Genomic DNA, 116,065 nt, shown 5'->3' with positions numbered 1-116,065 from the left:
TATAAATATTTTGAAGAGATTCTATTGCTATAAACCATAAACACATCCCTGTTGGGAAAGACAGGAGCAGTGTTTTCTGATTATAAGGAGTGTTTGTTGGAGCTACAGGCGTGTGGAAGCAATTTCAGGAACATCGCTGTGAGGGTGAGGTTTGTTTGGGGGTGGGGGACGATTGGAGAGGGCTGGCTCAACTCCAGCCATACTTGCTATAATATTTTTTCTCTTTCTTAGTATAACCTAGTTAGTGGTACGAATTTCGATGAACCTCCCCAGTGGTCTGGAGCAGTCCCATTTTTTTTCTGCCTGTAACTGCAACTAGAGTAATAGAGACAGAGGAAAATATTTCTAAGTCTTGCTGGAATTTTCTTGTTATGATTAAACGGTGTGTGGGGGACAGGCTGGGAGGGGACTTGGAGTCATTGCAGTTATTTTCCCAGGGATATTTCATAAGTTCTGCTCTGATGCGTTTCTCTTTGATCCTTCCAGAGTCTCTGGCAGAGAGAATTCAGACAACTGCCATAGGAAATGGGGTACAGTCTTCACAGGACATATATGCTAAAATACAGAGTGGAATGTTGTCCTGATGTTGGATGGGATTCTCAGGTGAGAAGCTAGTTTATCAGTACTGTGAAATAACTAGACTTTCACTGCCGGAAAAGTAAGATTGTAATCTCCTTGAGGACCAAGACCCTCTTCTTTTTTAATTTCTCCCTACCTGCCTTCTGGGCAGGCCTGGGATGGGGTTCCAAGCCTGATACTGAAATGCGGAAACAGTGAAACCTTTTACGACACACAGTATGCTCTTTTCTTCAACCCATCAAAGTATCCAGAATTTGGCTGTGATAAATCTCCTTCAACTCCCTCTTTTTACAGGGGGGTGATTGGGCCAAGGAAGGTGGAGTAGCTTACCCATGTTTCCATGATGAGCCTGAGGTAGCGCCAGAACGAGGACCCACTTCCCATTGACCTCTGTCTACTTCAGGAGGCAGGTGTGTTTAAATAGAACACTGGGTTTTGAAGTTGCGTAAGAAAACAGTTGAATCTGAAGAAAGGCAGGCCTAAAACAAGGCAATGCGGGGAATTGGGAAGCAGGGCAATTGTGGGAATGGAAGACCCAATCTTGCTTGGAATCTGTATGTCGCCAGCGAATGTCTTTCATCCCCATTATTAGTTAGTTGGTTAATTAGCTGGTGTTGGTCTACAGCTGGTTAATGGCCTTACATAGAATATAATTTTCATCACTGGGCTCTCTGAAGGGTATATTTCTGGCTTGCCATTCTCTATAGTCTGACTTTTCGACCCAGTGTTCCAGTGGAAATTTTCCAGAACATTGAAATTTCAAAATGCAAGAGGAAGAATAGAAATCACAGCCTTAAAACAAATGAGACAGGAGCTACTAGTCCATTCTAGTCCCCATCCCAGCATCCCATTCTCCACCCCCTCAGAAATACATCAGCATATCTGGCAGAGCTGGGTTTCACAAAACAAGATGCACAGCTTGATGAAACAGGGATGCTGATGGAGGCAGTGAGAGGAGGCAGCAGTGGGGTGGAGAGCGAAGAGGGAGAAGGAGTGGTCTGGACGCTAGCTGAAGAAGCCTTAATGATCCTAAAAATTATTGGGCAATAATTGCTACCTTTGAACTCACTTTGCTGTTCCAAAGAATGATAAAGCACCTTAATTATTGCTTTAAATAACCACACAGCTCCATCAAAACAGCATGAAATAGCACCCACGTATGAACAAACTTATCTACTGCCATTGCTGTTAACAGCCTGAGAAATCCTTAAGGAAACAACAGGATAATAACTTGGTGGAGTCATCATCTAGTCTGGGCCCTCAAGATTCTAGGTTACTCAGGCCTGGGAGAGGTGCTGGCACGTTGCCCTCGTTCTCCTTGACATTCTGAGATCTTTAACTGGGACAGTCAGAAAGAAGTCATTGCTTTCATTCTCTTAACCATTGGGCTGGGGTGGGGAGGGCAGTGTTTAGGGATTTTTTTAAAAGTTCCTCATTACGACAGGAATTTCAGCCTATCCACGGAGTTTCTTCCTATCCATTGGGATTTCAGGATACTCTGAGACCAAAGCCTTTGCAACATATGCTTTGCCTCACAGTGCTACAAGTAGTTAAGAGCAGCCCAGCTCAATCAAAACACAGCGTGTCTTTTACCCCTTCCTTGGTCAGGATAAGCTCCTGTTTCTGGCTTCCTAGAGCTGCATGAAAATAGGAGGGTTCTTCATTTAAATTTCAGGAGTTGGTTTCTGAGAGAAGGGACTTAGTAGAAGAAAAAACAGCTAAATTATATTTTAGCTTTTCCCTGCTAGAGAATTTTTGGTCTGTTCCCTGTTTGGTCTGTTTCTCAGCAGACCTTACCAGCCCCTCAGAGTGCAAACCTTTCGGTCAGCCTGAGAACCATAGCTCACAGAGGAAACCTCATCTTGCCTGCCTCTTCAGAGTTAGGATAGAGGGCAGCCTTCTGAATGTGCAGAAGGTGCTCGTTGAATAAATCTGATAGCTTCCGGAGTGGTATTCATCGTCCCTGGGCTGGGCTTCCAGCCAGACTAGGGAATATCTGCACATCTCAGATCTCCACCCCAGTCCTAAAGCTGATGCAGATTGTACCTGCTGCTTGCCAGCTTCTTCTCCTAAGGAGGCACTTACTGCAGACATGATAACTTCCTTCAATTTGGTGTGTTGCAATTAACTAAGGAATCTAATTTTCACAAGACTGTTATCAGCGATGGTACCAGCTTAGCTGGGGCACCAATCTACTCTGCAATCAATATCGAGCCTCACAAAACACCATCTCATCTCTTTTTAATGACGTTCATAAAAGCACATACTTTCAAAGAAAGGAACCATCTCCCATCATATGTATTTTCTCCCCAGTATGAAAAAAGTAGCCTATGAAAAATATTGGTGAACTTCTTAGAGGGGTACATTTCTTATTTATTGACAGCTTAGAAGAAGAAATAATTCGGATCAAATGACCTTTTGTCTTTGTAGACAAACTAAAAATAGAGTTAAGTTCAAGGTATCTCTCTCACATATATACACACACATTTTTTGTTCTATTCATGCCTGTCCTTGGTCACTCCCTGTAGCGTTAGTCAAGAATGGACTCTTGAATATTTGAAAGGACCAGAGGATGGCAAAGCTGAGCCATTTATTTTGGCTGCTCTTGAAAAATGAGACATGTTGTAAACTAATAGATAAGAAGTTATTGGTATTATTATCTGCTTAATCGCTTTCTCCTAAATTTGGCTCCTAGGAGTTTGGGAGGTGGGTGAAATCACCCATTCGTCTCTGCCAGTATCCAGTTCTTCCTTCATGCAGAAATAAATACTGGTCTATATACATAAGGGTTTGAAAACCAGTAAACCACTCATTATACCTAAATTAGTTTTCTCTGTACTGTAGCCCTTGGCATCTGTAGTCCCAAGGCATGATGTCCTCTGTGCACAAACTGAAGAGGAAATTAAGGAAGTATTGCCCTTTTTGTTAAAGCCAACTAAAAAGATACTGGGTTTAAATTACCTAGTTTGATTTTCTGTAAAGATGAAATCCATGTAACTAGTTGCTAAATCCTTACTACATTACACATTAATGATAACGTGTTCTCCTTGAGCATATGCTCCATTCCTCGTTCCTGATGGGATTTTTGGCATTATAATGATTGGTGTTCTTTCCCCACATTTGTTTACCTTTGATAAAGTGGAGCGAAAGGAAAAACAAATCTGCAAATTGTCCAAAGAAAGGCAACAAGAATTGTGTGTGTCCATATACGTGTGCATATGTATATTCATAGCCACCCGGAGAGTTCAGAAATCAAAGTGACCTTAAACTTTCTGTTGTGTGAACTTCCTATAGACCAGTTCAAGCACATAGAGCAGTCGGTGCCAGGAGGGAGGTGGAAATCACCTGTACCACTCTCCCCATTATGTATTTAGAGAAACCAGAGCTTAGTGGTTTACCCGAGGTCACCCAGCATATTAGTGGCAGGACTAAAATTCACATTCTTCTTTTCACTGCTGTCATGCATCCGCTCACATTTACTTTCTATGAGAGATGCTGTGTTTGGAATAGTCTGAGAGAAGATCCCCTCTGTGTCTCAGAGAGATGATTCTGTTGTCTGTTGGGTACTATCAGCTAGACCTGGCAGCACCCAGTGGGCACAGAGGTTGACTATTGTGGCAGAAGTTCAAGGATCCAGCAGAGGTTGGGCAAATGGCCCAGTGATTTCTCTGTCTTGAGGAGATTCCAGACACCTCATACAAGGAGTACGGTGTGATTTTGCAGTTTGAATGGAGGAAAAATGTCTTAGAGCAATTGGTACTGTCTTTAGTTCCTGATAGTGGCCTAGCGCATTTGTTGCCTGATTCACCTAGACTTCAGACATTCTGAATTTAGTCTAATAATGAGTAAAGTAGAGAGAATGGGTTCTTTAATTTTTTTAAATTAAAAAATGATTTGCCCCCTAAATTGAAAAAAGTGCTAGTGAAAGGGGATGTTAGCCTTTCCAGAGACCCATGCACCACTTGAGAATTGAGGGTTTTTTCCCCTCTCCCTTAAATAAAGTGAATATAGTGCTCATGAAAGGTGCTAATAGCAGTTCAAAGGCTGATATTTTAGTCTTGAACTGGTAGTATTTGTTCAAGTCCCTCTATTTAACTTTTCCTCCTTCAGACACATGTTAGTGGTGGGGAAGAGGATGGTCTTACATGAGAGACTCCTACTCACTTGGCTCCCATTCCTCAATGCTTCTTAGAAAAAAGGATTCCGGGTTCCCTCCCACATCCTCCACGGCTAGAATACAGTTGAGTTTTCTGGTCTACACAGGCCAAGAGAAGGGAAGGCAATGATTGGTTAACCTTGGAACTTGGATGTAAACAGCTTTTTCAATAAAGCCACAAAGCCAAATCCTTTTTCGGCTGCATAGTGCATTTTCTTTACCTCAGTCACCTCTGGATCTTGTCTTAACCTGCTTCCTTGGGCTTCTGTGGGCATTAGTTATGGGCATAGGGAATGGGAGAAACTTCCCCTGCGGAAGGTGCTTTAGGGAGGAGTTAGGTTCCCAGTGTCTCATCTCTGTCCTGCCCTAAGTTGGGGATACTCTAAAGGCACAAGTGAGCCCCAAGCCTCAGTACGACTGACTGTCAGCTGTGTCTCAACAGCTACCTACCACTTTGTTCCACTAAAGTGTAAAGAAAGAAATGTAACCCCAGTATTCTGGTCACGGGCCATAGCAGGGAGGATGCCACAAGCCATAGTGCAGTCGTTTCAGGTGCAGTGGTGTTGACAGAGGGTGGGCCAGAGGCTGCTGGACAGAGCTCCCCTCTCATTCATCTGTGAACATCTGTGTCCTTGAGCGGGCTCCCCCACTCCCCGCAGTTCACTTCGCAGGCTCTCTCCTTTTTCCCCAGAACTATCCCACGATATCCCTAGCTATCTGGATAGTTCTGGCACTTCAGAGTTAGAAGGAGAGAGAAACGTTTGTCTAACGTTCTTAAATGTTAAAGCCAAACAAAGCACCAAAAAGGAAAACAAAAAAGAGACTTATAAAAATATAATGGGGTCTTCCCCCCCAAGCTTCCCCCATTCTTTGTGGTATATGAAATGTCAGAATATAATGAACAGACTTTATAAACATTACTCTCTTTCCACCCGTACACACACATCTAAGTGGCAGCAGCCTCACTGCTACCCTTTCACCTCGCAAAACTTCACTCTGTAGAACCACGATATAATGCATCTGTTTCATCCTATGGACCCCACCTTCCCAAACATACACCCACTTGCAATTCCAGAGACTCTCCCCAAAAATAGACATCTGAAAAAAGTGCATCTGTTTATACTCAGTCTATCTGCATATTATTTCTTGAGATTATTACCTTTTTTTTTTTAACCATAAAAAAGATTGCATATTAGCAATACGATGAGAAAAACCACAGCGGCCATTTCTGGGTGGTGGTGGAGGGTAAGTGGGGTGGGTGGTGAAGCACAGAAGCGTGAGGGCTCAGAGAGGGGCAGCTCAGAGAGAGGTCCTCAGCCTGGAGACGTGAGGATGGATTCTCAATCTTCGGGCCTCGGAAATGTCCCATCTCTAGTCACACCCTTCTCTCCACTTTTCCCCATTTCCACTACCCATGCCTGGGCCACACGACCCTCTTGAAGCAGAGGCAGAATGGCTTTTTGGCATGAGTCCGCCTGGGCCAGTTTGAAGATAGGCATGGCGTTTGGAGGGGTGTGATGTGGGACACACACCAGAGCAAGCTTATTTGTGACTGTTTCCACTCTGGGAAAAATTGTCCATCACTTCTGTGACTTTAAAAATTTAAGCAGTTACTAGGCTGATAGGTTAAGAAACAAATCTTTTGTTCTTGTGGTTTTGGATTAATATTAAGCATGAATATATATCCTATATTATATTGCTTCCCTTCTGCTCTGGGGCAGACTGCACGCTCCTTCCAAACAGGAAAACCGCACAGCCCACGGACTCAAATTTTTGAAAGCTGTTTTCTCTCACTCCCCCCGACCCACCCCGAACCCTCCCCTTCCTCCCTGGCCCCTCAGTTCCTGTATTAGAAAAGCCCCTCCCTCCCCGCTCCCACCAGCCACCCGAGGTTAAATAGATAGTGCCACATTCTAAGAGTCATGCATCGCCGCATTTGGGATTGCACACATTGCAGAGAAGGAGACGGTTGTGTGTGCGCCCCCTCCCTCCCGTCCCCTCCTTTTCGGCCCTCAGATTCCTGTGCTCTTCCCACTCTGCCCTCTCCCAGCCTCCCCCCATCCCAGACCCGTCACTGGTTGTGGACATCCTCCCTGCGGACGATCTTGTAGATGATCCAGTAGAACATGTTGAAGATGAGGAAGGCCATGGGGAAGCCTATGCGGGAGATTTTGTCAATCTTCTTGGCCCTCTGGATGAAGAGTTTTCGCATCTCCTCCGGGGACTTAGATGGCGCAGGAGGTGGGTTGGTGGTGGTGTTGTTGTTGGCGCCCTTGACCGAGATGCCATCCTTGGCCTGAAGGCAGGCCGGGCCCATCCCATAGGCAGAGAAGTTGAAGCGGCCCTCTCCGGCCTCATCCTCCTGAAACAGATTCAACATGGGGCTCTACTTAAAATAAGACAGGGGCTGGGCACCCTCCCTGCAAGGCACTCCCCTGGGGGGCCAGGCCATGCCCATCTGGCTCTCCCTACCTCCATTCCAGGCTCCTGAAGGCTCTTTGCTGGCTGGGGAGTTATGCCTTATAGAGGGGCGCCACTCACATACCAAAACAGATGCAAACCAGGGGATAGGAGTGCAGCGTGGAGTCTGTAGACCTGTGTTCAGGTCTCTGCTCCATCATTTGCTGGCTGTGTGACCTTACGCAAGTCACTTCCTTGGAAGACTTCCTTCCATGACTCTCAAAGAGTTTTTTAATTTCATTTTTTCCTTTAAGTGGGGATAAGATTCACTCCACTACTTCAAGGTGTTTTTTGACCATCAGAGGTTATAGATGAGTGGATACTCTGAATGCTGTTTTGTTAGAAATCCAGGGGACAGTTTGGAGAGATCCCCTGCTTTGCCTCTGTTGCCTCCTTGCCCTCTCCCACCCACTCCATTCCCCAGTAATGTCTTCTGTGCGTAGGTTGGGGGAGGGAGTGAACGGCCCAGGAGGGAGCAAGGGCTGTGGGCCTCACCTCCACTCACAAGCCAGGGCACCACAGCTGCTTCTTTCCTCCATGTTCCTGTATCCCTGGCAGGTGTGACCTCAGACATACCTCTGGATTTTTATCACGTTATCATTCAAGCCCTTCATCATTTGGCTCCAACTTACCTTTGCAGCTTCCCCCCTCCCCCACCCTATGCTCTGCACCCCTGCCTGTTGTGTTGCATGTTTCCCCCTCCCTGCCTCATGCTCACTACCCAAATGTCTGCTCCCCTGACCCTCCTCGCTTTTTCTGTTCCTCATCTGGATCGTGGAGACACTCTTGTCTGCTCTCATCATGTCCGGCTTTGTGGTCCTTCCTTGTGAGCTCTGAGGCACGCTGAGAGTCTCAGCTGGGCTGCTGATTCAGTGTGTGGCTCTGGGGGGTTTATGGGCTCACTCTGACATCCTGGAGAGCGAGAGCTCTTCGGGTAGCCTCCCTGTCTTCTGCTTGTTCCTGTGAGGGGCAGGGCCAGCAGAGAGCAGGTAATGGAGCCCAGGGTCCCCAGTGCCTGTCCAGCTCTGCGCCTGCCACTCCATCCTGGGTCCCCGTCTGGGCTTGTTGTGATGACGTCTAGCCTAGTTTCCCTCCTGCCTCCCATCTCCCCCCCCCCCGCCCCCTCCAACCCATCTGGGTTGTTATGACATAAATCTTATTGGTCGTCTTTTGCTTAGAACTTTTTAATAGGCTGCCACTGACTTGAGGATAATTAAAACTTTTACATGGTGACAAGGCCTTAGATGACTTGGGCAGTGCTGTCTGCGTATCTCCGTCTGGCATTCTGTGCTCCAGCCACCCTGTGATATTTCCATCTCTTGGAAAGTGCTGCACTCCTCTTTCACTCTGGCCTCTGGGAAGGTGGGTCTCTCTGCTGGAGCGCTCTCCCAGCCCCACCCCTGCTTCCATCTCCTTCTCTTTCCCTGAACTAATTCCTACTCAGAGGCCTTCCCTGAGCCCAAGGATAGGCTAGGTGTCCCTGCTGTGTGCTCCATAAACTCCCTCTACACCCCTCCCTCTTTTTCCTTTTTTGTATTTTAAAGCCCTTATCACATTGTTTTCCTTGATTAATGTCTGTCTCTTCCATTAGACTGTAAACTCCATGAAGTCAGAGGCAAAGTCTGTCATGAATATATTTCCTGGGCAGAAGTTCAAAACTCTGCCAATGTTTGTTGACTAAACGTTTACTTGTATATCCTCTCCAATCCCAGCTTCCCCACCTCCCAACCTTTTTTTAAAATTTAAATGCGGTTGTATTCCTAGCGCCAGGAGGATTTTTTTTTTAAATTGGAGCATAGTTGCTTTACAATGTTGTGTTAGTTTTTGCTGTACAGCAAAGTGAATCAGCTACACATATGCATATATCCCCTCTTTTTTGGATTTCCTTCCCATTCAGGTCACCACAGAGCATAGAGTAGAGTTCCCTGTACTGTACAGTAGGTTCTCATTAGCTATCTATTTTATGCACAGTAGTGTGTATATGTCAATCCCAATCTCCCAGTTCATCCCACTCCCAACCTTACCCCCTTGGTATCCATACGTTTGCTAGCACCAGGAGGATTTGACACATACGATGAATGCGCAAGAAATCTTTTGCAAATGACTGAATCTGGTCCAACACCCATGTTGCACAAGTGAGGGAAAGAAGATGGGCTCCAGTGCCTGGCAGATCGGTGCTCAACCAATCCTTGTCTATGGGGACGACAACTAGAGGGTTTGTGCCAGAGCCGAGGAGAGGAGTTGGGGGAGGCTGGCCAAGTCACTGGACCCTGTGCCTGGAAGTGGGCTGGCTCCGACTCTGTTGCTTATCAGTATAAATAGCCCCCCCCCCCCCCCCCGCTGTGGTGGGGTGGGTGGGAGTGGGTGCTTGAAAATGTTTTCTCGCTGGGCTCCAGGTATGCAGGGAGTGGCCCAAGTTAACTCTCTGTATAGCTTTGGAAAATTATTCTCTGCCTTCTTCATCTATTAAGCATGAGAGGGGATGGGATGGGGGTGTGGAGGCCTCATCTGGTGAGAAGATGATCAATTTCACATTGTATCCAGGAGAAAGGAAATTCCCTAGAAATGACTGGACCAAAGCTTGCTATTCCTATTTGAGCCAGCAGATGGCAGGAAATGAATGCCCAACTGCACCTGGGGCTGCGTGGGGCTGGAGCAGGGGAAATCTGATAGTTACTCTAGAGCCCAGGGAGGTTGGTAGTGTGCCTGCCCAGTCAGGCTCACAGAGGTTTCCTAATAATCTGGGTAATGAGGCTGGCCAGGAAATTCGAGGACCAGATGCTTTCTGCCCAGCAAATGAGGTAACATGGGAAGATAGAGGGAGATGAGGAGCCTGGCCAAGATCACAGGCTCCGAGAAGCTCAGGCATATAAGCGAGTTCCTCGTCACTCCCATCTGGGGCTTAAAACCCCCCTAGGGCTCTGCGGTCCCAGCTTGTATGCTGCCAGTGTACAGGCCGCATCCAGAGGGCCTTACTCCAAGGAACCTCTTCTTTATGGTGAGCCCGATTCTGTGTCCTTGTAGTTTCTGACATTTGTGCCAAGTTGAGAGCCCATGGGCACAAGGAAGGTCACCCTAATTCAGATGCACACCAGGGGCCAGGCAGGAGGAGTGCGTGATGAAGTGAGCCTGGGGCTGTGGAATGCATTCCCTACCTACAGGCATTTGCAGTGCGCCTGTACCACGTGGGATGTGAACCCAGCGGGACCAGAGGCTGCAATGTGTTGAGTGAAACTAGAAGTGTGACTTTTGAATGCTGGCACTTTCTTCTAGACTTTTAAGACACTGCTTAAAAACGTAAAGATATTTGCGTGGCAAATTTGACCTTCTAGCTACTAGTTTGTGACCTCTGCCTTGGGATAAATCTTAGTTTCTATTTAAGGTCTAATAAATGCAGGACTATTTTTATCTGCTTCAGGATGGAAACACTGATGAACAGATAAGCAGCAGCTGGTGGTATATGGTCAGTGTTTTGAGAATAGCCATGGGTCTTGGAAGGCCGCCTTGCCTTTGCCATCAGTGGCTCCATGAGCCTGGTAACTTGCCCCTCCTCTTTGTTGTCACCTCACAGGAGGAGTGGACCGGATGCTCTCTTGAGAGCGCTTCCAGCACCAGCGTGCTGTGAGAGAATGAGGAAGGAACTGAGCAGAGGAATCTGATCAAATCTGCATAGTGGCCTTATGCACACTTTACCTGGCCAGAGGTAAAACAAAGCTTTTGTTTTCCTCTAGTGTATAAAAGTGGTAGGCGTTTGGCAAGGGTGAAGGCAGCCTTTGGAAGTACTGTAGGCCCTGCATGTTACATATCTGCAAGGAGCTTCATTCACATTTTCGTCTCTGTAAATGCTGCCCTCTGGAGTTGTGCAGGGCACAGTCTGGTGGACTGGTGCCAGTCAAATATTTTGGACATAGTCTTCCCAAATAACTGTCTCTGCAACACATTTTTGAACTTCTTTTAGCAGAGGGAAATGCAGAAAACGCTAGCCTATGGGGGAGAAAGGGAAAACAAAAAGTAAATCCCAGAGATAGTTGTGTTTGGTCAGTTCCTTGTTTGGACTATGTTAAGAGTCAGAGGCTAGGTTTCTGGTGGACAGTAATGGAAGGACTAAAACTAGGGTCTTTCAAGAAGTCCTGTCTGGCTCGCTGCACCCAAGATGGTTTCCTCTTCCAGCGCAGGTTATATCCTAACTCCCATGGGCATCTTCTGTCTCGGAACGTCTGCCTGCCGCCTGCGGTTAACTGCTAGAAGTTAGTTGAATCAGATTGCTGATGTTTAAGAAACATACTGAGGGAAATCTGTGCCTATGGAATCATTTTAATCCCTGGCACTTGTGTGGCAGGAACAAAACTTAAAGCTACTTTGGCATCTGATTTCATCTTCACCACAGTCCCCCATTATACCCACTTAGTCCATTTTACAGATGGAGAAGCTGGGCCCCAAAAGAGGCTAGATGAAAATCACGTACCAAAGAGGCAGAGTCCTTTGTCACAGCACCTTGTAACTCGGTAGACAGCTATTTTCTGTAGGTCAACCTAAAGCAGCTAGGGCCTTGGTGTGTGGCAGGTATGTGGTGTGTGGCCTGTATGAGCCCGCAGTGTATGAGCCCCTGGTTGTCCTTATCCATTGCTGGAAACACAGTAACCTCTCTGACTGGCAGGTCTCCTCTTTTTTCATTAGGTTTTTTTTATCCCTTTGTCCATTTGTTCAACAAATGCCTATTGCGTGTTCACTATCTATCAGGCCTTGTGTTACGTACCAGGGATGTAGCACTGAGCAAGAGGAGACAGGGTCTCTGCCCTGAGGGAGCTTATCATTCAGTGGACGATGCGCAGTAAACAATCACGTGATTGAATGCATAATTATAACACAAGATAAATGTTCAGAAGGAAAGAAACTGAGTTCAACTAGAGTATGGTTTTCGCTGGCATAAACAGTGTCTTTGTGCAAATTAGAAGAAAGGCATCGGCCTCTTGGGGTGTATGAATCGAGATCCCTTCCTCTGGCTGATAGAGTCCACGCCAGGGCAGGATTTAGAGAAGAGCACCTCCTTGGCTGGGGGTCCTTGTAGGATACAACCTGCATGACCATACTTAACAGGCTGGCATACGCACCTCAGTACAGGACCTAACCTTGCCTTAGGATATCAAGGAAAGACGCCTCAGCCGAGGACTGGAAGATGAGTGGGTTCATACCAGGCAAAGTGCACCGGAAGAGCAGCCCAGGAGGAGAGAACCAGATGCCTAACATCCTGTGCGTATGCTTGAGGAACTATGAAAAAAGCCAGGGTAGATGGTGCTCAGAGAGCAAAGGAGGAAGTGATGTGAAGATGAGGCTGGAGAGAAAAGCAGCTTCTCTGATCCGCAGGAGAAAGGTCTCCTGGGGAAGCAGTTATGGACCAGGATGTGGAGCCAGTTTTCTCCCACAGGCTGTATGCTCCCCAATGGCGGTTGTTGGTTGGAACACACACAACCTCTGAATTAACAGAGGTTGGTGACTTTTCAGAGGTGGTGTGCCAAGTATTTCTTTATTCAATTCCTCATAAGGTGAGAGGATCCACTCTGGGGGAGAATCTTGCTGGATGCCCTTTTCTTGGAAGTAGGAAACAAAGGCCTGGAAACTGGACATTCTACTCTCAGATCTCACCTTTTGTGGTGCCAATCCCTTCTGGAATCAGGCCCATTGAAATAATTGAAATATTTTCCACCCTGTAGAAAACACCAGCAGACACCCCCTCTGCCTGCCATGCTTTGGGTTTATAGCTAGTTTCTATCTTGACACCATCAGTGTTTGCTCCCTCAGTTCTGTCTTCAGGTGTAACCTGATAGATAGTGTTACTATCTGCCTATAGACCCAATCAGGGCATTGTTTATGGGAGGGGAAGCTAGGAGTTCCAGAACTTTGACCCCCTATTTTGTGCGGGCTTTACCCACTGAGAAGGATGGTCCAGTGAAACAAGTATCACAAGACAGGGTTGCCTGGCACTCTTCCGTTTGCTGCCAGCAGCGAGCCAAAGGCCTACCTTGTGATGTCTTCGCTTCCTCCTGAATCGGAGCAGCTCTTTGTGCTGCCGAGACACAAAGTTGACAGCGGCGTACTCGAGCAGGGCTGAGAACACGAAGAGCAGGCACACGGCCATCCAAATGTCAATGGCTTTCACATAGGACACCTGGGGCAGAGGTGGAGGGAAGAGCATAGGGAAGTGAGAGAGCAGAGTGAAGTCTTGAGTACTGAGGAATGTTTTCTACTCGTTAGGACCCCCTCCCCCATCACTCACTCACTGCTGTCCTCTCTCAGCTGGGATATTAGGGTGGAGGGTGCAGAGGGAAACAGAAGAGAAATGCATCAAGAAGACTGGACAGAATATTGGGGAAAAAAGAACATGGTGCCTAGAAGAGCTCTAAAGAGAGGGGGACAGTGTGTCTAGCATTATTGTTCGGTGGAACAGAATGTGGCATTTAGACTAAAGCTCTAAATAGGGAGAGAATTTGTACCTAGGGTTAAAAGTAAGTGGAGGATGTCAGGGTGAATGGCAGAGTAAGATCTTCAAAAACTCTCTCTCCCCATAAAAGCAACTATCAAAAACGGTCAGAACCAACTTTTTTTCAGAACTCTGTTAATTAATCAAAGTCTAACAGCAATCCTGTAAGCATTTATTTAAGAAAATCAGCTGGATCTCAGTAAGAACATCAAGCTTCATGGCATTAAAGAACCCCCAGCTTTACTGAGATATAATTCGCATATCATACACATTTAAAGTGTACAATTCAAAGGTTTTATACATTCACAGATATGTGCAATCATCATCACAGTCAATTTTAGAACATCTTCATCACCTCAAAAAGAAACCTGCTATCTTTTAGCTATCATTTCCTTATTCCCCCAGTTGTCTTCCTCCAGTCCTGGACATTTCATATGAATGGAATCATACAATTTGTGGCCTTTTACCACTGGGTTCTTTCACTTAGCATAATGTTTTCAAGATTCATTCATATGGTAGCATGTGTCAGTATTTTATTCCAAATAATATTCCATTGTATGGATATAACACATATTGTTGATCCATTTATCAGTTGATGGACAGTTTGGGCTGTTTCTACCTTTTGGTTATTATGAGTAAAGCTGCTATGAACATTGGTGTGTAAGCTTTTGTGCGGATGTATGTTTTTATTTCCCTTGGGGCTTTGTGGTGTTTTAAGTTGCCCTATTCCCATCCTCTCATCCCCAGCTCTGTGCTAGCTTTGAAATCCAACAGCCTGCAAGCATGGTGAACACGAGTATCCTGACAGCCACTGCATGGGGCAGAACAGAGTAGGAGATTCTTTAAAGCTGCATTCTCAGGGAATTGTTATTTGACCAGTTTTGTGGTTCTCTGAGAGACCCCACTCACAAGGCTGTCTTTATTTGACCTGACTTGGAGCTGGTCCAGTGTGAACAGCTTTTTCCTTGAGGGCATTTGTTGAAAACAATCATGGGCAAGTGTTGAACATTACATCAGCCCCAGGCAGTTGGTAACAGTTGAGGCAAAGAATAGGTTGAGCAAAAAGTATAAAAGGAAAATCTGGGGAATGAGCTGTCCATAGAGGGCTTTAGGAAGCTATGATATATTCCTGGGAATCTATGCACATTCTTAGGCCTGTGTGTATGCTCAGGGAAGACCTGAGAAGGCTCTTAGCACTCAACTCTGAATAAACAGGAAGTAAAGGCTAAGGCAAAGTTGTAAACTGCTTGGCTGAGTGTTGAAAGTACACACAGAGTCCCTAGGCAAAGGCTGGGAGATGTATAGGGTTCAGGCATTTAAGGAGATCTCTTAAAGTCTTAGCTAACCACTAAGCTAACTGTAGAGACTTCAGTGGCCCCACACAGCAAAGAATACAGACATTACAGAATTAGTTCTGTAAAGTTACTAAACAAACAACAACAAAGCCTGAGGAGGGAGGAGAATCTGATTTCCAGAGATGCCACATTGTATAATGTAAAATGTGTAATTTTCAACAACAAATCTAAGACATACAAAGAAACAAGAAAATATGGCGAATGCAATGGACTGAATGTTTGTGTCCTCCCCAAATTCATATGTTGAAATCCGAATCCCAATGCGATGGTATTTGGCGATGAAGCCATTGGGAAGTAATTAGGTCATGAGAATGGAGCCCTCATGCATGGGATTAGTGCCTTTATAAAAAGAGTCCAGAGAGCTAGCATACTCTCTTTCTGCCGTGTGAGGATACAACAGTAAGTCAGCAGTTTGCAACTGGAAGAGGATCCTCACCAGAACCAGACTATGCTGACACTCTGATCTCAGACTTCAAGCCTCCAGAACTGTGAGGAATAAATTTATGTCATTTATGAGCCACCCAGTCTATGGTACTTTGTTATAGAAGCCTGGATTGACTAAGTCAGGCCCATACATAGGAAAAAAGCAGTCAAAAGAAGCTGTGCCTGAGCTTCCCTGGTGGCACAGTGGTTGAGAATCTGCCTGCCGATATAGGGGACACGGGTTCGAGCTCTGGTCTGGGAGGATCCCACATGCCGTGGAGCAACTAGGCCCGTGAGCCACACTACTGAGCCTGCACATCTGGAGCCTGTGCTCTGCAACAAGAGAGGCCGCGATAGCGAGAGGCCCGCGCACTATGATGAAGAGTGGTCCTCTCTTGCCGCAACTAGATAAAGCCCTTGGACAGAAACGAAGACCCAACACAGCCAAAAGTAAATTAAAAAAAAAAAAAGCTGTGCCTGAGGAAACCCAGATGTTGGACTTAACAAAGACTTTAAATCAGTTACATTTTTAATATGTTCAAACAACTGAAAGAAACCTTGTCTACACAACTAAAGTATGAGAGGGAATTCCCTGGCCGTCTAGTGGTTAGGACTCTGCGTTTCCACTGCAGGGGCCACAGGTTCAATCCCTGGTCAGGGAACTAAGATCCCACAAGCTGGGCAGCCTGGCCAAAAAAAAAAGTGTGACAACAAAGTCTCACCAAGTAGAGCATGAAACAGAAGTTACAAAAAAGAACCAAATAGAAATTCTGGAGTTAAAAAGTAAAATAACTGAACTGAAAATTTTACTAGAGAGGATAACAGCATATCTGAGTAGACAGAAGAAAGAATTAGTGAATCAGAAGAAGAATCAATGAACTTGAGGTTATCCTGTTTGAGGAACAGAATGAAGAAAAATTAACAGAGCCTCAGAGACATGCGGGGAACCATCAAGTGCACTAACGTATGTTTGATGGGTATTTCAGAAGAAGAGGAGAGAGAAAGAGGCAGAATATTTGAAGAAATGGCAAATATTTCCCCAAATTTGATGAAAAACACTAATGTACACATCTAAGAAACACAATATACTCCAAGCAAGATAAACTCAAAGAGATCCACACCTAGACATACCATAATCAAACTGTCAGAAGCCAAAGAAAAAGAAAGCAGAAAGAGAGAAGCAATGCATCATGTACAAAGTATCCTCAATAAGATTAACAGCTGATTTCTCTTTAGAAACCATGGGGTCTAGAAAGCAGTGGGATGAAATTAAAGATGACCTGAATAAATGGGAAGACATCCTGTGTTCATGGATTGAAAGACTTAATATTATTAAGATGGCAGTACTCCCCAAATTCCTATATAGACTCAATGCATTTTGAACTAAAATTCCTTTTTACTGTTGTTGCAGAAATTGACAAGCTGATCTTAAAATTTATATTCATGTTCATACGGAAATGCAAGTGACCCAGAATAGCCAAAACAATCTTTAAAAAGAACAAAGTTGGAGGACTCACACTCCCCAACTTCAAAACTCACTATAAAGCTATGGTAATCAAGAGAGTGATACTGACGTAAAGATAAATATACTTACCAATGGAATAGAATTGAGAGTCCAGAAATAAATCCATACATCTATGGCCGATTGATTTTTGAGGAGAATATAAATTCAGTGGAGGGAAAGAATAGTCTTTTCAACAAATGGTGCTGGGATAACTGGATATCCACATGCAAAAGAATGATATCTCTCCATATACCATATACAAAAACAAAAATGGATCGAAACCCTATATTTAGAGCTAAACTATAAAACTCTTAGAAAAAAATGTATGTGTAAATCTTCATGATCTTGGATTAGGTATTTCTTAAGTATGATACCAAAAGCACAAGCAACAACAGAAAATATAAATTAGACTTCATCAAAATTATAAACTTTTGTGCATAAAGAACTATCAATTAAGTAAAAAGACAACCCATAGAATGGGAGAAAATATATGCAAATCACATATCTCATAAGGGTTTTAAATCCACAATACACAAAGAGCTATTACAACACAACAATAAAAAGGGAAATACCCCAATTAAAAAGTGGGGCAAGAGATTTGAATAGATTCTCCAAAGAAGGTACAGAAATGGTCAATAAGCACATGAAAAGATGCTCAACATTATTAGTTATTCAGAAAATGCAAATCAAAACTAGAGTGAGATACCACTTCACTTCTTTTAAGGTATTGATAATCAAAGAGATAGAATAACAAGCGTTAACGAGAACGTGGAGAAATTGGAACTTTGGCAGGATTATAAAATGGTGTAGCCACTCTGGAAAATAGTTTGGCAGTTCCTCAAAAAGTTTGGCATATAATGACATATGGCCCAACAATTCCACTCTTAGGTATATACTTATAAGGGTTGAAAACGTATGTCCACACAAAAACTTGTACACAGATGTTCATAGCAGCATTATTTAAAATAGGCAAAAAGTGGCATAACCCAAATGTCCATCAACTGATGAATAGATAAACAAAATGTGAAATATCCATACAATAGAATATTATTCAGCCATAAAAAGAAATGAAGTAGTGATACATTCTACAACATAAATGAACCTGGAAAATATTATGCTAAGTGAAAGAAGCCAGTCATAAAAGTACACATATTGTGTGATTCCCCTTAGCTGAAATGACTAGGATAGGCAAATTCATAGAGGTAGAAAGTGGATTAGTGGTTGCCAGGGGCTGGTGGGAGCGGGGAACAAGGAGTGACTGTTGATGAATATGGGGGTTTCTTTGTGGGGTGATGAAATGTTCTGGAATTAGCGCTGAGGGTGTACAACTTTGTGAATATATTAAATGCCACTGAATTTTATGCTTTAAAAAAAGCAAAGGGGGAAGAATGTCAGGTTGAGTGTAATAGCAAACGAAGCCCAATATCAAGTCTAGTGTTAACAATGAGTGGAGTAGAATGTTGAGTCTAGTGAGGGGGAATGTGGCATCAACTATTAATAGAGAGTGGAGCAGCATGTTGAGCCTAACATAAGGAACAGGAAGCAGAATATTACTCCTGCTGTTGCAAATGAACAGAGCAGAAAGTGGTGTCAATTGGTAACAGTAAACAGAATTTGGTTTCAAGCTTTTACAGTAAATGTAGCAGAATGCAAAGTCTAGCGTTAATAGTGCAAAGGGCAGATTGTTGAGTTTTCTTGTGAGGATGAATAGAGGAGAGAGTGGTGTCCAGTGTAGATGGCAAGTGGAGTAGAATGTCATGTCTCACATTAAAAGTTAATGGTAGAGGGACTTTCCTGGTAGCACAGTGGTTAAGAATCTGCCTGCTAATGCAGGGGACACAGGCTCGAGCCCTGGTCCAGGAAGATCCCACATGCTGTGGGGCAACTAAACCCGTGCACCACGACTACTGAGCCTGCGCTCTAGAGCCCACGAGCCACAAGTACTGAGCCCATGTGCCACAACTACTGAAGCCCACACTCCTAGAACCCATGCTCCACAACAAAGAGAAGCCACCACAATGAGAAGCCGGTGCACCGCAAGGAAGAGTAGACCCCGCTCACCGCAACTAGAGAAAGCCCATGCGCAGCAACAAAGACCCAATGCAGCCAAAAAAAAAAAAAAAAAAAAGAAGAGTTAATGGAAGACTCATGTCATGAAAAGCAAAAAACAGTGAGGAGACTGTTCTAGATTAAAAGAGCAAGTGTATGCAGTATGAATGTTTATTGGATCCATGTCCATTGATGACAGTTTTTGGACAATTGGGAAAATTTAAAGGTTCTATATTAGATGAAATTATGGAATTATTTCTAATTCATTAATACTTATTCAATTAATGTTAATTTTTTAGATGTCATAATATCATTGTGATCGTTATTCCTTATTTAGAGGTGAATTGTCATGTCTGTAACCTTCAAATAATGCAGCAAAAGTTGCATCTATCTATCTACTTACCTACCTACCTATAAATAGAGATAACGTAAATGTGGCAAAATGATAACAATTGGCATTGAGGTGAAGGCTTTTAGGGTGTTTGTTGTATATTCTTACAAGTTTTTCTGTATCAAAACAATGTTAAGTGCAGTATTGCATTGGAAATGGTGCAGAATGTTGCACTTAACATGAAGCTGAAGGGAGCAGAGTATGGCATCTGGCATTAACAGTAGAGCAGAGTGTTGTGTCTAGTGATGAGTGAGTAATGGGGAATGTGGCTCCAGTGACTGTAGTGAAGGTAGCACCTAGCACACAGCACCTAGCATTAAAAGAGAGTAAAGCAGAATGAGGCATCAAGAGTTCATATGACAGAAATCTCTTGCATTCCTATACACTAATGATGAAAAATCTGAAATAAAAATTAAGGAAACACTCCCATTTCCCATTGCAACAAGAAGAATAAAATACCTAGGAATAAACCTACCTAAGGAGACAAAAGACCTATATGCAAAAAACTGTAAGACACTGATCAAAGAAATTAAAGATGATACAAACAAATGGAGAGATATACCATGTTCTTGGATTGGAAGAATCAACATTGTGAAAATGACTCTACTACCCAAAGCAATCTACAGATTCAATGCAATCCCTATCAAACTACCAATGGCATTTTTCACAGAACTAGAACAAAAAATTTCACAATTTGTATGGAAACACAAAAGACCCTGAACAGCCAAAGCAATTTTGAGAAAGAAAAACGGAGCTGGAGGAATCAGGCTCCCGGACTTCAGACTATACTACAAAACTACAGTAATGAAGACAATATGGTACTGGCACAAAAACAGAAATATAGATCAGTGGAACAGAGTAGAAAGCCCAGAGATAAATCCACGCACATACGGTCACCTTATCTTTGACAAAGGAGGCAAGAATATACAGTGGAGAAAAGACAGCCTCTTCAATAAGTGGTGCTGGGAAAACTGGACAGCTACATGTAAAAGAATGAAATTAGAACACTCCCTAACATCATACACAAAAATAAACTCAAAATGGATTAAAGACCTAAATGTAAGGCCAGACACTATCAAACTCTTAGAGGAAAACATAGGCAGAACACTCCATGACATAAATCACAAGCAAGACCCTTTTTGACCCACCTCCTAGAGAAATGGCAATAAAAACAAAAATAAAAAAATGGGACCGAATGAAACTTAAAAGCTTTTGCACAGCAAAGGAAACTATAAACAAGACGAAAAGATAATGCTCAGAATGGGAGAAGATATTTACAAACGAAGCAACTGACAAAGGATTAATCTCCAAAATATACAAGTAGCTCAGGTAGCTCAATATCAAAAAGCAAACAACCCAATCCAAAAATGGGCAGAAGACCTAAATAGACATTTCTCCAAAGAAGATATACAGATTGCCAACAACCACATGAAAGGATGCTCAACATCACTAATCATTAGAGATGCAAATCAAAACTACAATGAGGTATCACTTCACACCAGTCAGAATGGCCATCATCAAAAAACCTACAAACAATAAATGCTGGAGAGGGTGTGGAGAAAAGGGAACCCTACTGCACTGTTGGTGGGAATGTAAATTGATACAACCACTGTGGAGAACAGTATGGAGGTTCCTTACAAAACTAAAAATAGAACTACCATATGACCCAGCAATCCCACTACTGGGCATATACCCTGAGAAAACCATAATTCAAAGAGTCATGTACCACAATGTTCATTGCAGCTCTATTTACAATAGCCAGGACATGGACGCAACCTAAGTGTCCATCGACAGATGAATGGATAAAGAAGATGTGGCCCATATATACAATGGAATATTACTCAGCCATAAAAAGAAATGAAATTGAGTTATTTGTAGTCAGGTGGATGGACCTAGAGACTGTCATACAGAGTGAAGTAAGTCAGGAAGAGAAAAACAAATACCGTATGCTAACACATATATATGGAATCTAAAAAAAAAAAAAAAGGTTCTGAAGAACCTAGGGGCAGGACAGGAATAAAGACGCAGACATAGAGAATGGACTTGAGGACCCGGGGAGGGGGAAGGGTAAACTGAGACGAAGTCAGAGAGTGGCATGGACATATATACAGTACCAAGTGTAAAATAGATAGCTAGTGGGAAGCAGCCACATAGCATAGGGAGCTCTGTGCTTTGTGTCCACCTAGAGGGGTGGGATAGGGAAGGTGGGAGGGAGATGCAAGATGGAGGGGATATGGGTATATCTGTATACATATAGCTGATTCACTTTGTTGTACAGCAGAAACTAGCAAAACATTGTAAAGCAATTATAGTCCAATAAAGATATTTTAAAATTTTTTGAAAAAAGGAGATATGGGGATGTATGTATATGTGTAGCTGATTCACTTTGTTATAAAGCAGAAACTAACACACCATTGTAAATCAATTATACTCCAATAAAGATGTTTAAAAAAACCCACGAAATAGTGACTAATTCCTTGTGCTCGCCTTGTCTCAGGCAGGGAAGGGAGATGCGTGTCCTCCTTATCTGTCCTGGTGTTCTGTGCTCTTGGGCAGTAGGACTTACCTTGGGCAGGGATGCTCGGGAGCCTGAGCTCTGGGTGGTCATGGTGAGCACGGTGGTGATGCCCAGGCCCACACGGGCTGGGGCAGCATCCATGTTGATCCAGAAGGAAATCCACGAGAGGATGACAATGAGCAGGCTGGGAATGTACATCTGGATCAGGTAGTAGCCCATCTGGCGCTCCAGGTGGAACCGGGCCTCGATGCAGGTGAATTTGCCTGCAAGAATTTATAGTGGGAAGGCCAGGTAGCCTTGGACAGGAACAAGGCTTTGAGGTCAGAGCAACCTCGACTGGAGTCCTGGTTCAGCCTCACACTAGCTGTGTCCTTAGGTGAGTGTCTGAATCTTTCTGTGTCTCAGTTTCCTCATCTTTGGTAAATTGGGGATAATGATAATGATGGTAATAGTAATAATAATACCAGCCTCATATGGTTACTCATGGTTACTGTGATGGTAAAATGAGATGATGCCTATGCCTATAAGGAACTTAGCACAGTCCTCACAAACCATTAAGGCTGAGAGTGTCATTTGCCGTCATCCCCATCAACACTATTTTGTTGCTAAGAGTGGGCCCAAGTGGATCATCCTCTATCTTTCTGCCAGTTTTGTTCCGCAAAAGTGACTCATTTCTGTTACTTCCTCTTGTAGAACCTTTCTTTCCTTCCATCTCTCGCCATACAAGAAAGTCCCCATTACCTACAGGGAAAAGTTCAAACTCTAGTCTGCCCTTCATGGTCAAGCTCTAGCCTGTTTCCACCCCATTTCTCTTGTTTCTTTACTCTACTCATGACCCCCTACACTCCATCCCTTGCCTTGAGCATCCTCTGTATTTTCTCACTTCTGGGTTTTTGAGCCTGATAATCTCTCTGCCCCGAATGCCCTTCTTCCGCCCCACAACCAGCCAAAGGAATCGTCCGTCTCCTTTATGGCAGTTTAACTGTGAAGTCTCCCCCAGGCAGAGTGCGCTTTTTTTCCTGTGTCCCTTCAGCTCTCTTCACATGATCATCAGAGCCTTTAAGGCATAGTACACTGAGTTAGTAGGCAAGTTGATCTCACTCTCTCTCTCTCTCTCTGTCCTCTGCACCAGACTGCGGACAGCTCGTCTCCTCCCAATCTGTGAATCCCTGGAACTGGGCTGGGCCATCCCATGGTGGCGTCTTAGCTCCAGTCAACTGATGCACAGTTACCAGGGGATTTTGTACAGCTCCCTGGACAGCCCCTTCCATGTGGACAGGGCCTTGCCAGTCTTCTCTCCTTGAATCCACAGAGCTAGCCCAGAACTCAGCTCTCACTTAAATGTGAATAGTGAAGGGCAACTGAGATGATGAATGAGAAAACGCTGTGTGAACAGTAAAGGGCTGTGTGTGGTATGTGAGAGTCTGTTGTGATCATTTGATTCATGGGGACTCACTGCTAATGAGAGTACAGTTGGCCCTCTATATCTGTGGGCCCTGCATCCTTCAGTGAGGAGGGCCAACTATGGTCTTGAGCATCCCTGGACTTTGGTAATTTGGCAGGTCCTGGAACCAGTTCCCCTTGGATACTGTCTCTGAGTCTCAGCTTGCCCAGGGATGAAGAGAGTATTTTTGAAGGTTCTAAGATATCTCCGAGATCACTGGAAAGAGACAGCTGTCCTAAACAGACCAGCACCCAGGCTGCCTGCTTTTTCTCTGGGCCTTCTACTTGCATCAGAACCCACAGTGGTTTCTCTGAACCCCTCTCCTTCACCTCCTCTTCTCCTGGGCCCCTGTCCCAGCCTGTCATGTGTCTCCACTGCACTCGGCTGTGTTCAGACAGCAGCCCCCGGCCCAGCTCCCCAGCGTGGCATACTAACTGACTGCCTTTTGTCCACAATGTTCCACGAGCTCCTTCCCAGCCTGAAACAGGGCAGGCAAAGCCAGTCTTGATCCGGTCCCGCTTCATCCCTGTGTTCAACCTTCCAACAAATGCTGGGCTAGGCGTGGGAGATAGAGAGCTGAGCTAAAAAGTGGGATTCCCTCCTCGTAGCTCACAGTCCAGGGGACCCTTTCCAACTTCACTGTTTACTAATCCTCAGTGCCAGCTCCCAGCTCCCCACTGAGGTCTAATGTGAACATTCTCTGTGCTTTTGCCCTCTCAGAAATGCCAGTCCTGGGACTTCCCCAGCGGTCCAGTGGTTAAGAGTTCACCTTCCAATGCAGGGAGTGCAGGTTCGATCCCTGCTCGGGGAGCTAAAATCCCACATGCCTCACGGCCAAAAAAAAAAAAACAAAAAGAAAAACAAAACCAGAGCATAAAACAGAAGCAATATTGTAACAAATTCAGTAAAGACTTTAAAATGGTCCACATCAAAAAAAAAATCTTAAAAGTAGAAATGCCAGTCCCTCTGTGATAGACACTGCTAGATGTCCTCCCACTGTCAGCTCTCCCTTCTGCCTTAGGGACAGGGTCCGTCCTGAGCTGGACATACTGCTACCTGGAAAAGAGACTGTATCTCCCAGCTCCTCTTGTCATGAGATATGGCCCAAGCTCAAGTGACTTGTCCCAGGACTCACAGGAAGAAAGCGTGGGAGCCACTTTTTGGTTTCAAGGGACATTCTCTTGACCACTAGGTAATAAATACGGAGATAGATCCACCACAGGTACCTCGGAAGATCCGTTGGATCAGCGACTGAATGAATGTTTGCACTGACCTCTGGCCCTGGCTGGGTTGAGGTGGGCCCTCGCACGTACCTGTGTTGTAATGCTTGGTGCAGTACCTCAAGTCCTTCTCCTCCTTCAGGATAAACTGGGGCAGAGTCAGTCCATCTGCCACCTGCACAGCCCCCTGCTCCTGCCACTCAAAGATGAGGTCATTCATGGTGTATCCAACTGGGATGGGATGAGAAGGAGGAGAAGTCACTACCCGGAAGCTCTTATTTGAAGCACGTCAGGGGTACTGCAGGAAGGGCGTCTAACATGAAGCATGTTAGAAGCAGAGAGGCATCAGACACTCAGTGGAACTCGTGAGACTATGTCGCTGCTGCGGTTTTTTTCTCCCCACACAAGAGGTTAAAGCTGGTTTCGTTGTTGACATCTACCCCATAGCCCTTCCACCTCTCTTACCCACCCCCGCCAGCCTCCCACCTTAGCTTGTCCTCTTGCCCTCACCCCTCAGTCCCATGGTCAGATTCAGCTGACCTCCGCTCTTTTTGCCTGTGCACCATCCTTGCAAGCCCCCCTCTTGTGCCCCCAGCAGATTTTCCTCTGGGGAATACTGTATGGTATGCTATCCTGGCGGGGCTATCAGTTGGGGGCCAAGGTGTGAGATGGTGACTCAACTAGGCCAATCAGACTCTCTGCCCCAGGACTTTGACTGTTGAGTAAAGTGACAAAGGGTTCAGAGATGGCTGGTGCAGACTCTCCTCAGAGGTGGTGCTCCGAGGGGATGGTCTGTTAGTTCCTGTTGCCTAAATGCTCTGGCCTGGTTCTTGAACTTTAGCTTTTCCTTCAAGTCCATGTGGAACCCCTATGTCCTCCCACTTAATTCCATTCTTTACATGAGTCAGATTGGTTTCTGTGTTTGCAGTCAAAGAAGTGAGCTCCCCCATCTGTTAAAATCTTGGTTCACCTGTGATCTCCTCCATAAAGCCTTCTCCATACCCTGTCTCCTTCCCAGTCAGAAGGAAGTGCACTTTCTGCCTCGAGGCTACAGCATGTTGTACGTCTAACCACACACTTACCACTTGCTGCCTGCCTTAGAGTTACTTGTGCAGAAGACCTCTCCCTTGCTGGAGTGAGCATCCATGACTTATTCAAGCTATTGCTCCTCCATTCCTGGCGAGCATGTTCACAGGGGACATGGAACAGTGCCTCTTTGGAGAATGCTGCTGGCTGCAGAGCTGAACTTCAGTCAGACAATGTTAGGGAAGTTATATTTCTAATGCGTTTTCTAAGAGCAAAGCTCCTCATCTGGTATTTTGGGCTATTACAGTAATCTCCTGGGGTCCAGTGGTTAGGAGCATCTGTGTGGGAATTTATGCTGGTCCCATGGGGAGAGGAAAGTCTGGTTCTTTTAGAGGCCTCATGCAAGGGACTCACAGCTTTCCAGTTGCATAATGCACGTCTGGACGTCCATGGGGAAATTCTTCAAGTCCATGGGGCAGGCCAGTGTCAGGGTGATTCTGGGAAGAGAAAGGAGTTGTATGATGTTGGAACCACAAACCAGAGACGCTGTGCCTCTGTTCCAGTTACTACTGGAAAATCAGTTATCTAGGAAAGGCCAAGGAGGCTAGGGAACCAGTGTTTATTGAAATAATATATGTATATTTCCATGTCAGAGAGATAAAGTAGGTTGCCTAAAGTCACACAAGTCAGTGGAACTTCTGGGCTTCTTTGGCGTCTGTCTGGCTTCTAGAAACTTGCCTTTAGCAAGTTGCCTGAAGGCCTGTAGGCCATGGGCCACCTCCATCCCTTCTCTTCTGTAGAGCCCTCAGGTAGGGCAGAGCCTGAATTTTAAATTGAGCACCACCAGGCCTCAAGCATCCCCAGGTGCACCTGTATGTAGCAGGTGCGCAGGTGGTTCTTGGGTTCTCCCTTCACACACTGGGCTCATCAAAAGTGATTTCCAAGAGGCTCCCTGCACGCTGGGTGTCCAGCACAGCTGACTCGCGTCTGCGGGCTCCTGCTGGGGTCAGTTGGGGAGTGGTGGTTGCTCCAGGCATCTGGGCTAGCTGTTTATTTTGGGTTGTTCAGCCCTGGCAGAGACTGCAGCCTCAGAACCAGAGGGAGTCCCCCTAACAGAATCTGAGGTCTGCAGCTCAGCTGCGATGCAAGACTTCAGCTTGAAAGGCTTTGCCAGCATCTGAGCCCCTGCTGCAGGGAACAGAGAAGAAAGGCTCGTGGAGGCCAGAGAGACTTAGATCATCAGGCCAACTCCTGCACTGGACAGGTGAGAAAACTGGGATGCAGAGAAGGCTAGGTGGGGAGGCATGTCAGGTCACACAGCCAGCTGATGGCTCAGCCAGGGTTCGAAACCAGGTCTCCTGGCTTTTGGATTTTGAGCTCGTATGTTTGCTGGTGGGCTTTCTAGCACTGCTGTCCTGAAAAGCCAACCTCAATACCCGAAGACCCCTAACTGGTGGTCTTGTGGGGCTTAGCTGCTGGCACCTCGGCCCCACGTGGTGAGGCCCACGGCCTGGCGCGAACTTCCTGCTCCAGCTCTCACCCACGGCTGTGGATGCGGGCCCTTTAAGCACAAGGCAGAGGCAGGGAGGGAAAGGGCAGGGAGAGGGAGGGGAAGAAGAGGGGAAAGAGGGAGCGGGAGAAGGAGGGGGAAGGGAAGGGAAAGTGCACGCAGTTGAATTTCTGAAGATAAAAGCTCCAAAGTGGGGCAGCCGTCACAGTGGGTGAACTTCCTGAAGTTGAATGACCTTGGAACATCACTTTCTGCTGATTTGTCTTTCTGTCATGCTGCACTGGGGCTTAGCTTCCTGGAGATATGAAACTGAGCCTGGCTGCAGCAGAATCCAAGCCAGCCAGGCCTCGGTGGCCATCCTGAGCCCGTCACCCTTCCAGTCTGGATGCGCACTGGGTGGGGCGGGCAATGGGTGAGGAAGGCCATGTTGGCCTCGGATTCCTCCCAGTCTGCCCTTCCATGGTGCCTCCTTTACCTGCTGAGGTCCCTGAGTCCCCTCTCCCACCCAGCCTGCTCTCAGGGGAGACTCTGAATCCATTCACATTTGGGGATTAGGATCTGTGCGGCCTCTCCAATGGGCTTGGACACTTAAAGCTCATCTCCTAATGGAAATAAAAAGATATATTCCCCTAAGGGACTGGAGGGGCAGGAGAGTCATTTAGGACCAGTGTCCCCTCCCCACCTTTTTTTTTTAACTTTTTATTTTATATTGGCGTATAGCCGATGAACAATGTTGTGATAGTTTCAGGTGCACAGCAAAGCGGCTCAGCCATACATATACATGTATCCATTCTCCCCCAAACTCCCCTTCCATCCAGGCTGCCACATAACATTGAGCAGAGTTCCCTGTGCTACACAGTAGTAGTAGGACCAGTGTCCCTTTAAGCTCTTTGAAATAAAAATATATTCATTCACTCATCAAATATTTGAGTGCCTATTGAATGCTCTGCACTATTCTTCTAGGCTCTGAGTGGGCATTAGGTGCACACTAACAGATTAGAATCTAGGTTCTGCTACTTTGTAGCTGTGGGAACTCTGGCAAGTTGCCTAAACTTTCAGATCCTCACTTGTCTAATCTGCAAAGTGGGCGTAATAAAGCCTACTTCATAGGGTTGTTAGGAGGATTTTAAATAATACATATAAAGTCTGAGCCTAATAGGTAAATTCCCAGTGAATGGTACGTAGTAAGGATATAACATGGACATTGGTCCTTCTCTCCATGCCTTGGGGGAGGAGACTGAGAATTAGGTGGGTTGGGAGGGGCACAGAGTGTGGCAGGAAGCTCTGAAAGTTTGCCCATAACCAGTGTATGCAGGATATCCCCCGACTGGGGAGGGGAGTCCCAGCAGACTCAGTGCAAGGAGTAGAGGATAGAAAGGCTTTCTAGAAGGGAAGGAGCAGCCCTGGCTTATACCTGTGAGCAGCACCGTCCACCTGGCAGGCCATTTATGTTGAAGTTGCTGTGATTTTTCAGACTTTGCGCCTTTGCTCGGCTATTATTTAAAATTATGATAGAAACGTTTAACATGAGATTCACCCTCTTAATAAGTGTTTAAATGTACAGTAGAGTATTGTTAACTATAGAGTATTGTTGTTCAGCAGCTCTCTGGAATTTATTCATCTTGAGTAACCGAGTGTTCCTGGGGTCAGCATTGTCTTTGAATATTCTTTTCCCATCTTGTTTGATTGAAATTCTGGGTAAGCTTGGGGGCCTAACTTTAACCTTCCCTCTCTAGGATGCTTCCTTGGTCCCCCTGGTTATAATGAACTACTCGCTTCTAGGAGTTCCCGTGGTATTTTATTCTTACTTGCTGAGTGTAAGCTGCAGAGCTGGCTCTGCCTATTCCGTAAAGGTGTTCGGTTGCCAGGGCCTGTTCACCTCTGTTTGGCCCTCCTCTTAGCGTCTGCCCCCACAGGGTATGTTCTGAGAATGGAGGGGATGAGCCTGTACAGAACTCACCGGATGCTGTAGAGGACATTCCCATTCCGGGAGATCCTCAGCAGTTTGTTGTCCGTGGTGATCTCGTGGAAGTGGGCCCCCTTCTCATTGGCAAAGAACAAGTCAGGTTTCCAGATGGAGTCCAACATGGATGGGTCCAGGTCCAGAGAGTCATCCGGGTATTCGTTGTAGGCCAGCCGGGGGTCGTTCCACTGCTGCCGTAGGAAGATGTTGACCCTATAGTCCTACAGGCAGGAGATAAGGAGGTGGACTCAGAGTTAGGCCCTGGGATGTCACATCTTGGAGGGCCCAGGTGCTTTCGGTCAGCGCTTCCCAAAGCCCCTCCTGGAGGATGCTATCAGGGCATGGTTGCATCTTACATGGGGATGAGACGTAAAGTCTGTGCATCAGGCAAAAATCAGGGCAGTCATAATTATCCCTGAAAATTCTCTAGATGCCCTGTTAAGTATATTCAACTCTGAACTGAGATTAATTAAATGTTATTCTTTCTTCTGAAAAATTTAAAAAATGAAGTTCATACTGATGTAATAAACACCTGTTTTTCATCCTGTTAACATTTTGTTGTGTTTGCTTCAGTTTTTGTTAGATAAGAGAAATAATACATCACAGATAAAGCTGAAGTCCCCCTTTTATTATCAACCCCATCAGTGCAGTAATTCTTATGCCCACTAAGGTTTGAGAGTCACTATTCTAGACGGATTGAAGGAACAAAAGAAAAGACTAAAAGCTGACGCCTGAGCATTACACTATTTTGCCCAATTCCCAAGCAGTGAAGGAAAGTTGGGTGGAGGGATTTTATAGTGTTCTGCTGGTCTTAGGGTTCACACCACTCTGTTTTAATACCGGCCTTCTGTTACCTTCTATAATGTGTTGATTTGTTTGTTTGGGGAGGACTAATAGATGCCACATCTTACTGGAACCCAGCGCTAAGTTAAATGTTCTCTGATGGGACAGAAAAAGTCATGATCAAACCAAGTAGGGAAATGTTTGATTAAACCAAATGTATCAGATTTCTTTATGGCAGGACTTCTCAGAGACCTTAATATGCTGAGGAGTTGTGTGCATCTCCAAGAGGGCAATAGGCTATGCAACACTTCCTTGATTTATTTTGGCCGTAGAACTCTTTTATTGTGTGCATGAGGCTCATCTTCTACAGAATGTGGGTTAGAAATTGCTGTCCTAGTCAAAACTACCCGCTTCCCCACCTTTTTTTTTTCCAGATGAGGGAACTGAAATCTAGAGAGAGTTGAGACTGGCCGTGTCTCTCTGAAAATGTAGAGCAGAGTTGATTTTGAAGCCCAGGTGCCTTGACTCCTAGCTGAGGATTTGTTCATTGGGTCTTAGAGGGTCTTAAAGAATCCATTTAGTTCTCATTAACAACCTGAGAAGCAATCTGTGGTAGGTCTCCACAGTGGGAAACTGGGTAATGAAGTTAAGAAATATTTCCATTAAGAAAAGTTTTAAATTTTGTTAGAGAGACATTGTAAACTTGGGGCCCGTGAATATTCCATTGCAAGTAGAATTTGGGGTGTATTTGTGTTTTCCTATGAAGAAGGGTATAGCTCTCTCTGTTGGATTCCCAAGAAGGTTTATAGTTCCCTAGAAGATTAATAACCTCAGTTGAAGTCCAACTTTAAATGTTCTCCTTCAGGGAATAATCTCTGCTCAGAAGCACCTGCTGCTGCTTTTTCTCTGAAGGTGCAGGATAAAGGAGGTTATGCTATATTTTCTTTTGGGGGGCTACCCGTAAATCCCGATCACCCTCGATCTGTCATCAGCAGGAATGGACTGAAGCAAACAGCCCTTCTGCCCCTCACGCTCCCCCCCTGCCACTTCCTCCCACATTCTGTTTGCCTACAGGAATATCAGTAGCTTCCTGAAATGTTCCAAGACGTCTTATGGGACTGTTCTATAATTTAGTTGAAGCCTCTCCCTCCAGCCCCATAGAAAATGACATTTGGTCTCATAATCAGGAATAAAGACACAGACGTAGAGAATGGACTTGAGGACACGGGGAGGGGGAAGGGTAAGCGTAAGCTGGGACGAAGTGAGAGAGTGGCATGGACATATATACACTACCAAATGCAAAATAGATAGCTAGTGGGAAGCAGCCGCATAGCACAGGGAGATCAGCTCGGTGCTTTGTGACCACCTAGCAGGGTTGGATAGGGAGGGTGGGAGGGAGACGCAAGAGGGAGGAGGTGTGGGAACATAGGTATATGTATAGCTGATTCACTTTGTTATAAAGCAGAAACTAACACACCATTGTAAAGCAATTAGACTCCAATAAAGATGTTAAAAAAAAATTTTCTATCTTATAAGTCCTGCGGTGGAGGGAAAACTTCAGGCCAGACTGGAGGTTGATTCTTTGTTTTTCCTGTTGATTGTAATAGCTCCCAACCTGGCCCCATCTCATCAGGGATTAGAAACAGCCTCTGTTTGTCCTGTGGATTTTACATGAAGTGCGTGTGTTTGTGTGTGTGTGTGTGTGTGTGTGTGTGTGTGTGTGTGAGTGAGAGAGAGAGAGAGAGAGAGAGAGAGAGAGGGAGGGAGGGAGGGAGGGAGGGAGAGATGAGGCATTGGGAGTCATGTCAGAGTAAACAGACTATGAATGGTTGGACAGAAAAAGCCTTCAGTCCCCAAACCCCAGCTGCACTTCTGATGTTCTTGCCAGCAACATGTCAAGCCAGTTTATGTGGCTGGAAGGAAGAAAAGAAAGTGGCATTTCTTAAAATGGCCTGTTAGGCACCAGGCACTGTTCTAGATACTGTCACATACATTTAATCCCTACAAAACCCCTGCAAGCTAGACATTCAAATTCTCCTAGTGAGGTTCAGGAAACTGAGGTTTGGAAAGGTTGAGCTAGTAAGCAGCAGAGCTGGAATCTGAATCCACATCAGCCTGACCTTCTAGTGAGCACTTGTTGGTTACGTCCCCTGGCTGTGGATGGCTGGTTCTGTGCTGGGGAGCCTCTTCTCTCACCCCCACTGCCTGCTCAGTTTAAGCCTTATCTCCTGTAGGAGGCTTGGTGCCCCCAGGCTTCCCTGACTTCTTCCTTTTCTGATCTCCTAGCAAAACCGAATGGCCAGAAACGTTTAATTTAGCACTACCTCACTGTGTGTGTGTCTTATCTCCTCAACTTGAAGGGCAACAGTTTGAGAGGATAAACCTGACCTTCTCTTTCTCTTGCACCATCCTACCTACTCACCCAGTCGGTGTACCTGGAGCTACCCACCACCCGGGAGGGGGAGGGGGAGGGGGAAGCAGAGCCGGAAAAAGTTGGGGTAGGAAGAGCTTTCCCCATTTTTTATTTATTTTTTATTTTTTTGACGTACACGGGCCTCTCCCGTTGTGGAGCACAGGCTCCGGACGCGCAGACTCAGCGGCCATGGCTCACGGGCCCAGCCGCTCCGTGGCATGTGGGATCTTCCCGGACCGGGGCATGAACCCGTGTCCCCTGTATTGGCAGGCAGACTCTCAACCACTGCGCCACCAGGGAAGCCCGAGCTTTCCCCATTTTATAGCTGGAGAGACTGCGGGTCAGAGAGAGGAGGCATTGTTCAAGGTCACATAGCAATTCAGAAGAGACCTGGGATTAAAATCTGGATTTACTTCTCCGGGCCCCACTGTTAGAAGGAGGAGTTAGGCTAGATGGTCTCTAAGAACCCTTCCAAATCTAATAGGTGATCGTTACTAGTTTTATGTTTTCCAGCGACATTTAATGGAGCATCTAAGTGCCAGGCACTGTTCTCGGCACTGGAGAACACGCTGAGAACAAGAAAGACATGTTTATGCTGTCACAGAGCCTACGGTGTAGCGCTTACACCACACGGAGATTGGGCTCTGCTGGGGATTAGGTACAGGGCACTGGGGAGATACAGAAGTCAAGGTGAGACCAAATATGGCAGAGCCAAAAAGGAAAAGCATTTTGGGCAGTTGGAACTGCACCTGTGAAGGCCTAGAGACAAAGCAAGAGCACGGTGCTTTGGACAGAAGAGCAAGTAGATGAGTGAGGGCAGGAGGGGGAGGAAGCACGCAGCGCCCAGCAGGCTGTCCTGGGGAATGCGGACTCCATCCTGGGACTCATGTGGAGTCTTCAAAGAATTTTAAGTAGGGAAGGATATTATTACAGTTGCATTTTATTACTGATATTTAAAAATACTTTATTTTTCTTATCACAGAAGTAATGCTTGTTGATTATAAAACAATAGAAACATACGTCACCTAAAAGGAGAAAAACAAAATGAAAACCATAGGGTCTCGCTTTGAAGCGATTCATGAGAAGTGAGGGTAAGAGCTGAGGAGACTGTGTCTGGTGTCCTCAGGCGACTTGTCCCCTTCTCCTAGTGCCCCCTTCTCCCCTCAGCACCCGCTCCCCAGACGAGCTGCTGCATCGATTTTCTCCTCCCCGGTTGGTAAACAGCAGCAGGAAATGCCGTTAGGAAGGGACCAATGTAACCGTTGTAATAGGCTGAAAGCTAAATGCCGTTTTGCTTACTTGGCTCTACAGTCACTCTGGTCAGTGTTCAGAACAGCACTGGAGTTCTCCAGCTGAGAACCTCAGGTCCCACCTCTGGTAGTTGGCTTCCAGGCCTTGACCCTCAAGGTGGCGCATCTTCTAAGTCCGAGGGGGAGGGACTGGCGGAGCTCTGGCTCAGCAGGCTCTAGCACCCACTCTCTAGTCTTGCCTCTGAGGTTCCCTGATGGCTTGATTTCTGGAAACTGGGCAGCTTCCATGCTTGCGAGACCAAGGTAGAGTATTAACTCATTCATTTGTTCGTTCTATCATTCAACAAACACGGATGGAAGGCTTCCTGTGTGCACCCACCGCCGCGCCATCCCCGCTCCGGTTATGTCTAATTTCAGACTCTAACCTCTCCCAGCAAACTCCTCTAAACTCAGTATTGTGGTGAAATAGGAAGCATGAGGTGCTTTAGTAGGAAAGAGCTAAGAACCTGGTGGGTGTGTTGGTGGGAAGAGGACGTGAAGGGCAAGATGTGTGCCCACAGCAGGCAGAACCAAGAGCCATCACCCAAGAGGAGGATGAAGAATCAGATTCTTATACCCTCCTAAGTCTCAGCCTTCTAGCCCTAAAAGGGATGTTTCTTCTCTAAACTTGATTCAACTCTATAAACACTTATGAGGCCCAGTGGGAGAACGGTGAGAGCAGAGGCTCAGGTCTTGGCTTCTACCCTCACAGAGCTCAGATTATCTAGCAAGCAAGGCAAGGTATGGACACAAATCTAACATACAAAACTGAAAGTCATAAGGGTCAGAAGAGGTTCTAACAAGCTGCTATTAGATATTGCTTTCAAGTCATTGACATTACTTCCAGGCAGGTTGGGTGATTCTGGAAGTGATTTTGGGGAGAAGGTGGCATTTGAAATGGCCCCTATCAGGTTGTTTCATCCTCCTGAAGTTAGCATCTCTAGATCTGGTGTTGTTCTGAGATACGAATAATATCTGATTTTGGCTGGAAAGGAGGCCAGTGATGTGTGAGGAGGAAGGACAGAGGTGAGGAATACAGGACAGGACGTGAGGACCAGGGCTTCGGCCTTGGTGTATTTAGGGTTAGGATTTGTAGAGTTGGCGGGGGTGGGATGGGGGGGCAGGTTATCAAAGGAATTTCATATGGAAGGAATAGCACCAGCAAAGGTGTATAGGCAGGGGCATTCAAACAGTTCAGTTTAGCTCAACCGTCAGCTGCGTAAGTAATAAAAGTCCCTCTTATTGAGGACCTACTAAGTACCAGGCCTTGTGCTAAGCATGCCACAAACTTCCGCTCATCTTATGTTTAAAACAGTCCTCTGATTATAGGTGGTTTCACCTTAATTTTATAGATGAAGAAGGCTCAGGGAGATTAAGTAATTAGTCCAAATTCACACAGTAAATAATGGGCTTGGAATTCAAATCTGGTTTGTCTGATTATATAAAGCGCATGCTCTTAACCACTCTGCTGTGATGAGGCTGTAGAGTGGATTGATTTGAAACTGTGGGTGTCCTTAACTGCCAAACCAAGGTGTTTGGATCTTATTCTGTAGCCAGTTGGGCACCACTGGAGTCTTAAGCAGTGGAGCAATATCCCAGTTTGACTGCAGGAAGATCAGCGTGGGAGGCGTGACCATGAAGTGCCGAAGTGAGAGAAAACGGGACCAGGGAGACTTATTTTGAGGCCACTGTGACAGTTCAATGAAAGATAAGGAAGAGCTAAACTGAGATAGTAGGGATGGAGAGTGGGGCAGAGGAGAGAATCATTGTTCTTTGTCATCATCATCTTATCCTTCATCATTTTCATCACAAATATTACAGGTAGACTTCTGTCTCAACTCCTTCCTTTTACACACGGCCCAGAGAGGGAAAGAGACTTTTCTCAGGCCACACAGCAGTTCAGTGACTAAGGTGGGACTTGCATACAGAAATCTTGACCCCTTTCCCACTACTTTTCCTAATCCCTTGTACACCTTTAAGGGCAGGAGGAGGAGAACCGAGCTGAATCTGCTATCAGGCAGTCTCTGCTCTCCTTGGAGAAACTCTAACTTAGACTCAGCTCTGACAGGATTTGGGATTAAGATGTGTGAGAACTGGAGCAGTCTGCTCAGAGCCAGGGACCAGGGGGCATTCAGAGTGGAGGGTCCCAGGCTTGGTTTATGAGCTGCTGCTGCTTCTCAAGCACTTTCCCAGACCTCTGAGAAGCACTGTGGAATCAGTCAAAGATGTTGCCTTCAAATGTGAGAAGAGTCACATCACTGCCCTGCGAGAGTATGGACCTGGCTCACCGGCACATGGAGAGTTTACTGAATCTTGACTGAGTGCCAGACACAGTGCTAAGTGCTTTAATGATCCCTCTCCCCAGATTCTCACAGGGATACTATTTTATGGATAAATTGAGCCTGGGGAGACTTAAAGTTAGTGACAGAGCTGAGGCTTGAATCCATGACTGGCTGACTCCAAAGTCCTGTGCTTTTAAGTAGTACACTGTGTTCGCTTCTTTCTTTCTTTCTTTTTTGTTTTTCTTTTTTGTGTCAGTTCCTTTTATTAATAATGTCTCATACTTATTAACTGCTTTTTACTTTACAAAGCACCCTCACATTAGTTTTGTTCTATGAAGTTCTATGAAAGGGCAGATTCTTATCTCCATTGGATAGACGTGGACATTAAAGCCCTAACAGCTCAAGTTCCCAGCACTAGTTACTGGCAGATGCAGAATTGATAATAACAGTGCACATAATACATTGACATGTTACCACATGCAAGGGATGATGCTAAGTTCTTTATGTGTGTTGTTTTATATTTACAATAATCTTGTGATGTAGGTTCTATTATTCTCATTTTACAGTTAGGCAAATTAAGGCACGCAGAAGTTAAAGTACTGTACCTGACGTCACACAGCTAGTAAGTGGCAAAGCTGGGATTTGAACCCAAGATGTTAATGCCAGAGCCCATGCATTTAGCTACTAGACTACACCATCCAGAATCTCCCAGATTTGTACTGAGCGACACTTTTGTGATACCTCAATGCCATCAGCTACTGCCTCTGGCTGCTGTTATGTTCCCGTGGGTTTGTAGATACCCACAATTAGCAGGAAGTATTAAAACAAGGCAAAGGAGGGGGGTGGGATGAATTGCGAGACTGGGCTGGACATATATACACTATTGATACTATGTATAAAATAGATAACTAATGAGAACCTACTGTATAGCACAGGGAACTCTACTCAATGCTCTGTGGTGACCTAAATGGGAAGGAAATCCAAAAAAGGGGGGATATATGTATACGTATAGCTGATTCACTTTGCTGTACAGTGGAAACTAATACAACATTGTAAAGCAGCTATACTCCAATAAAAATTTAAAAAAAATAAAAAATAAAAACGGGCAAAGGACAAAAGGCTTCTGCCCCATGTCCAGCAGTCTACTAGTACTCCTACATCGTTCCTGATTTGCCCCTTGAATTTTTTTTTTTTTTTTTTTTTTTTGGCCACGTCGCACAGCATGTGAGATCTTAGTTCCCTGACTAGGGATTGAACCTGCACCCCTTGCATTGAAAGCACAGAGTCTTAACCACTGGACCACCAGGGAAGTCCCTGCCCCTTGGATTTGACCCATTGTCTGCTCTACACTCAAGTACAGAGCTGGCAGACTCCCCGGATCCTGACCATTGCGTCCTTGGCTCCAGTTGCCTGCTCCATGCCTTCAACCTCTCCTAAGTCACCACCCTGCCTGTTGCGTTCTCATTTGGATCGCACATAATCAGGGCTACATTTGTTGTGAAGAACTGCCGATGGTTTGGACAAGTGGAGCGGAGCCTCTTTGTTTATCTTCAGGGGATCACTAAAGCCCAGCGTGAGTTTAATAATTACATAAAAATGCTAATTGCAGCCACTTTTATTGGATGTCTAACGTTTGCTAGAATTTTATATGCATTGTATCTCTAAACTTTTCATCAGCCTAGCACACTGAATATTATTATACTCATTTTACAGGGGAGGAAACTGAAATTCAGAGAGGTTAAACAGAGCTTAAGTGTCTTGCCCAGAGTCCCATAGCTAAGCTAGTAGGTGCTAGAGCAGGAATGTGAATCCACGACTGTCTGGCTCCCAATTTCACATTCTTTTGACAATTGCATGCTGCCTATTTCCTTTTTTTTTTTTTGGCCACTCTGTGAGGCATGTGGGATCTTAGTTCCCCAACTGGGGATTGAACCTGTGTCCGCTGCAGTGGAAATGTGGAGTCTTAATCACTGGACCACCAGGGAATTCCCTCTGTTTCCTTTTTTTGAAAACCAAGTTCCTAGATGGGTAGGTGAAAGAAACATAGTAGACATAGTATACTGGAATCTCACTGAGCCCATGTGACAGGTTGGCTCATACATATCCTCATAGTCAGTATCAGATGGAGAACTTTGTATTGTGATGCTAAACTGAGGTGGATCTGTAACTGGTTGCCGAAGGATGCAAATTGAAGCGTGGGTATTAACCTGAAAAGAGGAAAGAGGACAGTATTGGCAGTACAGGGCATAAAAGTGAGACATGCCACTAGTGAACTTGGAAATTTGGAAAATAAGTTTGATCTCTGCGAGTTAAACTAACAGGTGAACATGCAGCAAAGAAATTTGGCAAGGCTCAGCGTAATCACAAACCCATGTGTAATCTCAATGATTTAGAACAGGCCTGTGTTTGTAATTTATTAAGTGGAACCCTAATTTATTGTATTATGTCTTTTTTTTTTAAGGGTTTTTGCAGCTTTGGAGCTTTTTTTTAAAAAAATTATTTATTTATTTTGGTTGCCCTGGGTCTTAGTTGCGGCAGGCAGGCTCCTTAGTTGCGGCTTGAGGGCTCCTTAGTTGTGGCTCGTGGGTTTCTTTGTTGTGGGTGGCCGGCTCCTTAGTTGTAGCATGCAGCCTCCTTAGTTGTGGTGTGTGAACTCTTAGTTGTGGCATGCATGTGGGATCTAGTTCCCTGACTAGGGATCGAACCCGGGTCCCCTGCATTGGGAGCGTGGAGTCTTAACCACTGCACCACCAGGGAAGTCCCTATTGTGTCTTGTTTAGAGAACTATTTTATAAATATATTGGAGACCTTCATTCGGTAGCATAAGAAAGGGCAGTTTGATGAGCAGGAATTTGGCAATTGGTGGTCTAGCATCATCTGAAGGATAGGGTCACACTGCTTGGGGGAACACCAACTTTTTTTGTGTCTGAAAAGAGGGTTTCTGTGTGGTGAGGAGGGATGGTTTCTTAGACCTCTCTCTGGCCTGGATGAGATTTTCCTCAAGACTGTCTACCTTCTTTTCCTCAAATTTGGTATGTCAAAAGCAACTTTTGATTTGTTTCCCTGGTATTCAACGAATGGCAAGGGAGTGCTTTCATGGAGGACACAAGCATGCTGTTATTGGAATGGAAAGCCCCATCATAAAGTAAAATAACTTGACGGTCTTATTTACCCACTTCAGTCTTTTGTGGCTTTGATTGTCGTTAGTCAGCCTTCCTGAATCTGATCTGATGGAGAGCCAACCCTGGGATGCCATAAATTCACGACTGTGATGCCTCCCATGGTGGTATATTGAAGAGAGTCATCCAGCAGATGTTACCAAGACTGCCTATAACCCCATTTTCTGCCTCTTAACAGACTCTATGGCATGTGTGAGGGCTCTTTCCTTGGCTTCCTCTTGGTCTGCAGTTTACCAAGGCTTTGGGAGTGTCGAGATATGTCTAGCTGGATGGCCCTTAATAGACTTTTTCTTGGACTTCCCAAATCCCAGAGTGTAAATGGCCTAGCATTAGCTGTGTAGACAGACTGAACGTGTAATGGAAAAAGCAACAACAAACAAGGATCTCATCCACAATATTAACCAACCTCACACAATATTCAGTAATAAACCTAATGAGAAATGTGTGACTTGTGTGTGTGTATATATATATATATATTTATATATATATATACACACACATACACACACAATGAAATGATTCTAAAGCTTTACTGAAAGACATAAAGGAATACCTATATAAATGGAGAGACATACCACATTTATATAATATTGTTAAGATGTCAGTTCTCTACAAGTGAATCTATGAATTCAATGCAACCTCAGTCAAAATCTGAGGCAAGTTTTATAGGCATCAACAAGCTGATTCTACAGTTCGTATGGAAGAGAAAATGGACTGGAAATGACAAGAAAACCTTATTAAAGAAGAACAACAGAGGACTTTCTCTACCAGATATAGAAATACAGTGTTAAACCATAGTAATTAAAATAGAGTGGAAACAGATAATAGAGCAATGGACAGTAAACTGAGACTAGAAAAAGATATATGTGTATATGTGTGTGTGTGTGTGTGTGTGTGTGTGTGTGTGTGTATATATATATATATATATTTAGTTTCTGAGAAAGGTACCATTTCTGATCAGTGGAGAAATAATGGCTACTTAAGAATAATGCTGGAAAATTACTATTTAATCAGAGAAAAATAGTTAAACCATCACCAAATACTTTACAGCAAACTAAACTCCAAATGGATTATGGAGGTATATGTAAAAGAAGAAACTTATAATATTATTCAAAATGCCCATTATGCAAAAAAAGAAAGAAAAAAAGCAAAGATACTCAAATCCACTAGGAATCTGGAGTGAAAATTAAAAATGACAGTGAAGTACCATTTAAAAAGTCCCATTTGGTAAAATTAAAAAGCTTGATAATATCTTGAGTTGGCAAGGATAAAAACGCTGTTGTGGGAACAATTATTGAAGCTTCTTTGGGAGCAAGTTGGGCAATAATATTTGCCAAAATAGTGCAGGTCCTTTGATAAAGTAATTCCACTTCTGTAATATATCCTAAGGAAGCATGCAAAGAGTCATGTGCAAGACTATTCATTGTGGCCCTTGTTTGTAATAGTGAAAGCTGCATGAACCTACAGGCCCATCAGGAGACAAGTGGTTAAATACCATGAAGTGATGTTATGTCCAGAGCGTGGAATTTTACAGGCGGACCGTAAAACTGGAAATACTGATTAAAATCATTTTGTCACATACTGAATGTAATAATAATAAACCATTGTTATGTTTCCAAATTTGAGGGTGTGTAGAACGTTAAGAATGAGGTAGACCTGTATGTAGTGATGTGGAAAGATTCCAAGACATGGTGAAGTGAAAAAAAGCAAATTGTATTGCACAATCCTATTTAGACAAAGATGTGTAATAACGAAGGGATGTATCGATACATTCAAGGAAAGAAGACCAGTAAGACATACACTAAAGTGTTTTCTGCAGTGGTTAACTCAGATGGGACGGGGGAGACTGCAAAGCAGGGGCATTCCTGTTTCTCTCTCTCTTCTCTTTTTTACTGGACTTACTACAAAACTTGTTTTCATCTGTTGCTCATGTACTTTAAAAAAATGTTCCAGAGTTTTGCTGTCCATAAGCATAGTGTCAGTCAACACTGACTTGTTACCTAAACTGAAATGTCTTTTTTTTTCTCTTTTGGCTGCACCTAGTTCCCTGACCAGGGATCGAACCCATGGCCTCGGCAGTGGAAGCTCAGATTCTTAACCACTGGATTGCCAGGGAAGTCCCTAAACTGAAATGTCTTTGAGGTGATGTGTGTAGAAATGATTTTAGGATTCTGAGGAGGTCCCCAGAGCTACCTTGCGGGGGCCGATTGAGGAAATGGCCAAGGCATTGAGATTTCTGGCTTCTGTTCCACTTCCTCCAGAACAGCCCATTTTCAAAAATCAGTGTGTTAAAGTGCTGCATAAGATTCACCTTAAAAATGGACTGTGGGGCTTCCCTGGTGGCGCAGTGGTTGAGAGTCTGCCTGCCGATGCAGGGGACGCGGGTTCGTGCCCCGGTCCGGGAAGATTCCACATGCCGCAGAGCGGCTGAGCCCGTGAGCCATGGCCGCTGAGCCTGCGCGTCCGGAACCTGTGCTCTGCAACGGGAGAGGCCACAACAGTGAGAGGCCCGCGTACCGCAAAAAAAAAAAAAAAAAAATGGACTGTGGTGGGGGGCTGCTGTTAAAAACAATGCTTTGAAGCCCACTAACCCAGAGTAAGGATGAGCATGGCCCTGGTGCGCTCTGCTCTAAGCACTCCTGAGGGTCTGGGTTCATTGCTTGGCCTTTCAGCTCAAGGTGGAAATTGACATGCTGGCTGTACTCGGAGAGCACCCTAGATGGGAAAGGGACTGAGAACTGGGGAGAATGGCCAAGGGAGCCAGGCATGGCCAGGGAGCGAGAGGACTGACCTCAGTTATTGGAAGGCCTGTCAGGTGCAGAGATTGGTTCTCTGTGGCCCCAGGATCAGAATGAAAGCCATGAGCAAATGGAGATGTCAGAGGTGTCCCAAGATGAAGTGGGCTGCCTGGGGAGGTGCAGGGGTTCCCATCACTGGAGGTGTGCAAGCAGAAACTACAACATTTGTGGCAGAGGTTCTGACAAGAGATGGGGGTTCAAACTGGAGAACCTCCAATGTTAATTCTCTCTACAAATATTGATTGAGCTCCTATGGTCCAGGCAAAGTACTGGGCACTGGAAATATAGGGATGATTGAGAAAGACAGGGTCCCCACTCTCAATAAAAAAGCAAACAAAACAACAAACTAACAAGCAAACTTTTACTTTTTAGGTATTACTCCGAAGATAATAGAACATGATGCGACAGTGACCGGAAGGGGGGACATTTTTAGATAGGGACTCAGGGAAGCACCTTCTGAAGAAATATCTGAGCTGAGACCTGAAGGATGAGAAGGAACCATTCATGCAAAGATTTTTCTGGGCAGAAGGAGCTGAGCGTAGTAAAAGGATTAAGCAGGTGTTGCAGGATTTGAAGCAGGGGAATGCTGTGATGTGATTTAGGGTTTAAAAGGCACTATGGGAAGTGGTAGAGAAGGGGAGGAAGGGAGGCGGGGAGGCCGGTTAGGAGGCTGTTTCAGTCAAGCAGGATAGAGATGTGCCAAGTTGAACTAGAGTTGACAGCAGTAGAGTTGGAAAGAAGTAGATGGATTTAAGTTTTATCTTCTATGAGTCAAAATCAATTCATTCAATCAACTGATTCCAATTCATTCAATCAGTTGATTCGATTTAGTCAATTGATCCCAGAAGTAGGCTGGCATTCAGAAGTGACTGATTCCTAAACAATGTGTTAACTTTTATAGTTGGACATAGGGGGCATTTAACCTCCTCGCATGGTAGCTGTTTTCATAGATCTTGGGGTCTCACTTGCAAATATCCACAGGGATGGACAGCCAACGGCTTCTCTCAATACCAGTTCTGATAGAATTGCACAGATCCTACTCGTTAGCCAAACCAGAGTGCAGGAGACCAGGATGAAGTCATGTCCTCCCACGACCCTGACATCCCCTTGGCTCTGCAGCCTCTCCTCTTGCCCCACACTCAGCAGGTGGCCTAGGCCAAGAGCAGGGCACCAGGATTCAGGCAGCCTGGGGATAATAACTGGTGATGGTGTTTATTGGCTGGAAAAGCTTGGGTGAATTAAGCCTCTCTGAGCTTCAGTTTCCTCATCTGTAAAATGGGATTGTTGTGTTATATGAAATGATCCCCATACTTTGCTAACCACAGATGCCTGGTTTTTAGAACAGTGCTCAATAAATGACAAATGATGCCACCACCACCTCACCTTCTCTTTATAGCAGAGCTTTTTGAAAGAATTATCTTCCTACTGTCTTCACTTCCTTTTGTCTTGTGCTTTCGTCGTGCCCCTGAATCGCATTCTCTAATTTCATACATGCTCCCCTCCCCCATCCTCCATTGCCCAACCCATTGGATGAGATTCTCTTTTCTTACTTGACTTGTCTCCTCTTTTACTGCTGTTGAACACACACCAGCTTTTAAAACCCCTCTCCTCTCTGGGTCATTCTACAACGCCATTCTCTCCTGGAAGGTTTTATTTTATTTATTTATTTATTTTTAACATCTCTATTGGAGTATAATTGCTTTACAATGGTGTGCTCGTTTCTGCTGTATAACAAAGTGAATCAGCTATACGTATACATATATCCCCATATCCCCTCCCTCTTGCGTCTCCCTCCCACCCTCCCTATCCCACCCATCTAGGTGGTCACAAAGCACCGAGCTGATCTCCCTGTGCTATGCGGCTGCTTCCCACTAGCTATCTATTTTACATTTGGTAGTGTATATATGTCCATGCCACTCTCTCACTTCGTCCCAGCTTACCCTTCCCCCTCCCCATGTCCTCAAGTCCATTCTCTACATCTGCGTCTTTATTCCTGTCCTGCTCCTAGGTTCTTCAGAACCATTTTTTTCCCTCTTTCTGACTTACTTCACTCTGTATGACAGACTCCTGCAAGGTTTTAACATGCAGAGAACCATGATCAGATTTCTACTTCAGAAAAATTACTCAAAACCACACAACAGCATTTTCACAGCACCCGGCACATAATACATGTTCAGTAAGCGTTGCCTAGTATTGCTGTCGGTCACTGTTATTCTCTGTGTTCCATGGCATTCTGTGCATACCTCTGTAATCTCACTCATCATGTTGCGGTATTCTCTTTGATTTCCTTGTCCACCTTCTCCAATAGACTCCTTGAAAGCAGAGACCTGCCTGGCTCCTGTTTACTTATGGGGCCATGGGAGGATTTTACTTTTCTTCAGGTAGGGCCATGTGGCTTCCTTTGGGTAGTGAAATGTGCGCAGAAGTGCTATATGTCACTTCTGGGTGGAAAGCACTTACTTGCCGGTGTGCCACCCCTTAGTGCCTTCTTCCTCTCACAGCAAATGTGAAATCGCCTGTTGATCTGGAAATGCAAGGCTCAGCCACGACGTGGAGGACAGTAGTCCTGGAGAGTCCCCCAGATCTGTAGCAGACTTTAGGTGAGTGATACATCGGTCTTTGCTGTTCTAAGACACTGGGATTTCAGGGGTTGTTTGTTGCTGCAGGAAAGCCTAGCCTAATATGAGTAAAACGGATCTATATCCTTACAGCCTGTTCACGTACAGTATAGGACCTTAAAAACGGAGGTGGAAACAATAAATGAATAAATAGGGAACAGAAGGAAAAAAAAAACTAGAAAGACATTTCCTTAGGCTTATGTGTTGGAGTCCTTGGCTGACTGGTTCAATAGTTAATAATCCTTTACATTTCTGTAGCATTCATAAAGGGCTCTCATACCCACTTCTTGTGTATTCCTACACACCATTCTTAGAGCCAGGTGCCAAGGGGGAACTGAGTCTCAGTGGTATTAAACTGTGGCAGAGCTAGAGCTCAAACCTTGGTCTGTTTCCTGGTTCAGGGCTCTGTCCATTGCCCCCCTAATATTGACAAATAAGGCCAAACGTGTGGACGGTAGTTGCATAGGCCATTGCCAATTGCCAGGGGTCCTGGCCACAGTGTGCCTGTCTCTGTGCCAGGCTATCCCGGCCCTTGGCAAGAGAGGCTGGAGCACACGTCCTCATAATGGAAATGCTGAGATTCATGCCCAAAGGACGTCAAGACCCACACACACAGACACTCACACACACATGCACACACTCTGTCTCTCTTTCACATCTGCTGACATTTAGTTCCACATGAATTCCAGCTGTCTGCATGTCCCCACGTGTGCACACTCACCTGTACACCTGAACACATGTATCGACATACTCGTACACATAGACTGTTACACATTAAATATTCTTTCACTTATTCACGTGTTCTTGTATTTACGCACATTCACATGCACATGCGTACAGACATATTCCTGGCTCAGGTGCTGCTACATACTTAAGTATGTGCTTCACAAATATCCATACACAATTACCTATGTGGAAATAATACCCTTCATGCATTTTCACTCTTAAGCACTTTCACGTAGTCCTACGTATATACGCAGATACATGCACATCCTCACTACACACATTCACATGTGCATTTATAACCACAGAAGTACACATACTTATGTTCATAGCTGTACGTGGTCAGATACATCTCTCTCTGAGGTTACCTGTCTAAATCTGTTCATACTAGCGTACACATATACACAGGCCAATGTGTACATTTGCACAAACACATGGTCCCACAATATACACATGCACACACATGCTCCATGACGTATAGATGCTGCAGAGCACACACTTAGGTGCACTCGTAAGCACACGTGTCAAGACAAGCTGGATGGTTCCCTCTAGGTCCTAGCTCCAGATCTTTCTCTTGTAGAGTGCCGAAGTTGCTGCTCTAGGCCAGGACTCCCTTCCCTCTTCTCCCTCGTCCATTCCTGTCCCTGCTTCTACCTTCATCTCACTGCATAGACTCAAAGAGAGTCGCTGGAAAGGTCAGATGAAGGCCAGCCAGACTCAGCCCTCCCCTCGTCAGGAACGGATAGAGACCCCTGTTGCTTTGCTGGCTGCCTTCTCTGCTCTCAGCTCTGGTGAATAAAGCCAGGCTCTGAGAGGCAGACAGTCAGGCCTGGGGACTCCAGCTGTTTACAGAGCGGCTCTGCACTCCTGTTGCTCTTAGAGAACAGACACAGCCTGGAAAGTTTCTGACATCGGGACTATGTCCATATTACCGTAGACCCAGGGTGCACGACCAGCTCTTTGCGTGGCTGGTGAGGCAGAGCCCTGGGATGAAAGTCTGGGGGCCTGGGCATGTCTGTTCAATGAAGTTCCCCTTTAGCTCTAACTTCTTTATGATGAAAAGAAACAAGCAAGGGCTGGGTAATCCCAAACATCCGGAAATTAAATGTTTATATTTGGCTCAGGAGAACGTGGGGTTTGGGGTGATATAGATCTGAATTCAATTCCCACTTCTGCTACTGATTAGCCGCATGTCCTTATGCAAGTGACCTAACCTTTCTGAGCCTCAGTTTACTTATCTGTAAAATGGGGATAACATGTCCTGCCTCATGGGGGTTGTTGTGAGGTCTACATGAGATGAAGCATGTGGAAGTGCTCTGCATACTGCCTGGCACACAGTAGCATTTAATGTGTGGTTGTTGCCCTTGTTACTATATTTTTTTGTTTTTGTTCTTGTTTTTGTTTTGCGGTTCGCGGGCCTCTCACCGTTGTGGCCTCTCCCGTTGTGGAGCACAGGCTCTGGACGTGCAGGCTCAGCGGCCATGGCTCACGGGCCCAGCTGCTCCGCGGCATGTGGGGTCTTCCTGGACCGGGGCATGAACCCGTGTCCCCTGCATCGGCAGGCGGACTCTCAACCACTGCGCCACCAGGGAAGCCCTGTCTAAACGTTATTGATCTCCACTCCAGGGGGCCATCTCTCTGTGCTCCCCTTGTTGGTTATCTCCATTTTCATTACTTACTATTTACTCCTGAGGCATGCTGAGCCTACCATGATTTGAGGTTGGATTTCCACATTTGATAACGCTTAGGTTGTTGCTTAAGTGTGCTTTGTGGGCCTGGGGTCCCTCAGTTTCCCCCATCTGTGCTCTTCAGTGTTCTGGCAGTTACAAGGATTGGATCTTAATCCCTGCCCAGTCAATAACTAGTTCTGGGACGTGATGTCACCAAATCTCGGTTTCCTCTGCTGTAAATTGGGGAATAGTGTGTCTGCCATGTCTGCTTTGTAGAGTGGTCATTACAGTAAGTATTTGGTGAAGGAATCAAGTGAGAGAATGAGTGTGAAAATGTGTTGAAAACTACTAGTGGCATTTCATGATAATAACTGACATGCATTGTGTGTGTACTGTGTGTCGGACCCTGCACTTAGCACTTCTGTGCCTTATCTCCTAATCCTCACAGCAGGTCACAAGGTGGCTGCTATTGGTCCCCTGCTCTGCAGATGAGGAGGCTAACTTAGGCTACCTTGTCCAAAGCCACAGAGCTGAGCCTCAGATTTTGTCTGGGCATGGAAGACTGTGTCCTTACTGCTGTACTGTCTGTAGAAAGCAGCATGCAGCAGGAATGAAGTCTGGAAAGGTAGACAAGAGATACCAGAGAGGGGTAAGGCTCAGAGAAGTCTAGGAATTGCTCAGGATCACACAGCTAATCAGTGGTGGCTTTGGGGCTTCAGTGCCCAGAGCCTCCATCATCGCCACCATCATCATCATCATCATCGAAAACATTTAGAGCACTTAACAAAGCATTTACTGTGATAAACACTTCCCTGCACATAATTTCCATCCATAATAACTTGAGGAGGTAAAAAAAAAACAACAACTTGGTGAAGTAGTATGATGTTAATCACCCCTGGGGTTTTACATACAACGAAGCTGAGGCTTAAAGATACGAACCAAATCAGCTTCTTACATATAGTGAGTGAACCCAGGTCTACGTCACTTCAGAGTCTCGGCTTTTAACCACCACACAAAATAAGGGCAAACCACGACGCCTGTAGTAATCTGTAACAAGGAAATAGATCTCTGTGTGACAATTACAGGGAAACAGGTGGGGGTGGCCTTGGAGTGCAGATATGTACACCTGTCCTCAGATAACCAAGTTCTTAACATAACCGGGTGGCCCGTGACTTGGTTTGATGACTCTTTACCATTTCAGAAGAAGAGAGGAAGTGTCAACACTCACCCCACAGGGCCTATGAATAATGTAGATGTCAATGCACTTCTGATTTGGGAGGGAGAAGAAGAAAAGCAGAGAAGTTCACTAGAAGCTCTAATAAGATATCCATTCACAGAGTGGAAAGACTTGGCTTTCGAACCTGGAGGCCCAGTGAAAAGCAGCCATGCTGGTTCCTAGTCAACAGGTGGGGCCATCTCCATATGGAGATAAAAGGCCTATGGGTTTTAGGGAATTGATCGCTTTTCCTTTGGATGTGGGCAGGGTCTCTTGACCATATTAAGACAGACCTCTCTGCAGGAGCATAGATTTTGGACCATTTGCCCCATGACATACGGAGCTCAGTGATTTTTGCCAGTTTGGGACTAGAAGGTTAGATCTAATCTCCATAAATGTTTAGGACCAAATAATGGTTTGAATCAATAGACAATATATCTGATTTGGCTTATTTGTTTTAGACAATGACTGAGACCTGTTATTAGATCACTGTGCCAGCTGCCGAGGTTACCACAGGAAATGAGACAAGATTCTGGCCCCCAGAGAACTGACAGTAGTGAGAGGAGGGACACACGAGCAGACTGTGAGAGTGTAGGTGCAGATGGTCAGTGCTGTTATGGGAATTGTAGCACGTGTCACAAGAATGGGTAGAAGGGACCCATCACAGGCTTAGGTCAAGCGCACACATGAGCTCACACACGTGTACACACATGTTAGAGTGTGAAGCCTTCCTGTGGAGGTCATTCCTTTTTTTTTTTTTTTTTAAAGAATAGCTTTATTGCTTTGCCAGGCAAAGGGGGACACAGAGGGCTCCTGCCCTTGAAAACTATATGTCCCCTTGCAGAGGTCATTCTAAGCGGAGAGTTAAGGGACCCTGGAGGCTGGCAGTGGAAAGGAGGCTGGAGCGGGTGCTCTGGGCAGAGGCCTCAGCAGCATCAAGAGAAGGCTGAAAACCAGAGGGCGAGCACGGCCCGTGTGGAGAACGCCGGACAATTCCATTTATCCAGAATGGGAAGCAAGAGGGAAGAGATGCAGCCGCGCAGAATCAGAGGGGCCTTCTAAGCTTAATGCTGACGGGGAGGGGGTTCCACAGGGAGGCGTTAATGCAGGGGACTGGCGTAGTTAGGTTTGTATCTTAGAAAGACCACGGTGTGAGGAAGAATGGATTGGAGGCGGGCAAGATGCAAGTCTTGGGACGCTTTGCAGTAATGTGGGCCAGGCACCATGGAAGCCTGAGCTGGACCAGGGTCAGGCGGACATAGGGGAATGGGTGGTTTAGAGGATTTCAAGGCAGGCACATCTACAGGGCTTGGTGATCGACTGGCTGCTTCTGCCTCTGCTCATAAAGAGATGATTGAAACTGCCTTAATTATTTTCTCACAAGCTAGATTGCTCCCTTCAAAACAAGTATAATTGATTTTTTGTTTTCAAGGATTGAGAAAAAAAATTGAAAGTAGCATTACATTTAGTTATAATCACTAATGTAAGATTTACTCTGTGTAGAGATGAGAAAAACATAGAAATACTGAAGGATATGAAATCATGCATAAGTGTACGATCCAGGGATAATTGCTTTAACATTTTGGTATTTTTCCTTCTAGTCTTTTTTTGTAGAATAACTGATTTACTTTAAACTTTTTACTATGGGAATTTAAAAATACATACAAAAGTAGAGAGAAGAATCAATATACCCATTTTAGCTTCTGTAACCAGTCTTCTGCTATTGCACAGTTGAATTTTAAACTTAAAAGCAGGTCTTTACATTTGCTTTAATCTAAAACTTTCACCTGTTGATAGAATTTTGCTTTTGTAATCCTGAGTGTTTAGCATGTGCTAGCCCTGCTAGCTCTTTGGCCATTTTCAGATGTATGTCTTTACCCAAAACATTGACTAGGACAGTAAAAATGTCCAAATCCCATAGTATACCACTGAAGACGTGAAAAAACACCAGATTTTCCACCTCCTTGGGGAAGACCAGCGCAGAGGGTAGATATTTCAGGGAGAGAGATATCCCGAGCAGGAAATAGCAGCTTGTGTTTTGACTCACTCACCATAGTTGTCTCAGCAATGGAACCGAAGCTGTTGATGAAAATGTTGCAGCTCACATTCACCGGGGGACCTGCCAATCAAGAGAGATTCCTGCTTAGTTCCAAGGCCAAGAAGAAATCCCCAGGATAGGACCAGTTTGTGGGATTTTGACTTCAGGGATGGATCCCCCTTGGTGGAGGAGACCCTTGCTTGACCTGCACCCCACCCTGGAGCAGCGGGGACTCCCAGCCACATTGCTATGTCAGATTCCCTGGTCCCCAAGTGAGCACCAGGTATAGAACACCAGAGGCTGAGCCGGGATGTACTTTCATTAACAGGATAATTCATCATCCTGCCATATGGTTGAAATCCCTTCCCCAAACCCCATTGGCTGCCTTCTAATTTGCGGCTGCAAGGTTACAGCTACAACATTTGGAGGCCATCTTGGGAATCGCAAGGAACAGCAAGTTCTTTGCCTTGAACTTATGAACCAAGAATGATTGTCTGAAAGGGCACTGATGGGAATTACCAGCTGTGGTATCCAGAGGGAACCTCAAAGGAAGTCCATAAGTCTTTGTTAAATACTTTCCAGGCAAGCTTTTTGAATACTACTGCAAGGGCAGGAAGGAAGTGGAGGAATATGTGCTCTTTGGAATCTCATTGCTAGAGGGACCTCTGTCCAATTGAAGCCCAGTCTCTTCATTTTATACTATTAATTACAGCAGCTACCATTTACTGAGCAGGTTTTGCTGTTGTGCTGAGAGTATTACTAACATTATCTCATTCTATCCTCTCAACAACTCCATGAGAAGACATGGTTATTCCCTCCATTTTACAGATGAGGAAACAGAGGCACAGAGAGGTTATTTGCCCACGGCTACACAGATAGTAAATGGTCAAGCTTGAGCTCAGATTGATCTAATTCCAAAGCTAGTGGTCTTAATGGCTATACTTTTTGAAAGAGGTTCAGAGAAAGGAAGGGGCATGCTCAAGGTCACAGAGTGGCAGAATCCAGGATTTTAAGCACTGGGCTTCCACATGTGCTGAGAAGAGGGCCGGCATAAAATAACCAGGGAGGGATGTGAGAACGTTGGTAAGGGTCATAGAAGTAGTAGGAGTCCAGGTGTGAGAGAGGTTCTGAAGAGTGAGGCATTAGGGAAGACCTCATGAAGGTGATGACCTTGAGCTGACCTTGAAGGTGGGAGGACTTGGATAATAGGTCATAATCCTTCACTTGAAGATTGTGACATGCCATTTGTGAATTTTTTCAGGTCCACTTTCTTGTTGATCCCCATGAGGTCCTGAGGTTGGCAGGGCAAAGTTACTGTCCCAGCTTCGTAAGTGGAGCACAGAGAGTTTTAGTAACTCACCTGGGCTTATTTACCCAGCAAGTGGTGGAGCCAGGACTCAAACCCAAGTTTTCTGATACCCACTTCTCTCTGTCCCTCTTGAAAAAGTAGCCCAAGCATTTCACCCAAACTCAGCCAAGACTTCCTTCTTTTCGGAAATCCTGGTGTATAGGAAAGGACTCAATCCTGCTGTGAGAATCCAGGTTTTTCTTCCAAGGGATTGCCAGGATTCCTGGGTTTTAGACATAGCCCCAAGCTCTCCCTGGCTCTTTGCCCTGAGACACGCCCCTTCCCTTTTCTGGGTTGCAATTTCCCCATCAATTTGGTAGAGTAGATCTTGATCTGGGCAGTCATTCTCAGCTCCATGGGGTTGCAATTCCCTTATGGAAGCTACCCATTTGAATTATGATGTTACTGTATAGAATTTCAGGGCTGGAAGGTCTCTCTCTTTTTCTTTTTTTTTTTTTTTTTAAACATCTTTACTGGAGTATAATTGCTTTACAATGGTGTGTTAGTTTCTGCTTTATAACAAAGTGAATCAGTTATACATATATCCCCATATCTCTTCCCTCTTGCATCACCCTCCCTCCCACCCTCCCTATCCCACCCCTCTAGGTGGTCACTCGGTGCTTTGGAAGGTCTCTTAAAAGTCACTTAATCTATTGCTTCCGAAACTGAGGTGCAGACAGGACTGTCTGCCGTAGCATCATCTGGGAAACTTGTTAAACTACAGATTCCTGGGCCCAGCCCCAGACCCAGTGAACCCAAACCTGTGAGGATTAGCCCAGAGTTTATTTGTTTAACAAGTGACTTGGGTGATCCTCACGCAGAGCCAGGTTTAGGAACCGCTGCTACCCATGCAAGACTTAGCACTTGATCACCTCCAGCAGTGGGGAACTCATTTCGTCTCGAGCAGCCCTTTCCATAGTTGGATGGCTCTGCTTGCTAAAAACTTCGTCCTTATGCTGAGCGGGAATCTGCCTCCTTGGTCACTTTCACCCAAACAAAGGCCCACTAGGGTTTTCTTCCCCTCATTTAGACTCAGATCCAGGTTTTTCTTTTCATTTAGCTTCATACCATTAAGATGCCCCAAAAAGTTACTGCCTTTGCCTTGAAATGACGTGCACAGAGTTCCCACCCAGGCCCTGCAAGTGTCTGGTGCTGTGACTCCCATATAAATTAGATCCTGATTTATGTGTGCGAGAGGACGCCAGCCAAAAATGATCCCATGGGGAGCTGTGGTTCATTGAAATAAATCTGAAATTAAATTATCCTCAAGAAAATTACAATCTGGCTGCCTTTGGCAGCAGCATAATGTATATATTTCATTAAATATTAAAGTTTAACTTTGCTTTTGTGTATATGTTTGCATTGGGCTGTGCCCCTGATCCTGGGAGCCATTGTGACATGCAAAGTCTTAGCGAAGATACAGAATACCGAAGCTGACGGGGCCTGGTCCTACTGGACCATTGTACAGATGCAGAGACAGAGGCCCAGATATGTCAAGTGATTTACTCTGGGTCACAGATATCAGGGAAGTAGTGGGAGGGTTAGAATCCAATTTTCGAGCTCTTTACTTCAGTATTACGAGTTGCATTGCCACTATGTTCTGCAGACGGAGGCTGCTCTCCCCATCCCCCCTCTTTTTTTTTTCTTTTTTCAGGGTTGGATCTCATCTTTATTGAACATTTTGATATTTTGCTCATCGTGCCTTTTATGCATTAGCTTTTCTTTTTCTTTTTTTTTTTTTTAACATCTTTATTGGAGTATAATTGCTTTACAATGGTGTGTTAGTTTCTGCTGTATAACAAAGTGAATCACTTATACGTACACATATATCCCCATATCCCCTCCTTCTATCTAGAGAGTCAGGAGCAGGCAATTTCCGGTGCTTGAAGGAACCTGCTGTGTGATTAATCACGCTGTAGAGTTTTCAAAGCAGGCAGACCTCTCTTCCTGTTGTGTCGGGGTCACGGGGCCTACTTGGCCTGGCCTTTTCAGGAGCTCTGTAGTTTGCGGGGGGCTTTTGGGAATCTCATGTGTGCCTGGGTGGAAGCATGAAAGAGGCCATGGGGCTCAGGGGCAGGGGTCCCCTGCAACCAGTGTCTCAGCCCTCACCACAGGGAGAGTAGAGAAAGCTTGCTCCCTACCTCCTGGGGTGAGGTTCCAAGAAGCTGCACTTGTTGCTCAAAGCCCACATCATCGAGGGGATTGTAGGGGTTAGAGATAGTGCAGGGTTGCGAGAGGACTAAGAGATTATCTAGTCCTGTATATTTTGGGCCCAAGTGCTTGGAATAAGGTTTTCAAAGCGAGGAGGGGAAGGGCCCCGATTCAATGGTCTTATAGTCTGGGTGAAATTTTATTTCTTAAACATGTTCACTGCTAAGTAAGTAAGTAAATAAATAAACGAATCAGGAAATAAGCAAATAAATAAATCAGTAGTATTAGAGAATTGAGTCAGAGCAGCTAGCTGGGTTAAATTCCCCAGTCTTGGCAGTGTGCCTTGGGAAAGTCACTTAACAGCTCTACTTAGCATATTTGTGGGGTCATTCGTTCATTCATTCATTCATGACAGACTTATTGAGGGCCTTCTTTGTGCCAAATACAGTGGTATGCACAAAGGATCACTAACACATGAACCCTGGATGCACCCACGTTCAGCCAACGAGCAGAAGACCGAGGCACTTCTACTCAGGCTGGAGTTCCAAGAGAGCCCACCAGGGGGCGCACTGGGATGGAATTCCTGAAAACTGCTGCAGATGCAACCTGGTGGTCAGTTCTCTGGTGTGTTTGATTTGGCCAGTGGTGTTTCAAAGATGTGATTTAGCTGCGAACTTGGAAGATTTCACATAAACCCCCCGACTTAAGCCTTATCTTGGAAGGTCCGCTGCCCAGGGCCTGCATTCCTACCTGGCAACTCTGGGCAGGAGCTGAGAAGCGGCAGCCCTTAGAGGAGCCTGTGCTTTCTGGTTTTCTCTGCTTATCCCCAACCCACTTCAATCATGTACCATATCTGCCGGGCCCCTCTGGGTGTTGGGGGTGTTTGAGATTGTGACCCTGGTGAAGGGCTTGGGTGCTGACTTATCTGCCCATGAGGGAAGAAAGTTTATGCTAACGATCCTGGAGGATAACGGCCTTAGGAGCAAGCCACCTTGAGGTAAACAGGGGTGGGAGGTGGGCCCCCAAACAAACCTCACTGCATTTCCCAGACTGTTTTCTGCTTGCAGAGCGCTTTGAGAAGGGGACTTACAGGGTGGGGGACAGAGTGAGCAGATATTAGGAAGCTGTTACCAGCTGTTACATCCCTTGTTTGGTCTTGGACTTGAGCCAAAAGGAACAGTGAGGAAGGGCATCTGGAATCAAGAATTGATTAGGAGGTTGGCTGTGGGTCTTTGAAATAAGATTTTTGCAGGGGTGCTAGGAGGAAGGTCAGGGTCACGGACTCCCAAGGAGGTCCTTAAGACTGTGCCTGCAGAAAACCTGCCCAGCAGTTAGAGATGGTTAGAGCCTCCTAAGGCATCAGTGGACAAAGGGAACTGGTCCACTCTTGATGTAAGACATTAAGATCTCATAGGATTGTGAGCTGATTGTGAGCTGGTTTGTAAATTGGCTACCCCACATGGCATATCTGGCTCCCAAACGTGTTTTGTTTGAATTTACATGTTTTAGGATTCAAGAAATTTCACGTAAATCTTGATTTCTGGCTCTCGTTGGACTTTTGGATGGTCTGGCAACATGGGACCCACATTCCTGTAGGTTAACTACTCGCTGGGGCTAAGGAGGGGCTGCCCACTTTCGAGGGGACTGCTCCTCTATTTCTCCATAGTCTCTCCCTATCTCCTTATTAGGCATTTGAAATTGAGACTGTGATTGGGCAAGAGAGTTCCAAAATTATTTGTTAATCCAGGGGAAGCTTTCAGTGGATGAATGGTAGTTGGAAGCTTCTCATGTAAGACGAATAAAAGTGCAGCTGCCTGGGGGAGAAGCAAGGGTGGCCTTGCTCATCCCGTCCTCTGTTTCTCCCTTTTGGGACACAGGGTAAAAGCCTCAGAACTCCATGAAGCATAGTTTAAAAACCACAGAGACAGCCAACTCCATGCCTGCGGAGAAGAGGAGACTGTGAGGCCCAGCAAAAGCAAGAGGCTTATCTAAGCTCAGAGAGTAATTTTGTGCCCGAAGCAAAACTTGAACCCATTTTTCCACATTCCACCTTAATCTCTTGTCCATTATACCGGAGCTAGCAAGTAGGTTTAATTCACGTACTGACTCTGGTAACCAGAGATACTGTTGAGTTGGACTCTCCGAGCCTTTGTTTGGTCTTGGTGAATTGACGAACAGTATCTGCCTCGGGTAGAGGAAAGAGTCATGGAATTCATACCCTGTATATATCATCTGCATACAATTCCATGCGGCTCGCTGCCACAATCTAGGAAAGCAGACCCCTGGGGCTCTGAAAGGCAAGTTTATCTACCTTTAAAATTGGGCCTGATCCTGGCATCGTATCCAGAGGTCCTCCCCATTAGCTTATCCAGGAAATCCGAGGGTGACATAGACTTGGGTGCGGAACGGGCCGCTTCAGCCTCCTTAGAAGCAGCAAGGCTAAGAAAGGAGAGAGAAAGCAGAGGGTTAATGACGGCCCTTTCTCACACTGTGATCAGATCCCAGTCTTGCTCAGCCCCTGTCGCTTACCCAGCCGTAAGAGCCACTAGAGAAATAGGTGATAGGAGTCCTTAATGAGGTAAGGCCCACGCTACCTTGTTTACCCAGCCTAAGTATTAGCCAGCGTGGGGTCCTGGCAGGCAGCCGAGTGTCTGATTGATGCTGAGAAGCTGCTGACTCTTTTAAGGCTGTATCTCTAAGGTTTAGGGCAATCACAGTTGGCTGCTGGTTTCCCTGGGAGAGGAGATTGAAGGGTTAACCTCCCACTAGGTCCAGCCCTGTGCTTTGGGTGCCTGTACTTTCATAGGTCCGTGCAACAGTGCAGCCAGAAAGAATGTTAGAGATCAAATAGTCCAGCCTTTCCCCAAAGTTTCTCTTCAGAATCAGTTACTGATTTTCTAAAAAAAGATGCCAAAGTCAAATGCATTTGGGAACACAAATTGAATCAGGCGTCTTTACCTCGGGTCTTCTCAGAACCTGCAGCAAGTCTAGATCCTGTACTAATGGGACTATCTCATATACTTTCAAAATTGCTCAGCTGGGGGCTTCCCTGGTGGCGCAGTGGTTGAGAGTCCGCCTGCCGATGCAGGGGACACGGGTTCATGCCCTGGCCCGGGAAGATCCCACATGCCGCGGAGCGGCTGCGTCTGTCAGCCATGGCCGCTGAGCCTGCGCGTCCGGAGACTGTGCTCCGCAACGGGAGAGGCCACAACAGTGAGAGGCCAGCGTACAGCAAAAAAAAAAAAAAAAAAAAATTGCTCAGCTGGGAAAACTGAGGCACAGCTAGTGAAGGAACTGACATAGGTCCCAGAGTCAATCAGTGGCAGCTAGCCTCAGTGTATCAAGAGTTGGGGGATTTGAAATCCAACTGCCGGGGATGCTACACGTTGTTTCTGTCACCAACCCCCCCCAACAAAGTAGTTATAGGTCTTCATTCGTGCCACAGTAAGAATTATTGATATCTAAGAACAGCGGCCCTTCCCCTGCCACACTCTCAGAGGCATGCAGATTCTTAGAACCGTCAAGACTGGAAGCTTAAGGGTTGAGGATCAATTATTTCTCAGTTGCTTTGGGCAACTGAGCTTCCCTGTCTTGAAATTATACCCAGGAGATAGCTGGAAGCTAGTGCAGCCCCGCTGTGCGTGCTGTAGGGCTGGTACGTTGGAGGAAGTGCATGTATAGAGATGCCTGTGTGTGTCGCATAAAATGAGAGCTTCTGTCACCTAGCCAAGCAGGACGTCGTGTCCCTCAAGGGTTTGTACTGCCTGTCTTGTTCTTTGCCTCGGTTCCTTTTCTGATCTCAGAGTTGTAACTGTTTAAGTGATCCCCTCTAATGGGTGGCTCTCAAATCTCTCTCTCCACCCTGGCCTCTCCCTTAAGCCCCCTTTCTTCATTTGCAAACGCCTGGGGGCGGGGAGGGGGGCGCATGTCTATCTCGATGTCCTGCCAGGCCTCAAGTTCATTCCAAACCAAATGCCGCAGCTTCCGTCCCAAACTTGTTTCTCCAGACCACAGATGCCCAGGTGGCACCGACGTCATCTTCCCATTCTCTAGGACTAGACGCTTCAGAGCCGTCTAGTCTCTGTGTCCCCTCTCCTCTCGCGTCCCCTCACTCACGGGGGCCTTTCCTGTCTTGCACAATTTATGGCCATGCTACCTTGTCAGGTAGTTACTTGTGTTTGTGTTCCAAGACCAGCAATCGTGGTGGTTGTATTTATTGTATGTTTATTTAATCTCCTACTGTGTCTACCACAGCGTGTCTCCCACATAACGTGCTCAGTGATTGCACAGTGAATGAACGAATGAATGATAGGCTACTTTAATTAATCAAATGTCCTGGTTAGTAGAAGTATTCATAAATATACATACATGGACTAACAATTTTAAAATAATTAGACCATTATACCCACTAATGAAAAATAGTGAAAATAATCTGTTATTCCTCTGAAGGTTCAGAGGTATTCCAGGATGATTTAGACACTCACGCTTAGTAATCTGAACGTTCCTTATTTATATCCTGAAGGGCTCGTTTTGATGAACAGAATGAGGGACAAATGCATTATCCTGTTTTTGTAGGTGTGAATATGGATATTTGTGAGTTTGTGTGATGTGGGTAGGTTTCTAGGTGTGATGTGTATGCACGTTATGTGAATAAATGGATGGATGTGTATGAATGTGTGTGGGGACTAGAGCATGCATGGGGGCATCTGTGGATGTACAGTGGATTGTGTTACAGAGATTCAGATATGCAAAAATGTGAAGACCTGTGTTCCTGTCAAAATATGTTGTTAAACGTGGTGTTTAGTGTGGGCATTTTTGTGTGTACATGTGGCATGTATGTGGACATGGGGTATAGAGTGTGAAAGTGTCAAATGCTTTCATGGCTGTATGTATGCCGTGGGTATATTACGTTTGTGTTACTGAAATGTACTGTCACATGTAATGGAGAATACTTCAAAAAGAGTGGAAAGAACAGGTGATTTGGAATCAATCCTGTCTCAGTCATTTACTAGCTGTGTGACCATGCGAAAATTACCTAGCCTCTCTGAACTTTGGTTGCCTGATATGTCAAAGAAGTTTTGCACAAGTAGTAACTGAGATAGCACAGGTAAGAAACGCCAAGGATGGTTCGCCGTGTGTGTGTGTGCGTGTGCGTGTGCGTGTGTGTGTGTGTAGCAGTTGAGATTCAGGCTGGAGGTTCTTCTGGTCTCACTGCTGCTTTCAGCTGCACCATAGTCCCCACATGATGGGGAAGTCCTGCCAGATGCCTTCCATGGCCCACAGTTGGTACCACAGTCCCAGCCTTTTCTCCTTTCAGCACCACACCCATGGCTGCTATGTGGCTCTGGTGTGGCAAAGGGGACCACAGGCACGCAACTCGTGATTTATGACTTTGCTGCTGCTATGATTCACTTCTCAAACCACTCTAGGAGTGGCAGTTATGAAGCTTTCATAAGCTCCTGTTCTCCCTAAGCCCCTCCTCTCAGATAATAAGATTTGGGGACGTGGTACTCCCTCCCAGCAATTACTACAGCACAGCCATCTCTGGCCCTTAGGCCTCTTTAATAAGCCTGAATCCCATTAGGCAGTACAGTGAGAGAATGAATTCACCCCAAATTATCTGCTGCCATTTGCTGTTAGCAAAATATGCCATTTAATATCTGAATACTCCACAAATCTGAAGCGTCATCTGGTTATTCTAGCTCACACATCTGCAGCAAGGTGTTTACAGTCTGGTCACCTGGCCATTGCCTCTCTAACAACCCTTGCATGGGGAGCTGAATTGGTGGGAACGGAGACTCCGAGAGGTTAAGTAACTGGCCTCAGGTCACACAGCACTCTAATGAAAGGATTAGAACTCAAATTTTCACGTCCTGCCTCATCCAAATGCTACAATGTATAGGAAAAAACTTTTATAACCTGTGAAGGGTATAGATCATGATAGTAGCTATTATTACTACTTGTTTGTGAAGCTCGTCGTGTTGTTATCCAAGAAAATCAACACGTATCCGACTGCCGGCAATCCCGACATACACAACTCTTATTTTCCCACATTTAAAAATGGGGAAGAAGTAGTTGTGACTTGTCGAACGGTCCTGTGTTTTGTCAGGTGATTCACAGCAGAATTCTTGGAAATTTTGAGATTCTCTAGTCTAGCCTCTCCCATGTAACGTGGACCAGTGGTTTCTTGGATATCATCACGTTCACAATTTTCGCCCTGTTTCTGTACCACTTCTACTGTTAGTCACTTAAAAGTTTTCATTGAATTGTCTCACTTCTTTAAAAAAAAAAAGAAACTTACTTCACTCTTCACAAACGAAAAACCAGTATTACTTGCCATAATAGAGGACAGCCATAACAGTGAGTACAGTGAAAACCAAACAGAAAGAGAAGTGTTTAAAAATCCTAGTTATATACTGTTGCTGGCTGAAGTCCCGAACCCGAGGCCTCCCCTCGGTTCCAGAGGAAGATCAGCTAGTGTAAGAAAGGTGTTAGAGCATAGTAACACGTAACACTGAGATTTTTCTTCCCGAGATAATGAGAAGGACTGAAATAATCATTCTACGTTATTATGTGTTGAACGACCTAAAATCATCCCCCTATCCCTTACTGCCCTAGTCCAAAATTTCTCTAATTCTTTTTCAGATAAATCCTCCAGTTGAATGTCAAAATAGCCATGCCTTTCCACTTGATGATCATTGTACATTTCTGGCTATATTTAGACAGTACATTTTGCACAGAATTATTTCCAGGGCCCTCTCAAGTAAATCTATGCCTTGCGCCTTTGTGCAGAGAAAATATGCATCCAGGGGCCCTTTGTGCACATTTGGAGCCACTGCCTCTGGTGAGCTGAAGACTTTGCTTATAGACAGTAAGGTACTGCACACGGAAGCTGGGAATGAGTCCGAGAAATGAAACACGTGATTGTTAGGATTTGCTGACCCTATAAAAGTATTTGGAAATGATGCAAATTGTTTCAGGGATTACTGAAATGTCATGTGGTGAATCAGACTTGGTTTAGACAGATTTGATTACTAGTCATTTTCAGAAGGACCGTAAGGTCTCCCGGGACCAAGCATTCTGTCCCTCACTGAGAGGGCTTATGGGGATGGCTGCACTGACTGGAAAGAGCCTTGAACTGTCTGTCGCCTTTTAGTGGGGGCATTTGTCACACTAGGAGACTTTGGCACTTAAAGAACCATCAGCTTTCACTCCTAATGACAGAGACTGTGGAAGAGTCCAGGGGCCGGTTCCACAGTGGCACTGGAGGCAAGGTGACAAAGATGAGGGGGAGCTTCGAGACCTTTGGTGAATCACTTCCCTTTCCAGCTTTCAGTTTCCCAAGCTATGAAATGAGGGGATTAGAATAATCTCTAAGAGTCCTTCTGGCTCTAAACCATCCTTCTAGTAACCGTTAATATTCCCTCTCTTGTTTTTTTTCTTCTTTATGCATCTGGTCTTGGGACCTGAATTTGTCTGGACCCCTTTGGGGGAGTATGATTGTGTTTGTGTCTTGCTTCCTCTCCACGCAGTCTCCACATTTCTCTCCAGTGGAACAGCTCATTTCTCAGGGATTTGCTGGAAGACCGGCCAGATCAATGCTCAGATTCTCATTCTCTAGTTGCAGCATCGTTTGGAAATAGGGAATCAATATGCAGCTGTCAATCTGAATTTCAAATGAGCTGGGGTTGGCAGTGAGGCTGGGGAGAAACAGTTTCAGTTAGACCCTTCATGACACCACGCACCCGAGTTCACCATGGGCAGAGAAGTCAGGAGGTCAGGGGTGGGAACAAGGGAGGAAGGACGAAGTGAGGGGCAAAAGAGGGAGTCCGAGGCTGAGGATAGCCAAGGGAGGGGTGCATAGGGCTGGGGGAGGGAGTCGGAGGTGCAGAGTGAGAAGAGAAGGGAGGTAGGAAGGAGAGAGGAAGAGGCAAGTGGAGGTGTCTGAGGTGTGGCCAGTACTATAACCGAGGAAGTCTGTGAGCACAGAGGACGGGCACCCAACTGCACTTGGCGGGAGTGGGGTGGTCTCCAAGAAGCTTTGTGGCGAAAGTGGCTTTTACAGTAAAGTATGAAGGTTGGGTATGGAGAGTGTTTTGAGTAGAAGGAACAGCATGTATAAAGTCTAGAGGTGAGTGAGGACTTGGAGAATTAAGAGAAGTTTAGTGTGCGTGTGAGGAAGTGAAGGGGGAGTGAAGGAGAGAGAGAAAAAGGGCAAAGATGAGAGATGAGGATGGAACACTGAGTCTGCAAGGTTGGGAGTAGCCAGGGTTTGACCCCCTGTTCTATGTCCTTATGGTGCGTCTGAAAGTTAATGAAGATTGTGCCTCCTCAGTGCCTTTACCGGAAGAATAATCCATCTGGATTTCTCAGCTGTTCTCTGGTTAAATTGACTTGTGGCCTGGCCAAGCTTGGGAAATGCACTCTCCAAAGACACCTCCAAATGGGGGGTGTCCAACTTGGTTTCCAGGCAGTATGTCCTCTGACTTGGGCCAGAACATCCCCTTTGCCTTGGCAGGGAGGTAATCTAATGAGCTGGTTTTTATTCCGTGCAGAAAGTATTGTACCAAGTCAACTAGTTGGATGTTGTTTGAAGGTCTCTACTTCCATGAGCATTTACTTAAGACACAATTTCACTGTGGAATAGAGGGAAAAACATGAAGTTTGGGCTGGGAAACGGGGATATAGTCTCGGCTCTGTATCTAACTTCCTCTCTGGTCATGGGCTAATTCTTTTTCTTTTCTCAGATGGTTCCCAGTTTCTTCATCTGTGAAATGGAAGTGTTGGATCAGATCAGGCATGGTAAACAGTTTTCCTTTGAATGATTGCTCAGAGCTGGGTTCTGGGGCCTGACCCAGCTGGGAGGGGTCGCAGGATGGATTATCAGGCTCTGTCAAGGGACTAGATTGTGGAGTGGGGGGCGCCTCTGATCTCCAGGGGTCCTCTTGCTCTACAGTCCTCTCATCCTTTAAATTTATTACACACCCACTATCTGAATAAGGCACTGTGGAGGAGAGGCAGATCAATGTGTCACTGCCCACAGACGAGGCCCTCTATGTGGACCAGGTTTGTGTCTGTCTCATTCAGTGCCTGACAGGTAGTAGCAATCAATGATCAAGTCTTCTTTTTTTCTTGGCCGTGCAGTGAGGCTTGTGGCATTTTAGTTCCCCGACCAGGGACTGAACCCAGGCCCTCAGCAGTGAGAGCGCGGAGTCCTAACCCCTGGACCGCCAGGGAATTCCCAATGATCATTTGTTGATGAATAGCTTTTGTCCTCTTGTTGTTTATAGTTCAGCAGATAGACTAGGCTAGGCACGTATAAACAATTATAAGAGGTTGCCACCTAGCCTAGGGACATAATTGGAGTGCCATAGTGCTTCAGAGGAGGAAGGTAGTATTTGGGGGCCGGTGGGGACAGGAATCAGAATTTTTCTGAGTTTTATGAATTTTTGCCCCTGTGCACTTTTGGAAAGACCTGACATTTGTCAACGTCCACGTTGTGTATTTTGGGGGAGAAAGCTTTCTTCTGCCTGTAGGCTGTCCTTGGAAAGGAATGGAGAGATGTTGGGAGGGCTGGGTGTCCTAGACTCCTGGGAAGGAGTGGGGTTGGGTGAGGCTGGCACTCTCTGACCTTATGGGCTGAACCAGTTTCCTGTCCATGGCTCTGACACCGGGGGCTTGGGCCTTGCTGGTCACTGTCAGCTTTGCCTGGGTTGCATCCTCAGGTCAACAGCTGGCTTCCCCTGGCCAGCTGTGCAATTCTGATTCTATTTGATTGCAGTAAGGGGCTTAGGCTGGCCTGGGAGTGCTTGATATTTTATTAGTCTCACTTCATGATCTGCTAAGCACCCCTGGGAGCAGAATGTCACAGTTGGCATGCCCTGAGCCCACTTCTCCCCAAGGCCTTATGAAACAAGACACCCTTCTCCCTTCCTGTCCCACCTCCTACAGCTGTATCTGCCTCTTTTAAGGAACCGTTATCTGGGTAAGAAGCACAAGTATTTGAACATGATTCTCTCTGCAGTAAGATAAAATCTTGGATCTTTGGAGCTGAAAGGAACCTTGAGATTCCATCTTGTTCTTCCCCTGTCCCTAGGGAAGTCTGATTCTCTAGGGATGTCTCGTATTCCTTATCGTTGTCTCCAGAGTGTTCTTCTCCATAGCCTTCCCTCCACAAACAGAGAGTCATGGACATATACACAGTAACAAACGTAAGGTAGATAGCTAGTGGGAAGCAGCCGCATAGCACAGGGAGATCAGGGAGATCAGCTCGGTGCTTTGTGACCACCTGGAGGGGTGGGATAGGGAGGGTGGGAGGGAGGGAGACACAAGAGGGAAGAGATATGGGAACATATGTATATGTATAACTGATTCACTTTGTTATAAAGCAGAAACTAATACACCATTGTAAAGCAATTATACCCCAATAAAGATGTTAAAAAACAAAACAAAAAACTATTGCTGAAAAAAAAAAAAGTATCCCCACGAACTAGGGTGAGACGAATGAGGCTCCTGGCAAAATTTAAGGAGGCGCTCACTCTCAGGGTTGTGTACATTCCAGCCCTGCACCTGTGGAGACCTGAGAGTGAGCGCCTCCTTAAACTTTGTGCCCTGGGTGCCTCACTTGCTTCACCCCAGCCCTGGTCCTCCTAGAGCATCATAGCTCTTTAAACCCAGTCTATCTAGGGTAGAGTTTCCTGTAGATAATCAAGTGTGTTCTGGAGAGGGAGTGTCTACCACTCACAGCATCTCATTTTATTTTCAGAAAGCTTCATTTTAATTTTTCTTGTCCAGTGGCAAAAGACAACATTACACATTTTATCACAGTTTATCCTTTCAACAACCTGAGAGGTAGGGATGTCTGTCTCCATTTTACAGATAAGCAAATTAAGGCTTAAGGAACATGTGGCTTGATTGTGTAACTCTGGCGTACCGCACTGCATTTGCTTAAACTATGTCGATGTTTTCTCTTTTCTCACTTCCCTTCTTCTTACCCCCTGTGCATGTTTCAAGGCTGGAATCATGGCAGCCTTTGGTGTTTTCTGGTTCAAGCTCAACCTTCAGCTCTCTAACCTTCCTTTCCCCCAAATTGGGGCAATCATGTGTTATGTAGACAAGACCCCGAGAGCATGACTTAGGCAAGCTTCTTCCGTGTGGTTTTCATGAAGTACAGAGCCTGGCACATGGTCAGGGCTCAGTAAATACTTGTTCAATGGATAATTATACACCTGTCACTTCAGAGGAAGTGGAATTTAGCTGTGCGGGTACTTGGGATCAATGATGTGATTTGACTGGAGTCAAAAAGCCCTGAACTCTGGCCCTGATAGCTTTAATCAGTCCCTGGGGAAAACCCTGATGTCCTCTGGGAAAATCCAAGGCAAGAAAGTAGAAGAAACCATCCCATTTTCTTTTAGGAGCATCTACGGCCCTCCCACAGAATGACTCGGATCAGCGTCCAAGGTCAAGCCTATGTCTGCGCATCTCTCCTCCCTTAGGTCACTAATTATAATTCAGCAACAGCCATCGCACTTTGCCCTGACTGTCCCTGTGTATCTCACTTAGGGAAGTTTTCCTGTACCTCTGACCTTCAGTGTCATTCTGCAATCTGGTTCCATGGTTAAAGAATTCTTGGTTTAGGGCTGTGGGCATCAAGTAGCCTCCCAGATGAGTTACAATGAGAGGAATTCGGGGCTGGCGGGGGGGATTCTTCAGAGGCTTGAGTGCTGAAGGACAGGCCTATGGGGCTTGCTCTGCCTGAGTCTAAGCTCTTATCAGGCCTTGGGGAATCAGCGTGCATCCCACAAGTCGGACAGGAGAGCAAATGGCTCTCATTACCTTCAATGCAGTTTTCTTTTTAATCAGATAAATCTCCCTGGAAAAGTATGTCTTTGCAGAGAATGGAGCTCAGGGATTCTAGACAAAAAGTTTTGGGAAAAAATATTGCATTGATCAGCAGGTAATGGTCATTTTGTTGCAAAGACCCAGGAGTGTAAATGTTGAGGAGAAATAGTAATATGATAAAAATAGATAAAGCTGTGATATTAGCTAAGGATAGTAATAGCTACTACTCACTAAGTTCTTACTATGTGCTGGGTCCTTTACATATGTTACTGTATTTAATCTTCTCAACAATCCTATGATGATGACAGCATTACCTCCTTTTTGTGGATGGGGAAACTGATGCTTGCATTTTCGGAAATTTAGCTGAGGTCGTATAGCTTATAACTGTCAGAGCCCAACAGTCTGCTGGTCTCTAAAGCCCACACTACTCTGTTGACTCTCCCAAATGATGGAGGTTTGCAGAGTCCCTCTGAGGAGCTAGCTGCTCTTGTTTATAATAGAAATGTTTGTATGATTCTTTGGAACTGTGAGTGAGAGAACTCGTGGAGCTCTGGGAATTGGAAATTATGGATTGAGAAGAATATGTTATTTGTGTGAAAGTGTGATCCCTTTCACACAAATAACACTTTCGGTTTACTTGGCGCTTCCAATTCATTTGATCCCCATGCCACCCCCATGGCAGCATCTCCATGTACAGGTGATGACATTGAGGACCAACCGAAAGGTTAAGAGACCTTCTCAGAGTCTCAGATGGCAGAGACCTAACATGACCAGGGTCTGGGGCATCTTCTGCTTGACTATTTGGCCAGTCCCAAGAGACGGGAAGGGGATGGATAAACCCTTCTTGACTATTTACTAAATTGTCACTCAGAATTTCTCTGTAGTCAACTTGTCTTTCATTTTATTTTTCTCTGTCTCAGTTCACCCATCTTTAAAATACCACCTGCCTTTATCAACTGCGGGTGTCATTTGAATGGCAAAAGGCCATGGTGCTTAAAGATGCTGTGGGAATAAATTCTTTCCCTTAGGCCAGTGAAATTTTTCATTCACTAGGTACGTTGAGATAATCATCTCGTTTGAGATGGCATTAATTTATTACTTCACTTATTTACTTATTTATCTCAAATAATTAGGAAGTGCCTACTGTATGTCAGAGACTGTGCTAGGTGACTGAGCAGAATATAAATAATAAAAATATGACAGCCCTTATTGAGTAGTTATAAAGTACCAGGCCTTACACAAAGAGCTTTGTCTGCAATATTTAATCCTGAATATAATGCTTTGGGTTGGATATCGTTACCCCCATTTTACTCATGAGGAAATTGAGGTTCATAGAGGTTAAATAACCTACCTAGGTACACCTGACCCCAGAGTCTTCTCTTAAAAGTATCTCAGTAATAGATATGCCATAGCCTTTGTTTTCCAAGAACTCCCAAATTAATAGAGAGTGTGAAGACAAATAAGTACTTGAATATCTGAGCCTATTAGAAAAATATATCACTTCTCCCTCCGAGATCTATACTAGTTCAAACTTATAGCGGAAAATAAGCCAAGGTGCAATGAACCCATAGGAAATGCATCAGCAAAAGGGATCTGTTTGTCCCAGAGAAAAAAGAGGTTTTCATAAGAGTGAAGCTTGGACGTGTGTGGTCTTCAAGCTTCCAGGAGACTGTGATTCAAAGGAGGATGTTGAGAAAATAATAAATAATCTTCACTGGGCACTGAGGAAGAAATGACCTTAAATTGTAGAAAAAGCAACTTGGATTAAAATCTGCATCTGCCTTTAATAAACTGAGTGACTGGTCTTCAGAAAGAGAATACTTTACTGTGAGTGGAGAGGATTTAGTTGAAGTGGGTATTTGTATGTAAATACAGAGTTTTACAGAAGCTCCAGGGCTCTAATAACTCTCTAAATAGCCCTCCTTGATTCCCCTGTATCCTCTAAGATAAAGAGCTGCAGCTATGCTCAGCGGGGTGGAACTTCTTTGTCTCACTCAGCAGGTTCCAACATCTTGGGGAAGAAGTGGGAAGAAGAGTCATAGAATTATGGGACCGGGACATCTTGTGCATTAAGAAAAGATGTTTTTTGAGCACCTGCTATAAATTAATGACTATATATTACGGCTCTGCAATGTCAGTAGGGATGATCATCTTCGTTTATAGATGAGGAAATTGACTCAGAGATTAACTAACAATGATAGCAATGGCTACCAATGATCAAACGCTTTCTGGGTGCCATGCATAGTGCTAAGAACTTTCCCATACACGCTTTCTAATCCACCCAACCACTCTGTGAGGTGGATACCATTTTCTTCTCTAGTTTTCACTTGAGGAAACCGAGGCTTGGAAAGTTTAAATGACATAATCAAGGTAATTTGGTGGCTGAGTTGATATATCAATCTAATTGAGGTGGAATTTTGCCATATGTTTTGGAGCAGCTGTTCAAATGTGCTAATACAGCTCACTCAACTTTAATATATGCATTGTTTTAAGTTCCTGCTCCTCTGTGGTTTAGTATAAGCTTCTATAAGGAATATTTACTGAGGAGTGTTGAGAAGACGTGTCAGTGAAGCCTGTGGGACTCAATGAGCTGAAAGCAAGGTAGGTGTACGATGAGGGAAGGACAAGGTGCCGTGGCTAGTGTCCCTTCCTGATTTTAGGAGGAAGGAGGGCTAATGGTGAAAGGATGGCAAGGGTCATTACTGAGACTTCTTTTCCTTCTGGGATTTCCTTCCTTTCTACCCTGTACCTTCAGGATCCTCCAGCAGGGTCACCTCCCTGTAGCTCATAGGAGGACAAAACGGGGGGCCCAAATTCCACTGCCCTCTGTTTCTTGTTGCACGGCTCAGAGGCAAATGGGACAAGCTGTGGCTGTAGAGTCAGAAGTCTTAGCTTTGGCTACTACCTCTTTCGATTCTTCTGTGATTGTGAGCATGTCCTTTAGTATATTGAAGCATCACTTTCCTCATCTATAGAGTGTAGATCCCTCCTATCCTAACTTATAAATCACTATTTGAAATTATGTGGGACTTCCCTGGTGGTCCAGTGGTTAAGAATTCACACTTGCACTGCAGCGGGTGCGGGTTTGATCCCTGGTCGGGGGACTAAGTTCCCACATGATGTGCGGTATGGCCAAGGGGGGGGGGGGAAAAAAAAGAAATCATGTTGAAGAGAGCATAAGATACTACACAAATAAGAACTCATTTCTGGATTGAAACAGGAGCATGGTCCAGGGTTAAGCACACGAATTCTGCCAGGCTCTGCTGTTTACTAGCTGTGTGGCTTCGGACAAGTTACTTATCCTGTCCGTCTTTGTTTCTGCATCTGTAAAATGGGTAGTAGTTGTTGCTGCTCACAGGTTGTGGTACAGAATAAATAATTCTTCTGCAGTGTTTCTTTGGTGCCTGGAACATTGTAAATGTTCAATACAATTTTTATTGATTCAGATTTTCATTGGTTGATCTAAGCTCTATGACAGGGAATGAATATATGAACTTCCAGAGGCTTCTTTGCATTTTATGCTTGAATCTACAAGGACCACCCACACTCACATCTAGAGGAGTACCACAACACTTTCTGGTAATTCTCCTGCTCTGTTCTTAGTAATTTATCGCTGAAATAGTAAATTAATAGAATTACTTTGACATTTCAGTCAGTAGGATTAAGATGATCTGATGATAACGGAGTAGTAATTCCTGCCGCACAGATGGAAACTGTCCAGTGGCAAAAACTGTTCTTCACAAGCTGGCTGGCAGCCCTCAGACCAGATTCTTTCAATCCTTTTAAAAATAACATTTTCCTCTGATGCTAAAAGCAATGAACACGCATTGGAAAAATACAATGCGGTTCAAAGAAAAAAAAAAAAACCCACCTGGAAATCCCATTATCTAGATACCTACTGTTAACATATTAGTGAATTTCCTCTAGCTTTTTTTTTTTCCTCTATAGATTATAATCAGTTTTGTTTCCTGGTTTTTTACTGAAGATTCTAAGGAGAATTTTGTTTTCTCTTGTTATTACACCTTTAGAAACACGATTTTAGATGACTGCGTATTTTAGTGTGTGGCTGTATTAGCATTCATTTAGCCACCCCTCTTTGACAGCCATTTATATTATTTCCATTTTTTTTTTTTTTTTTTTTTTTTTGCGGTACGCGGGCCTCTCACTGTTGTGGCCTCTCCCGTTGCGGAGCACAGGCTCTGGACGCGCAGGCTCAGCGGCCATGGCTCACGGGCCCAGCTGCTCCGCGGCATGTGGGATCTTCCCGGACGGGGGCACGAACCTGCGTCCCCTGCATCGGCAGGCGGACTCTCAACCACTGCGCCACCAGGGAAGCCCCTATTTCCAATTTTAAGCTATTATAATCTATGCTGTGAAAAGCCCCCTTGGTCACAAACCTCTGTCCATGCCCTGGAAGCAAAATTGCTGAGTCAAATTTCTAAGGCAGAAAGACTCTACCAGTGTAAAGGGGCCCCTCCCCACCGCAGGACCAGCAGCTTGGCTCCTTTTTGAAAATGAATTCTTCATCAGGCGGAGTCTACTAGGGGCCAGGGCTGAAGGTAGTGGTGAGTAAGTGAAAGCCGAAGAAGAGAGATGACCGCTGCTTTTTCCTTTTTCTCCTTTAACTCACATTGCCCGAGAAGCCATAGACCCTGGAATGTGCTGACGGGGAGTAGGAGAGATCTTTGTGACAGTGTAGTTCAGAAGTCCAATGTAGCTTGGTGCCATACATTTCCTTTTCTCTTAAACTGCCCTGCCTATGTCTTCTCCCTGTGTCATATTCTTTTTATCCCTGAAAGCGCATGTATATAGTAAGTATCCCATAAACGCTTGAAACGGGAGGTAGGATAGCTTGGTGAACTTAAATCTGATTCTGCCGCATAGCTGTGTGATCTTGGGCAAGTCACTTAACCTCTTCACATCTGTTTTATTAATTTTTTATCAGTAAAGTAAGGGTAATGATAGCGCTCTTAGGATTGCTGGGATTAAAGGAGAAAATCAAGTGTTGATGCAGTGATAGATAGAAACCACTTAGTATCTTAGCCATTATTACAAATAAAAATAAAAATTTCTGTTTGTAAGATTCAAATATTCTTCACTAAAATTTTATGCCAGTCTAGGTTACACCTGATGATTCTGAAGAACTTCAGAAAAACCTGAAGACTAAAAGAAGCAGGTATGGCAGGAAATACTGGATGTGGGCTGTACTTCAAATCGTGGCTAATTTATTCTGCATCTTAAGAGGGACATTAATAGGTTGGAGCAGGTCCAGAAAGGAACAACTAGGCTGGTAAACAAACTTGAAATTGACCTGTAAGGAATAATTTGGCTCAGAGAAAACATAGATCATTTTTAACAAATCTCTGTAGGCTATCATGGGAAGAGGGACTCAAATTAGTAAAATAATATTCTTGAATATTTACTATTTGCCAGGCACTGAACTAAGCCCTTTGCAAATACTATTTATTTCTTCTTCTCCAAAAGACTATGCGAGGTACATATTTGTGTTACTATTGTCCAGGTGAAGCAAACAAGGCATGGATGGTGGAAGTTACATGGCTAGGAGGTGGTAGGGGAGGAATAGAAAGAGATCTTTCTGATTCCACAGTTTAGGTACCTTCTATAGCCCACTCACTTGTTCCAAGTGACCAGGGAAGGCAGATGGGACTCTCGTATAGGGAGGTGGCTGCCTGATACATGTGAGGAAAGAATATTTTACCCATTAGAGCTAGTCGGTAATAGGAGAGGCTGCCTAAGGAGATGGTGAGTTTCTTGTCTCTGGAAGTGTCCACGTACAGGCTGAACTCTTAGTATCATATTGTAAGGATGAATCAGCTGAGGAGTAGGTTAGAATCATGAATTTGCTACTTACTTGTATGACCTTGAAAGTTGCTTAACCTCTCTGAGCCTCAGTTTCTTCATCTGCAAACTAGGAATACTTAATTCTAATTTTAGGTCTGTTGGAGGAGTAAAAGATTCAGATAAATTGCTTAGCCAAGAACCTGGCATACAGAAGTTGCTCATTATATGTTAAGTGAACAATTATCTATGGTCTTTTTAATTTATTTGTACCTGTGCTTCTCATTTTATAGGGTGATCCTATCTATTTATTTCTTCCTTGAGGTCAATTCCAGATTTGGAGATGTTACCTGCAGAGTGAGTATTCTAGCTCACTTCTGCAGAGGCAGGTATCTGCCAGGCTCTGTCCCCTCAGGCAAATGACAGGTTGGACTTTGGAACAGGGGCAGTGGAGTAAGCAGAAGGAAGGATGTTTGGACTGTAGTGTTAAGCAACAGAATAGATATTATTGAGAGAGCGAGAAATTAGAACCATTTTATTCTATTATCAATTATCAGATGGATGTGAAAAGCCCACTGTGTGCCCAGCACCTGCCATGTGGATTAAGGGTATATTCAATCAGTTGGAAGCATTCTCTTTGTCTTCAAGGGCCTCAAAGCCTGGGATGCCTCAGACAACTATGAAAAGATTAGAGAATAGGACTGAGTGTCATTCTGTGCTAAGTCCTTTGGCACAGGGCAGTTAGGGAAGGGCTGCTTAGAGGCAGGAGGTTGGAAAGAAATGACCTTGGAAGATTTCTTCCTGGCCTGGGGGATTTTCTCAGTTTTATGGTTCTCAGGATTGCATCCTCGCAGGCACAATGTGGTAATGTTGCAGTTGTAGCTCCCTTGGGCATATTTTCTAGTCATTTCCCTAGGACATCTCCCAGAACCTGGGAATATGCTAATCATTTTTGCCCATTGTCAGGGAGGGGCTGTCCTCTTTCTCAGGCCAGAGAATAAGGCAACATCCTCCCTCCTTCCACAGTTCCCTTCAGGCCCCTGTTCCTTAGACATCAGCCATGCCCCCCACCAACATCAGCCATGCCCCCAGCCAACATCAGCCATGCCTCTCACCAACATCAACCATGGACCCCACCAACATCAGCCATGGCCCCCACCAACATCAGCCACGGCCCTCACCAACATCAGCCATGGCCCCCACCAACATCAGCCATGGCCCCCACCAACATCAGCCATGGCCCCCACCAGCATCGGCCATGACCCTCACCAGCATCAGCCATGGCCGTCACCAACATCAGCCATGGCCCCCACCAACATCAGCCACGGCCCCCACCAACATCAGCCATGGCCCTCACCAACATCAGCCATGGTCCCCACCAACATCAGCCATGGCCCTCACCATCAGCCATGGCCCCCACCAACATCGGCCATGGACCCCACCAGCATCAGCCACGGCCCCCACTAACATCAGCCATGCCCCCAGCCAACATCAGCCATGGCCCTCACCAACATCAGCCATGGCCCTCACCAACATCAGCCATGGCCCCCACCAACATCAGCCATGGCCCTCACCAACATCAGCCATGGCCCTTACCAATACCAGCCATGACCCTCACCAGCATCAGCCATGGCCCCCACCAGCATCAGCCATGGCCCTCACCAATACCAGCCATGACCCTCACCAGCATCAGCCACGGCCCCCACCAGCATCAGCCATGGCCCTCACCAGCATCAGCCATGGCCCTCACCAACATCAGCCACGGCCCTCACCAGCATCAGCCATGGCCCCCACCAATACCAGCCATGACCCTCACCAATATCAGCCATGGCTCTCACTGATGAGACATGGAGTTGGCTGCCTGAGAATAAAGTTTTTATTGTTGTAATTTTTGATGTGAAAGTCCTTCCATCTCCTCTTTCAACAAAATAAGCAGATTCCACCTGCTTTGGGAGATACCTTCCTTTTTCCTCCTCCTTTCATTATTCCTCCTTAACATTTGCTTCTTCCCACCAACATTTCTCTCCCCTTCTGTTCCTCTACCTTCTTCCTTTCCCTTCATTTGTTTCTGAATCCTAGAATGGTGGAGTTGAGAGAGATCTTAAAAGTCATCTAGTACAGTCTACCCATGCATTTTACAGATGATGAGAATACCGTAGTCCAGGGAGGGAAAGCGACTTCCACAGTGAGTTCTTGGCTGAACCCAGAGTAGACCTGTGTTGAGTGCTCTTTCCTCTTTATTATTCTGCATGTCTCCCACTTTTCTCCCCCTTCTTGTCCTTTCCCCCCTTTTATTTCTTGCCCAGTATTATTTCTTATATTCTTTAGTGTCTTCATAAACCCAATGGTGATAGATGGGAAGGAAATCAGGGCCTCGGGTAGCAGAACTGAGGGGAAGTGTGTTGTCAGGTTCTCCTCACCTCTCTTCCTCACTGGGAAAGGCTGTGGTTTGGAGTGAGCCAGTCAGTTTTCTTCCTCAGAGACTCTACTCCCTCTACCCTGCCCCTCCACATCTCTGGAGAGGTTTGTACAATGTCTTTCTGCATATGAAGACTTTGAGCTGGATTGGCAGGGTGGCCTACAGGCATCTCAGATTGGGAAGAGCCGCACCTCAGTTTCCTCATCCACAAAAGGGGTATGATAACAGTGCCTACTTCATAGCTTTGCTATAAAGATTAAATAGTTAATGCATATGGCACTTTTAGAGAAGTTCCTGGCAACCTATTGGTAGGTTCTAAATACATGTTATGTATAATATTGTTAATTATAAATATTATTTAGAGGAATTCCTGTCTGTCAGGCACAGGGTTGGGAGTCACAGATGTCATTTTCACATGAAAAGGGAATGGAAGGGACTTCTCTGGCAGTCCAGTGGTTAGGAATCCACATTCTGAGCCCACTGCAAGGGGCGCGGATTCGATCCCTGGTGGGGGAACGAAGGTCCTGCATGCCACATGGTGTGGCCAAAAAAAAAAAAAAAAAAAAGAAGGGAATGGAAAACTATGAATGTAGCTTAAATAGACACTCGTTGGTGACCTTGTCCCCACTGTGCTCTGCCTCCAAGTTTGATTTTGTGCCCATGCTTTCTGATATCCTCTTTTTGTTTTTGAAAAAAACAAAACAAAACTACTTTTCAGCTTTCAAAAGTAATATACATTGTTGTAAAACATCCCAGCATTACTAAAATATGTAATGTAGGAAATAAAAGTCCCCCATAGTCTCATTCTCAAGAGATAATAACAACTATAAACAGTTTTGGGTCCATTTCTCTAGACTTTTTTCCCCATATGAGAACAATAAAACATTAAAAAAATAAAAACAGGATCCTACTATACATACTATTATGCTACTTGCTTTTTTCCCCTATTTAATCTTTCATCCTCAGTATTTTTGACTTTTCTGCATGGAATGAGGTCATCTGCCTTTGGCACTTACTGGCTGTGAGACTTTAGATGAATCACTGCTCCTTTCAGAGTTTCAGTTTCCTCATCGGTAAAAGGAAACAGTCCTTTCCCACCTGCTCACCTCCATGTGATACAAGCTTTAAGGGAGATAGTGGGCATGTGTGAAAGTGTAGGCATCCTGTGATGGAGTCCAGTGAACCATTCTCTGTCCCATACTCCTGTTTGACTGGGTTTGGAGCACTGACCGTGGCCTGAAATTCTGTAGTTTCCCAAGTTGTTCTTTTGTTTATACCCACCTGTAGAAGTTAAGCTGTGTGAGAGCAAGGACCACATCTGTTCTGCTCGTCACTGTATCTGTCCCCAGAATGTAGAAAGATTACTGGCTTATAGTAGGAAGTCAATAAATATTTTTTGGATAGTGAAGAAATTACCACGCTTAGCCAGGCTTCCAATTGATAAAAGACCAATTGGGAGAGAGCAAGGCTGAGCAGGACTGGGGTGAGCCTAGGTGATGGTGGACAGCTGGCCCATCAGTGTCCTTGAACTCCACATCACCCAGCTTGCCTGTTCTGTAAGCCCTTGTCCTTTGCCTGCATCATCCTCTCTTGGCACTCTTTGCCACCTGGTGAATTAGTCATTCTTTATGGCCCAGTTTAAGTGTCCTGACTCCTATTAAAATTGTCTTCAACTTTGTACTGTCCCCCCACCTCCAGGCAGAGTTAGTCAGACTCTTCTTGATGCTCCCACAATGCTTTGTACCTATCGCTTTTTAATAATAGTAATCGTGGTTTTCCCTCTTTGCACAGTTGCTATGTGCCATAATCAGTGCTAACACTCTACATGCCTTCTCATATTGAATTCTTAGGGTGATTTGTCAGGGTAGGGTGATTTGTCAGGGGACGATAATTATTATTGACATTTTATTTATTTTTATTTGTTTAAATAAATTTATTTATTTATTTTTGGCTGCGTTGGGTCTTCGTTGCTGCACGTGGGCTTTCTCTACTTGCGGCGAGCAGTGGCTACTCTTCATTGCGGTGCGCGGGCTTCTCATTGCTGCGGAGCACGGGCTCTAGGTGCACGGGCTTCAGTAGTTGTGGCAAGTTGTGGCTCGTGGGCTCAGTAGTTGTGGCATGCGGGCTCAGTAGTTGTGGCGCATGAGCTTAGCTGCTCTGCGGCATGTGGGATCTTCCTGGACCAGGGCTCGAACCCGTGTCCCTTGCATTGGCAGGTGGATTCTTAACCACTGCGCCACCAGGGAAGTCCCCAAGCCAGAGTTTTTAACTTCTGGGTCTTCTGTGAGCCAACTTAATTTAAGAATTATGCAATAACAGCTGGAAAGACATGGAGTCTTTATGTAGTCCAGTCTTATTTTAGGGATGGAAAAACTGTGACTCAGTTACAAACAGCAGCGCTTGCAGGGGGAGGAAGATCTTCTCTAATCTCTAGGGTGTCCAATTTTGAGGTAGAATGGGGATTGACTCTTTTACTAAACCTTGTTGCCTTCTTTGTCAGGAAGTGTAGCTTTTCATATTTCAAGGCATTTTCCATGAATTCCTCCAAGCCCCTTCTCTCTGGGCATGATGCAGTCTTTTCTTGGCTCCTGTGAAGAGTTTTTTTCTTTTCTACTAGATGTTCTAGGTCACATCAAGAAAACTATCTCCAATGAGGTCCACGTTTTCTGCACGATTGAAAACGATTTACGAAAGTTTGCCTTGTCCTATGGAAGGGGCCTCTCTGCAGACCCAGGTCATAGTGGGAAGCAGCCTTATCTGCAATGGCTTAGATGTTTTGAGAGGCCCAGAGTTTGAACATGCTTGGTCAGACAGCAAGGATAAGGCTGAAGAACTCACTGCAACAGCTCCTGAGCCAGGGCTGAGCTGCATGTCTAGCTCACTCTCACTGTGACTCATTTCTTAGAGCAAAAAGGGGTCATGTGAGACATGGCACCAGTGCTTTGGGTTGGCTGGTTGGAAGCCTCCAGTCCTGGGCCTCTTCAGAGTCAATAAAAGAAGGATGGGAGCAGGCATATGGGGGCAAAACAATTCAATTCAATAAGCACTGGATATCTAACATACAGTACATGACCCCCTGGGGTGATACTATCTATGAGGGGAAATAGAGCAAGTTGAAAACTCTGGGACGCACCAGGGGATGTGTCCCTTGTCTTCGTGTTGGCCTTTCACATGAACCAAGAAATCCATTAAGTTCCTAGCCTTTGAAGGGCTTGCAATCCAGCAGGAAGGTTAGAAGGGCACCCAAATGTATGTGAGGCCACATTGAGCAAACTGACTGCTGAGAGTTAATGCCTACATTTCCCAGGGGGTTTAGGAAGGAGAATCCATGCCCAGTTGGGGGTAGTGATGGTGGCAGTCTGGGGTTGCTTCGTGGAGGAAGTGTTGCTAGCAGGGGCTCTTGAGGCGTGGGTGAGATCTCAGAGAAGTGGAGAGGGAATTCACTCAGGGCTTGTGCTCTGCTCAGAAAAAGGGCTTAAAGGTGACTGCATTTATCTATTGGTAAAGGGGTTATCTCCATTTTTTAAGATGAGGAACCTGAGACTCAGAAAGTTTGAGCAAACTGTCAAGATAATACAGCGAGGAAGTGACAGAGGTGGGATTCAAAAATCACCTGAGTTTGAATCCAGAGTTGGTGGGTGTGCCTTTCAGGGCAGAAATGAGGGGAGGGGTTTTTCTAGATATGTGGAGGGAGAGGGACCAGTGTGAGAAAAGTACAGAGCTGAGCACAGTGGGTGTGTAGCAGACCAATAAGAAATTCATCTGAGGTGGAATTTGGTTTGTGTGAAGGGAAGGAGCTGGAGGTGGAGGTGCGGTTACATTGTGGCAAAGCTGAGAGTGGGAGCGCACTAAAGCCCCGCGTGTTCTCAGCGAAGGGCAACACAAACGCACAAACGCACGAGATGCATCTGTATGTGCACTGACACAGTATTGCTGAGGGGAAAAGAGGGATGTCACAGAGCTTGGTGTTTAGTATAACCCCATTTTTGTCAAATAGGAACAGCTTACGCCTGCAGCACAGCAGTTAAAGACTCTCTGAAGCTGGACTGCTTGGATTTCAATCTGGCACTGCCATTTCCAAGCTGGCAACCCTAGGAAAATTATTTAACTTCTCTGTTTCCTCATCTGTAGCCTCATCCATACAATGGGATGAATAATAGTATATCCTTGCAGGATTGCTCTGAAGATTACATGGGTTAATACATAGTCAACTTTGAGAAAGGGGTCAGGCACACAGTAAGCATTCTTGCCATTATTATGTTATTAAAATTATTTGGAAAGATGAATATTAAATTGTAAGTGATTTCCCTTAGGGAGTAGGATTTCTGTGCCTTTTGGTTGTAAACACATCTCCCTATGTGGTTTAAATATTTTATGGCGAATGAATAATGTTTATAATGCAAACAAACAAACCAGCAAGTTTATTTCAAAAGTTGACATTAGGAGACTTTATTTCTATTGTATTTTTTCTTCTACTAGCAACAGGCCTGCTAGCGACACATTCAGTACTGTCTCTGGTGTCACTCAGACAGCTATTGGAAACAGGTGTCGGAGACAGAGCTGTTTAGACTTCCCACAGGCCTTGTCTGGAGCGATGCTCCTGATTATAAAGGAGAACTAGCCCAGTCCTTGCTGCCTCGCTCCATGTGCTCCCCTGCCCTCATCTGGACTGGGTATGTTTTCCTGGCCTAGAGATGTTCTGAGAAGTCCTTTAGGTCTGCTTTGGGAGCAGCAATTCTGGAGCTTGTGGTGAGATCTCCGATGCTGGAGATCGGGCTGCCTCTCCAACCTCCCATACAGAAGATGAAGGGAAACTGGGTACCCTCAGTCCTGTGTGTCTGGGGGTTAGAGCCTGAGGCTTGAGAAGGTCTTTGGTCTGAGTACTAGGGATCCGCAGTGAAAAACAATTTAAAAACGGGCCAGAGATTATGCTGCCTTTCTCCCTTGTGTCCCCACTCAATCAGACATTCTCTCCCATAATCCCCGATAGCTCTTTCATTGGAGTGATTTGGGGACGAAGAAGCAAGGATGTGCTGCAGGGACCTGTCTCTCCCCTGAGACGGAGCTCTAACCACATACTCTCTGCCAGGAGTGGAAGGTAGTGCAATTTCCCTCCTCTGTGAAGGATGGAGATTAAAAACTCACATCTTTTTATGGTTGTGTGTTAACTTTACTGTTATCTAGAACCACCTGCAGGAGATGAGTCCTTGGTTTTCTGAAGAGGCAAACTCCACCCTTTTTTGCCTCCATCTTCCTCATCCAGTTCAGTCTCCTCCCTTCTCCTCCTTCTGGGTTCATTCTTGGAGTAATAGTGGCAGTACAATGGTTAAAAGAATGTTTTCTGCAGTCAGACTTATTTTTGAATCATGGCTCTGCCTCTTATGAGTTGTTTTACCTTGGGAAAACTATATAACCTATTTATGCCTCAGTTTTGTCACCTGTAAAATGGAAATATAACAGTACTTTTGTCTAAGGATTTATGACATGAGGCATGTGATGTTAGCACTGTACCTAGCATTCAATAAACACTCAATAAATAGTAACGATTATTGTTGAGTTGTTGCAGTCAAGGCTGAGATGGAGCATCATAAGGGAAGAAAGGAATGTCTGCCTGCAGTGTCTGTTAACACAAAAGATGCACATGCCCTGTGACCCAGCTAGTCCATTTCTGTTCTTGTTATCTGCCTGGAAAAATGTCTTGTGTTCGTTCACAAAGATGTAGGTACACTGTGGTTATTGCAGCACTGATTTCAGTGGAAAAATCAGAAGCAAGTAGAAATGCCCATCAATACAGGAATGGCTGGAAAACAATGGGATATCCATAACATAAAATGTATTGCTGCAGTTAAAAGAATGAGGTGGAGATGTATGCCTCGACAGATAAAGCTTTCCAAGACATGTTGATATGTGAACAGAATAAGTTGCAGAATCACATGGGCAATTTGATTCCATGAAACGATAGTATATATATTTCAATAGATAGTATATATAGTTCAATAGATTTCAATATTTATTTCAACCTGTGTATAACTACTGAAATATACATACTGTCATTTCATATGTGCATATATATATGAATAAAAATGATCAAGTAGAATACCCCTTAAAGAAATAAAAGCTGGGAGGGACCTGGAGATCATCATCAAAGGGGATTTTAGGTTTAAGTCTAGTATCAGAGTTTTTCAAAAAGAGAATGTATGCATATATTGTACAATTAAAAGCGATCAAGAAGAGAGAAGGAAATACCTATCTGGCTAAGAACTGGAAAACTATGACTTTGTCAAACCAAAACCCTGATGGGAAATTCCCAGCTCATAGGCTTTTTTCTACCCCCGTGGCCCACTGGTAGAGGGTGAGGGCTATTAGCCTGATAATCTACATCAGCTCACAGTGGTTGCAGCTTTGAGAATATATAAAAGAGGAATACCTATATCTATCTATCTGTATCTATGTCTATATCTATTTATCTATCTCTCTATCTATCTATTGATCATTTATATATTTAGGGATGTATATATTCCAGCTGTAGGTTAGGAATATAGACATATGCCAGCTTTAAAAGGAAAGAGGCAGTGTGGTGAGCTAGGAGGAAGGAGATTTGTATTTGAATCCTGACTTTACCCTGAGATAAACAGCATTGTCTTAGGGAAGTCACTTTTCTTCTCCAAGTCTCAGTTTTCTCAACTCTAAAATGCGGATAGTAACCACTGCCTCGTATCTATTTTTTAAGGTGATTGGGACGCTCATATGAGATTGCGGATGCGAAATACTCTATAAACTGTAAAGTGCTCTTGTAAGAGAATTCTGCAAGTCTGCCTGGCAGCCAGGGTTGCAGCAGCCTTGCTGCATTCCTCTGGAGCTGGGGATTGTTGTAGAACTGAGCGCACAGCAATAAACACGGAGCTCTCAAAGGCTGAAGATCATGACAGTCACTCTATTTGATGTATAAGATACTAATATGCTTTCTGGAAAGAATGACAGGTCATAGGGAGAGAGAGGAAGGAAGGACATGGTTTTCTGAGGTCAGACAGATGGCAGAATGGGGCGGCATTCTCTGAACATCTGGGAGTCCTAAGTAAGCGTCCAGTTATGCAGAGTTGATAGTACAATGTGCACAGGAAGACTGGTCAGTGAGATCATCCTTGGAGAAAGAACCCACCGATTCCCTCCTTCTGACCCCCTTTGCTCTACCTCTTCCATCCATCCCTATAGGCTCTCACTGCTGTGTCCCAGGGCCCCTTGGTGCCAGGATTCAAAGCCAGTTCCTCAGTTGCCCCTTCTCTTTATCCAGATGTCACACAATTGTAGTTCCCATCTGTGTGAATGAGAACTTTCTGGTGCACCAAGACTGCCTTCAGTGTGGGGATGGGGATAGTTCCCTGAGGAACCCTTCTTGAGGTGCATGTTTATGTTTATGAGGGAGCACAGTGTGTGAAAGGGCTGAAGGACGGAAAGCACAGTGGCAGAGTTCAGGGCACGTGGGCTGTAGCGGAATAAGTCTGGGGGGTGAGCACAACTGTGTAGGGCTTTGGGAGCACTGACATTCACTCTGTAATCTTGAGGAAGTCATTTATCCTCTCCTGATCTGCAAAATAAAAGCGTTGGTCTATGTCCAGGGTCCCCAGTCAGAATGATTCAGAGCCCTGGTACCCAAAAACATTTGGTCCACAGAAGCATCAGCATCACGTGGTGGCTGCTAGAAATGCAGTCTCTCAGGCCCCACCCCAGACCTCCTGAGTCTGAATTAACATCTTAATGAGACCCTCAGGTGATTCATACACACACTGAAGTTTGAAAAGCACTGACTTAGAGACTCTTGTTACCTTTAGAGGTTTCTGGGTCCCCATCCTGAAAGATTCTGTTTCAGTAGTCTAGTATGATGGTAGGAAGCTGTACGTTTGATAATCCCCTCACAGATAGATTTGAGAGCTGTTGAATTATAGAACTGCCCTAAGTCTTCATGATTCTGTTGGTACCTAAGACCCCCTGAAAGAAAGTGCGATTCTCTGTGGGTGAATGCGTGGGAGATGGAGAAAGGACCTTGCGAGTAAGGAGACTTGTTCTCTTGGTGCCTGGGGCTGCCCAGCGTATGAGGCAAGAGAGAACGCTGCCCATTTCACAGCTGGGATTAATGACTGTCAGCAGCTACCCTTTAAGACGGTAAACTCGTTTAGCAACGGACACTGAAAACCAGCCGAATACAAAGGCAGAGAGTGGTAATCTAATTGCACTGAATTAGCCTTGGGAGACTCGGACAATATCAACTTCAAAAACCACAAAGTGATCCTTTATAAGGAGTTTCAAAAGCGTTGGGGCCTCAGCACCCCTCATTAGGGCTTGCATTACAAAGCGTAGGCACTGTGCACATAAGCCCCTCTCCTCATCATCTCAGAGCACTGGTCCCTTCTCATGTGCTTTCTGAACGAATTTCCTGGCTGGCCCGATGGTGTTTACAGTTGTGTGTCAGGCTTAACAGGAAGTTTGTTCAGGAGAGACAGCTGGAGTTCAGGCCTGAGAGGCCTTTAGCCATACAGGCCATCAGTCCTGTGAACACCATCTGTGCCTGAGGACTTGTCCGTGGACCAGTGCATTTTCTGGTGGTCTTTCTGGTTCTGACGTTTTCTTACTCTGAGGTCCTTCTCATATCTTAAGACCAGATTCTTACATAACCAAGGTGATTTCCTTTTTTTTTTTTTTTTTTAAGAGTAGAGAATATAAATTTTTATTGAAGTATGATTGACTTACAATATTATATTAGTTTCAGACATACAACATTGCGATTTGATATTTTTATACATTACAAAAGGATCACGTGGTAAGTCTAGTTACCACCTGTCAAATATATACCAGATTATTTGTCATCATTGTTATTTAACTAAAATATCCTGATGCTTTGAGAGCTCTGATTTTAATAAACAATTTTTATCACTGATGCAAGATAAAACTTTAATTCAGAAAGACAATTTTTTAGATCAGGTGTTATACCTAAAACAAATGTTTTTATAAACACTTTTTTAAACCACTGCTCTACAGTCTTCTGTGAATTTGGTTTATGGTTTTTCTTCATTGCCAAACACCCAGAATCCCTTGAATGTATTTAGAATTTCTTCTGAATGTTTACAAGGACCAGGCATTTTGTTCTCCATTTTTCTCAGTCTCTCCAGAACACAGATTTAGGCTACCATACTGTGGTAATAATCCTTTGTCGCATCGTGAGTTTGTGTGTTTGCGTGCGTGTTCATTGCCCAATTTATTTATTATCCAATCCATTTTAGAGAAGGAAAAGGCATGAGTGAGTGTGTGTTTATGGCATGACTCCGAGAGCTTACGAAGATCAGATGGGTAATTTGTTGATGAGGAAAGGGGGGGAGCATAAGTATCGTGAAGATTTGTCTCTGACCTGCATTGCATTTACTTTTCTGTTGCAAATTGCAAATCTCAATGCACAAAAGTGGCTTGAATTTCTTCTGCATCCCTCCTGGGAGGTGGATTTCCAGTCTCTGCTTGCACACCTCCACTGACGGGGACCCTCACTACCACTGAGGCAGCTGGTGCACATTTGACAGATCTATCAGAAGGTTCCGAATTACATTAAAACAGAATTTGTGCGTGCACCTTAAAAATATATTTATCTATTTACTGCAGTTCTTCTCTTGGAGCCATATAGAATAAATCAAATCTAATGTTTCCCAAATGGGGTCTCTGGGTACCTAGGGAGTTCATGAAATAGTAATGAGGACTCAGAATCCATTTTAAACATTTCAGAGACTAACAAATTACATATTTATTTCGGACAAGGCTCTATGGGCTAACAAAAAAGCATTACACCTTTTCTTTTGTTTTTTCTTAGGTTAACTCAGCGTGGTGACATTGCTTATCCCATGATGTTCAGTATTTCTGGCAGTTATGTATGCCTTTGGTTGATAAAGATGGGGAAAACAAATTAATGGTGAATGGGGTTTGGTAAACAAAATTTAAAAAACATAGTCTTATAGGGGAGGAAAAAACCAAACAGAGTCACTGATAAAAGTATAGAAACCTTTGGTCTTTTTCTCAGGCCCCTCTGCAGATCTATGAGAATAGTGATCAGACATCATGTTTTCTCATCATGCAAAGCATTTCCTGGGGAAACTGACATATTTATAAATGGGATCTGTCAGTAATTGTGTCCAGATTGGGATAAATCTCCAGGGAGTGAAGTTGTTTATTGAGGGCCTCAGTTCTTTTAGATCTTTGAGCCTGAATATAATTCTTGTAATAATTGAAATATACTGCAATAGCTGTAACCAAAACTGTTCTATCATGAAGGAGATTGGGAGGCGATAATCCTTGACTGGCACAGGTAAAAATGATTTTAGGGACAGTGATTTGTCAATTCTCTTTATGTTAGAGCTGAGGAAACTGAGGCCGGAAAGGTCATGAAACCCTCTCAAGGGCATGCCACTAGCTCAATTCTGGATCCTAGGTCTTGTGCCCTTGGTGCCAAGGCCGCTTTGCCTAAAGCAGCAGAAAACCTGCAGAACAGCATCAAGATGGCCAGGCAGGAGACAGTGCCATCCATCTTCAAAATCATTCTGACTTCTGCCAGCTGATGAAGGAAATAAAGTTAATGACGCCCACATAAATGTGATGCTGTCGCAGGCCGTGCTCGCTGTCTGGAGGGGAGCTCTGTCTGACGGAGGAAAAAGGTTTTTAATGTAGCTTTAAAGGGAGCAGTGTCTCCCCTTTCTGCAAGGACATGGACTGTGGCATCTGTTACCTCTGTCTCCCCTGCAGAGTGCCTAGTTTCGGACTGGACACGTAAACACATGATAAATAAATGCGTGGTGTAGAAATGAAGGCAGTGTCAGCACTGATGTAAATTCAGCCTGAGCCTTCAGGGTATGGGCCTCTGTCTTTCATGAAGACCTTATCTGAGACTGGGGGGAACTTAGGGGTGTTGGAGTCAGTTACTTGAGTTGATTGGTAAGAAAACTGAGTCCCCATGAAGGAAAGAGATTCGCCAAAGCTGTGCTGCAGGGTAAGAGCAGAGCTGACTCTACCAGGAAGACTCTCAAGTCGTAGCCTAACTGCTCTTTCCACGGCACTGCTTGGTCGCAACCTCTTTCATCAAGTGGTCTCAAAAATAAATTCCCTACATTTCCCCTGATAGTTCATTACCAGTTTTGCAAATATGCAGAAGTTATGTGCTGATTCATAACTCCATTTACCAGCCTAAGGTTCTTGTCCAAGATGTCCCTCGGGAACAAAAACATGCCATTTTCTTTTCTCTGTCTCAAGTTTCCTAAGCCCCCCAAAGAGGGTAGACTGACATTTTGATTGGCCCTAATGCGAACTTGCCCAAGGGGCATCTTTCCTTAGGGAAAAGTCCTTGGCCCACCCCAGAAGCTCCTAGGCTCTTTCTGCAGTGCCCAAAATGCAGCGGGTAAGATTTGAGGAAGAATACGGGTATGCTACCAGGAGGAAAAGATCCAGGCGGTCATGTGCTTCTCTTGGCAAGCTTGGAGAGCGGGAAGCCGGAAGGGTCACCTCAGAAGAAAGCTCATTTACCTTTCAACTGGGTGGTTTTTCAGGACTGAGGTATGAAGCAATCTACTTGCCATGCTCCTTTTGACCCTAGAGTGTGTAGAGACATCTTTCCTTCAAGGTTCTGATGACCTTTCTTAGCAAGTGAGTACCATATTCAGTACAAAACCCTGTTCAAGGAAACATCTACTGGGTTGGCAGATGGAAATGACACATAAAGAAAAGCACATAAAGATCGTCTTTTGGGAAAACCACCCATGGGTTAGACTTGGTTTATCTCCTCTGCCTTTATTCGCTTCTCATGCACAAGCTAGGTCTCTGTTTGCTTCACTCTGGTGCTTTGTGTGTTCCACGGGGGCATTTTCTCAAGGAAACTAGACTTTCCTCCTCATTACAATTGGTTCATCAGAGCCCCGGGTTAAATATTTGGTAATTCTATACCAGTGGTTCCCAACTGTGGGCAATTTTGTGACCCACCAACCCCATCCCAGATTTCTGGCAGCGTTTGGAGACGTTTTTGACTGTCATGACTGAGGGGGGCGGTTATTGGTGCTGAGGATTCTGATAAACGTCTTCTAATGCACAGTTCAGCCCTCATAACACAGAATTTTCCAAAATGTTCAAAGTGTCAGTAGTGCCAAGATTGAGAAACATGGTTATATACCATGGGTCTATCTGAGTTACTCAGAAGGTGAGAAAAATTGAGGGTCACCCTGAACCCTTCCCAGCCATAAGCCAGTGTAAAGGCTCTGGGAATGAAATCAAGTGTCCTTTGACTTGAAAGGAGGTTTGAAAGGAATATGCTTCCATGAGAAACCATATCTTTGCCTATTATTTTTTAACCGGTCTGGATATAAAGCCCCATCCCCAATTGAAAACAAAGAGACAAAATTTAGTTTATTGAATACTTGAATATCACTCATGGAATTTTAGAACCACAGACTTTTAAAATATCAGAGCAAGAAGTTCAGCCAAATCACCTCATTTTACTTATGGGGACACAGCTGGTGAGCACTGCAGTGCCGTTTGTCCCCCAGTACCCTCTTTCTCTCTCCCCCTCAGCGCTTCCTAAGGCCTCAGTTCATTCTCTTTGTTGGCACTGTATGAGATTTCTCCCTTACTCACTTCAATTGTTGTTTTGTTTGTTTTGCTGTCATTATTGCCATTTTGCTGGTTATGTGCTGATGCAGCAGCACTTCTGTTATCGAGAGCCTTTCCCTTTCTAGCCCCCAGATTTCCCCAACAAGGTGAGCGGCTGGCATCATTTAATCTAAGGAGTACCTGGGTGCCTGAGATGATTGGATTGGCTCGTTCCAACACGGTGCCTGTCCCTTGGGGGAGAAGGGGTTATTCACATGGAACCTGCTAGGGAGCCAGTCTCCATTTACCCCTACACACATTCTACTGAGCCCCCAGATTTTAATGCTTCTGTATTTTCACCTAAACTTAAAAAAATGAGAGAGTTAGTAATGAAAATGCCAATTAGACAAAGAATACTTTCCCTCTTTGTGACCTTTTTTTTCTCGTCTCTCTGAAAAATTGTTGAGGGTATTTCGCTAGTTCAATTCTTTTTATTATTTTATGTTTCATGTTCTAAAACAACATTTATTCCCCAAATGATGTAGCCATTTCTATATTTTGAAAGTGCAACAGTACCATCCCCTTTCCAGCTCTCCATAGTCATGACTCTTCTTATAAACACATGGCATTATATCCCATATCCATTGTAGCTCATGTCTGCCTTGATGTATGTAGGGGAAGGAGATGTGGAGCGATGCTTCCTGATAGGCCACCACCAGTAACTTAAAGAATTAACACGGTAGATTCATAACCTTATCAAAATGACTATGATGCAAGCCTTTTAGACTGTCTCCCTATTGCAAAAGACAATGTCTGGGAGAAGAAAATCAAGCATTACATACTGTTCATCAAGAAAAAAGGAGTTGGGGGGGAGGATGTGCTTGGTCCTATTAATTTGCTCTTTAATCTCTCTGGTTCAGTTCTGTCTCAGAAAGCCAAACAGAGAATCAATTTGCATACAGATGTTACTAAGTATCCCACCTTCACAGCATTTTACAGTTCTACTACGTATGAAGAGGAGAAATGATTTGATATTGTTAAGAGGATACTTCCTGCCCTCTTGCCAGTAATGTAGCTGTATTTCACGAGGCCCTGGGTTGTTGCACTGTTTTCGTTCTACCTGACTCCTTAGCTATTTGTATTCTGAGTAGTGGGCAGGACTATGACCTATCAAAGAATTATTTGAACTGGAGATTAGAAGCTTTAGCATTGGGTATCTCAGAGAAGGAGAGAGGTCTTGTCTTCCTCTCAAGAGAAAGACATGAAGAGTGGTTCACGTATAGACCCTTACGACCTGGAGAGAGTTGTCATTCATTTAATTAATCCAACCACTGGATTAGTCAAACCAACAATTCATATGCAGGGTCCTCTATAATGTAAAAAAGAAAACAACAAGAATTCTTTGCTGGTTTATGGTGGGAGAGACTAATATTTGTTGGTTACTTATTTTTAAAAACAACCTAGAGTGGGTTTTTCAAATGACTGTTAATCCAATGCCATGGTAAAACATGAGAGTCAGACATCTAAAATGAAGAAGATTAATGATCCCTGCAGGTCATAGAAGAAGACTAATTTTTTTTCAATTCATATAAATGGAATTTATCACAACAATCTCTGAAGATGGCATGATTCACCCACTTACAAAAAGACTGTATATTTCAATGCTTCCTGAAGAGGTGATTTTTCACTTGTGCTGTCATAAGAATGCTAAGCCTATAGGCAGAAAATTTTAACCTGGGAGACCATGGGTGGGGGAACTCAGCTACTGAGTTGCAGATAGACATAAATTAAAAAAACAAAGCAAACGAGACTTGTCCATCAGTTCAGGATCTGCAGCTAGCAAGTAGAGTTTGGAAAGGTGAATGGGGGAGAGGAGGGAGTCAAAGTTTCAAAAGAGAAATGTTTCCCGGAATGTGTTCCCGAGTAGATCCTCTCTGCCCGCAAGTTCAGGGCTTTCCAGCCTGAGGTCATAACGCTGTTGTTTCCAAGCACTGAGCCTCAGCAACACTCCCACCCCCACCCCGCAGCGAAAGAAAACAACAAAAAAGGAGAGAAAATGATTTTTCTGTGTCCAGCGAGTTCGAGTGCAACCTTCCCCGTCACCGCTAGTTGTCACTTGGCTCCCAGACGGGAGAGCTGAGGTTTTCGGCACTGCGGTTAGAGAGAATGCAGTCCTAATTAAACTGAGTAACTCCTAAAGCTTCCCCTTAAAGTCCTCAGCCGAGCGAGAGCCGATATGCAGGGGGGTTGGGGGCCAGTGATGGGGCGGGGGTATAGCAGGCAGAAGGACAAAAAATCACAAGAAACAGGCAAACAGCTGACAGGGTAGCGACTGTCTCAGACCTCCACGCACAAGCCAGACACCCTGCGGGCGGGAGGGGTGGGGAGGGGGGAGGGAGGGAACGGGGATGGAAGGACCCGATTGCAGCGGTATACAGCACCCTCCTCCCCCGAAAAGAGGGGACCACGGACAGATTCAGCCTCCGTGCTCCTCTTCCCCATTTCCATCAGAGCGATGTGGTCAGTAGAAAATTGCATACCTGAAGAATACCATGGTCTCCCAAAGGTAGAGGCGAAGAGTATTGAAGCTGTACATTTTTCAGGTCCTTGTGCTTTGTAGTCCACGAGTTACGGGGGCAAAAATGTTTCAAATTGGCACTTACAAAACAGTGAGCGCTGTTGAAAAAAATAATCCGAATCCTAAGGGGAGGTGGGGAACAGGGGCGCGGAGGGAGAGCCCCAGGGGAAATTGGAGCGAGGGGGCTCTAAGTACCACGGACAGAGACAGCCTCGAAGCGGTTCAGCACCACGGAGAGCGTCCAGCCCTGCTTTTCAGGAGCGCGAAGAGTATTGCTGTTTGTGAAACTCCAGCGTGTCTGTTGGCTCCCTGCGGCGCTGGGGAGGCACGTCTGGGGGCGGGTATATTTTCTTTTTTACCCCTGTTTTTCTGTTTAAACGGCCAGCCCCGTGAAGGGAAGAAAAAAAAATCTTCTGTGGAGATCAGAGCGCTGGCCTCGGACCGTTAGATTGGGCGAGCATCCTGGGTAGGGAGAGCAGGGCTTTATGCCCCTGGGCTGGCCTGAGGGGGTTACGGGCGAGGGGAAGCGATTGATGGTGCTGCCTTCAGTTAAATCCCAGAGAATGTGCCAGGCTGGCGCATCGCGACAGAGTCCCGGAATCTCATTCCCCTGCCTGCGTACCCGTCTGCTGTTGCCTTGCGATCCCTGTTCTCTGGTCCTCGCCGAATAAGTTATGATCGCTGCAGGAAAGGTGTCCCATTGCTCGGGGCTGCAGGCGTGAGACAGCTCAGGGCAAGTTTCAGGGGCTGCCGGGGTCCATGGCAACCCCGCGGGGCTCAGGAGCCCAAGGCTTCAGATGCATCTCGGTTTTCTGAGCTCGCCCATCTTCCTTTGGCCAGGACTCCCTTAGATCTTCAGACTTTCTTACTGCATTAATTTAACAAACTGGTGGCGAGGGGGATGGGGGGGGCGGGCGATGGCCGACGGGAGGGGGTGGAGAGGAAAAAAAGGGGGGAAAAACTCCTTAGTATCTTCAAACCCTCCCACTCGAGGTGTTCATTGGCCCGCGGCTGCGAAAACCAGATCTTTTCCCGGTTCGGCCAATCGAGTATTAGACTCTGGGTTGAGTTTAACGCTTAGAGTGCTGGAGGAGATCCGTGTCTCCCCTCTCCACTGCAGGCTGGCGGTGGAGTGGAGGAGGTTATGGAGTTAATCTCTCGGGTGTCTCAAATTATTGCCTTTATTTTTAAGGAATGTAGTTGTATGTGAGTAAAACAAACACCACGGGTCCCAGTTCAGATGTGTTTTTTGGCTCAGTTTATCATCTTAAAAGGGAAGCATTGAACCAGATCCCTGAGTTTCTTTAGAGCCCCGAAGTAGTAATATTTGGCTCCAGAAAGAAAACAGAGAGGTTTCAAACAGAAGTCTGATCTATAAAGGAAGATCCCCCCTCTCCCTCCTCAGGGCCACAGCGGCAGGAAAGTACAGGAGAAATTCCTTGAGCAGTTTTCAGGGTCAAGAGAGAGCAGCCCTGGCCTCGCTGCTGGCACTCTTTGGGGAGATAAGGAAGATATGCCCTCTTTTAACTGGACAAGAGACAGTTTTATTTACACTCACAGGTTTGGGAAACAGAGCCTCAGAGAGCTGTGGCTTGCTACAAAATAATGGTAGTGCCAACCTGTACATACAGGTATCCAGTACTTACCAACTCCCCTCTGTTTTTTCTTCCTCCTGCTTCTCTGTTTTCCCAGCTTATTTGAATCTCAGAAAGCAGCTATACATTTCACTCTAGAGCCCAGCTGGGGAGGTGGAATTAATCAGATTTTCTCCAAGCTACTGGACTTTAGTGGATTAATAGCCTCTGCAGGATTTTCTGGCGGATTTGAACTGACTGGGACAGTGGGGTCTCTCTCTCCCAGCCTACTGAAAGGGGATAACCCCTCCCTCTCACCCAGTAGCTTTACGAATTCCTTCTTTTGAGTTTTTGGAGGCTGGTTCTCCCTAGAATAGTTCTTGACAGCTCAGTTCTCTCCAAGCCCAGGCTTTCTTCCCAGGAAAGAAGTCTGGAAATCTTTGTTCACTAGCCTCCTATCAGCATAGATTCACCCCCTACCCCCTACACTGTTACAGCACACCCTACATTACTTCCTTTTTTGTTGGCTGCCACACACCAGAACAGTGAGAGGTTGCTTAGAATTTCCATGAGATTCTGAGTAGTGACTGAGAAGGAAATTTTGCTTTGAAGGTGAATATTCACACGAGTTTGATACAAATTTATATTGTCAATCTATTATCTATCTATCATCTATCTATCTATCTATCTATCTATCTATCTATCTATCTACCTCTAACCCTTATTAACGTGTCTTCAATGTACCAGGCACTATTGTGCACCTCATATAATCTCATTTACTTCTTATAGTCATACCTTGAGGTAAATATTATCTTTGTGAATGTGTTTGTATACTTATGTATGTGCACATTTGTGAGTTTGCTCGGGAAAGACAAACACACATATTTCTGTGTATATAAATTCACTTGCCGCACCTGACTAATTCTGAAGTGAATGTGAAGTACATATGTGTATTTGTACATTTGGGTTTGTAAATGGGTTTCTGCCCACATAGGCATATATGTATGCATTTATGTATGTCATTGATGTGCCCCTAGAGGTACTGAAGTAAACTGCGAGCTGACAACTTTGTTTTTCCTCCTCACCTGGCTAGGAAGCACCTGTGTACGTGGGTGTGGATGCAGTGTGTAGAGTTGGGTTTTCTTCTCCTTTAAGAGATGCTGTGTGTGTGTGTGCGCACGTGCGTGTGTGTGTCTGTGTGGTGTTGCTGTTCGTGGGTGTGAATGGCTCTAAGGCTGTGGCCTGTGCAGGAGATGAGACCAATTATTACCCGTTTTCTAGTAGGCGTTTAATCTGAGGGTGCTACTTTTATTTAGCCAGCACGCATGAACTGAGAGTGTGCCAAGCATTGGGGATATGACCATACGTAAGATAAACAATAACTTGAACCTCTGGAACATGCGGTCACTTCAGAGGTTCTGTGGGGAAAGTTCCTCATGTTTTACCTCGTACCTCACATATTTCTTGTGCCTATAAACAGTATACCCAGGTCTTCCTGTCTTGTGTAGGTCACTTTTGAAAATAAACAACCATAGACTTGGAGGTCAGGGATTTATGTTCTTATTTTCTCTCTGCCTCAAAAAGCCTGGCTGACATTGGATAAATGACCAAAACCTCTCTGGCCTAAGTCAAACGAAGATAGTCATGCCCACTCTTCTCCCCACAAGAAGCTGTAGAGAAGCAATGGCATTCAGGTCTAATCTTAGGGTGACCACCATGCTATGAAACAGAAGTCTTAATGGAATGGGGTGGATTGGCTTCCTCTGATGGTCCATTTCTAGTGGTGAGCATCCTTTGTAGCCTAATTCCAATACTTGATTGGTCCCTTATAGGCCCCAGTAGACAGATTTGAGCCCTCCTAAGTGTGACTAAATTATGACATGCACTGATAGTTATTTTATTACTAGAGGAGACTCATTCTTTCATTAACTCAGCAAACAATTATTGAACATTTACTATGTGTCAGGCGCTGCTCTAGGCACTGGGGATACAGCAGGTAAAGATCCCTCTTCTATTGAAGTATATCTTCTAGCAGATGGAGGCAGAAGATAAACAAATTAAGATGTATTAGGCAATCATAAGGATTAAAAAGAAAAAAAGCAGGGTAAACCTGGGTAAAAGGCAGAGACTAACACAGAGATGCTTGTTTCTACAGGGTGGTCAGATCAGGGACTGACTTCTGAAAAGGAGACATTTGAAAAAATGACTGAAGGAAGTGAGGGAACGAGCCTTGTAAACCTCAGGGAGGGGAGGAAGAGCTTTCCAGGCAGTAGAAAAGAAAATGCAAAGGCTGGGCTTCCCGGGTGGCGCAGTGGTTGAGAGTCCACCTGCCGATGCAGGGGACACGGGTTCGTGCCCCGGTCCGGGAGGATCCCACATGCCCTGGAGCAGCTGGGCCCATGAGCCATGGCCGCTGAGCCTGCGCGTCCGGAGCCTGTGCTCCGCAACGGGAGAGGCCACAACAGTGAGAGGCCCGCGTGCCGCAAAAAAAGAAAATGCAAAGGCCCTGAGCGGGGAGTATGCTTAGAGTGTGCAAGAAAAAGCAAGGAGGCCAGTGTACCTGGATGGAGTGAGTGAAGGAGACGGTGCCAGGAAAGAGGTTAGGAAGTAGTTAGGGGCTAGATCGTGTTCTACCTTCAAGGCATAGCAAGGGCTTTGGGTCGTATTTTGAATGAGACCCATTGGAAGGTTTTGAGCAAAGCATTAACAGTATCTGACAACATTTTAACAAGATTAGTCTGGCTACTGTGTTTAGATTCAATGTACAGGGAGGAGAGGGGCAAAATGAAAGCTGGAGACTAGTTAGGGGCTAACTGAAAAGAATATGTGACACTCTTAGAGACTGCTCTTGTTTCACTCCAGAGAGGTTAAACAACTTACCCCTTAAACTAGTAGCAGAGTTGGGATAAGAATACAGGTACTGTCATTATGGCTAAAGGATCTTTCCACTGTTTTTTGCTCCAACTAAGATAAAGTTTAAGGAAATCTACAAGGGAAGAACTTTACCTGGCTTGTTACTGATATATACCTAGCACTTGGCACACCTAGTGCCTGACATATAGCAGGTGCTCAGCAACTTTCTTGCAAGGATAAATGAGTGAATAAATGAAAGCATAACAAAAAAATTCAGGCAGAGGGCCTGAAGGGAGGAAAAGAAAAGAAAGGAGTAGTGTTAATCAGGTGCGATTATGTTGTCCTGAGCCAGCTAATGTAATTAACACAATGGCAAGCCTCTGTCCAAAATGACATTCACAGAGGAGAGTGCTTGAGGCTCCAACACTGCTTTGACAGGCTCCAGTGATACTTTGTAAAGAGAGATGGATATTTGGAGCAACTAAGCGGCTTGCCTAATTGTGCTGAAGTATTATGATGAATATGGGCCTGAAAATGGGACTATGGAAGAGCCTTTCCTCCAAGGAGCTGGTGGCTTACTGCCAGCCTTTCCTAATCCAACTTAGAAAATGAACTTGCTATTTTTTAATTTTAATTGCAAAGCAATAGTCTGTTCTTTGTGCTTTAAAGAAGGGAACTCAGAGCTACTTAGGAAATCTCAATGGCACCAGAGAATTTTTAGCCATAAGGAGTAGATGATAAAATACTGAGAGACCGTTCCTCCCATTTTACAGACTAGTCACCCAGGGGCCAGGAAAGTGATGTGACTGGCTTAATGTATCACCACAAAGTTGAATCTAGAACTCAGGATTCCTATCTTTCATGTTGTAGCTCCCAACTCCTTCACTCAGAGACCTAAAATAAAAGAAGAGAAGGTAAGATGAGAGAGGACAAAAGCTTCATATCACGGCTGATCAGACCCTGGATTTCTGCCTGAAGACTCCTGGATTTTCTTTCTCTGCCGGGTCTGTACTTGTACCCTGTAGCTTGACATCCATGTGAGACTTTTTATAACCTCCTAGTTCTTCATTTTCTTCTTTCTTTCCCTCAAGCCATCTCTGCCTCTTTCTTTCCGGCTTTCTGCTCAGTCTGCCCTTAACTCTGATTTCATGTTTCTTCAGTCTGTTCCTCTTATTGCGTCCCTCATCTTCTACTGCCTCTGCAAGGACTTTTGGCATCAAGAAGGTTCGGCAGAGGATACACCATTTTTTCTGAGTTTTCACTCAGTGGTTCATTCATTTGTTTAAAAAGGACGTGTATTGTGAATACTGGCTGTGTGTCTGACATGGTGCTGAGGTTTTACATGTCTAGCAAAACATTTGTTCATTCAGTTTATTTTTAAAATTTTTTATATATATACATTTTTATCATCTTTATGGGGTATAATTGCTTTACAGTGGTGTGTTAGTATCTGCTTTATTTATTTTTAAAATTTAATTTTATTTATTTTTTTATACAGAAGGTTCTTATTAGTCATCTATTTTATACACATCAGTGTATACATGTCAATCCAAATCGCCCAATTCATCACACCACCAGCCCCACCCCCCCGCCACTTTCCCCCCTTGGTGTCCATACGTTTGTTCTCTACATCTGTGTCTCAATTTCTGCCCTGCAAACTGGTTCATCTCTACCATTTTTCTAGGTTCCTCATATATGCGTTAATATATGATATTTGTTTTTCTCTTTCTGACTTACTTCACTTTGTATGACAGTCACTAGATCCATCCACGTCTCTACAAATGACCCAATTTCGTTCCCTTTTATGGCTGAGTAATATTCCATTGTATATATATACCACATCTTCTTTATCCATTCACCTGTCCATGGGCGTTTAGGTTGCTTCCATGACCTGGCTATTGTAAATAGAGCTGCAATGAACATTGTGGTACATGACTCTTTGAATTATGGTTTTCTAAGGGTGTATGTCCAGTAGTGGGATTGCTGGATCGTATGGTAGTTCTATTTTTAGTTTTATGAGGAACCTCCATACTGTTCTCCATAGTGGCTGTATCAATTGACACTCTCACCAACAGTGCAAAAGGGTTGCCTTTTCTCCACACCCTCTCCAGCATTTGTTGTTTGTAGATTTTCTGATGATGACCATTCTAACTGGTGTGAGGTGATACCTCATTGTAGTTTTGATTTGCATTTCTCTAATGATTAGTGATGTTGAGCAGCTTTTCATATGCTTCTTGGCCATCTGTATGTCTTCTTTGGAGAAATGTCTATTTAGGTCTTCTGCCCATTTTTGGATTGGGTTGTTTGTTTTTTTGATATTGAGCTGCATGAGCTGCTTGTAAATTTTGGAGATTAATCCTTTGTCAGTTGCTTCATTTGCAAATATTTTCTCCTATTCTGAGGGTTGTCTTTTGGTCTTGTTTATGGTTTCCTTTGCTTTGCAAAAGCTTTTAAGTTTCATTAGGTCCCATTTGTTTATTTTTGTTTTTATTTCCATTTCTCTAGGAGGTGGGTCAAAAAGGGTCTTGCTTGTGATTTATGTCATGGAGTGTTCTGCCTATGTTTTCCTCTAAGAGTTTGGTAGTGTCTGGCCTTACATTTAGGTCTTTAATCCATTTTGAGTTTATTTTTGTGTATGGTGTTAGGGAATGTTCTAATTTCATTCTTTTACATGTACCTGTCCAGTTTTCCCAGCAACACTTATTGAAGAGGGTGTCTTTTCTCCATTGTATATTCTTGCCTCCTTTATCAAAAATAAGGTGACCATATGTGCGTGGGTTTATCTCTGGGCTTTCTATCCTGTTCCACTGATCTATATTTCTGTTTTTGTGCCAGTACCATGCTGTCTTGATTACTGTATCTTTGTACTATAGTCTGAAGTCAGGGAGGCTGATTCCTCCAGCTCCATTTTTCTTTCTCAAAGTTGCTTTGGCTATTCGGGGTCTTTTGTGTTTACATACAAGTTGTGAAATTTTTTGTTCTAATGCTGTGAAACATGCCAGTGGTAGTTTGATAGGGGTTGCATTGAATCTGTAGATTGCTTTGCGTAGTGTAGTCATTTTCACAATGTTGTTTCCTCCAATCCAAGACATGGTATATCTCTCCATCTATTTGTATCATTTTTAATTTCTTTCATCAGTGTCTTATAGTTTTCTGCATACAGGTCTTTTGTCCCCCTAGGTAGGTTTATTCCTAGGTATTTTATTCTTTTTGTTGCAATTGTAAATGGGAGTGTTTTCTTAATTTCACTTTCAGATTTATCATCATTAGTGTATAGGAATGCCAGAGATTTCTGTGCATTAATTTTGTATCCTGCTCATTTACCAAATTCATTGATTAGCTCTAGTAGTTTTCTGGTAGCATCTTTAGGATTCTCTAAGTATAGTATCATGTCATCTGCAAACAGTGACAGCTTTACTTCTTCTTTTCCAATTTGGATTCCTTTTATTTCTTTTTCTTCTCTTATTGCTGTGGCTAAAACTTCCAAAACTATGTTGAATAAGAGTGGTGAGAGTGGTCAAGCTTGTCTTTTTCCTGATCTTAGTGGAAATGGTTTCAGTTGTTCACCATTGAGGATGAAGTTGGCTGTGGGTCTGTCATATATGGCCTTTATTATGTTGTGGTAAGTTCCCTCTATGCCTACTTTCTCAAGGATTTTTATCATAAATCGGTGTTGAATTTTGTCGAAAGATTTTTCTCCATCTATTGAGATGATCATATGATTTTTATTCTTTAGTTTGTTAATATGGTGTATCACATTGACTGATTTGCATATATTGAAGAATCCTTGCATTCCTGGGATAAACCCCACTTGATCATGGTGTATGATCCTTTTAATGTGCTGTTGGATTCTGTTTGCTAGTATTTTGTTGAGGATTTTTGCATCTATGTTCATCAGTGATATTGGCCTGTAGTTTTCTTTCTTTGTGACATCTTTGTCTGGTTTTGGTATCAGGGTGATGGTGGCCTCATAGAATGAGTTTGGGAGTGTTACTCCCTCTGCTATATTTTGGAAGAGATTGAGAAGGATGGGTGTTAGCTCTTCTCTAAATGTTTGATAGAATTTGCCTGTGAAGCCATGTGGTCCTGGGCTTTTGTTTGTTGGAAGATTTTTAATCACAGTTTCAATTTCAGTGCTTGTGATTGATCTCTTTATACTTTCTATGTCTACCTGGTTCAGCCTTAGAAGGTTGTGCTTTTCTAAGAATTTGTCCATTTCTTCCAGGTTGTCCATTTTATTGGCATAGAGTTGCTTGTAGTAATCTCTCATGATCCTTTGTATTTCTGCAGTGTCAGTTGTTACTTCTCCTTTTTCATTTCTAATTCTATTGATTTGAGTCTTCTCCCTTTTTTTCTTGATGAGTCTGGCTAATGGTTTATCAATTTTGTTTATCTTCTCAAAGAACCAGCTTTTAGTTTTATTGATCTTTGTTACTGTTTCCTTCATTCCTTTTTCATTTATTTTTGATCTGATCTTTATGATTTCTTTCTTTTTGCTAACTTTGGGGTTTTTTTGTTCATCTTTCTATAATTGCTTTAGGTGTCAGGTTGTTTATTTGAGATGTTTCTTGTTTCTTGAGGTAGGATTGTATTGCTTTAAACTTACATCTTAGAACTGCTTTTGCTGCATCCCATAGATTTTGGGTCATCGTGTTTTCATTGTCATTTGTTTCTAGGTATTTTTTGATTTCCTCTTTGATTTCTTTAGTTGTCTCTTGGTTATTAAGTAGTGTATTGTTTAGCCTCCATGTGTTTGTATTTTTTACTGATTTTTTCCTGTAATTGATATCTAGTCTCAAAGCGTTGTTGTCAGAAAAGATACTTGATACAATTTTAATTTTCTTGAATTTACCAAGGCTTGATTTGTGACCCAAGATATGATCTATCCTAGAGAGTGTTCCATGAACACTTGAGATGAAAGTGTATTCTCTTGTTTTTGGATGGAATGTCCTATAAATATCAGTTAAGTCCGTCTTGTTTAATGTATCATGTAAGCTTGTCTTCCTTATTATTTTCATTTTGGATGATATGTCCCTTGGTGAAAGTGGGGTGTTAAAGTCCCCTACTATAATTGTGTTACTGTCAATTTCCCCCTTTAGGGCTGTTAGCATCTGCCCCATGTATTGAGGTGCTCCCACGTTGGGTGCATAAATATTTACAATTGTTATATCTTCTTCTTGGATTGATCCGTTGATCACTATACAGTGTCCTTCCCTGTCTCTTGTAATAGTCTTGATTTTAAGGTCTATTTTGTCTGATATGAGAACTCTCGTTTGACTTCCACCTGCATGGAACATCCCCTTCCATCCCCTCACTTTCAGTCTGAATGTGTCCCTAGGTCTGAAGTAAGTCTCCCATAGAGAGCACATATATGGATCTTGTTTTTGTATCCATTCAGCCAGTCTGTGTCTTTTGGTTGGAGCATTTAATCCATTTACATTTAAGGTAATTATCGATATGTATGTTCCCATTACCATTCTGCCAATTATTTGGGGTTTGTTATTGTAGGTCTTTTCCCTCTCCTGTGATTCCTGCCTAGAGAAGTTCCTTTAGCATTTGTTGTAAAGCTGGTTTGGTGGTGCTGAATTCTCTTAGCTTTTGCCTGTCTGTAAAGGTTTTACTTTCTCCATCGAATCTGAATGAGATCCTTGCTGGGTAGAGTAATGTTGTAGGTTTTTCCCTTTCATCACTTTAAATATGTCCTGTCAGTTCTTTCTGGCTTGCAGAGTTTCTGCTGAAAGATCAACTGTTAACCTTATGGGGATTCCCTTGTACGTTATTTGTTGTTTTTCCCTTGCTGCTTTTAATATTTTTTCTTTGTATTTAATTTCTGTTAGTTTGATTTATATGTGTCTTGGTGTGTTTCTCTTTGGATTTATCCTGTATGGGACTGTCTGCGATTCCTGGACTTGATTAACTATTTCCTTTCCCATATTAGGGAAGCCTTCATCTATAATCGCTTCAAATATCTTCTCAGTCCCTTTCTTTTTCTCTTCATCTTCTGGGACCCCTACAATTCGAATGTTGATGCATTTAATGTTGTCTCAGAAGTCTCTGAGACTGTCCTCAATTCTTCTCATTCTCTTTCCTTTACTCTGCTCTGCAGTAGTTATTTCCACTATTTTATCTTCCAGGTCACTTATCCGTTCCTCTGCCCAAGCTATTCTGCCATTGCTTCCTTGTAGAGAATTTTAAATTTCATTTATTGTGTTGTTCATCATTGTTTGTTTGCTCTTTAGTTCTAGGTCCTTGTTAAACATTTCTTGTATTTTCTCCATTCTATTTCCAAGGTTTTGGATCATCTTTACTATCATTACTGTGAATTCTTTTTCAGGTAGACTGCCTATTTCCTCTTCATTTGTTTGGTGTGGTGGGTTTTTACCTTGCTCCTTCATCTGCTGTGTGTTTCTCTGTCTTCTCATTCTGCTTAACTTACTGTGTTTGGGTCTCCTTTTCACAGGCTGCAGGTTTATAGCTCCTGTTGTTTTTGGTGTCTGCCCCCTGTGGCTAAAATTGGTTCCGTGGGTTGTGTGGGCTTCCTGGTGGAGAGGACTGGTGCCTGTGTTCTGGAGGATGAGGCTGGATCTTGTCTTTCTGGTGGGCAGGACCGTGTCCGGTGGTGTGTTTTGGGGTGTCTGCGACCTTATAATGATTTTGGCAGCCTTTCTGCTAATGGGTGTGGTTGTGTTCCTGTCTTGCTAGTTGTTTGGCATAGGGTGTCCAGCACTGTACCTTGCTGGTTGTTGAGTGGAGCTGGGTCTTAGCGTTGAGATGGAGATCTCTGGGAGAACTTTTGCTGTTTGATATTACATGGAGCTGGGTGGTCTCTGATGCACCAATGTCCTGAGCTAGGCTCTCTCACCTCAGAGGTACAGGCCTGACACCCAGCTGGAGCACCAAGACCCTGTCAGCCACATGGTTCAGAAGAAAAGGGAGAAAAGAAAGAAAGAAAGAAAGAAAAATAAAATAAAAAGTTATTAAAATAAAAAATAATTATTAAAAATAAAAAAATTAAAAAGTAAGAAAAAAATGAAAGAAAAAGAAAGAAAGAAAGAAAAGAGCAACCGAACCAAAAAACAAATCCACCAATGATAACAAGCGCTAAAAACTATACTTAAAACAAACAAACGTACAAAACGCACAGAGAGAACCCTAGGACAAATGGTAAAAGCAGAGCTATACATACAAAATCACAGAAAGAAGCATACATATACACACTCACAAAAAGAGTAAAAGGAAAAAAAAATATATATCGTTGCTCCCAAAGTCCACCTTCTCAATGTGGGATGATTCCTTGTCTATTCAGGTATTCCACAGTTGCATGGTACATCAAGTTGATTGTGGAGATTTAATCCGCTGCTCCTGAGGCTGCTGGGAGAGATTTCCCTTTCTCTTCTTCGTTCGCACAGCTCCAGGGGTTCAGCTTTGGATTTGGCCCTGCCTCTGCCTGTAGGTCCCCTGAGGGTGTGTGTTCTTCGCTCAGACAGGAGCGAAGAGGAGCAGCTGATTAGGGGGCCCTGGCTCACTCAGGCCGGGGGGAGGAAGGGGTACGGAATGCAGGGCGAGACTGCAGTGGCAGAGGCCGGCGTGATGTTGCACCAGCCTGATGCACGCCGTGTGTTCTCCTGGGGAAGTTGTCCCTGGATCACGGGACCCTGGCAGTGGTGGGCTGCACAGGCTCCTGGGAGGGGAGGTGTGGATAGTGACCTGAGCTTGCACACAGGCTTCTTGGTGGCTGCAGCAGCAGCCTTAGCGTCTCATGCCCGTCTCTGGGGTCCGTGCTGATAGCCACGGCCCGAGCCCGTCTCTGGAGCTCGTTTAGGCGGTGCTCTGAATCCCCTCTCCTCGTGCACCCCGAAACAATGGTCTCTTGCCCCTTAGGCAGTTCCAGACTTTTTCCCGGACTCCCTCCCGGCTAGCTGTGGTGCACTAGCCCCCTTCAGGCTGTGTTCATGCAGCCAACCCCAGTCTTCTCCCTGGGATCTGACCTCCGAAGCTCGAGCCTCAGCACCCAGCCCCCGCCGCCCCCGCCCCCCAGCGGGTGAGCAGACAAGTCTCTCAGGCTGGTGAGTGCCGGTCTGCACCGATCCTCTGTGCGGGAGGAGTCTCTCTGCTCTGCCCTCTGCACCCCTGTTGCTGTGCTCTCCTCCGTGGCTGCAAAGCTTCCCCCCGCCTACCCCCCATCTTCGCCAGTGAAGGGGCTTCCTAGTGTGTGGAAACTTTTCCTCCTTCACCTCCCAGAGTTGCAGGTCCCATCCCTATTCTTCTGTCTGTTTTTCCTTTTTCCCTATCCAGGTATGTGGGGAGTTTCTTGCCTTTTGGGAACTCTGAGGTCTTCTGCCAGCGTTCAGTAGGTGTTTTTTAGGAGTTGTTCCACATGTAGATGTATTTCTGATGCATTTGTGGGGAGGAAGGTGATCTCCACGTCTTATTCTTCTGCCATCTTGAAGGTCTCTCTGTTCAGTTTTTAACAAACATTTAAGTACCTTCTCAGTGCTAGGAACTATGACAAATGGTAAAACAAGAATAGCCGAAACAGTGTTGCTTGAAGGGAGGATGTGATGAAAAGAGATTCTTGTACTGCATATTTAAAAACCATTTAATATGGAAATACACACATATAAAGTGCATAAATTATTTCTAAAATGGAAGTTATCCGTATCATGACAGAACATTACCAGCCCTTTAGAAGCCTGCCTCACATCACCTCCCAGTCATTATCTGCCAAAGGGATCTACTATTCCACATTCTATTACTTCTGATTTGCGTGTTTTTTTTCTGATTATAATCGTCTTTGTTCACAATAGGGATTGACTTGTAACTTTCCTTTTTAAAAATGTCTTCAGGTTTTGGTATAAAGATTGTGGTGGCTTCATCAACAAGCGGTGAATATTTCCTCCTTTCTCTTCTTTAGAAATGTTTGTATAAGATTGGTGTTATTTCTCTTTAACAGTGTTTGGAGGTGTTCATTGGTGAAGCCGTTTGGGCCTGGTGGTTTCTTAGTGGAAGGTTTTAATTTACACATTTAGTAGATGTAAGACTGTTAAGACTGTATGTTTCTTCTTGTATCTATTTTAATAAGTTGTATTTTCCTAGGCATTTGTCCATTTTAGATAAATTTTCACATTTAATTGCATAAAATCTCTATCACCCTCTTATCTTGTTAGTCTATAGAATCTGTAGAGATGTCTTTTTTTGTTGTTGTTATATTGGTAATTTGTGCTTTCTCTCTTTTTTCTTGATTTTTCTTTCTAGGGGATTATCCATTTTATTTGTGCCTTCAAACAACCAGCTTTAATTTTTTTCTATATTATAAATTTGTTTTCTATTTCGTTTTTTTCCCCTCTCAACTTATGCATTTTTTTTGGGGGGGGGGGTGTTAATTTGCTTGTTTTTCTGGCTTCTTAAAAATGGATGCTTAGATAATTGATTTTTAACTTTTCTTATTTTATATATATATATATAACTTTGTATTTTCTCCTGAGCTTTACTTTAGGTACATCTCACAAATTGTTATATTTTCAATATCATTCAGTTCAAAATATTTTCTAGTTAAAATATTAAATCCTTAGGGGTATTTGGAAGTGTATTGTTCAATGATATAATTCCATTTTTTTTCTGCCTTACATCGTGTGTTTGGAAAGTCAGCTAAAAGTCTTATTTTTGATTCTTTAAAGACAATGCATCATTTTTTCCTGGTGATTTTTAATATTTTACTGTCTTTGGTTTTTATCAGTTGTTTTAAAATTGAGGTATAGTTGATGTGCAATATTATATAAGTTTCAAGTGTACAACATAGTGATTCATAATTTTTAAAGGTTATACTCCATTTATAGTTATTATAAAATATTGGCTATATTCCCTGTATTGTACAATATACAGCTTACTTTTAGCTTATTTATACACAATAGTTTGTACCTCTTAATCTCCTACTCCTATCTTGACCTTCCACCCTTTCCTCTCCTTCCTGGTAACCACTAGTTTATTTTCTGTATCTGTGAGTCTGTTTCTTATTATATTCATTAGTTTGTTTTTAGATTCACATATAAGTGATATCATACAGTATTTGTCTTTCTCTGTCTGACTTATTTCACTTAGCATAATACCCTCCAAGTCCACCCATGTTGTTACATATGGCAAAATTTCATTATTTTTTATGGCTAAGTGATACTCAATTGACTATATACACCACATCTTATTTATCCATTCATCTGCTGATGGACACTTAGGTTGCTACTGTATCTTTGCAATTGTAAATAATGCTACTATAAACATTGGGGTACATGTATCTTTTTGAGTTAGTGTTTTCACTTTTTTTTCAGATATATACCCAGGAGTGGAATTGCTGGGCCATATAGTAGTTCTATTTTTAATTTTTTGAGAAACTCCGTACTGTTTTCCACAGTGGCTGCATCAAATTACATTCCTACCAACAGTGTACAAGGGTTCCCTTTTCTCCATATCCTCACTAGCATTTATTATTTGTAGTCTTTTTGATGATGGCTATCCTGACAGGTGTGAAGTGATACCTTTTTGTGGTTTTGCTTTACATTTCTCTGATGATTAGCAATGTCGAGCATCTTTTCATGTGCCTGTTAGCCATCTCTGTGTCTTCTTTGGAAAAATGTCTGTTCAGGTCTTCTGCTCATTTTAAACTTGGGTTGTTTGTTTTTTTCAGGTTGAGTTGTATGAGATGTTTATATATTTTGGGTATTAACCGCTATGGGTTATATCATTTGCAAATATTTTCTTCTATCAGGAGGTTGTCTTTTCATTTTGTCGATGGTTCCTTTGCTGTGCAAAAGCTAAGTTTAATTAGGTCCCATTTGTTTATTTTTGCTTTTGTTTCCCTTGCTTGAGGAGACAGATCTGAAAATATACTGCTAAGACAATATATCACAGAGTGTACTGCCTGTATTTTCTTCTAGGAGTTTTAGGGTTTCAGGTCTTACATTTTAGGTCTTTAATCCATTTTGAGTTTATTTTTGTTTATGGTGTTAGAGAATGTTCTAATCTCATTGTTTTACATGTAGCTGTCTAGTTTTCCCAGCACCACTTGTTGAAGAGACTGTCATCTCTCCATTGTGTATTTTGTCTCCTTTGTTGTAGATTAATTGACCATAAGTGTGTAGGTTTATTTCTGGGCTCTCTATTCTGTTCTACTGATCTATGTGTCTGTTTTTGTTCCAATACCATACTGTTTTGATGACTGTAGCTTTGTAGTATAGTCTGAAGTCAGCAGCATGATTCCTCCAGTATTTATTAGTTTTATATTTGGTTTTCTTTTTCTTTTTCCTGAGGAGTCAGACACAATTTATTTTAGAACTAAATAGAACAGATTGAATAAACAAAAGTTTTATCCTAAAATTTCCCAATAGACATTTTCTCACCAGGCTGCAAGTTATTGATTGTATCAGTCCCAGCAGTGCCCATCATAATATTCACAAAGATGTACAAATTGTGTCAGTTGATTGAAGAGTCAAGTTTGAAAATAACAGTCTTTTTATTCTTTGTGCTTTAGAATAATTTTCAAACTACATCTATTATGGGCTTCGCTGGTGGCGCAGTGGTTGAGAGTCTGCCTGCCAATGCAGGGGACACGGGTTCGTGCCCCGGTCTGGGAAGATCCCACGTGCCGCGGAGCTGCTGGGCCCGTGAGCCATGGCTGCTGGGCCTGCGCGTCCGGAGCCTGTGCTCCACAACAGGAGAGGCCACAACAGTGAGAGGCCCGTGTACCGTAAAAAAAAAAAAAAAAAAAAAAAAAAAATCTATTATGCTCTTAGTCCATACTTGTTCAATTAAATTTTTCTTCTAAAAATAACTTAGAGCAAGAGAATAATTTATTCATACTGAAAAACAGAACTCATCCATTTTCTCCAGTGCTCCATGGAGGAAAAAACTAGTCCAACCACATAGATGTAGCAATAACCATGTTTCCTATTTTGGCTTCTTTGTTTTAATAACCAGAGAAAATCCTTTGTTTTTCTTATCTTAGTTTGAACACAATGGTATCAACATCCTTTTCTTCCTCTGAATCTTGATTTGGGATACAAAATTGATCTTTTACATTTGAAAAATGGGTATTTCAAAGTTTTGCAGTTTCCTTCCTTCAAAAAAGGTACTTCCCAAGTACTTCTCAGTGTACTTCCTTTCCTTGAGCACACAGTGCAACTGAAGCAGACATGTGCCTAGATCCTTTATCATGCCTGTGTGTGAGCTGCTCACTGGCTTGTCCTTGTAATACTGGGACGGCATCTCCCTCTGCTGCAACCTCAATCTGCTTCAGTCCACAATGACTGCCTAGGTTGTTTCCTTTCTTTCTTTCTTTCTTTCTTCTGTCCTTCCTTCCTTCCTTCCTTCCTTCCTTTCTCTCTTCTTTCTTTCATTGAATTATAGTTGATTTACAATGTTGTGTTAGTTTCTGGTATACAGCAAATTGATTCAGATATATATGTGTGTGTGTATATATATATATATATATATATTCTTTTTCATATCTTTTCCATTATGGTTTATCACAAGATATTGAGTATAGTTCCCTGTGCTTATATGACCTGTTGTTTATCTGTCTTATATATAGCAGTTTGTATCTGCTAATGCCAAACTCCTAATATATCCCTCCCCCTGCTTCCCCCCTTGGTAACCATAAGTTTGTTTTCTATGTCTGTGAGTCTGTCTGTTTTGTAAATAAGTTCATATCTGTGCCATATTTTAGATTCCTCATATAAGTGATATCACATGGTATTTGTCTTTCTCTTTCTGACTTATTTCACTTAGTATGATAAGTTCTAGGTCCATCCATGTTGCGTAAATGGCATTATTTCATTCTTTTTTATGGCTGAGTAATATTCCATTGTATATATGTACCATATCTTCTTTATCCCTTCTTCTGCTGATGGACATTTAGGTTGCTTCCATGTCTTGGCTATTGTAAATAGTGCTGCTATGAACATAGGGGTGCATGTATCTTTTCGAATCACAGTTTTCTCTGGATATATGCCCAGGAGTGGGATTGCTGGATCATATGAAAACTCCATTTTTAGTTTTTTAAAGAATGTCCATACTGTTTTCCATAGTGGCTGCACCAATTTACATTTCCACCAACAGTGTAGGAGGGTTCCCTTTTCTCCACACCCTCTCCAGGTTTTCTTTATGAATACACTGCTTGGAGCTCAGAGCCTTCCGAATTTGTGTCTTGATGTATTTCATCAATAGTCAGTATTTCTTTAATTATTGCTTCTTTAGTCTCTCCTTTCCATCTAGAATCTCAATTTCACACGTTAGACCTTTTCATTATGTGCCTTCTGCTGCTTATGCTTATTTCTGCGTTTTCTCTTCTTTTTCCCTCTCTGCATCAATCTGGATCTTTTCTACTCTTTTGATTAATCTTCTCATTGTGTTTAATCTGTTTTTTCACTTACCTATTGAATTAATTTAAATTATTTTAATATTCAGGTTGGCATTTCCACTTGCTTCTTTTTTCTTTTTAAAAAATAGACTCCAGTTCTCAGAAGAAATTCTCCATCTTTTCATCTATTTTCTGGAACATATTAATCATAATTATTTTTTACAGTTCCTGTCTGATAATTCTAGAATCTGGGTTTCCTATTGCTTGATATTTAAAAAATTGGATTTAGGTCATTTGTGCCTGTATACTGTCATGCCTGGTATTTTTGCAGTGAACACCTTAAATTGTCTAAACATTTAAAAATTATAGTGGCTTTGAATCATGTTATCTTCTAGGAAGGATTAAATTTCCTTGTGGCTGGCAGAGTTTGGACAGCTCACCTTGATCCAACCATGGGTTGAGATGATTTGAAGCTGTGTTTCAGGCTTTGTGAGGGGTGTCTATTTCTGATTCCCTTTATCCTTGGGCATAGCCTATCAGGGTCTCAACTGAAAACCAGTACCTTCTCTTTGGTGGGCCCTAAACTCCAACTTTTGTTTCCCCAAATCTATGGGATTGCTAAAATTATTGCTTAGTTTTTTTTTTTAACCTCTTTGCAGCTGCTTTTTCAAAAACAATCTTTTACTTTTATTTTGTAACAGAGCCTTCCCTGACCATCCTCCATAAAGTATCCCCCATCACTATCATTCATTTTGTTTTATGTTTGGATTTACAGAAATTCCCATATACCCTTCACTCAGTTTTCCCTAATGTCAACATTTTACATATCATAGTACATTTGTCAGAACTAAGGAATAAATATTGATACATTACTATTAACTAAACTATAGGCTTTATTCGGATTTCTCCAGTTTTTATTTTTTCCTGATCATCCATTTACTGTCCCAGGATCCAATCCAGGATACCACATCACATTTAGTCATCACGTCTCTTTAGTTTCCTATGAATTGTGACAGATTCTCAGTCTTTCCTTGTTTTTCCTGACCTTAACGGTTTTGAAGAATCCTGGTCAGGTATTTTGGAGAATGTCACTCAATTTGAGTTTGACTGAATTTTTTTCTCATGTTCAGACTGAGTTTTTGGAAGAATATCAGAGTGGTGAAGTGCCCTTCTTGTCACATGATATCAGCAGGTCCATGATGTCACCATGACTTATCACTGTGGGTGTTAACTTTGAGCATTTGGGTAAGGTAGTGTCTGGCAGTTTCCTCCACTGTAGAGTTACTCTTTTTCCATTCCCATTCTCTGTTCTTCGGAAGTAAGTCATTAAGTCCAGCTCTTACTCAAGGATTGGGAAATGAGCTCCACCTCCTAGAAGAAGTTATCAGTTAGGTTTGTTTGTCCTCTCAGACTCTCAACACATACATGTGCATCTGAGAATTTGGCAAGTGCCCTGAGAAGCTTCATGCAAAATATTAAGCTCCCTTTTCTGTCGTTCCTTGTTCTCTAGGATATCGGCTCTTCAGTTTCTGGCTGCTTGTAACTCATTTTTTTGTCCTTCCAGCCCAGTGGAACTGCTAGGCCCCTGTTCTTCGTTTTGCTTTTTTGTCCTGCAATGAGAATCAGAAAATACCTCGAGTGGAGAAAGCACCAATTTAGGACCAACTTCAGTATGTTTTCCTTTCCTCCAGCCCTTCAATTCACAGCTGTCTTGTTGCTCCCCTTTGCCTTCAGGCTCCTGATTTTATTTTTGATCCAGTTTTTATAGTTGTTCTCAGTAGGAGGGTTTGTCAGATACAGATTTTACTGCTTCATAGCCGGGAGGCAATAGGGAGCCACTGATGGCTTCCCACAACTACTCTGCATGATGTGCTTGGCTTCCCTCAGCTGGCTCGCTTTTGGCCCATCTTTCTGTCTTTCTCACCTGATGCTTTCCTTAGGGATCAGCTGTAACTTTTCTACTTCTTGCCTCAAGCAGTTTTTCTTTACTAGCTCTTATTTCTACTCTTACACCCAACTCATAGTCCATTGTTTACACAGTAGTGGAGTAATCTTTAAAATATTAAATCTTTGCATTGAATCCCATTTGCTCGTAGAATGAAACACAGTTCCTCACCATGGACTTATATGATCAGCCCTGATCTCCCTCTGCAATCACACCTCATGCCTCTCTCCCCTTATCTCAGCAAGCTAAAGATGTTTTTTCCACTTGTCTTTGAGCTCAGACCTTCACACAATTAGTTTTTTCATCATTCATGTATCACTTAAAATGTTACCTTCTCAATAGAGCCTTCCCTAACCATCCTCTCTGAAGTCCCTCTCCCCCATCATTATCATTCATTGTTTTCTTCATATTTATTATCCTCATCTAGAATTTTTTTTGCTCATTTACATATTTACTTTTTCATTTTAAAATATAAGCAGCAGGGGCTTCCCTGGTGGTGCAGTGGTTGAGAGTCCGCCTGCCGATGCAGGGGACACGGGTTTGTGCCCCGGTCCTGGAAGATCCCACATGCCGCGGAGCGGCTGGGCCCGTGAGCCATGGCCACTGGGCCTGCGTGTCCAGAGCCTGTGCTCCGCGACGGGAGAGGCCACAACAGTAAGAGGCCCGCGTACCGCAAAAAAAAAAAAAAAAAAAAAAAATATATGTATATATAAGCAGCACAATAATAGGAACTTTCTTCTCCACTGTATTGCCAGTGCCTATAGTAACTCTTGGCACATAGTAAGCATTACATGAATGAATGAAATCCTATAAGATTTCTTTATTATATGACACACACTGTATTTGTTCTCCTGATGAACTCTGTCATTAAATTATCACAATAACACTATAGAGTCTATTATTGCCCTCATTTTACAGAGGAATAATGTTTAAGGCACAGAGAGATCAAGTGTTTTGTTCAGTTATAGCAGGTACTGGTGGTACTGGGATTTGGTCCCAAGCCTGCACTTTAAAAAAAAAATTTATCTTTGGCTGCATTGGGTGTTCATTGCTCCGCGCAGGCTTTCTCTAGTTGTGGCGAGCAGGGTCTACTCTTCGTTGTGGTGCGTGGGCTTCTCATTGCGGTGGCTTCTCTTGTTGTGAAGCACGGGCTCTAGGCACATGGTCTTCAGTAGATGTGGCACGTGGGCTCAGTAGTTGTGGCGCACGGGCTTTGTTGCTCTGCAGCATGTGGGATCTTCCCGGACCAGGGCTCAAACCCGTGTCCCCTGCATTAGTAGGCAGATTCTTAACCACTGTGCCACCAGGGAAGTCCCCCAAGCCTGCACTTTTAACCCCTAACTACATTTTTTAGACTTATGATCTGTACTGTATACTTCAGGTTATTTGTTATAATCAATTAGGTTTTCTATTAATTTTATGTGTGGCAACTTCCTCTCAACTAAATAATTGTTTCCTTGATGACAAAAATGTGGTTGTGTTGTGGATTTGCACCAGAGGAGTTTTGAGAATATGTATCTGTTGTTTTTGTCCAACCAGCATCCATTTGTCGCTCTTCTGGTAACAGCACCTGGATTTTCCTTGAGGAACTCCCCTCACCTCACCCACTGCCACTCCAGATGGATTGGGTGGAGTTAGCCCAAGATCCAGGGGTGGGAGGGCCTGACACAGGACTGCGTAATCAATATACTCCAGCTCCTGAACAGCGACTTGCTCAGGAATAAACAAATGACCCAAATCTATCCAATTACAATGAATTAAACTTAGTGCTTTGAGGATGTAAATAGGAGAGCCCACTCCCCTCACCCCCGCTCCACCCCCATTAAAAAGAAACAAAAAGAATGAAGCCAGTACTGAGTGGCGAGTTGGAGAGAAGCTGGATTCCCAATGATATTGTTTGAGCACCTGCATCTAGCCAGCCTCAAACCAGGATCTCCTCTGGCCTTTTTAGTTAAATGGATCAATCCATTTATTTTGTGCTTAAGCCAGTTTTAGTTGGATTTCTCTTCCCTTTACACCTGAAAGAGCCCTGATTCATATAGTTCTCCATGAATACCTATTGATGGTTGATTGGCTCTGTGGACGTGCAACTTGTACCTAACCCAAGAGTGCATCCATGTGGCCTGACTAGAGGCAGAAGGGTGTCTTAAGTGACCTTGCAGAAAATCTCACCACGCACCTTCCTCTGCTCTCTCCTTGACTCTGTGTGAGGGCGGGCTCTCCTTTCTCAGGTATGGTGGTAATAGTGAGTCAGATGGAGCAGTTGTTGATGCTTGGATATCAATTGGTGAAACTCTAACTGCCTGAAAACCCCTCAGACATGTCCTGAGTGTCTTAATCTCTCAGTAGGCCTTCTCCTCTAAAGGCTTAGGTGGCTGATAATATGTTTGAGCTGTTGATCCTTCCTTTGATCACCCTTATAGGATTATTCTGCAATGAGACGGAACAGCCGAGGAACTGGGGCTGTTATTTGGTTGTCTTGCTTACGATTAGGCCATGTTGCTTCACTCTGGCATTTCAGTTTTCTTTCTCCTCCTTTTGTTGGTGCTGGAATAGAAACCCTTCAATGGCATTCTCACCAAAGCTTGTGTCTTCCGATTCCTCCAGCTCTCACGAAGTTGTAGAAAGGTCAGAGGAATCCTCAAATAGGAAAATAGGGTTTATCAATTCCTTGCACACCCAAGGCAGTTTCGCCTCATTATCATCTTATTTCAAAACCCTGGTACCTGATCCTTAAGGCAATATGGGGACAGTCAGGGCAGGTGTTATTCATTCCAATTTACAGATGAGGAAAAGAAGGTGCAGAGAGATACAGCTACAGGGTAGCAGATCCATTCCAAGACCAGTGCTCTCATTCTTACACCATGCCAGGACCCTCTGACCACCCAGGTCTTTGCAACAGCAGACGGTCAGTAATACTTGTCATTCTTCAAGACCAGGCTCCAACGGCATCTCTTCTAGGCCGTCTTCACACATGACCCAGCTGGAAAAGATCTCTTGTCAGAACCTTTAAGGGACTCTACCAGGTATTCCTATGGTTTTGTAACGTTTTACCTTGTAATATAATCATTTGTGTATATTTTCATCTTCTTTCTGAGAATTTAAGCTTCGTTGTCCCCTCAGCACATAGATAGCAGAGTGTTTGATCTGTGGTAGGTATTCAGGCAATGTGTATTGAGAGTGTGAACAAGTAAATAAATGCCTTATTTTTTTTTTTTTTTTTTTTTTGCAGGGGTGGCACGTGGGAGGGTGGTATATCTGAAGGGTCCAGAATTGTTTCCAACGTACCTGGAGGACTGTTAGGTGGAAGAAGGGTTGAATTGGTTCTGTGCCATCCCAAAGGGCAGAAATAAGCCCAGTGGTAGACATTTCAGTGGAACATAGGATGTTCCTATGTTCAGCTCAATATAGTATTTCCTATAGCCAAACTCTTGAAAGGTGATGGGTCTGTCTTATAAGGTAGTTAATGTTTGTGTCATTAAAAGTATGAAAGCAGGTATTGGATGATGACAAGGATAGTGCAAAGGACATTCCAGCATCTTAGGAGGGACTGGGCTTCTCGACTCCCTTCCTACTCACACAGTAGTATTCAAGAGATCGTCAATGTGGTTTGTTGTGGAATGCTCTTGGGAGAAAAACTTAGAAGGTAACTCTGGGCTTCCCTGGTGGTGCAGTGGTTGGGAGTCCACCTGCTGATGCAGGGCACATGGGTTTGTGCCCCGGTCCGGGAGGATCCCACATGCCGCGGAGCAGCAGGGTCCGTGAGCCATGGCCGCTAGGCCTGCGCGTCCGGAGCCTGTGCTCTGCAACGGGAGAGGCCACGGCAGTGAGAGGCCCGCGTACCACAAAAAAAAAAAAAAAAAGGTAACTCCTCACTCATTTTATATACATGTAGATGGTGGTCACAATGACTAGGAATGTGGGCTTCGGGGTGTAGGTTCTGGCTTTGCTACTTGCTAACGTGTGACCTTGGTAAAGGTACTTAACAGCTCTGAACCTCAGTTTCCTGATCTGTAAAATGGTGATGGTAACGATACCCACCTCATTGGGATATTGTGTAGTCATGCATAAAAAAACAGCCTGGCACAGAGAAAGTGCCCAATTATTATTATCGTTATTATTACCACCACTCTCCCTGTCCCGCCATGATCCCTAGCCTGTGAGTGTGTCCTGAACTTCCTGGGGGCTGTGTCCATCCTTCCTCCTGGTAGCATCTCAGGCTTCAGGCAGAAGAGGTCCAGGCAGGGCCCCCAGAAGTCCCAGAGCTTGTGCCTCTGAGCAGTCAGTTAACAGCTGACTGTGAGACTGGGGATCTGTGTCTTTGAGGCCTCCAGCCACTTTCCAAAGCCAACAAAGATAAAAACACAGTATCATTTTTCTACTCTCTCCTGGGATCCTGGTTGCCATCGCTAATTAAAGGCAGTTTTTCCCTGAATTTCAGAAGTAAAGGAGTCCTTTTTTTAAAATTTATTAATTTATTTTTATATTTATTTTTGGCTGTGTTGGGTCTTTGTTTCTGTGTGAGGGCTTTCTCTAGTTGTGGCAAGCGGGGGCAACTCTTCATTGCGGTGCGCGGGGCCTCTTACTATTGCGGCCTCTCGTTGCGGAGCACAGGCTCCAGACGTGCAGGCTCAGTAGTTGTGGCTCACGGGCCCAGTCTCTGCGCGGCATGTGGGATCTTCCCAGACCAGGGCTTGAACCCATGTCCCCTGCATTGGCAGGCAGATTCTCAACCACTGTGCCACCAGGGAAGCCCCAAGGGGTCCTTTTTTGTTTTAAAAGCTTTGCATCTAACATTGGGTTCCCAAAAGGCTGATGACAGTTTCTTCAGTTTCCCTCCAAATCCCTGACCTGAATTTCCAGTGCCTGGGTTATTAGTGCATCAACAAAACATGTACTCTGGGATTAGAAAATCCATACTTGTCCTTTGGTCATTTAGAAAGTGGCAAGAGGAGATCTCAAGTCCCCAGCTCATCCTTTGGTTGAGAGCAAAGTTGCTCCCAGAGTAATTTTCTGTCCTGAGCGGTTTGAGATTTAATAAGGGTGGAACAAAATTGGCTTAAAGACTCTCTTATATAATTCTTCTTTTATATAAGCTCCTTGATAAGAAATTGCTACATATGGTAGGTGCTTAATAAATGTTTTATCTACATAATATCATCTCATTTTAAAGAAGAGGAATGAGGTAGTGTTTTCACTTCTGCTTTAAACATAAAGAAACACAGAGGCACAGTAACTCATCCCACCTAGTTAGTAAGGGATAGAGTTGAGACTACAAATCTGGCCCCCCAAACTTGTATCATTTATGGTGAATCATGCTGTCTTCTGTTAGGAGGGCTGTAGGGGACGACTTATTATTTATATAATAAATTTAGCAAATTAACAAAACAGTTGTAGAAACCTCAGACACGATAACATATACATACAATGAGCTGACATATACATGTTCATGTTTACCACTCAGGCCACCCCTGAGACGTCGATGTTCATATCCTTGATTTATAGGTAGGAAAAAACAGACTCCAGGAAGTGAAGGAGTTTTCTCAAGCTAGCAAAATAGCCCAGAGAAGCAAAGCAGGATGCAAAAACTGCTTCCTAAACCATTGGGCGGTGCATTTTCCATCACATCACAGTTGTAGCCCTCCAACAAATAACTTTTTAAAAATCACCCTCAGAATATACCTTCTTTAACTTTTTCAAAGCACTTTAAGGGATCTTTGTGGAGTCTCTCCGTGATCCACCAAGTTTGGCAGAACAGGCTTTCAATACCCTGTTTTAGTAATGACAGGTTTGCCTCATGTCAGACAAGGGGACTGATGGGCAGGTGAGAACCAGCTTTTCTCACTTACGCAAAGCTCAGCTCTGGTTCTGCTCTGCTTCGTATTTTGTTTTGCTCAATTTCCCAATCCCTTGAGTCATTAAATTTCTTTTGACCCCTCGGGGTCTCCAGTCTGGTGCTTCCTTGGGTCTCCCCTTCCCAGTCATTCATTCAGTCCACACATTGTACGCCAGGTAGCTGCTGAGAGAAGAGTTTACCTGAAAACCAGTTATTCTGCTCTACCCCTCACTTCCCCACTCCTTATCTCTCTCCCTGGAACCTATCCTACCCCTCAGGGACCTCAGAGCTCATAAACACATTGGGTTTTATAGATACACATTTAAGTTTATGATAACCTAAAGTGTTATCCCTGTGTAACAGAGGTCACTGTGAGGATGGGGAAAAGTCAACAACAAGTTCTTAGAGACAAGGAGAGAGCTTGAGATTGAGATTATGAGATCAGTCTTTGGAGTCAGATAATGTGTGTTCGAGTGTCTGTGTGGCCTCTTGTTAGCTGTGTGACTGTAGGCAAGTTATTTAAGTCTTTCCAGCCTTGTTTCCTAATCTAGTAAATGTGTCCAATTTATAGGGTTATTGTGAAGATCCCAGGAGGTAATTAATATAAACTGTTTAGCACAGGCATGCATTCTTTTGTTACTGTAGTAAGTGCTAAATAAATGGCAGCACCATTAATTGGGTAGATAAGACTTATGTAGCTTAATTCAGATACAAAGCAGAGACTCTCTTTCAACAACTATAGAATCTCCAGCGCCTTCTTCAGGATCTGGCTTAAAGTTGAGGTTCTAGGTCTGTATCTGTGGGTATCATCTTAAATGATTTTCTTGCTCCAGGCATGTGCTAAGAGTTTAGTGTGTATTATGTCATTTAATCCTCCCAGTACCCCTGAGGAGGGTATTCTGGCTCTCTTACAGTTGTTACAGATGATGAAGTGAGGTTTGGAGAGTTTAAGTGAGTCATTCATGGTCACATGGGCTACTCTAAAGACTATGAACCAACAGAGTCAAGGTTTGAAGCCAGTTACATCTGCCTCCCAAGCCCGTGTTCACTCTCTAATTTGAGGAGTGATTTATTCAGTCAAGCAACATTTCCACTGGGAGAGCTACTGGATCTAGTGCTGGGAATGCAGTGGCAAAGATGGCACAGTTGTTGCCCATAAGGAGTTCATCATCTGGGAAGTGGACTCCTATAACACGGGGAGGGAGGATGAGGGCCATGAAGTGGGCAGCGTGGGAGCTGTGAGCACGCTCCAGAGGGACTTGTCGTCTCCTGGAGGAGGTGGAATTCAGACTTTGGAGATGGGTAAATGGTAGATTAATGAGAGGAGGGCGTTCTAGAGAGTAAGCTTAGCTGGGGCCAGCGGTGGGGGCAGAACTCCCTTAGGAGATGGCCTGTGGGTCTCAGCAGAGGGTTTGGAGGAGAGCAGTGGGGAATAAAGCTGAAGAAAGAGCAGCTTAAGGAGGGCAGGGCGAAGGTAAGCTAGGCAAAGTGGAGTTAGAAATTAACACAGACTTGGGAATGTGGGAGCTTGCATACACAGAATGTGTTTGCTAGAACGTGGGAAGGCAACGATGAATTTGAACCAGTTCTGATTTTTTTTGAGACGACCTTCCTTGCCAGAGGGGAGGCTCTGAACGTCAGGTAGGTGAGCAGTGTCAGGAGAGATCATTTTAGGGAGTGGG

General features: G+C 44.2%; 1 protein-coding gene across 1 annotated transcript; it reads right to left on the bottom strand.

Moving 5' to 3' along the window:
- Positions 1 to 6,649: 6,649 nt before the first annotated feature.
- On the bottom strand, positions 6,650 to 57,622 carry GLRA1 (glycine receptor alpha 1). Its single transcript, XM_033406864.1, has 9 exons — positions 57,486 to 57,622; positions 55,896 to 56,062; positions 50,099 to 50,166; positions 29,074 to 29,297; positions 26,018 to 26,100; positions 24,671 to 24,808; positions 21,962 to 22,176; positions 13,215 to 13,361; positions 6,650 to 7,121 (listed from the first exon to the last, which is right to left on the bottom strand). The coding sequence occupies exons 1-9, from the start codon at positions 57,620 to 57,622 to the stop codon at positions 6,807 to 6,809; spliced, it is 1,494 nt and encodes a 497-aa protein (XP_033262755.1). The 3' UTR covers positions 6,650 to 6,806.
- Positions 57,623 to 116,065: the final 58,443 nt, after the last annotated feature.

The sequence above is a fragment of the Orcinus orca genome, chromosome 3 (genome assembly GCF_937001465.1).
Source record: "Orcinus orca chromosome 3, mOrcOrc1.1, whole genome shotgun sequence".
NCBI classification, from domain to species: Eukaryota; Metazoa; Chordata; class Mammalia; order Artiodactyla; family Delphinidae; genus Orcinus; species Orcinus orca.
Note: the sequence above shows the minus strand (reverse complement) of the source record. Positions and strands in the feature narration are given on the sequence as shown.

Excerpts from the sequence above, each read along its gene's own strand:
- GLRA1 (XM_033406864.1), bottom strand. The coding sequence starts at position 57,622 with ATGACGTCGGTGCCACCTGGGCATCTGTGGTCTGGAGAAACAAGTTTG. Across the intron at positions 50,167-55,895 it reads GATCAGGCCCAATTTTAAAG|GTCCCCCGGTGAATGTGAGC; the intron begins GTAGATAAACTT and ends CTTGATTGGCAG. Across the intron at positions 22,177-24,670 it reads CACCAAGCATTACAACACAG|GCAAATTCACCTGCATCGAG; the intron begins GTACGTGCGAGG and ends AAATTCTTGCAG.